The sequence below is a fragment of the Theropithecus gelada genome, chromosome 14 (genome assembly GCF_003255815.1).
Source record: "Theropithecus gelada isolate Dixy chromosome 14, Tgel_1.0, whole genome shotgun sequence".
Classification (NCBI taxonomy): Eukaryota; Metazoa; Chordata; class Mammalia; order Primates; family Cercopithecidae; genus Theropithecus; species Theropithecus gelada.
Genome location: NC_037682.1, coordinates 109,949,019 through 110,091,321, shown reverse-complemented (window position 1 = coordinate 110,091,321; position 142,303 = coordinate 109,949,019). Strand labels below are relative to the sequence as shown.

The 142,303-nt window shown below is 43.8% G+C and overlaps 4 protein-coding genes, 1 long non-coding RNA gene and 2 pseudogenes across 23 annotated transcripts in view; 3 read left to right on the top strand and 4 right to left on the bottom strand.

The window, feature by feature from the left end:
- The window catches only part of LOC112605968, a 5,574-nt pseudogene extending 705 nt beyond the window's left edge, over nt 1-4,869 (bottom strand).
- IFT46 (intraflagellar transport 46) overlaps nt 1-20,387 on the top strand; it is a 21,524-nt gene extending 1,137 nt beyond the window's left edge. The window contains exons 3-12 of the mRNA XM_025355830.1: nt 5,624-5,703; nt 8,166-8,318; nt 9,015-9,154; nt 11,051-11,125; nt 11,193-11,232; nt 13,353-13,474; nt 13,834-13,900; nt 19,076-19,136; nt 19,436-19,521; nt 19,919-20,387. Coding sequence (XP_025211615.1) covers nt 5,659-5,703; nt 8,166-8,318; nt 9,015-9,154; nt 11,051-11,125; nt 11,193-11,232; nt 13,353-13,474; nt 13,834-13,900; nt 19,076-19,136; nt 19,436-19,521; nt 19,919-20,014 — 885 coding nt within the window. The 5' untranslated portion in view covers nt 5,624-5,658 and the 3' untranslated portion in view covers nt 20,015-20,387. The remainder of the gene's footprint in view (nt 1-5,623; nt 5,704-8,165; nt 8,319-9,014; nt 9,155-11,050; nt 11,126-11,192; nt 11,233-13,352; nt 13,475-13,833; nt 13,901-19,075; nt 19,137-19,435; nt 19,522-19,918) is intronic.
- Nucleotides 20,388-32,369: 11,982 nt separating this feature from the next.
- On the top strand, nt 32,370-33,252 carry LOC112606643 (annotated as a pseudogene). The gene has a single exon (XR_003115668.1). The product of XR_003115668.1 is annotated as a 60S ribosomal protein L6 pseudogene (transcript).
- A 2,499-nt stretch (nt 33,253-35,751) lies between these two features.
- On the bottom strand, nt 35,752-40,524 carry TMEM25 (transmembrane protein 25). 11 transcript variants are annotated; one of them, XM_025357353.1, is made up of 9 exons: nt 40,346-40,486; nt 39,718-39,814; nt 39,129-39,440; nt 38,381-38,671; nt 38,037-38,168; nt 37,698-37,728; nt 37,456-37,556; nt 37,228-37,317; nt 35,752-37,075 (listed from the first exon to the last, which is right to left on the bottom strand). In XM_025357353.1, exons 2-9 carry the CDS (start codon nt 39,785-39,787, stop codon nt 37,002-37,004), a joined length of 1,101 nt encoding a protein of 366 aa, XP_025213138.1. In that variant the 5' UTR covers nt 39,788-39,814; nt 40,346-40,486; the 3' UTR covers nt 35,752-37,001. The 11 variants fall into 11 exon arrangements, with proteins under 11 accessions (XP_025213138.1, XP_025213137.1, XP_025213141.1 ...); XM_025357352.1 differs by having other exon boundaries at nt 35,752-36,079; nt 37,228-37,314; XM_025357356.1 differs by lacking the exon at nt 38,037-38,168 and having other exon boundaries at nt 35,754-37,075; nt 39,718-39,811; nt 40,346-40,524.
- On the bottom strand, nt 39,248-44,653 carry TTC36 (tetratricopeptide repeat domain 36). Of its 4 annotated transcripts, none has more exons than XM_025357359.1 (4): nt 44,474-44,647; nt 43,312-43,500; nt 40,346-40,944; nt 39,248-39,811 (listed from the first exon to the last, which is right to left on the bottom strand). In XM_025357359.1, exons 1-3 carry the CDS (start codon nt 44,589-44,591, stop codon nt 40,682-40,684), a joined length of 570 nt encoding a protein of 189 aa, XP_025213144.1. In that variant the 5' UTR covers nt 44,592-44,647; the 3' UTR covers nt 39,248-39,811; nt 40,346-40,681. The 4 variants fall into 4 exon arrangements, with proteins under 4 accessions (XP_025213144.1, XP_025213145.1, XP_025213146.1 ...); XM_025357360.1 differs by lacking the exon at nt 39,248-39,811 and adding an exon at nt 44,035-44,168 and having other exon boundaries at nt 40,383-40,944; nt 44,474-44,653; XM_025357361.1 differs by lacking the exon at nt 39,248-39,811 and adding an exon at nt 44,035-44,168 and having other exon boundaries at nt 40,383-40,944; nt 43,312-43,477; nt 44,474-44,653.
- LOC112606646 lies at nt 40,823-52,922 on the top strand. The gene is made up of 3 exons (XR_003115669.1): nt 40,823-41,094; nt 51,001-51,049; nt 52,611-52,922. It is a non-coding gene; the product is annotated as an uncharacterized LOC112606646 (long non-coding RNA).
- On the bottom strand, nt 45,252-139,843 carry KMT2A (lysine methyltransferase 2A). Of its 5 annotated transcripts, none has more exons than XM_025357342.1 (36): nt 139,395-139,843; nt 104,680-104,749; nt 99,391-102,041; nt 96,706-96,883; nt 95,292-95,526; nt 92,994-93,058; nt 91,132-91,509; nt 90,739-90,812; nt 89,218-89,349; nt 88,557-88,670; nt 85,057-85,203; nt 83,969-84,064; nt 83,607-83,727; nt 82,549-82,671; nt 81,639-81,823; nt 80,638-80,811; nt 79,486-79,596; nt 79,117-79,190; nt 77,998-78,191; nt 77,527-77,633; nt 75,874-76,011; nt 75,448-75,606; nt 74,551-74,668; nt 74,064-74,142; nt 72,200-72,360; nt 71,492-71,677; nt 66,686-70,934; nt 65,709-65,789; nt 63,384-63,448; nt 62,458-62,628; nt 59,717-59,791; nt 52,515-52,689; nt 52,243-52,350; nt 51,430-51,513; nt 50,898-51,027; nt 45,252-50,194 (listed from the first exon to the last, which is right to left on the bottom strand). In XM_025357342.1, the coding sequence occupies exons 1-36, from the start codon at nt 139,824-139,826 to the stop codon at nt 49,919-49,921; spliced, it is 11,916 nt and encodes a 3,971-aa protein (XP_025213127.1). In that variant the 5' UTR covers nt 139,827-139,843; the 3' UTR covers nt 45,252-49,918. The 5 variants fall into 5 exon arrangements, with proteins under 5 accessions (XP_025213127.1, XP_025213128.1, XP_025213129.1 ...); XM_025357343.1 differs by having other exon boundaries at nt 82,558-82,671; XM_025357344.1 differs by having other exon boundaries at nt 52,243-52,346; nt 52,511-52,689; nt 139,395-139,826.
- Between the last annotated feature and the right edge of the window lie 2,460 nt (nt 139,844-142,303).

Here is a 142,303-nt window from a genome sequence, read left to right as displayed (position 1 = left end):
TTGTCTTCAAGAAGTTCCTATTTTATAATAGCAAATGCTGACTTTCAGAGTCAATTTACTTCACTTGCCATTGTTTGTTTTCTAACTAGTTAAGGGGGAGAAATCATAGCCTTCCAAATTACAGGATCTTCCCCCAGTTCAGCCCTGTCACCATTTACTTCATATTACTGCTTTGCTCCCTATCTGCCAGGAATTCACTGTACTGTTTTTTTTTTTTTTAACATGTTTTTCCCGGCTTTGAAGATGCTTCATAACCTCCCCTTAGACTGCAACCCCAACCAAAATCACAGTGGAATGTTTTTAACGGGCTGAACACTATTTATTTATTCAACAAACTATTTTTTGCTTAATTTTATAGAGACGAGGTCTCACTATGTTACCAAGGCTGATCTTGAACTCCTAGCTTCAAGCAGTCCTTCCACTTTGGCCTTCCAAAGTGCTGGGATTACAGGTGTGAGCCATCGTGCCTGGCCAACAAGCATTTAAAAATGCCTACTGTGTGCCAGCCTTATGCCTGGCACTTGGGTAAATAGTGTTAAATGACACAATGTCCTTGCTATCCCGATGCTTGTAATCATGGGAGGCAGATGACAAATGAGTACACACATTCCAAATGTGGTAAGTGCACACCGATGGAGGCAGATTGTTTCTGTTAAGGAGAGTAACAGTGAGGAAGGAGACCTACTTATTTTTATTTTTATTTTTTTGAGACGGAGTCTCACTCTGTCACCCAGGCTGGAGTGCAGTGGTGCAATCTTGGCTCACTGCAACCTCCGCCTCCTGGGTTCAAGCGATTCTCCTTCCTCAGCTTCCCGAGTAGCTGAGATTACCACACCCAGCTAACTTTTGTATTTTTAGTAGAGACAGGATTTCACCATGTTGGCCAGGCTGGTCTTGAACTCCTGACCCCAACCGATCTGCCTGCCTCAGCATCCCAAAGTGCTGGGATTACAGGCGTGAGCCACAACTTCCGGCCAGAGACCCACTTTTGATAGGGTGGTCAGGGAAGATCTAAAGGGGTGACATGTAAGACTGGTAGATGGCAGGGATCCAGACACTGAGGAAAAGTAGACCAGGAAGAGGAAACAGTATGTGAGATGTGAAAAACCTTGAAGCCTGAAAGAACTTGGCTTAGTTTGAGGACCTGAAAGAGACCAGTTTACGGTAGAGGGGACTCTACCGTATGATATGGTCAGATCAGAGAGGTAGGGCAGGAAGCATAATAAGCAGAACTTTGGAGGCTGTGTTGCTGTCGTGTGTGGAATGGACTGTTGCGATGGCTGAGTTGAGATGATAGTGGCTTGACCTCTGGTGAGGAAGTTGACAATAAAGAAAAGAGGCAAATATGGTACAAGACAGATTGTCGTAGAATCACTAAGACTTGCTGATGGATTGGATTTGACTCGAGTTAGGAATCAAGGATGACATCCAGGGTTTCTGTTTGTTTATTGTGGTAAAATATACATAACATAAAATTTGCCATTTTAACAATTTTTAGGCCGGGCGCGGTGGCTCAAGCCTGTAATCCCAGCACTTTGGGAGGCCGAGACGGGCGGATCACGAGGTCAGGAGATCGAGACCATCCTGGCTAATACGGTGAAACCCCGTCTCTACTAAAAAATACAAAAAAAACTAGCCGGGCGAAGTGGCGGGTGCCTGTAGTCCCAGCTACTCGGGAGGCTGAGGCAGGAGAATGGCGTGAACCCGAGAGGAGGAGCTTGCAGTGAGCTGAGATCCGGCCACTGCACTCCAGCCTGGGTGACAGAGCGAGACTCCGTCTCAAAAAAAAAAAAACAAAAAAAAAAAAAAACAATTTTTAAGTGTGCAATTAAATAACATTAAGTACATTCACAATGTTGTATGACCATCACCACTATTTCCAGATCATCCCGAACAGAAACTCCATACCCTTTAAACAATAGCTCCTGATTGCTTGCTTCCACTCTTCCCTGGTAACCATTATTCTACTGTCTCTATGAGTTTGCTTGTTCTGGGAACCACATAAGTGAAGTCATGCTGTATTTATCCTTTTGTGGCTGACTGACTTCACTTACTGTGATGTTTTTAAGGTTCACCTGTATAGAATGTAGACTTTCTTTTTTAAAGCTAATATTCCATTGCATGTATATGCAAGTTTTTTTTTTTTTTTTTTTTTTTCTTTTTTTGAGACTGAGTCTCGCTCTGTCACCCAGGCTGGAGTGCAGTGGCATGATCTCGGCTCACTGCAACCTGCACCTCCCGGGTTCAAGCGATTCTCCTGCCTTGGCCTCCTGAGTAGCTGGCACTACAGGTGCACACCACCACACCCAGCTAATTTTTTTGTATTTTTAGTAGAGATGGGGTTTTACCACATTGGCCAGGATGGTCTTGATCTCCTGACCTTGTGATCCACCTGCCTTGGCCTCCCAAAGTGCTGAGATTACAGGCGTGAGCCACCGCGCCTGGCCTATGCCACATTTTTAAAATTCATTCATCTGTTAATGGACACTCAGGTTGTTTTCATGTTTTGGCTATTGTGAATAGCACTACTATGAACAGAGGTGTACAAGTGTCCATTTGAGTCCCTGTTTTCAATTCTTTGGGACCTAGCCACCTAGGTTTTTGACTTGAGCATGTTTGTGCTCTTGACAGCTGCAGATATTATAATTTGTTTTTAGTTTGGGCTAATTTAGTAAACAAAAAAAATAGTGTTTAATTTGCATTTCTTTGATATAGAAATCATTTATCATGTTTTCATTCCAGTTAATGCCTTACATCTAATTACACTTTTATTTATTTATTTATTTTTTTTTTGAGTCAGAGTCTCGCTCTGTCGCCCAGGCTGGAGTGCAGTGGCACCATCTCGGCTCACTGCAAGCTCCGCCTCCCAGGTTCACACCATTCTCCTGCCTCAACCTCCCGAGTAGCTGGGACTACAGGCACCCACCACCACACTCAGCTAATTTTTTGTATTTTTAGTAGAGACGGGGTTTCACCGTGTTAGCCAGGATGGTCTCGATCTCCTGACCTCGTGATCCACCCGCCTCGGCCTCCCAAAGTGCTGGGATTACAGGTGTGAGCCACCGCGCCCGGCCTATACTTTTATTTTAATTTAATTTTTTATTTATAGAGACAGAGTTTTGCTCTGTCACCCAGGCTGGAGTGCAGTAGCACGATCACGGCTCACTGCAGCCTCGACCTCCTGGGCTCATGCAGCCCTTCTGCCTCAGACCCCCCAGTAGTTGGGACTACCAGCCCATGCCCCCATGTCCAGCTAATTTTTTTTTTTTGAGATGGAGTCTTGCTCTGTCACCTAGGCTGGAGTGCAGTGGCGTGATCTCAGCTCACTGCAACCTCCACCTCCCAGGTTCAAGCAATTCTCCTGCCTCAGCATCCTGAGTAGCTGAGATTATAGGAGTGTGCCACCATGCCCGGCTAATTTTTTTTGTATTTTTAGTAGAGACGGGATTTCACCCTGTTGGCCAGGCTGGTCTCGGAACTCCTGACCTCAGGTGATCCACCCGCCTCAGCCTCCCAAAGTGCTGGGATTACAGGCATGAGCCACTGTGCCTGGCCTAATTTTTGTATTTTTTGTAGAGACAGGGTTTCGCCGTGTTGCCCAGGCTGGTCTTGAACTCCTAGGCTCAAACAATCTGCCTGCCTCCACCTCTTAGAGTGCCAGGATTACAGGTGTGAGTCACCGCGCCTGGCATTAATTATACTTTTAATTGTTCAGAGTATTTAAAAGTTGCTCTTATCTTTGCTTGCTGATTCAGGTTCAAACTTGTGACTATTATTTGCCAGGCCCTGGGTCAGTTCCTTGCACATAAATTTTTTCATTTGATCCTTATAAGAGGCCAGGGTGAGAAATATTAGTGACCCATTTAGAGGTGGGAATACTGAGACTGAAAGAGGTTAAATCTTTTTTTTTTTTTTCTGTCCATAAGTTTATTGTCTTTATCTGAAAAATCTTTATAGAAAATTGTTTGATTTCACTCTCAGCAGCCCGCTCCTGAGCTCTGAGGAAGCTGGCCTTCTTTTGAGCTACCTGATATTTTTTCTGAGCAATGGACATTTTGGGACAGTTCCACCTCTGCTTTTTAACTTCTTCCTTGGGCTTATTTTCATAGACTGGATTCTCTTGTATAGCACCATGAGTTTTCTTATACATCTCCTCCATCATGTCTGGTGTTACGCTGTTCTTTTTGTATGGAGAGAACTGGTTCTTGTAAGCATCATCATCTTCTTCCATTAAGTAGCGCATATAATCTGCAACATTCTGTCCCATGATGTGCTTCTGGTGTACTTCTGCATTAAATTCCTTGCTTTCAGAATCATAACCAGGGAATCATTTGGTACTGTGAGGGATAGACAAGCCTCTATCCTATCCTTCAGGGCGCCAAAAACTTTATTCCCAGTAATAGTTCTGGCAAGGCCTGCATCCAAATAGCAGGTAAAGGCACCTGGCTGACCATCAATGCTTTCCACACTGTATTCATTGGCAGTCTTCTCCACTTGGCCTTCATAGATCTTGTTCACGCCAAACCTATTGAGAAGCCTGTGGGCCAGCAGCAGGCCAGTACAATACGCTGCAGCATAATTTGTCAGGCCAACCTTCACACCATATTTTGGCAGTTTTTGTGCATATGCTGCACAGACTATATCCCCCTCTATATGGGCATAAGCAGTCTGACAAATGATATCTCTGTTTGTTACACAAACTATCATCCTGTATTTGGGTGTGTTGTATTTATTTTTATCCTGTATCACCAAGTGTTTCTGAGGATAGTAATCAGTTTTACTCACTCGTCTTCTAAATTTCACTTGATAGCTCTTAAAGTAGGCCTTATTCTTAACAACTTTAGCAAACCCCATCCTGCGGAACAGAGACCTGCGTCCGCGGCTCGACAGAGACCTGCAGGCACAGCAGCACTAGGGGGTGGAAAGGCAAAATCTTTTTAAGTAATTTGTCTTCAAACCCACTCTTGGTATAAATTCAGCACTCTGTGCTTTACTAGTGTAAACTAAGGGCAGAGTGTATATTTTTTTCTTTGTCTTTCTTTTTTTTTTTTTGAGACAGGCTCTCACTCTGTTGCCCGGGCTGGAGTGCAGTGGCATGAACACTGAACGCTGCTTACCGCAGCCTCAAACTTCTGAAACTCCTGGGTTTAAGCAGACCTCCTGCTTTAGCCTCCCAAGTAACTGGGACCACAGGCGCACACCATCACACCCAGCTAATTTTTTCTTCTTCTTTTTTTGTAGATGGGATCTTGCCATATTTTTCAGGCTAGGCTCAAACTCTTGGGCTCAAGTGATCCTCCTGCCTCCCCTTCCCAAAGTGTTGGGATTATAGGCATGAGCCACTGCCTCTGGCCAGAGTTTATATTATTTATGTAATGGCCGATAATTTGATTAGTATAATGTCTAACCCAATGCCTTAAGCATAGTAATATTTAGTAAATATATCTTGAATTGAATTTGCAGAGCCATGACTAGAATTCAGTCTCCTGTCTTTTTAGCTAGATGTTCCATTAAACCTTGTTTTATAAAATGGTTAGAGCATAAAATGTTACAAACTAAAAAATACTTGTCTTTAAAAATCATTTTAACAATAATCTAAAGGAAAACCTTTTTTTTTCCTAAGGACTTCCTCATTCTGCCCATCTTCCTAACAAGTCTATGGCTGATAACAGCAGTGATGAGTATGAAGAGGAAAATAACAAGGTACAGTAATACTCACAGCTTCTTGTAGAATTTCTGCTTTGGGTTTTTAGTAGTTAGAGATTACACCAGTTTAATGCTAAACATTTCTTGAACACTCACCTTCAGTGGTTAGGGACCTTTGAGCTCATGGAGGAAAATCAGTTACAAAGCACCTTGAGATTTTGACCCTTCTTCAGGAATAAAGCCTACTATTACAATTGACTTTGGTGAGGAATTTCATGTAATGTAGGCCAGTGTTTCACAAACTTTCTTGATTATAAGGCTCAACTGAGATACTTATTTTTAAATATACAGATTCCTGGCTGGGTGCAGTGGCTCACACATGTAATCCCAGCACTTTGGGAGGCGGAGGCGGGTGGATCACCTGAGGTCGGGAGTTCGAGACCAGCCTGACCAAAGTGGAGAAACCCCGTCTCTACTAAAAATACAAAATTAGCCAGACGTGGTGGCGCATGCCTGTAATCCCAGCTGCTTCAGAGGCTGAGGCAGTAGAATCACCTGAACCCAGGAGGTGGAGGTTGTGGTGAGCCGAGATCGTGCTATTGCACTCCAGCCTGCGCAACAAGAGCGAAACTCTGTCTCAAAAAAAAAATAAATAAAAAAAATAAATAAAATATACAGATTCCCGGTCCCACCCCAGAATCTCAAAAGTAAAAGCCTGGGAATTTATATTTTTTAGGAAGCAGTTCAGGTAATTTTATGCTAAAGCGAGTTTGAAATTATTAGTCTAGGCATTTTTTCATTATCAATATTTGTGATACTGTCAGTATTTTGTGAAAGAGATTTTAATTTTGAGGTCTTAAGACCCAGATACTGGCTGCTGTTATTCTGTGAACCTAGAGAACCACCCTACTTCTGTAAGAAAGACGGCAAGATGCCCATCTCTCTAGAAACATGTAGGACCTTAGAGTTGTACATGTGATTTCTTAAAAACCATTTGTGTTGGCCGGGCGTGGTGGCTCACTCCTGTAATCCCAGCACTTTGGGAGGCCGAGGCGGGCGGATCACCTGAGGTCAGGAGTTTGAGACCAGCCTGCCCAACATGGCGAAACCCCGTCTCTGCTAAAAATACAAAAAATTAGCTGGGCGTGGTGATGGGTGCCTGTAATCCTAGCTACTCGGGAGGCTGAGGCGGGAGAATCACTTGAACTCGGGAGGCGGAGGTTTCTGTGAGCCAAGATCGTGCCACTGCGCTCCAGGCTGGGCGATAAGAGCGAAACTCCGTCTCGAAAAAAAAACAAAAAACAACCATTTGTGTTTAGCCTTAGCACATTATCCAAAGGTTATGTTTTTTTGTTTTGTTTTGTTTTGAGACGGAGTTTCACTCTTGTTGCTTGGTTCCCTGCAATCTCTGCTTCCCAGGTTCAAGTGTTTCTCCTGCCTCAACCTCCTGAGTGGCTGGGATTACAGGTTCACCACGCCTGACTCATTTTTGTATTTTTAGTAGAGACAGGATTTCACCATGTTGGTTAGGCTGGTCTTGAACTCCTGACCTCAGGCAATTCACCCACCTGCGCCTCCCAAAGTGCTGTGATTACAGGCATGAGCCACTGTACCCGGCCTGTTTTTTTTTGTTTGTTTGTTTGTTTTTTGTTTTTTGAGATGGAGTCTTGCTCTTTCACCCAGGCTGGAGTGCAATGATCTTGGCTCACTGCAGCCTCCTCGGCCTCCCAAAGTGCTGGGACTACAGGTGTGAGCCACTGCACCTGGCCTGATGGCTGCATTTTAATGGTTTTTTTTGTTTTGTTTTGATACAGAGTCATCTCGCTCTGTTGCCCAAGCTGGAGTGTAGTGGCACGATCTCAGCTCACTGCAACCTCCACCTCCCCAGTTCAAGCGATTCTCATGCCTCAGCCTCCTGAATAGCTGGGACCACAGGCCTGCACCAACTCGCCTGGCTAATTTTTTTATTTTTAGTAGAGACGGGGTTTCACCATGTTGGCCATGTTGGTCTCAAACTCCTGACCACGTGATCCACCCGCTTTGGCCTCCCAAAGTGCTGGGATTATAGGCGTGAGCCACCGCCCCAGGCTGACAATATTCTTAAAAGTTCCCTGTGCCAAAACCGCTTCCTATGTGACTAAGAATAATTTTGGCAAATCTTGAATTGAGAAAGAATGCTCTAGAAAGTTCTTATCAATCATATACTAATAAGGCATAGTAACTGAATAAATTCTGCAACTGTGTTTCATTATCTGCCATGCATATTACAGCTTAGTTAGAATATACTTTTATCTACCTATAATAAATTTGTTATTCTTAGAGCAAAATGTGACCAAAAGCAGTTTTTGGCGTCCTGTAACGTGTCACAATTTTGTGTGCCAATAGCTGCTTTACCATAAAAACAAATTAATTTTGAACAACTGGAATCAAACGTGTTAACCTCAGTATAAGACATGTGGTATATAGAAACCAAGTTTTGAAAACCTACTTCTAAAGGGGGCCAATTGGTCATCCTTCAGGTCCTAAGGGAGGGCATGCCACAGGCTCCAGGCCACAGAGGCAAAGACATGGACCCTGTTCCACCTGCCCCTGAAAGTCTCAAGTGCCACCAGACCCCTTCTCATGGACTTGAGAGGGTGGGATGGTACAGAGAGAGCCAGAAGCACAGAAAGGTAGGTTATAATGCCAAGGACAGAAGAGCTGCTTATCTTGAGAGAGAATGTGTAGTCATTGTATGTAATTTATGGGGTAAGGGAAGGGAAATACGATAGGTCAGATACTCCATGAAGAGAAATATCACTGAACAAAAATGGAAAGTCCATAGTCTCTGGAACTGCTGGTTAGATGGGCACAAGGTTAATTTTGAACTTTCTTCTTTTGATAGTTTCAAGCAGCTTACGCTGGGCAGTCTTGCAAATTAAGTACTAGATTTCCTCTCTATGGTCTTTGTGAGTATTAAGACCCCTAAAGTTTCTATTTCCACTTCATCTTCCCCGATTTTCTTCCAAAATAACTAGAGTTGCCATCTTCTTCTTTGAAAGTCCATAGCTTTTTGGGCCGAAGCTGTCTAAAGTGTATGCAGAGCGCTGAAGATCTAAGTAATATGTACAGTAGATAAAATTAGATGGAATTTATACCCCAGCCTCAAGTAGAGAAATGGAATATGGTTCTAGCAAGTGGAGTCCCCATTTGTAGCTGAGCAGGGGCAGAAGAAGGCTCTCAAGCCCCTTCTGGGAAGTGCTCCCTTCTCTTTCTGGTGATGAGGTGCCAGGTGGTTGGGGTATTGGTTAGAGCAATAGAGAACTGGGCATAGGTACATTTGATTTTTTTTACTTGAAGCTTTCTATGCCTGTCCTGCCCTATCTCAGGAGAAGAAGAAGACCTCACAGTTGACACCTCAACGGGGCTTTAGTGAAAATGATGATGACGATGATGATGATGATGATTCATCTGAAACTGATTCTGATTCTGATGATGATGATGAAGAGCATGGAGCCCCTCTGGAAGGGTGAGGAAAGAACACCCAAGCCAAGGGTGTTCTTCAGAATACCTCCTTCAAAACACTGGAGTGGGAGGACGTCAGTTAGAAGTGAAATTCCAGCATCTCTTTTGATCTCCTGTATTTAGGATTTTCAGGTGTCTCAGAAACCCAACATAATAATGAGTTTTCCTCCCTTTCTGACTCCACTACCTCATCCAGTCCTATAGTATCACTTGTACTATCTGAAACATTTGTGGGCTTGGGGATTACATGAGATTTTGCTGAGTAAATCTAAAAGGTGGTGGCCAGGCATGGTGGCTCAAGCCTGTAATCCCAGCACTTTGGGAGGCTGAGGTGGGAGGATTGGTTAAGGCCAGGAGTTCAAGACCAACCTGGGCAACATAGCAAGACCTCGTCTCTACAATTTTTTTTTTTTTTTTTTTGAGATAGAGTCTTGCTCTGTCGCCCAGGCTGGAGTGCAGTGGTGTGATCTTGGCTCACTGCAAGCTCCACCTCCCAGGTTCCTGCCATTCTCCTGCCTCAGCCTCCCAAGTGCTGGAACTACAGGCAACCACCACCATGTCTAGCTAATTTTTTTGTATTTTTAGTAGAGACGGGGTTTCACCATGATAGCCAGGATGGTCTCGATCTCCTGACCTCGTGATCTGCCCACTTAAGCCTCCCAAAGTGCTGGGATTACAAGCATGAGCCACCGTGCCTGGCTGCCCAAAATTTTTTTTTTTTTTTTTTTGAGATGGAGGCTCGCTCTGTCGCCCAGGCTGGAGTGCAGTGGCCGGATCTCAGCTCACTGCAAGCTCCGCCTTCCGGGTTTACGCCATTCTCCTGCCTCAGCCTCCCCAGTAGCTGGGACTACAGGCACCCGCCACCTCGCCCGGCTAGTTTTTGTATTTTTTTAGTAGAGACGGGGTTTCACTGTGTTAGCCAGGCTAGTCTCGATCTCCTGACCTCGTGATCCACCCGTCTCGGCCTCCCAAAGTGCTGGGATTACAGGCTTGAGCCACCGCGCCCGGCCCCCCAAAAATTTTTTAAAAATTAGCCTAGCGTGCTGGTGTGTGCCTATAGTCCCAGCTGCTCAGGAGGCTGAGGCAGGAGAATCACCTGAGCCCAGGAGTTTGAGACTGCAATAAGCTATGATTGGGCTTCTGCACTACAACCTGGTCAGCAGAGTGAGACCCTATCTCAAAAATAAATTAAATTAAAAAAAAATAACACTGCTAAAAACACTTGTATAAAAATTTCTTTTTTTCTTGGTGCAAACTATTTTCATGTCAGCTATTTAAATCTCTCTTTTTTTTTTTTTTTTTTGAGACAGAGTCTTGCTCTGTTATCCAGGCTGGAGTGCAGTGGTACTATCTTGACTCACTGCAACCTCTGCCTCCCAGGTTCAAGCGATTCTCCTGCCTCAGTCTCCTGAGTAGCTGGGACTGCAGGTGTGTGCAACCACACCTGGCTAATTTTTGTATTTTCAGTAGATAGGATTTCAACCATGTTGGCCAGGCTGGTCTTGAACTCCTGACCTCAGGTGATCCCACCCGCCTTGGCCTCCCAAAGTGCTGGGATTACAGGTGTGAGCCACCATGCCCAGCCCTAAAATCTCTTGTTGTACCTTTTCTTGTCATCCTTTCATTTAAAAAAGGTGAACCATTTATGCTACATTTTAACATAAAAAAATACTATAGTTTGGATTTTCTGCACCTCTGTCCTTCAGAGTCAGAGATAATTGAGAGTTAAGTATGATCAACTTTAAAGTTGCCTTGCAAGCCACCAGGAAAGGCAGATATTGGAGAGGCAGAAGCTAGGTTTAGGATCATGTCCCTATAGTCAGTAACACAGCAGTACCTAGGACCCTGCCACCTCTGCTCTTCTCTGGCCACCTCGAACAAACTATTTTCCTTTTCCCAGGGCCTATGACCCTGCAGATTATGAGCATTTGCCAGTTTCTGCTGAGATTAAGGAACTCTTCCAGTACATCAGTAGGTGAGTACTAGGACCTCCCACCATACCCCACTATCCCTACCTTGCCCCAAACCTTTCCTACCTCTAGTCTGAAACAGGGCCANAATTCTAAGCAGCACAACATCACGGTAAGATACTAGCTTAGTATAGGCTCCAGCTGGAGAGAGCCAAGAGCGGAGGAGGCCTTGCTGGCACTCATACAGTTGACTTACTGCCTATCAAAAGAGATGGCAATCGCTTTTGGCCAGCCCTATTTTTTTAATGACAGCTTTATTTATATATAATTTATATACCAGCAAGTTTAGCCATTTAAATTGTACAACTTATTTTAATATAATCACAGTTGTATAGCCATCACCACTACCTAATTTAGAATATTTCATCACCTCAAAAAGAAACTTCATACTCGTTAATATTCACTCCTCATTCTCCCACTTCCTCCTAGACCCTGGTAATGACTTCATTCCTTTATTACGGCTGAATAATATACACTGTGTGGATTTACCAGATTTTCTTTATTCATTCTCTAGTTCTTTCCACTCTTATTAATAATAGTGCTTTGAATATTTGTATACAAGTTTTTGTGTGGGTATATATTGTTATTCTGTTGGGTATATACATAGGAGTAGAATTGCTGGGCCATATGGAAACTCTATGTTTAGCCATTTGAAGAACTACCAAACTGTTTTCCAAAGTGGTTGTACCATTTTACATTCCCACCAGCAGTGAATGAGAGTTCCAGTTTCTCTACATCCTCACCAATACTTTTTGTTTGTATTTTTTATTCTAACCATCCTAGTAGGTGTGAAATGGTATTTATTTTATTTTATTTTTTTCTGAGACAGTTTCACTCTTGTTGCCCAGGCTGGAGTGCAGTGGCGCAATCTTGGCTCGCCACAACCTCCGCCTCCCGGGTTCAAGCAATTCTCCTGCCTTGAGTAGCTGGGATTACAGACATGCGCCACCATGCCCAGCTAATTTTGTATTTTTAGTAGGGACAGGGTTTCTCCATGTTGGTCAGGCTGGTCTCGAACTCCCGACCTTAGGTGATCCACCCACCTCGGCCTCCCAAAGTGCTGGGATTACAGGCCTGAGCCACCAAGCCCCGCCTAAATAGTATTTCATTATGGTCAGTCCTGCCATTTTGACCTATCCCCTTTCCATGGCTCCAGCAAATGATTATTTTTTTTGAGACAGGGTCTCGCTCTGTCACCCAGGCTGGAGTGCAGTGGTGTGATTGTGGCTCACTGTAGCCTCAATCTCCTGTGCCCAAGCAATCCTGCTACTTCAGCCTCCCAAGTAGCTGGGACAGACCACAGGTGTGTGCCACCATGCCTGGCTAGGTTTTTTTTGTTGTTTTTTTTTCAATTTTTATTTTGTAGAGGCAAAGTTCTCCCTATGTTGCCTAGGCTGATCTCAAGTGATCCTCCTGCCTCAGCCTCCCAAAGTGCTAGGCCTGCAGATGTGAGCCACTGCACTTGACTTTTTTTTTTTTTGAGACGGAGTCTCGCTTTGTTGCCTAGGCTTAAGTGCAGTGGCAGGATCTCGGCTCACTGCAGGCTCCGCCTCCAGGCTTCATGCCATTCTCCTGCCTCAGCCTCCAAGTAGCTGGGACTACAGGCGCGCACCGCCACGCCCAGCTAATTTTTTGTATTTTTAGTAGAGATGGGGTTTCACCGTGTTAGCCATTATGGTCTCAATTTCCTGACCTCGTGATCCGCCCGCCTTGGCCTCCCAAAGTGCTGGGATTACAGGCCTGAGCCACCGTGCCCGGCTTTTTTTTTTTTTTTTGAGACAGGATCTCGCTCTTGCCCAGGCTGGAGTGTAGTGGCACAATCGTAGCTCACTGCAACCTCAAACGCCTGGGCTCAAGCAATCCTCCCATCTCAGCCTCTAAAGTAATGGAGACCACAGGCATACACCACCACGTCTGGCTAATTTTTTAATTTTTAGTACAGACAAGGTCTCACTGTGTTGTCCAGGCTGGTCTTGAACTCCTAGTCTCAAGTGATCCTCCCACCTCAGACAGCCAAAGTGCTAGGATTACAAGTGTGAGCCGCCATGCCTGGCCTGGCTTCAGCAGATTTTATCAGGGTTTCCTGTCCCCTTCATTTGAGTGCTGTTTCATGTGGCAGCGGCTGCCATCTGCAAGCCTGAATATGAAACAACAGTGGATATAATGAGGACACTGTAAAAACAAGAGAGCTACTTCAGTGCCATCAGCTAGGCTTTCTCCTTATTTTCCTAGCAACATATGAAAGTAAAAAGCCTGGAAGATGCAGAAAAGAATCCCAAAGCCATTGACACGTGGATTGAGAGCATCTCTGAATTACACCGTTCTAAGCCCCCTGCGACTGTGCACTACACCAGGTAAGAAATACCACATTCTTTACAACAGTAACATATAGTAACCTTCACCACTTGTGAACTATTGCTCCTGAGAAGAGGCCCAGAGGCTGGGAACATATTTGATCAACCTGAGGTCCTGTGGATCCTGGCAACTGCTAGCTGAGATTGTAGACATAAAGATGGTAATTTCTCTAGTATTACTTAGCTAGCTCCTTCAAACCCCAGGCCTGGGTAACTTTGGTATGCCCAGTCTAGGTTCTCCTGAAGGCTTCCTGATGTGCAGATTGAAGACTTCTCCTTCATCCTAGAATATGCTGATCCAGAGGTTGCTGATGTTATCATTTCATGTTTCTTGTTCATATTTACCTTTATACTTTTAGGCCCATGCCCGACATCGACACACTGATGCAGGAATGGTCCCCAGAGTTTGAAGAGCTTTTGGGCAAGGTGAGTGGAAGGTAGCCGGAGGTAAGATAAGAAAATATGGTATTCGCTCTAGGGCCCAGTGTTTTTTCTCTTCCCTCATTATTATTATTGGCAACTTTTTTTTTTTTGAGATGGAGTCTCGCTCTGTTGCCCAGGCCGGAGTGCAGTGGCCGGATCTCAGCTCACTGCAAGCTCCGCCTCCTGGGTTTACGCCATTCTCCTGCCTCAGTCTCCCGCGTAGCTGGGACTACAGGCTCCTGCCACCTCGCCCGGCTAATTTTTTGTACTTTTTAGTAGAGACGGGGTTTCACCGTGTTAGCCAGGATGGTCTCGATCTCCTGACCTCGTGATCCGCCTGTCTCGGCCTCCCAAAGTGCTGGCTTGAGCCACTGCGCCCGGCCTATTGGCAACTTTATCTTTTTTTTTTCTTTTTTTTTTTTTTTGGAGACAGGGTCTTGCTCTTCCCAGGCTGCAGTGCAGTGGCATGATCATGGCTCACTGCAGCCTCTACCTCCCAGGCTCTAGCGATCCGCCCACCTCAGCCTTCCCAGCAGCTGGGACCACAGGCATGCACCACCACATTCAGCCAGTTTTTAAATTTTTGGTAGAGATGAGGTCTTGCTTTGTTGCCCAGGCTGTTCTCAAACTCCTGTTCTCAAGCAATCCTCCTGCCTCAGCCTCCCAAAGTGCTGGGATTACAGGCACGAGCCACTCCTCCCAGAGATCATTAACTTTCTTTTTTTTGAGATGGAGTCTCACTCTGTCGCCCAGGCTGGAGTGCAGTGGCATGATCTCAGCTCACTGCAACCTCCACCTCCCAATTCAAGTGATTCTCTTGCCTCAACCTTTCTAGTAGCTGGGATTACAGGTGCTCACCACCATGCCACCATGCTAATTTTTGTATTTTTAGTAGAGAAAGGGTTTCACCATGTTGACCAGGCTGGTCTTGGTCTTGAACTCCTGAGCTCAAGTGATCCGCCTGCCTTGGCCTCCCAAAGTGCTGAGATTTCATTAACTTTTTAATGATAACACATGAAACCCATGTATATATTGTAATTCGATATATAAGAAAGAAAGATTTTGTTTTTTTTTAGACACAGTCTCACTCTGCTGCCCAGGCTGGAGTGCAGTGGTGTGATCTCGGCTCACTGCATCCTTCGCCCCCGTGCAGGTTCAAGCACTTCTCCTGCCTCAGCCTCCCAAGTAGCTGGGATTACAGGTGCCTGCCACTGTGCCCGGCTAATTTTTGTATTTTTAGCAGAGGAAGTGTTTCACCATGTAGGCCAGGCTGGTCTTGAACTGCTGACATCATGATCCACCCACTTCTGCCTCCCAAAGTGCTGGGATTATAGGCGTGTGCCACCGCGCCCAGCCAAGAAAGATAGTTTTTTAAATGATTGGTGATAGAATGAGGGTATAGTGAGACAATTGACTATTTGAAAAAAAATTAAATTAGGTTTCTGCCTCAACCATATATGTATGTGAATTTCAGATGAATTAAAGAGTTAAGGTGGGTCGGGCACAGTGGCTCATACCTGTAGTTCTGTCATTTTGGGAGGCTGAGGTGTGAAGATTGCTTGAGCCCAGGACCAGCCTGGGCAACATAAGGAAACCCTGTCTCCAAAAAAAATAAATAAATAAATAAATAAATAAATAAAAGAAGGGAAAAAAAGAGTTAATGTAAAAATAAAGCCATGTAAGTAATATAATAAAATATAGGAGATACAGAAGGAGCATGACTGAAAAAATAAATGAAATAAAATATAGGAGAAATTTAATTCTCTCTTTTTAAAAAATTCAAGTGTCTTATAACTTAGGGAAATTTAATTCTATTAGGATGGTTAGGTGTTTCTCAGTGTAAAAGAAACTTAAAAGTCATATTGAGGCCGGGCGCGGTGGCTTAGGCCAGACGTGATGGCTCACACCTGTAATCCCAGCACTTTGGAAGGCCAAGGCAGGTGGATTACCTGAGGTCACGAGTTTGGACCAGCCTGGTCAACATGGCGAAACCCCATCTCTACTAAAAAAATACAAAAATTAGCCAGGTGTGGTGGCGGGCACCTGTAATCCCAGCTACTCGGGAGGCTGAGGCAGGAGAACCACTTGAACCCGGGGGCGGAGAGGGGCGCGGAAGTTGCAATGAGCCAAGATTGCACCACTGCACTCCAGCCTGGGTAATAGAGCGAGGCTCCATCTCAAAAAAAAGAAAAAGTCGTAATGGAGTGGGAGGCCGAGATAGGAGGATTGCTTGAGCCCAGGAGTTTGAGACCAGCCTGGGCAACATAGATCCATCTCTATTAAAACAACAAAAAAAGGCCAGGCGCAGTGGCTCACTCCAGTAATCCCAGCACTTTGGGAGACCGAGGTGGGCGGATCATGAGGTCAAGAGATCGAGACCATCCTGGCCAACATGGTAAACCCCATCTCTACTAAAAATACAAAAATTAGCCAGGCATGGTGGCGAATGCCTGTAGTCCCAGCTACTCGGGAGGCTGAGCCAGGAGAATTGCTTGAACCCGTGAGGCGGAGGTTGCAGTGAGCCAAAGTTGTGCCACTGCACTCCAGCCTTGTGACAGAGCGAAATTCTGTCAAAAAAAAAAAAAAAAAAAAGTCATGATGGAGAAAATGTGACAGTTTAAACTCATAGAAATGAAAGGTTCTACATACGAATAGATACCATAAACAAAGTTAAAAGAAAGTGGCAGTCTGAGAAAAAATATTTTATGTATGTATATAATAGAAAAAATTACTATCCAAGCAAAGAGCTCTTATATATTAATAAGAAAAGGAAACTGGGCCAGGCATGGTACTCACACCTGTAATCCCAGCCTGTAATCCCAGCACTTTGGGGGACTGAGGTGGGACGATCACTTGAGGCCAAGAGTTCAGGACCAGCCTGGGCAACAATAGGAGACTCTTCTCTACAAAAAAAAAGTAAAAGGAGCTGGACGCGGTGGCTTATGTCTGTAATCCCAGCACTTTGGGAGGCTGAGGCAGGTGGATCACCTGAGGTCTGGAGTTTGAGACCAGCCTGGCCAACATGGTGAGATCCTGTCTCTATTGAAAACACAAAAAACAACTGGGCGTGGTGGTGCACATCTGTAATCCCAGCTACTCAGGGGGCTGCGACAGGAGAATCACTTGAATCCGGGAGGTGGAGGTTGCAGAGGCTGAGATCATGGCTCTGCACCCCAGTCTGGGCAACAAAGCAAGACTCTGTCTCAAAAAAAAATTTTTTTTAAGTATCAAAAAAGAAAAGGAAACTGAACAAAGATGCCCAACAGGTCCTTCCTAGCCATCATGTTTAAATTGCTGCGCCAGCTCCTCAGCATTCCCTGCCCTCTGTCCCTGGTTCTTCTTGATGACACTTATCTTCTAAGGTACCATAGACTTTATTTATTTAGTTTGTTCTTTCTTAGTAAAATATAAGCTCTATGAAGACAGATTTTTTTTTTTTTATATGAGGAATTGATCGTAAACGCAAAGAATTTGGAAACAGTCGCTTGAGCATTTTGAAGCTGTAGTTGATGGGAAGGTGTCTGATTAGGGGATTGAATAGCTAGGTTGCAGTACAGCCATTCAGTGAAATACTATGCAATGGAATATTATTTAACCTTATTTTGCTCTAATACGAAGAAATAACAGTGATATGTTGTTAAATGAAAAAAGCAAATCATAGCAAGTTGCAGAACTGTATGTACTCCATTTTTTGTAAAAAGAGAAAAGTTTTAAGAAACCAGTAGTTTAAAAAGTTCACACTGTGACTTTTTAGTTTCTCTGTTTAGATTCAGAGCCTGTTACCTGAGTTAGACGTCATGCCCATTTTCTCTGTTCATATGGTGTCCTGGGATCATTAGGCATTATAACACCAAGTAATGCATATATCACTGTTAATACTTGCCCATAACTTAGTATCCGTTTCTTTTTCACAGATTCCCACAGGAAAAGAGTATGGCAGTGTATTTTACCTATAAAATGTATGACCAATTCCATACTGATCGGGGGGAAAAAGTAGCATTTTGTATTATTTTGCTAGGCTGCCATAACAAAGTACCACAGACTGAGTGGCTTAGACATCAGAAATGTATTATTTCATAGTTCTGGAGGCTAGTAGTCCAGTAGTATACTGTCTAAGATCAATTTGTTGGCATGGTTGATTTTCCTTCCTTCCTTCCTTTCCTCCCTCCTGCCCTCCCTCCTTCTTTCCTTCCTTTCTTCCTTCATCCCTTCCTTCCTTCCTTTTTTTTTTTTGCGGGGGGGGGTGTTACTCTGTGCCCAGGCTGGAGTGCAGTAGCTCAATCTCAGCTCACTGCAGCCTCAACCTGCTGGACTCAAGCGATCCTCCCACCCAAGCCTCCCAAATAGCTGGAACTACAGATACTCAGCACCACACCTGGCTAATTTTTTTGTAGAGATGGAATTTCACCATGTTGCCCAAGCTGGTCTCGAACTCCTGGGCTCAGGCGATCTGCCCACCTCAGCCTCCTACAGTGCTGGTATTACAGGCGTGAAGCCGCCATGCCCCACCAAAGGTGATTTCTTCTGAGGGGTCTCTCCTTGGCCATCTTCTGTCTGTGTCTTCACATGGTCTTCCCTTTGTTATGTGTCTCTGTCCTGATTTCCTTTTCCTATAAGGACACCAGTCATGTTGGATTAAGGCCCACCCTAATGACCTTGTTTTTGTTTTTGTTTTTTTTTTTTGAGATGGAGTCTCGCTCTGTCGCCCAGGCTGGAGTGCAGTGGCCAGATCTCAGCTCACTGCAAGCTCCGCCTCCCGGGTTCACGCCATTCTCCTGCCTCAGCCTCCGGAGTAGCTGGAACTACAGGCACCCGCCACCTCGCCCGGCTAGTTTTTTGTATTTTTTTAGTAGAGACTGGGTTTCACCATGTTAGCCAGGATGGTCTTGATCTTGTGACCTCGTGATCCGCCTGTCTCGGCCTTCCAAAGTGCTGGGATTACAGGCTTGAGCCACCGCGCCCGGCCATGACCTTGTTTTAACTTAATTATCTCTTTAAAGATGTTATCTCCAAATATAGTCACAAGGAGTTAGGAACTCAATATCTGAATTTTAGGGGAACACATTTCAGCCCATAACATGTGTCTTATGCTAGAAGCTCTTTTCCTTCAGAGAGAGAGTGGTTCTGGGACCACTGACACCAGCCTTTTGACTTTGGTCCTTCCCATGCCTCTTCCAGGTGAGCCTGCCCACAGCAGAGATTGATTGCAGCCTGGCAGAGTACATTGACATGATCTGCGGTGAGTTCCTCCTTCCTTTCCTCGTCCCCATCTCTGGTCAGAGGCGCTCTAGGCTTTTGGACAGGCTTGTTTACTCTGGAAAGATAGCATCTTGAGTTTTAGCTTTCACGTTAAGCCCGTTGTGCTCTTTGGCAGCACTCGAAGGTGGTGGTTGGGCTTATGTGACTACCTGCTGGGTATTTAACCCCCAAAGTCATAGTGACACCCCATCTGCCAGGGGTTTGGCTATCCTAAACAGAAGTGCCCCTGATTCCCAGAGTTTGTTTGGTTCTGTTCCTGGAAGTTCTTCTTCATTTCAGCCATTCTAGACATCCCTGTCTACAAGAGTCGGATTCAGTCCCTCCATCTGCTGTTTTCCCTCTACTCAGAATTCAAGAACTCCCAGGTGAGCCAAGCATCAGGGGTTGACTTAAGCTGTAGAGAGGATCACTAGTTTCTACTGTTCTGAACCTGCTGTGGTTGCATCCTATAGCGATGTAGGATGTCTCTGCCCAGTTACCTTTGCCCTTTCCCATAATTAGGAGAACAAAGGAGGCAGGGATGGGGTTTTCAAGGGGAAAGTGGAGGAAAAAAAGGGTGGGGGGAAGTAAGAGATGTGGGCCTTAGGTGAAATTAGCCGAGGATCTGCAGAGGATACTCATTCTTTCAGGAGAACCAATGGCCTCATGAATGGAAGCAGGAAGGAAATAAAGGGGGGTCATTTTAAAGAAATTAATTCTTGCTAAAATATAGCAACTAGCATATCCCTAATACTCAATGTTCCCTCTCCTCTTTCCTTGCAGCATTTTAAAGCCCTCGCTGAAGGCAAGAAAGCATTCACTCCTTCATCCAACTCCACCTCCCAAGCTGGAGACATGGAGACATTAACCTTCAGCTGAGACAGCTCCCAAGCTGCTGTTTCAAGGCCGAGCTGGCCCCTCTGCCCCAGCTGAGATGGACAGATCGTTGTCAGCTACTTGATGTCCTTGCCTATGCCACAGCTTGGCTCAGGGCCAGTGCATGCCCTGCTGCCCTCTCTGCCAGAGGGCACAGAACATGTTTGTTTAATGAACCTGTCTGCCTCAGATTGCTGTCCCTGGCGAGTTAATGCATCTATACCACTGTGGGGATTTGAGTTAGAAGAATTGGAATTTCTGAGATCCCATGGAGTTTGGATTGGGAGGAAAGCTTAAAAGATTTCCTTTTTGTGGGAGGGATGGAATTGTTTTCTTTCCTTCGTAAAGTTAGTGGGTAAAAATTTTATAAATCAAATGCTCTATTATATTGTCAGATTATTCTGCTATTTAATATGAAAGAGAAAAGGCTGACTGATAAGGCAGAGACACAGGAACTTTGCTTAGTAATGGGCATTAAATGAAGAGTAGTTAAAGCAAACACATTTTGTGAAATAAAATGAAACCCCAATCCTCCAAGATTGGCAGTCGAGGGGAATCATTTTTCTGCTGGAATTTAATTTTTCTAAGGGTCTCTCTTCAGTTAATGCTGCCTTCCTGAGGCTGTCTGCCTCCAGACCTGTCTGGTTGTGGTCTCAGGGAGCGTAGCTATTGCAGTAATCTGGGTGAGAGGTGATTGGGGTGGCAGTAGTAGAGATGGACAGATTCAGGAAATATTTTGGAGTTATGTCAGCCAAGCTCCAGTCAGGAAGTCTGAAACCATGCTAGTTATTTCTAACAAAGGGTGTTTAGCCAGGCACGGTGGCTCATGCCTGTAATCCCAGAACTTTGGGAGGCTGAGGCGGGCAGATCATGTGGTCAGGAGTTCGAGACCAGCCTGGCCAATAATATGGTGAAACCCCATCTCTACTAATAATACAAAAATTAGCCAGGCATGGTGGCACATGCATATAGTCCCAACTAAGGAGACTGAGGCAGAAGAATCACTTGAACCTGGGAGGTGGAGGTTGCAGTGAGCCAAAATCGTGGCACTGCACTCCAGCCTGGGAAACAAAGCAAGACTCCGTCTCAAAAAAAAAAAAAAAAGAAAAAAAAGGGTGTTTAATATGGGGAATTGGCCAGGTGCAGTGGCTCATGCCTGGAATCCCAGCACTTTGGGAGGCTGAGGTGGGTGGATCACTTGAGGACAGGAGTTCAAGACTGGCCTGGCCAACATGGTGAAACCCTGTCTCTACTAAAAATACAAAAAATTAGCTGGGTGTGGTGGTGGGCACCTGTAACCTCAGCTTACCAGGAGGCTGAGACAGGAGAATCACTTGAACCCAGGAGGTGGCAGTTACAGTGAGCCAAGATCGTGCCACTGCACTTCAGCCTGGGCAACAGAGCAAAACTCTTTCTCAAAAAAATATATGTAATAATATGATAAACTGGTTCCAAAAGTGTTGTAGAGGCTGAAGGAGCAAAAGGGAGAATGGAGGGTACTGAGGAACATAAAAGTTAAAGGGGTGGTAGCCATTGCTGGCGCTGGTAGCAGAGGTGCTCAGCTGGGGCCAGGTCTTCAGTAGCCGAGGAGGTGCCACACTCAGGCACTGCTGACCACCACAGGTGTGTACTGCCACCACTACAGTGACTAGAGCAGTGGCTGCTGCTTCCTTCTCCCACTGTCTCGTCCCCTGCTGGTGCCTGCCACTGGCAGAGGTTAATAGTTTGCCAGGGAATCTGGCAGTAGAAAGCAGAGTGTAGAAGGGAAGGATAGGACTGAGAGACGACAAAGAAATATCCAGTAGACATAGAACCAAGAGAACTTGCTGATTGAGCCAGCGTGGGGGATGGAAGGAAAGAAATCAAGGATGACTCCCAGCTTTTTTTTGGCTTGAGCAGCTGAATGGATAATGAAGCCAAATACTGATACGGGACAGAAATTGTTTGAAGGGGAAGATTACATTAAAATGCTATACCAGGCCAGTTGCTTTGGCTCACGCCTGTGATCCCAGCACTTTGGGAGGCCAAGATGGGAGGATCATTTGAGCACAAGAATTTGAGACCAGCCTGGGCAACATAGGGAGACCCTGTCTCTACAAAAAATAATTAATTGGGCATGGGAGGCCGAGGCGGGAGGATCCCTTGAGCCCAGGAGGTTAAGGCTGCAGTGAGCCATGATCATGCAACATGGCAAGACACTGCTGTCTAAACAAAACAAAAAATCGATACCATCAGCCTAACAGATACACAATAAACACACAGGTAGGAGAGGAACTGTTTCTTATAAACCCTTTAACTATGATCATCATGCTTGAAGCCTTAGTTTTGTTTTGTTGTTTTTTAAGAGACAGGGTCTTGCTGTATTGTCTAGGCTGGAGTGCAGTGGCATTTCATAGGCCCCTACTCTTGGGCTCAAGCCATCCTCCTGCCTCAGCCTACCAACTAGCTGGAACTGCAGGTGCACCACCATGGCTGGCCTAAGTTTGACATTATATCAGGCCCACATGCTTTGCTCTCAGATGGGTACCATTAATGCTCACATTCAACTCATAGGGAATGAAGGGAGACAAAATTGGATAGGATTCCATTAGGTTTGCTCCATTAGGTTTTCAGGAAGCAATCAGATGGCCTTCTGAGCTGAAAGATAACACTGATAAATACAGTTGATTCTCATTCATGGTGGTTATTCTGTAAAGTCACTGTGAACACTTACTTAGCAAATATTGAACTATAGAACCATTGTTCCTAGAGGAAATACAGAGTTAGGTTCCTGTGTAGCTCTGGTCATAACATCTCATCAGCTGACCGCTAATTCATTGAACTCGTAGCCAACAGCACTATAACTCATGCCTGAATGAGCTATACTGCTAACACATATTTTCTCCATGGGGCACATCACAGCCTTCTTGCACCTAAGAACACAAGATAGCACTTCAGTACTACTCTTGGAAACCATTTTAAACAGCGAAATTACCATCAAAAATGTTCAAAATGTAGCACTACATAGACTGCAAAAAGGACACTTGTTTCTAATATGAGTTGAAATGAGGCAGAGTGCTGCCTTCAACCTCAGCTGGGAATGTGGGCATCAGGAAACCAGAATTTTTCAGTGTTCTGAGCATGTCCAAAAATGACCATGGAAACAAGTAGTAATTTGGGGTTGCAAATAGATTTTAGCAAGTAGGTGAATTCACAAATACAGAATCTGCAAATACTGAGAATCAGTTGACTCCCTGCCTAAGCTCCTGGTTGGTGCCTGGGCCTTTCAGCTTCTCTGTCTCCTCCAGCACATCCACCACACCTCTTCAGGGATCATCTTCAGATGGCTTTCACCAGGCTTCTCTCTCCAACAGTCTCGAGTTACTCCCTTTTAGCTACTTGCTCTGTAACCCTAGGAAAAGTCAATGAACGTCTATGCTTGCTTAACGCAGCCATGAAACAGTTACAATAAACACTAACTTTGTCCTGTGGATAAAAATAATGTGAAAAGATTAAGTGGGCTGGGCACAGTGGTTCACACCTGTAATTCTAGCACTTTGGGAGGCTGAGTTAGGAGGATCACTTAAGCTCAGGAGTTAAGAGACCAACCCAGGGAACAAAGCAAGACCATGTCTCTACAAAAAATAAAATAGCTGGGTATGGTTGCGCATTCCTACAGTCCCAGCTGCTTGGGACGTTGAAGCAGGAGGATCGTTTGAGCCCAGGAGGTGAAGGTTACAGTGAGCTACGATTGCACCACTGCACTGAAGCCTAGGTGACAGAGTGAGACCCCGTCTGCAAAAAATAAGTGCTAGTGCCATAAAATGTAAAATATAATAATTTTGTTACTAAGTATAAATTTTCAATTCTGGCCTCTTAGACTTTCCATTTGGCTTCTCTCTCCCTACCCCAAGATCCTCACTTTCTACAGTTGTCCAATGTAAACTGCAAAACAATTTGCTTGTCATGCTCTGCATGTGACTCATGAGTTCTCTGTTCCAACTAAACTTTTAGGTAGGCGATTTTCCTTGCTGAAAGTGTCGCTCGCCTTCTCTGCTGATCCTAGGCTCTTGGCACTTCCAAGTAAACAAAAATCAAACTCAAGTATTTACATCTTCACTCCTTCCTTTAATCCTACTAAAATGTCAGTATAGGAAACTAAATAGATGTAAACCAGCGAGGACAGATAATAGGAAAGAAAATGATGAGAGACTAGAGAGCAACAATTGTAAAAGATGAAGGGGTAACTGATTTAGTAGGAGAAAGATAAAAAACCTGAAATCTAACTGCATGTGGAGGATAGGGTCTGAGAGTCAGTGAGAAGGAAGCCACTTCACACTGTGGAACCCTGGAAAGGATTGGGAACAGAAAGTGCCAGATAATTCTGATAGCAAGTGTATAGGGTGGGGCTGAAAACAGGAGGTTGGTTGAAGGTTTATACGGGAAGCAGATCCCCAGAACCTTCCCCCACTGTGCACCCACCTCCTTATCTTAACAGAAAATGGGCACCTTTGAACCAGGTAGGCTCGGACATGAGAATACCAAGCAACTATGAGGACAGAAGTAAGGGGCAATGTTTAAATAAAAGGATTAAATAAAGGAATGAGTTTGCATCCAGCCCTGTGTCAAGCTTATACCTCCAAAGCAGGATACTGAAAGAGTCTACTTCCAGGAAATTGATCAGACAAAGACGAAAGACCTACAGATACTGACAATTAGGATTCTCTAAGCAAATGTCCAGGTCCTACCTATACCTCAACTTCCAGATTTTTTGTCTTAATTGTGTGTGCACACACAAACCACAAACTACCATACAGAAGATAAGAAGGAAATAGAGGACTTCTTTTTTTTATTTTTTTATTTTTTTTTAAGAGAGTCTCATTCTGTTGCCCAGGCTGGAGTACAGTGACGAGATCTCGGCTCACTACAAACTTCCCTTCCTGGGCTCAGGTGATCCTCCCGCCTCAGCCTCCCGAGTAGCTGGGATTATAGGCATGCACCACCATGCCTGGTTTTTCTGTTTTTTTGTTTGTTTATTGTTTATTTTTTTTACTTTTTAATTTTTTTTGTATTTTTAGTAGAGACAGGGTTTCACCGTGTTGGTCAGGCTGGTCTTGAACTCCTGGTTTCAAGTGATCCACCCACCTTGGCTTCCCAAAGTGCTAGGATTACAGGTGTGAGCCACTATGCCCAGCCAGAAATAGGAAACTTAATAAATCAATCAGAGCTAATAGAAATACAAAACACTTGGCCGGGCGCGGTGGCTCACGCCTGTAATCCCAGCACTTTGGGAGGCTGAGGCGAGCGGATCACAAGGTCAGGAGATCAAGACCATCCTGGCTAACATGATGAAACCCCGTCTCTACTAAAAATACAAAAAATTAGCCGGGCGCGGTGGCGGGCGCCTGTGGTCCCAGCTACTCAGGAAGCTGAGGCAGGAGAATGGTGTGGGCCTGGGAGACGGAGCTTACAGTGAGCCGAGATCGCGCCACTGCACTCCAGCCTGGGTGACAGAGCAAGACTCCGTCTCAAAAAAAAAAAAAAAGAAATACAAAACACTCTATCTAACAACAGCATACAGATGCTTCTCAAGTGCACATGGGACATTGTTTAGGATAGACCATATGTTGGGCTACAAGTGCCAATAGATTTAAGAGACAGACATACAAAGTAGTTTCTCTGACTATACCAGGATGAAGTTAGAAATCAGTAACAGAAGGAAAACAGGAAAATTCACAAATTTGTGGAAATTAAGCAATACACTCTTAACCAATAGGTCAAAGAAGAAGTCACAAGAGAAATTAGAAAATAAGAAACAAATAAGCCGGGCGTGGTAGCTCACGTCTGTAATCCCAGCTCTTTGGGAGGCCGAGGTGGGCAGACTACTTGAGATAAGGAGGTGGAGACCAGCCTGGCCAACATGGTGAAACCCTGTCTCTACTAAAAATATAAAAATTAGCCGGGTGTGGTAATGGGCACCTGTAATCCCAGCTACTCAGGAGGCTGAGGCAGGAGAATCACTTGAACCAGGGAGGCAGAGGTTGCAGTGAGCTAAGATCATGCCACTGCACTCTAGCCTGAGTGACAGAATAAGACTCCATCTAAAAAAAAAAAAAATAGAAACAAAAAATGAAAGCACAACATACCAAAACTAACGGGATACAGCTAAAGCAGTGCCAAGAAGGAAATTTATGTGTAAATGTTTATATTAAGAAAGATCTCGCCGGGCGTGGTGGTTCACGCCTGTAATCCCTGCATTTTGGGAGGCCAAGGCGGGTGGATCACAAGGTCAGGAGATCGAGATTATCCTGGCCAACATGGTGAAACCATGTCTCTACTAAAAATACAAAAATTAGCTGGGTGTGGTAGCACATGCCAGTAGTCCCAGCTACTTGGGAGGCTGAGACAGGAGAATTGCTTGAACCCAGGAAGCGGAGGTTGTAGTGAGCTGAGATTAGAGCACTGTACTCTAGCCTGGTAACAGAGTGAGACTCTGTCTCAAAAAAAAAAAAAAAAAAGATTTCAAATAATCTACAACTTAAGGAACTAGGAAAAGAAGAGTAAAACTGAAAAACAAAAACAAAAACAAAAACCCAAAGCTAACAGAAGAAAGGAAATAAAGATTAAAGCAGAGTCTCATGGTTTGAAAGCCGGCTCAGCAGCAGAACAATAGAACAGGTAGAGGTTTTTGACGCCAGTCCCTGGCATTTGGATGGCATTTCTGGACCCACTGGGGCCATGGGGAACTTGCCACCCTACAGGGAAGGTCACAGGCCTGTCTGCCTTCGCCATCTGCTGACTGTATAGCCCCCAGGCCTTTGAGTGAACATAAGCGGTAGTCACATAGTAGATACAAGGGCCTTAGGCGAGACTCAGTGCTGTGCTGGCTTCAGGTCTCACCCAGTGAAGTACCAGTGGCGGTGGCCAGAGGGGTTCTTATGTCACCCCACCCCCGGCTCCAGGTGGCCCACCACACAGAGAGAGAGACTCCATTTGTTTGGGAGAAAGTAAGAGAAGAGAACAAGAGTCTTTGGTAATACAGATAATTCTGGATTTTATCCAACACCACCAAGGCAGTACCTCTATGAGTCTGCAATAACCAGAGTGTTATTGAGCTTGGGGTGATCCCTAATGCAGAGACTGCTTAGATCACAACATCAAAGTCCTTTTGAACACCTGGAAAGTCTTTCCAAGAAGGATGGGTACAAATAAGCCTAGACTGTGAAGACTATGATAAATACCTGCCTCTTGAATGCCCAGACACTGACGAATATCTACAAGCATCAACACCATTCAGGAAGACATGATGTCACCAAACAAACTAAATAAGGCACTAGAGACCAATCTTGGAGAGAGAGAGGTATGTGACCTTTCAGACAGAGAAGTCAAAATAGCTGTTTTGAGGAAACTCAAATCAAGATAACACAAAGAAGGAATCCAGAATTCTATCAGATAAATTGAACCAAGAGATTGAAATAATTTAAAAGAATCAAGCAGAAATTCTAGAGTTGAAAAATGCAATTGACATATTGAAGAACACATCGGAGTTTTTTTTTGAGACAGAGTCTCACTCTGTTGCCCAGGTTGGAGTGCAATGGTGTGATCCCACGACTCACTGCAACCTCTACCTCCTGTGTTCAAGCAATTCTTGTGCCTCAGCGTCCCAGGTAGCTGGGATTACAGGCATGTGCCACCACACTTGGCTAATTTTCTGTGTTTTTAGTAGAGACTGTTTTGCCATGTTTGCCAAGCTGGTCTGGAACTCCTGGCCTCAAGTGATCTACCTGCCTTGGCCTCCTAAAGTGTCGGAATTACAGGCATGAGCTACCATATGTGGCCCATGCATAAGAGTCTTTTAATAGCAGAATTGATCAAGCAGAAGAATTAGTGAACTGAAGACAGGCTATTTGAAAATACACAGTCTGGGCTGGGCATGGTGGCTCACGCCTATAATCCCAGCACTTTAGGAGGCCAAGACAGGTGTATCACTTGAGTTCAGGAGTTTGAGACCAGCCTGGCCAACATGGTGAAACCCCATCTCTACTAAAAATACAAAAATTAGCTGAGCATGGTGGCGGACACCTGTAGTCCCAGCTACTTGGGCAGTTGATGCAGGAGAATTGTTAGATCCCAGGAAGTGGGTTGCAGTGAGCTGAGATCACACCATTGCACGCCAGCCTGGGCGACAGAGTGAGACTCTGTCTCAAAAAACAAAACAAAACAAAACAAAACAGTCAGAGGAGATGAAAGAAAATAGAATAAAAAAGAATGAGGCATGCCTACAAGATCTAGAAAATTGCCTCAAAAGGGCAAATCTAAGAGTTACTGGCCTTAAAGAGGTGGTAGAGAAAAAAATGGGGTAGTAAGTTTATTCAAAGGGATAACAGAGAATTTCCCAAGCCTAGAGAAAGGTATCAGTATCCAAGTACAAGAAGGTTAAAGAATACCAAGCAGATTTAACCCAAAGACTACCTCAAGGCATTTAATAATCAAACACCTAAAGGTCAAGGATAAGGAAAGGATCCTAAAAGCAGCAAGAGAAATGAAACATACAAAGAAGTCCAATACATCTGGCAGCAGACCTCTCAGTGGAAGCCTTACAAGCCAGGAGAGAATGGCTTGACATATTTAAAGTGCTGAAGGAAAAAAACTTTTACCCTAGAGTAGCATATCTGGTGAAAATATCCTTCAGACATGAAGGAGAAATAAAGACTTTTCCAGACAAAAGGTGAAGGATTTCACCAACACCAGACCTGTCCTACAAGAAATGCTAAAGGACATTAATGAGCAATAAGAAATCATCTGAAGGTACAAAATTTACTGGACACAAGAAAAGGACATTAATGAGCAATAAGAAATCATCTGAAGGTACAAAATTTACTGGTAATAGTAAGTACACAGAAAAAACCAGAATATTATAACCTCGTAACTATACTGTATAAACTACTTGTATCTGAAGTAGAAAGACAAAAAGATGAACCAATGAAAAATAGTAACTACAACAACTTTTCAAGACATAGCACAAGATATAAATAGAATCAACAAAAAGTAAAAAGCAGGGATACAAACTTAAGGTGTAGAGTTTTTATTAGTTTTCTTTTTGCTTTTTTGCTTATGCAAACAGTGTTGTTGTTCTCAGATTAAAATAATGAATTATAAGATATTATTTGCGGCCAGGCGCGGTGGCTCACGCTTGTAATCCCAGCACTTTGGGAGGCCAAGGCAGGTGGATCACTTAAGGTCAGGAGTTTGAGACCAGCTTGGCCAACATGGTGAAACCCTGTCTCTACTAAAAATACAAAATTAGCCGGGTATGGTGGTATGCGCCTGTAGTCCCCGCTACTCGGGAGGCTGAGGCAGGAGAATCACTTGAACCTGGGAAGCAGAGGTTGCAGTGAGCGGAGATTGCACCACCACACTCCAGCCTGGGTAACAGAGCGAGACTCCGTCTCAAAAAAACAAACAAAACAAAACAAAACAAGATAGTATTTGAAAGCCTCATGGTAACCTCAAATCAACAAACACACAATGGAAACAAAAAATAAAAAGTGAGAAATTAAATCATATCAGAGAAAGTTACCTTCGCTAAAAGAAAAACAGGAAGGAAGGAAAGAAGGAAGAGAAGGCCAGAAAACAAATAACAAAATGGCAGCAGTAAGTCTTTACTGATCAATATTAACATTGAATATAAATGGACTAAACTCTCCAATCAAAAGACACAGAGTGGTTGAATGCATAAAAAATACAAGACCCAATGATCTGTTGTACAGGAAACACACTTCACCTAAAAAGACACACAGACATAAAATAAAGGGATGGAAAAAGATATTCCATGCCAGTGGAAACCAAAAAAAGTGCAGTAGCTATACCTCTTTAAGAAAAAATAGGCCGGGCGCGGTGGCTCAAGCCTGTAATCCCAGCACTTTGGGAGGCCGAGACGGGCGGATCACGAGGTCAGGAGATTGAGACCATCCTGGCTAACACAGTGAAACCCCGTCTCTACCAAAAAAAAAAATACAGAAAACTAGCCGGGCGAGGTGGTGGGCGCCTGTAGTCCCAGCTACTTGGGGGGGCTGAGGCAGGAGAATGGCTTGAACCCGGGAGGCGGAGCTTGCAGTGAGCTGAGATCCGGCCACTGCACTCCACCCTGGGCGACCGAGCGAGACTCCGTCTCAAAAAAGAAAAAAAAAAAAAAAAAAGAAAAAATAGATTACAGACAAAAACTATAAGAAGAGACAAGAAAGGTTACTGTATCATAATAAAGGGATCAATTTGGCAACAGGGTATAACAATTGTAAATATATATGTACCCAACACTGGAGCACCCAGATATGGAAAGCAAATATTATTAGAGCTAAAGAAAGAGATAGACTCCAATGCAATAATAGCTGAAGACTTCAACACCCCACTTTCAGCAGAGACAAATCTTCCAGACAGAAAATAAACAAAGAAACACCAGACTTAATTTGCCCTATTAACCAAATGGACCTAATATATATTGAGAGAACACTTCACCCAACAACTGCAGAATACACATTCTTCTCTTCAGCATGTGAATATTCTTAAGGGTAGACCATATGTTAGGTCACAAAAGTCCTAAAACTGGAAGTCAAAAATTGAAGTAATATCAAGCATTTTCTGTAACCACGATGGAATAAAACCAGAAATAAATAACAAGAATTTTGGAAACTATACAAATACATGGAAATTTAAAAATATGTTCCTAAATGACCAGTGGGTCAATGAAGAAATTAAGAAGGAAATTGAAAAATTTCTTTAAACAAATGACAATGGAAACACAGCATGCCAAAACCTATAGAGAACAGTGAAAGCAGTAGTAAGAAGGAAGATTATAGCTATATGTGCCTACATCAAAAAAGAAGAAAGACTTCAAATAAACAACCAAACAATGCATCTTAAAGAACTAGAAAAGCAACAGCAAGCCAGACCCAGTTTTAGTAGGAGAAAAGAAATAATAAAGATCACAACAGAAATAAATAAAATTGAAATGAATAAAATAATACAAAAGATCGATGAAACAAAAAGTTGGGGTTTTCTGGTGGTTGTCTTTTTTTGAGACGGAATCTCACTTTTGTCACCCAGGCTGGAGTGCAATGGCACAATCTTGGATCACTCCAACCTCCGCCTCCTGGGCTCAAGTGATTTTCCTGCCTCAGCCTCCCAAGTAGCTGAGATTACAGGTGCCCAACACCATGCCCAGCTAATTTTTTTGTATTTTTAGTAGAGATGGGGTTTCACCATGTTGGCCGGGCTGGTCTCGAACTCCTGACCCCAGGTGATCTGCCCGCCTTGGCCTCCCAAAGTGCTGGGATTACAGGTGTGAGCCACCGTGCCCGGCCTGTTTTTATTTTTTTATTTTTATTTTATTTTTTTAAGTTAAAATTGGCAAAACTTTAGCCAGACTAAGAAAAAAAGGGAGAAGACTCAGATAAAATCAGAGATGAAAAAGGAGACATTATGGCTGGGCGCGGTGGCTCACGCCTGTAATCCCAGCACTTTGGGAGCCTGAGGAGGCCAGATCACCTGAGGTCAGGAATTTGAGACCAGCCTGGCCAACATGGTGAAACCCCATCTCTACTAAAAATACAAAAATTAGCCAGGCGTGGTGGTGGGCACCTATAATCCCAGCTACTCGGAAGGCTGAGGCAGGAGAATCCCGTGAACCCAGGAGGCAGAGGTTGCCACTGCACTCCAGCCTGGGCAACAAGAACAAAACTCCATCTCAAAAAGAAAGAAAAAGGAGACATGACATTACAATACTTCAGAAATTCAAAGGACCTTTAGTGGCTACTATGAGCAATTATATGCCAAGAAATTGGAAAATCTAGAAGAAATGGATACATTCCTAGACACATACACCCTACCAAGATTCAACCATAAAGAAATCCAAAAGCTGAACAGGCCAATAACAAGGAACAACATGGAAGCCAGAATAAAAAGTCTTTCCGGCCGGGCGTGGTGGCTCAGGTCTGTAATCCCAGCACTCCGGGCGGCCAAGGCGGCGCACACCTGTAATCTTGTTTACAATAGTCGAAAGGCGGAAACAACCCAAATGTCCATTGAGAGATAAACAGATAAACAAAATGTGTATATGTAAGGAATGGAACGCTATTCAGCCTTAAAAATGAACAAAATTCTGACACGTGCGACAACATGGATGCTTTATTTTTTTTTTTTGAGACAGAGTTTTGCTCTTGTCACCCAGGTTGGAATGCAGTGGCGCAACCTCAGCTCACTGCAACCTCCACCTCCCAGGTTCTTGTGATCCGCCCGCCTCAGCCTCCCAAAGTGCTGGGATTACAGGCGCGAACCACTACTGCTGGCCAACATTTCTCAACAGAAGACATACAAATGGCTCTTTCCCATCTTGCAAGATGGCGGGTGAAAAAGTTGAGAAGCCAGATACTAAAGAGAAGAAACCCGAAGCCAAGAAGGCTGATGCTGGTGGCAAGGTGAAAAAGGGTAACCTCAAGGCTAAGAAGCCCAAGAAGGGGAAGCCCCATTGCAGCCGCAACCCTGTCTTTGTCAGAGGAATTGGCAGGTATTCCCGATCTGCCATGTATTCCAGAAAGGCCGTGTACAAGAGGAAGTACTCAGCCGCTAAATCCAAGCTTGAAATGAAAGAGGAGGAGAAGGTTCTTGCAACTCTTACAAAACCAGTTGGTGGTGACAAGAACGGCAGTACCCGGGTGGTTAAACTTCGCAAAATGCCTAGATATTATCCTACTGAAGATGTGCCTCGAAAGCTGTTGAGCCACGGCAAAAAAACCCTTCAGTCAGCACGTGAGAAAACTGCGAGCCAGCATTCCCCCCGGGACCGTTCTGATCATCCTCACTGGACGCCACAGGGGCAAGAGGGTGGTTTTCCTGAAGCAGCTGGCTAGTGGTTTGTTACTTGTTACTGGACCTCTGGTCCTCAATCGAGTTCCTCTACGAAGAACACACCAGAAATTTGTCATTGCCACCTCAACCAAAATCGGTATCAGCAATGTCAAAATCCCAAAACATCTTACTGATGCTTACTTCAAGAAGCAGCAGCTGCGGAAGCCCAGACACCAGGAAGGTGAGATCTTCGACACAGAAAAAGAGAAATACGAGATTATAGAGCAGCACAAGATTGATCAGAAAGCTGTGGACTCACAAATTCTACCAAAAATCAAAGCTGTTCCTCAGCTCCAGGGCTACCTGGATCTGTGTTTGCCCTGACGAATGGAATTTATCCTCACAAATTGGTGTTCTAAATGTCTTAAGCACCTCATTAAATAGCTAACTACAAAAAAAAACAAAAGACATACAAATGGCTAACAGGTATATGAGAAAATGCTCAACATCACTAATCATCAGAGAAATGCAAATCAAAACCACAATGAGCTTACCCCAGTCAGAATGGCTATGATTAAGAAGACAAAGCTGGGCATGGTGGCTCAACACCTGTAATCCCAGAACTTTGGGAGGCCGAGGTGGGCAGATCATGAGGTCAGGAGTTCAAGACCAGCCTGGCCAATATGGTGAAACCCCGTCTCTACTAAAAATACAAAAATTAGCCAGGCGTGGTGGTACATGCCTGTAGTTCCAGCTACCGGGGAGGCTGAGGCAGAAGAATCGCTTGAACCTGGGAGGTGGAGGTTGCAGTGAGCTGAGATCGCACCCCTGCACTCCAGCCTGAGTGATAGAGACTCTGTCTCAAAAAAAAAAAAAAAGACAAATAATTACAGATATTGATGAGGATGAGGAGAAAAGGGAACTCTTATACTCTTATACTGGTGGGAATGTAAACTAGTACAACCACTATGGAAAACCATATGGGGATTCTCTCTTTTCTTTGGAGACAGGGTCTCACTCTGTGGCCCAGGCTGGAGTGCAGTGGGGTGATCTCAGTCACTGCAGCTTCCGGCTCCTGGGCTCAAGTGATCCTCTTGCCTCAGCCTCCCAAGTAGCTGGCACTACAGGTACACGCCACCACGCCCGGCTAATTTTTGTGTTTTTGTAGAGATGGGAGTCTCACCATGTTGCCCAGGCTGGTCTTGAACTCCTGGGTTCAAGCGATCCACCTGCCTCGGCCTCCCAAAGTGCTAGGATTACAGGTACGAGTCACCACACCCGGCCTGTGATTTCTCAAAAAACTAAAAATAGAATTACCATTCAATCCAGCAATCCTACTTCCGGGTATCTCCAAAAAGGAAATCAAAATATCAAAGAGACACCTGCACCTGCATGTGTATTGCTGCACAATTCACAATAGCAAATATGCAGAATCAACCTAAGTGACCATCAATTGATGAATGGGTAAAGAAAATGTGGGATAAAGAAAAGAAGTGAGTTAAAGGGTACAAACATATAGTTAGTAGGAATAAATTCAATGCTTGATAGCAGAGTGGGGTGAGTATAGTTAACAAAAGTGTATTGTACTTGGGTAATGGACACCTTGAATATCCTAACCTGATCACTACATATTATACACGTGTCACACCAGCCTGGGCAATAGAGTGAGACTCTGTCTCTACACATTTTTTTCTTTTTTTTAAGGACGGAGTCTTGCTCTGTCACCCAGGTTGTAGTGCATTGGCGTGATCTCGGCTCACTGCTATCTCTGCCTCCTGGGTTCCAGCAATTCTTCTGCCTCAGCCTCCCGAGTAGCTGGGACCACAGGCGCATGCCGCCATGCCCGGCTAATTTTTTTGTATTTTAGTAGAGATGGAGTTTCACTGTGTTGCCCAGGCTGCTCTCAAACTCCTGCGCTCAGGCAATCCACCCACCTCGGCCTCCCAAAGTGCTAGGATTACAGGCGTAAGCCACCGTGTCCAGTCCCCCCAGATATTTTTTAATTAGCTGAGCACAATGGCACACACCTGCAGTTCCAACTACTCATGAGGCTGAGGTGGGAGGATCCCTTAAACACAGGAGTTCAAGGCTGCAGTGAGCTATGACTGCACCACTGCACTCCAGCCTGAGTGACAGAGCAAGACACACACACGCGTGCTCTCTCGAGCTCTCTCTCTGTATATACACATACATACATATATATGTAACAAAATTTCAATGAACCTCATAACTTTGTACCAAACAAAATCACAGCCCAGTCTGAGCCTTCTGTTCGCATGGGCAGGACAAAGGGGCTCAGCATACTTTAGCCCAGTCCTGAGGTGGGAAGAAGCAGCTGAGTGGTATGGACCAAGTGAGAATGAGATGCTGGTTATAGCCAAGAGCCCCCCACTCAGCACTCCTGAAATAGAAGATGCCAATCCTGCCACTGGGAACAGTGTAATTAAAGAAATATTATTCATTTTTCTGAAGCAAATTTGGTAATGTCAGAGGTGAGTGGTGGATATACAGGTGCTTGCCATATTTTTTTCCACTGTGAGACTGGAAAATTTCATTTAAAAAACATATTAGAAGAAGGCTGGGTGCGCTGGCTCACACCTGTACTCCCAGCACTTTGAGAGGCCAAGGTGGGCGGATCACTTGAGGTCGGGAGTTTGAGACCAGTCTGGCCAACATGGTGAAACCCCATCTCTACTAAAAATATAAAAATTAGCTGGGCATGGTGGTAGGCGCCTATAGTCCCAGCTACTTGGGAGGCTGAGGCAGGAGAATCATTTGAATCTGGAAGGCGGAGGTTGTAGTGAGCCAAGATCGCACCCCTGCACTCCAGCCTGGGTGATACAGTGAGGCTCCATCTCAAACAAAACAAAATAAAACAAAACCAAAAATATATTAATAGAAGAAATGAAGCAGAGGTATGTAAATTAATTCAGTCAAGTTTATTAAACTTACTGTGTGCTCAGCACTGTCCTAGGCAGTAACATGAAAAACATTACAAAAGAAGATCTCAACAAGGGAAAAATATATTCTGTACTATATTAATTTCCAATCATTTACAGGTCGCCTTTTAAAACGTTCTTAGGTTGTTTTGGGGTATGTGGTCTCCTCCTTTCTCCATGTCCCCCTAAAGCTTCCACACTGTTGAACTATGTGTCTGTGGCGAACATCCTCCAGGAAGGGCACCTTCCTGCTGATGGGGCAACCAGGGGTTGGTCAGGGCTGGGGTCCCATGGTGGAGGAGACATGCTGAGAGGAAAACCATCAATCCCGAGAGCTCAGGACACTCACAGTGAATCACAGAAGGCCAAACGTGGGGAAGCCACAAAGAGGGCTCTGGGCCCCTCACTCACCCCCTCCCCTAGGGGATGTGCTTAAAGTGCTAACACTGTAATAAAATGATGCACAGCTACAAGCCGTCCTGGGTGCTACTAGACTCATCGCCTGCCTCTTCCTCCCTGACTTGTGCTAATACTGAGCAGTGGCACAGGCCAGTAGAAAAGTCTAGTGCCCAGCGAAGTAGTAGAGAAGGTCCAACATGTAACCTAGAATTCTCTGGAGGAGAGGGGGAAGGAAGGGGCAGACAAGAGCAGAGAGGTGTGCAGCAAAAAAGACTTGTGCTTGGCCAGTGCCCCTGGGCCAGGGGTTGGTTCCTGTACAAAGGGCAATTTGGTTCTACATAGCTAGCAGGGTCCTCAATTTTACCTGAGGGAACAAGGATACATAGCATAGGAAGGAGGAAAATCCATGCAGGGCCCTCCCTGTCCCCCACACAGGCATGCCCCCATGCCTACTGTACAAGGTGCTGTGGAGTACTGGGGTGGGCATACAGCAGGCCATGACACACTTGGATGCTGGATGACATCTGAACACCGCTGGCCAAAGAGCTCCCTCTGGAAGGGCCCAGTCATCACATGCAGGGCCCGCCCTGAGTCAGCATGAGGGGCTTAGGTCCCATTGGTAGCCTTGCCAAAGATACCTGTGCCCCTGTGGGTTACAGCCCAGTGAAATGCATCACATGCATGACATAGAGGGCACCCCAGCCAGGAGGGCAAGCAAAAGTGGCAGTGGCATGACCTCTTCACGTTGGTGACACAGCTAGGCAGAGGATGCCTTGGAGGAATGGGAGGGTGCCCAGAGGCCAAGAGAATACTCCTGTCTCGCCCTCGGCTCAAAGCCAGATCTCATCACTGCTCACGCTGGACACTCGATAGATATAGCCCAGCATTGGGAGGCGGATGAAACCTGCAGGATCAAAGAAGCCCGCAGGGACTCAGTAACGCTTGTTCCTTGGGATTTGGGAGAGCCCTCTCTGCCTCCTGGGCACTTGGAGGCCTTTGGCATAAGCACAGGGCTGGGGGGCAGAGGAGGAGGGTGGCAGGCCCCTTCCCCAGTACCTCGGCTGGTGAGGAGGCCGCCGGGCTCCGGGTCCAGAAGCTCTGGCCGGCTGTTGTTCTGAGCCATCTGCCGGTCTGCTGGTTTCACTGCTGGTTGACAAAGAGGGCAGTGTTCAGGAACAGGAGTGTGCCTGATGGGGCCTCGCCCCTCCCAAGCACCAAGCTCTCTTTTTCTCAGAAGCACTTCTGGAGATTAAGCAGAGGCAAAGAGCAGGGTCCTAGATATACCTCTGGAATCTGGAGTGAGGTCATTGAGCTGAAGGTTGGACGGGAGGGACATGTTCTCCCGTGGCAGGCGCACGTTGTTGAGTTTTAGGTTGTTGGAGTCACTACAGGGAGGATAAAGGTCGGGATGGATATGCATCCCAGCACAGGCACTCATGGCTGCCTCTACCAGAAACCCCAGGCTCCCTCCTGTCCCCGTCCTGCATTTCGGTTAGGCTTGTCCACCCAGCCCCAGGAAGAATTACCTTGATATAAGAGATGGGCGCCGGGAGGGGCCTGCGGAGAATGAAACCATGTCCCTAATTCTCAACATGCCCTCCCACGCTGGGCTCTCCTCCTACCCTTTCAGAGCCAGGACCCTCAGGCAAGGGGTCTCTCAAATGCCCAGGCTTGGCCCTGGGGGCAGAGATTGGGTTCCCAGTGCCTGACCCTGCTACCTGGGATGCATGTCACCCTACCCATGGCCACACCCTGGAAGTGCTCTGCCACCGTCAGAGACGACTGGTTCTGCCCAGCTGCACTTGCTGTCCTGGCTGCTGCTCAGCCTGACCTCATCCCCACTGCCCCCAGTGTCCCTGGCCTACCTTTGGTTTTCTTCTCTTTCCTACAGACCAGGCAGGCCACCAAGGTGCTGAACCCCACGAGGGTGCCCAGGGCAAGCCCAGCAGCCACAACAATGCCCAGCAGTGGTACTTCCACCCGGGTAGCCAGAAGCCCTGGAGGATGTCCTCTGGTTAGGTCCCAAGTGGGCAGTGCCCCAACCCCAACACGCCATAGGTACTGCTCTGCCCTCCTTGCCCAGGGTGGCTGGGAACAGTTCATCCACAAGACCAACTCACAGGGAAAAAAGTACTCCCATTTCTGTATGGGGATGTGGACCCCTGCACCCACCTGAGGCTTTGCTGGGCCAGTTGCTGGCCATGCTCACCTGGGGCTGGAAGTGAGGCACTGGTGACACCCACATCATTGGTGGCCACCACCGAGAGGTTGTGCGCCAGGCTGCGGAGCTGCAGCTGTACTGTATGGTTGGTGAGCCAGGGGTAGTTCTGCGCATCCAGCACCAGGAAGTCAGAGGTGTTGACAGTCACTGGCCCATCCTGGTCGATCCAGGTGACATTGGCAGGCGGGTTGGCACGCACAAGGGCAAACAGGACAACCAGGAGGCCTGGGCCCTGAGCTTCCTGGTACTTGGCGCCGACTTGGGCAATCTCTGGCTTGACTGGTGCAAAGCAGAGGCCAATATGCTCTCACCACAGCCCCTTATACTTCTGGCCCTTTCTTCCCAAACCCAGATGGGAGCCAGGGGCCTGGGCCTCTCCTCAGAGGGCATGCTGAGGAACAGGATGGCTGGGTCTGCCAGACAGGCAGCATTTCATAGTGATTATGAGTGTAAATACTAGAGCCAAATGCCCAGATATGAATCCTGGCTCTGCTTCTTACCAGCGGGATCATCACCCTGTGCGGATTGCTTAACCTCTTTCTGCCTCAGTTTTCTTATTTGTAAAATGGTGACAAAAATAGTAATGACCTCATGGGATTATTCAGAGGATAAAATGAGTTCATATTTGCAAAGTGCTTAAGTGTCTGCTAAATGCCCTGCGGACCACCTGCCTGGTGGGTGCTGGGGGGTCCCTGGGCAGAGAACCTCTCTCCCTGCCCACCTCAGGGTCACTCACATTGCACATTGAGGATGACAGAGGCGTTGGCTGATCGGCCACTGCTGGGGTCCTGCAGGGAGCAGTTGAGCTCATGCTGGGCCCGGTGGGCAGTGACAGTGAAGGTGCTGGTGCCTCCAGAGAAGGCCTCCCCTCCCACGCTCAGCAGTCTTGAGGTGCTGGCCTCCTGCAGCTGTCCATCCAGATACCAGGCCAATCTGGGGGTGCCAGGCCCCCCTGCCACCCGGCAGGTGAAGGCGTGGCGTTCATTCTCCCGAAGTGCCCGCTCAGCCCAGGTCTGACCATCTATTTGTGGCGCCAACTCCCCCCAACCTGGAACACAGCAGGGGGCCTCTGGGAAGGGGTCAGGCAGGGTTGGTACTGTGCTGTGACCAGGAATTGCCCCAGTGAGAGGAGCAGCAGGCCAAGGGAAAGGGCGCCTGAGTCCTCTCACCAGGGACTGGCTGGTTGGACCTAGGTAGGTGGGTGAAGGGAACAGGGGCTCCAGGGGTTCGGGCCTGGAGTAGGTACCCAAACAGAAGAGCAGACAGAGGAGAGAGGGGGCTTTGGACCCCAGAAGGACTTGGTCAACGACTGAACAGGGGTGTACCTGAGCTCAGAAGGGCTGGCAGGAGCAGCAGTGTGTGTCGGAGGGTGGCTGGGCCTGGAGGCAGCGCCATGGTGGCCCGGGCCTGGGCCCCAGGCTGCTGAGAGAAGGGGGCGGGCCTCCGTGTCAGCCAGGTGACAGCAGGTAGGTCTAGCAATTGCTCCAGGAATTTACTCTCCAGAAACAAAAAGAACCATGTACGGAGACACAAATATAGACCAGCCCCCAGTGGCGAAGGCACGGACACGAAGGGCAAAGCCCAAAGGTACAGACCCACCCAGCAGACACCTGGACATCCTGCAGGTGCAGAACCGAGCACTGACTCCAGGCTACAATACAAACAGACACACGCCCGCAGATACGCAGAAGCAACCAGCATCCGTGCAACCACACCTTGCACACACGCACACTCACACACACTCATACTCCGTCTCCACGCGCCCCTCCCCCAAAGGAATCGCCTTTCTCCCGATCCCATCCTCTCTCCTGCCCTGTTCCCTCTCCCATCCCTCGCCCTACGCCCCCTTTCCTGGTGTTGGTGGCTCCGGCGGATGTGGGCGGAAGAGGAGGGGGTTGGAGGGTGGGGTCGCCGAGCATCCTGCCCCCGCCCCCAGCCACCGCGGCGGCTCACCTGGCTCCTTCCCCGACCGCTGCCGGAGCAACTGCTCAGGTCTGATGAGCACCGCAGTCCGCTGCAAGGGCGGGGGCTGAGCCAGGCAGGGCCAATCGATGCCCGACCACTGGCCCCACAGGCCCTCCCCCGGCAGGTGGGCGGTCGCGGCTCACCACCCGCCTGGCTGGTCCCTAGCCCGCGCCAAGAGGCCCCACGCACAGAGTGCCCCCGCGTGCCCTTCCCTCCGGGCGCGGGCAGGACGCAGGAGCAGGCGGAGTCGGTTAGGCCCGACGGCTTTATTGGTTCAGGGCCCCCTCCCGTCCCCTCGCCCACGGACGCGCGGGCCAGCAGCGCTCAGCGGCTGTCGCGGGGGCGGCGCAGCTGCCCCATCATGTCGGCCAGCATGCGGTTGCACAGCGCGGCGTAGGGGTTGAGCAGCACCAGCTGGCGCCGCGCGAAGGGGCTGCCCAGCCGTGCCGCCCTCTCGAAATCCCTGCGGGCGTCGTCGTCTCGGCCCTGCAGCCGCGCCAGGAGTCCGCGCTGCACAAAGCTCTGGCGGGCGGCGCGGCCCCGGCCGCCGCTCAGCTCCACCGCGCGTTCCAGGTCCTCCAGGGCGCCTGCGGGACCGACGAGACGGGCGGGGCGGGGGTCAGCGGCCGCCGGGGCGGCCTTGCCGGAGCCCCAGCCCGCCTGCTGCCGCGCGGATCACCGTGGTCCTCGCGGCTCCCGGGCGTGGCCATTTACAACCAGCCTCGCACCTGGTAGAGGTAGGGATCGTTATCCCCATTACACAGACGAAGCCTGTGAAAGAGTTGAGAGGACTGGCCCAGGGCTGTACAGCCAAGCCACTTAGTGGCAGAGCTGGGACTGAAGTCCAGGTCTCGCCTTGTTCCTATTATTTTCCACCGCTAATATACGAAAACATGAACGTTGCGGGATTCTGAATGGTCACTATGTTTTTGAGTCTGGCCCACTGCCCGGGCAAGTAGCAGCCAATTTATTCCACACCTGTTATTAAGCATCCACTATGGGCCAGGTGACTGACTCTGAATGTCAGGGTTCAAAAAAATAGTATTAACTGCACAGTCATTTCTTACAAGTACAATCAAGACAGTTTCTCATTGTTTTCCTTTTGAGTGCCCTTTTCTCTTTTCCATTGCTTGCTTTAGAACACATTCTCTCTCCCCTATATCCTGGACTGGTTGCCTTTCGTTATTCTTTGGTTATCTCCATGTATCTAATTTCCTTGGTCCTGGAGCCAGAGCTGGCCTGCATCGTTTTTATTTTTATTATTCTTGTAAAATACTTGGGTTGGGCCTCAGAACTCTGAACTCAGAACCTCAGGCAGCCAGCCACCTTCTTAAGTCCATCAGGCTGGCTTCTTTCGGACTCTGCTTCAATTCACTCATGTTCTCTAGTCTCCTAAAGAGCCCGAGCCTCCGGAGAAGCGCTCAGATTGCAGTACTCCTTGGTTTCCCTCAGAGGAGCTGGTCTGGAGGAATCTCTAGTTGGAAGCACCTCTGCATCTCCCTGGGGTTTTCGTCTGCAGGCTGTCTCCAGCGATCTGGGGCAGATAACCCTGGAAAGGGGCTCTTGGGAGGTTCCCATTGTTCTTGGAGTGGGCTCAAAACTCCCTAGCCTGGCATTGCTGGTTCTGGGAGCACCTGCGTCACCACTGCTCCTAACAGTCAAGTAGTACTAGGTTTCCGTGGTTTATACCTTCACATTAGCCTCATCTTTGGTCCCCAGTGTGGTCCCATTGTCTCCACTTAATTAGAATAACCTGAATGCAGCAGGAGTTTGATCAAGTCACTCTCCTGTTAAAATCCTTGAGTGATCCCCCATGTTTTCAAGACAGTGCAGTCTCAGCCTAATACTCCCAAGCTGTTCATCAGGCCCTTGCCCACAGCTCCAGGCTCAGCTCTCCATCCCTCCTCCACTCCCTGCTCCACCCAGCCTGAAGACCTGAAGCTCTCTGTACTTGTGCCTGCTTTTTGGACCTCTACAGACTACCTTCTCCACTCACCAACTAACTCCTACTCATCCTTTAAAACTCGCCCTTCAGGCCGGGCGCGGTGGCTCACGCCTGTAATCCCAGCACTTTGGAAGGCCGAGGCGGGCGGATCACAAGGTCAGGAGATCGAGACCATGGTGAAACCCAGTCTCTACTAAAAATAGAAAAAATTAGCCGGGAGCAGTGGCGGGCGTCTGTAGTCCCAGCTACTCGGGAGGCTGAGGCCGGAGAATGGCATGAACCCGGGAGGCGGAGCTTGCAGTGAGCCGAGATTGCGCCACTGCACTCCAGCCTGGGCGACAGAGCGAGACTCCGTCTCAAAAAAAAAAAAAAACAAAAAAACTCGCCCTTCAGGAACAGGTCCCACGCTGACCCTTCTCAAACTTGTTTTGCTGGTCTCAGAATTATGTGTCTGTTCTGCCCCCTGGAGTGGGAGCGTTCTGAGGAGCAGTATCATGTGGCGATTAAGAGCACACACTCTGGAGCCCTACCACCTGGTTCACATCTCAGCTCTGCTGCTACCTGACTGTATGATAGTGGGCAAGTTACTTAGCCTCTCCATGCTTCAGTTTCTTCATCTATAAACTGGGGATGACAATGGTACCTACTTTTTAGGGTTGTTGTGAGGATTGATTTACTAGTTTATATGTAAAGTGATTAATGCCTGGTACATAGTGACTGCTATATGAATGTTGGCGATTCATATACCCTTTATCTCAGTGTCCTCAGCACCAGCCTACTGCCACATTGTAGGCTCTCATTAACTGTTCCTTAATGGAATGCAGTCTCTTCTGAATTTCACATTAGCCCCATGATATTAGCAGGGCCCCAATACATCTCCTACCTTATAGGTAAGAAGACAGGCTCCAGAGGGGTTTAGCAAGGCCACCCCAGCCCCACAGCCACTTCATTTCTGGTCTGTGCCCTCCCGTGGGCCCTTTTGCAGAGGATACAGGGCATCTCCCCTTACCTGCCACATCTCCCTGGAGTCGCCGGGCCTGGGCACGGTTGTTGTAGGCTGAAGCCCTCTCAGGCAGCAGGCAGATGGCTTGGCCAAACCTCTCCAGGGCTGTGCTGAGGTCCCCAGCCTCTGCTGCCATCACCCCCTGCAGCTCCAGGGCCTTGGACTGTTCCAACTGTGCTTGAGGGAAAACTTCATCTGGGCCAGGGAAGGAGCCAGGAGGGGCCAGGTGTGCAGTTGGTAGCAAGAAGAAAAAGCCACCTCAGGCTTTGGAATTCTGAGATCTGAGACAGAGCTGACTGGGAATGGGTCACAGCAGGGGTCAGCTGCAGTGTTTGGGGTAGGGGGAGATGAGGTCACTAAGGCTGGGAGTTAGCATTGCCTGAGTTCCAAGGGGACCTGGAAAGGGGCTTTGGTTGGTTCCCCATTGCCAAGAGAATGAAGCCCAAACTCCTCAATCTGTTAAAGCACTTGCTCCAGGTCACACAGGCCATACATTGCAGAGCTTGGATTTGAACCCAGGTCATTCTGGCTCCTGTCTGCATTTTACTCTACTACACTGCCTTTTATGCAAAGGCCACCATGACATTCCCAGATCATGAACATCACTTCTTATGTATCCCTTAGCATTTCGGCCTGAGTTAGTAAGGTGTAGGCTTTAATCCTCAGAAACAAAGGATATCAAAAACTTCTTCATTAGGGACTAATGGAAAAGCCAGTGAACACACTCACTGCAGAAGAGTTAGCTTGGAGCTTGGCTTGTGACAGTGTTTAACGGATACTAGTTGTGCTTGCTATATTGGAACCACTCAACTGAGCAACCATGCCCTGCCTTACTTCAGTCTTCGTTCTGGTGGTGGTATTCTCTGTTATGACAAAAATATGAGAGTTTAACATCACCTGGCAGTTAAGTTTGGATCATACAATCAATTAAGTGTAAGTTCAGAGGCCTGAGAGCTGATGGATTGAGAGACAAACCCCGGCTTACTCCTCTTGGCAGGACGTCTCTTACCAAACCCCCATCAGTGCACTAAGGAGCAGCCAACCTCTCTGATTCCAATCTCAATCATAATCATGGAACAAGGGGCCTTATAAGACCACTACCTCTGCCACCTCGGGAGGCCAGCAGGCCAGCCTATGTGCAAAGCTACACTTCAGATCAAATGCCCACCTTCTTTTCGTTCTTCCTTTTCTGCTTCCTCTCCGAGGTCCAGTCCAACAATGTCTCCAAATGGGGTGTCAGGGTTGAAGATGGCCTGCAGCACTGCCCGGTCATTTGGAGTCCCCATGGTGCCCAACTCCAAAATCCCAAAAGGTGACTCCGGATGAGAGAAGAGGGAGGGACGTGGTGAGGGTGGAGCCTCCAGCAGGAAGTTGATCTGAAAGGATGAGGACCACCCCTTCATGAGGAGTGTCTCCCTGTCCTTGGCCCTTAGCATTTGCTCAACCTGTGGCCTGGAGGGTTGGTCCTGGCTTGGCAGACTATTTGGTTACTTCTCTACTGCCTCTGCCCCCAGGAGAAACAGTAAACAAATCCAGCTTCAGCCTTAAGGTGGAGTGCAGCTAAGAGAAGGTGCTCTCCAGCTTCTCCCTGAAATGCTTTGTTTATTATATTCACAGTTGAGGAGAAAATAGATAAAAATCACTACTTGACCTCCTTGGATAAAACAGGGGAGCTACGTAGAAGGTAAAGACCCTGTTCCTTTGTCCTCTTGACCCTGCCTCATATCCACAATTAATTAGGTCCTGAACGTACATCACTGATGAATAAAGGAAGAAAATACAGTCAAGAGAGCCAGTGTGGAGCGGACCTGAAGGTGGGCGACAAGGAATGATTTAGTGATGCCACCTTAAGACTGTGGAAGGTACTTTGTGACCAGGTCACAGGCCATGCCCCTCCCCCTTTTCTCCACCCTCTCCAACCAAAGCCAAAAGGAAGCTTAACCATGTGCAGCAATAAACTTGACATGTTTATTAATTAAACTATCACTTAAATAAAAAAAAGTGCATAGAAAATAAACATGTTTAAAAACTCCTTTTTTTTACAACTATGTACACTTTTTACTTTTACATTCAGTCTTTCGTAGAGAGCTTTCAGCATTATTATTTTTTGAACTATTAAAGTATTTTCCTTCATCCCTGTCACAGGGAGTTAACACTGATGGACTTTAGACACATTTTCCTTTTTTTTTTTTTTTTCTCTTTTTCTCTAACCAGAAGCTTGGAAGAACACAAGGAAAAAAAAAAACAGATCTGTTATACATGATAAAGTTGTCAAAAAATGTCTTATTTCTAGAAAAGAAGCTTGTCATCTGTTGAGCTCTTGAAACAATTATTCAACTACCTGTATTTACTAAAGAGACTGTTAAAAGTTCAATAAAAGAAACACCACAATTCTATTTTCTTGGTTGAAAGACAGAACTAGAGTACCTCGGAACAAGATACCAGGAAAGCACAGAACACAATTTTCCCCTAAATGCAGGTGGTAACCCCAACATTCATAACCAAAAATAGAGAAACAAGGAGGACAGGTACTGACTGGCAACATTCATGGGCAGAAAAAAATCCAGGTGACACCATGTCTGCATTTTTCTCTGATCCGAGGAATGGACTATTCTACCATTCCTTTATGGTTAGAGGTTCCCCCCGTTGCGGGAATCAGAGGAAAGTGAGCCTGACATCTTCCTGCCGCTACTAGCAACTGTAACACAATCCTTATCTATAGTGTTAAGAGAATTAAAAGCCATGGACTGAACTAGGCTTTGTTACATGGTGCATTACTATATTAGTTCCTATATATATCATATTTATATTTATTTGAAAACCAAAACAAACAAAAAGTTGCAAGTTTCCAGAGTGTGTGACTTGACCAGCATTCATGATTCGGCACAGAACCATCTGCTCAATAACCTTGTATTGCTTTAAAATGAAGGAAATGAAACATAAAATTACACCCAGCCCTTTGCAATGACCCGCTTTTCCTTAAAAACAAAAACAACTTGATTTCTATTAAAAAAAAAAAAAAATCCCAAACCAAACTTAAAAAGTTAACATCTGACAAGGTTTTGACCTTTAGTATTTTCAGATATTTGATTGAACGTCAGTCCTTTAGAAAGATACATTCATTAGAAGATTTTTTTTTATTTTTGTGTGTGTGTTGTATTTTTTTTTTCCTTTTTTTTTTTTTTTTTTTTAAATCAAGGGAGCTACATGGTGCTCACTGCATTGGCCGGGGTTTGACAGAGGCGAGCAGGGTGGCGGGCTGGGTCCCGGGAAAGGAGTCTGGTTGAAAACGTATAGCTGCCAGGGCTTCCCCCTTAATTCTTATTATTGGTCTAAAAACAGAGGGGCTGTGCGAGAGGTGGTGGGTGGCCAAGGAGGGAGCCAAGAGACCAAGTTCCGGCCAAAGGGTCAGCGCCATGCAGCTATTCTGGTTACACAGTTGTCACTGGCCACCAGGAAATGCAGCCACAACAGGTTCTAGCAGCAAAGCTAAAAGTGAGCTGGCTCTCACTGAGAACTGACCAGGTTTGCAGCTGTTACTCCTTAGGGATTTGGGATGCCCCTTGGGGGATTCTTGGGAATGACCCACCACAGTTCCTCAATCTGCACTTTTGTGCGGAGACTCCCTTGGTCACTTTTGAAATGAACTCAGATGTGTTTTGGAGATAGCTATGCCATTTTTGCCGCCTTTCCCTCTTGCAGGGAAACCTTCGCTTATCCCCCAAGTTGCTGGCAGGTGTGCTGAAAATTTGGCAATGGACTCAAGGCTGAGCTAGAAGAGGAATTTCTCATTTTTGTGGTTGACAATTAGGGGGTGGAAAGGCAAGGCAAACCATCTGCAGCTGGCAGGAGAAGGAAGCTGTGGGTTCCTCCCCTGTCCTCAGGGTTTAGGGTTGGTAGAAAGAGAGTGAGGAGGGGGCTCACAGTACAGCATGGCCTAGCAGGGCAGTAACTAGGTCTATTTAGCTGAGTTCCCCCCACCCCCTGACTGGCCTTTGGGTCTTTCTCAAGGTGAATTCAGGACCCATCAGTGCATTAATCATTTCAGTAACAAATGCAGCTTAACTTTTTTTTTTCTTTAAAAAAAATAGGAATACAAGGATTTACAAAAAAAACCTCACACAGTGCAATAATAAAGGAAAGCAGACACTAGTGGAACCCCTAGGGCCACTGCATCTTGTTCATGGGCGAAAGGAGGAAGGGAGGTGAGGTCTGGGTAGAGTGCTTTCCCCAGTCCCCTGCTGGCACTTCTCCATGATGACAAGGAAGTCTCTGCCATCCTGGCCACAGTGCTGGGCTCCCTGCATGACAGTGAAAACAGTGACAATGTTCCAGCAAAGCCACCAGACAAAGTTCTTAAGGTCACGGGAGAGAAGGGAGCCCAGGATGGAAGGCACAGCAGAGCCATGAGTCCTGGGGCAGAGAGTGCTGGGCTGAGTCGTATTGCTTTGCTAGACTTCCATAGGAATGGGCTTCTTGCGGCGAGAAAAGGGTGCCCCACCCTCTACTTGGACTACACTACTCTGAAACCTTGTGGCAGAGGCAGAGAAAAATCTGCTTTATCGTGAGTGGTCAGACTGTGCTTCAGTTTCAACGGGCTGCCCCAAAAGAGGGCACAAGGTGATCAATGGGTTCTCTGCAGATACGAGGCCTTGGTGGGCAGAGGGAAAGGAAAGAGTGGCCTGTGAGGCAGATGGCGATGGAAAATGTCAAGTTGCCATTCAACTTGTTGTTTGCTAACTCTGAAGTAAGAAAGATGAGGGAAATGTAAAAGATTGCCATCTCTCACCACTCTGGAAGTTGCGCCGGAAAGGAGAGAGGCGGGAAAGAAGAAGAGAAACTGTTGTATCAAGATATTACTGTAGCCTTTTGAGGAGCTTCAATAGGGGAAGGAGGGGAGTGGCCCAATGGAGTTGGGTGACCTTCCTTCTCCATTTATTGTCGAAGAGCAAACCCAGGAAACATTTATGTCAACAGGGCACAAACAAGCTACACATTAAACAACAAAAAGTACACCTTCCAGGGGGAAGTTGGGCAGGAAAAACCAGACTTTGTGTGTACAGCTGAATATTTTCTCTAACTTCATCCTATGAAAATAAAAAATTATTAAAAACCGATCTTCTTTTAAATTAGGATAATACCGCGGTTTAAAAAATAGCCTTGTCATAAGTGCTTCTCCCTATGAAGTGCTTCTCATAGAAAAATATACAAAATATATTTACATTTATAAAACCTTAAATAGTCAACTGTAAACAGAACAGAGTAAAATCCAATGACTTAATTTAACAGGTTCAGGACACTGTCTTGGGGAAAGGAAGAGAAGAAACATTTGATGCTGTTTTGACCACATCCTAAGGAGTAATCAGGGCAGTAGTGTCATTGAATTTACTTTAGCCATGGGTTGCACGCAGGTGGCAGAGTTCCCTCAATGTAAGGTGGTCTAGTCCCCAAGTTGTGGGCCTTGAAATCTGATTAGTGTTCTGCCTTCAACTGGACACTGACCATTTAAAAATTAAGTCTTCCTATGTCTTAACAAGGGGAAAATAAAGTAACCATGTCTTAGGAATGGGACCCAGGGGTCATCCTGGCTGTGATACTCTGGTTGTCGCATGATTTAAATCCTATTTAAATAATCTTTTTCATCTCCTAAAAAATCATGCTACTTATGTTTCTTTAAAACTCTCCATGGAGCTTTATGAAAACTTTTCCAAATTCTGTCTGGTTATGACCAATGGCTCCTGTCCACTTCCCCACCTGGAGTGCTTACAGGCTCAGGGATCTTGTTGCAGGCACATCCTATGCCCAGCAGGGAGTGTCCTTGAGCAGGCAGTCAGTCTCCCCTACAACCCAGAAAGAAGCATGGGAAAGCAGTGGGATGAAGACAGGGGAAAGGAAGAAAAGGAAGTGAAGAGAGGGAATGGGAGAGGGAAGCCGCTCCTACTGTCAAGAAAGGTAATTGGCTGAGATAAGGCTCCTGGGGACAACACTCCCACTCAAAGCCTACAGGCTCAATGTTTGGTAATTAATTGGCACAACCCCATGACAGCCTTTTGACACCAGAGGTGCTAAGAATCCTGTCTCCCAACCAGAAATGAACTCTCGAGTGGGAGGATAGTAGGGAAAACCACCAGACCTCTGTTTGTTCCACAGACGCCGTAGGTGGGGCCTGGCTGGCAAACTGTCAGGAATCCAACCAACCCTCCATTTGGGGCCTTGCCTGACCCACTCACTTACAGTGCTTGGGAAAGGGCCAACTTGAGGATGGCAACTTATTTCTGTGAGATATTCAGGCCCAATCTCCCAACATGACCAACCCTCTATAACAGGCTCCTTCCAGACAAGTCTGCTAGGGACCCCATTCCCACTCTCTAACGGTAAACAATCGGAGGGGCCCCAGGAGAAAGCCGATCATAGATCTTTCTTCGAGACCTCAACTCTCTCTCCGGGACTATGATCACATGTGAGTATAGGACATAAGAGAGCTCAGCCATCACAGAGGCCCCTCAGCTGTGCCCACTCAATCCAGGAGCTCCCAGCTGCTGGAAAAGGCCTTCAGCGTTGCTTTGGATGGCCCCACGTCCTTGCACTCCAACACTGGGGGAGAAGAGCAGCTTCAGTTTAGGAACTTCCGGCATTTCTTGGCGCCACAGTTGCAGGGCAGCTTGTTGCTGGCATCCTCAATGGGGAACTTATAGTCATAAGTGAGTTCCTCTCCTCGGTAGATCTTACGCATGGCAAAGATGACGATGTGCTTCTGCCCATCAATATTGATGACCCGAGAATAGCAGTTGGGCTCACATGAGTGATTGATGAAGCGTGCAGCATTTCCATGCATGGTGGCATCCACTACCTCTGAGTCATCAATTCGGAACATATAGCAACCAATGCCCTGTACATGCAGAAGAAAGGAGAATAACTTGTCATTTCTTATAAACTCAGGTTTAAGAACATTTCCCAATCTTCTCTTGATATTACCTACAGCTGCTGATAAAGTTTCTTCTAGTAAAATTCCCAGATTTCTCCCAGTACCTATCTTTCAAGATGCTTCCATGAGGAGTTCCTAGATTACAGGCCACTAGTCTAGAGGCTTCTAATGTCTCTGCGGGAAACAGAAACCTAAAACTTGAATAGCTATTTGCTTCTGATACCAGGAGCCACTCAGACCTCTAAGAGTAACTTTCTATGCTAATCCTCAGAGTGGATTTTGTATTTTTTTTTTTTTTGAGACGGAGTCTCGCTCTGTCACCCAGGCTGGAGTGCAGTGGCCGGATCTCAGCTCACTGCAAGCTCCGCCTCCCGGGTTCACGCCATTCTCCTGCCTCAGCCTCCCGAGTAGCTGGGACTACAGGCGCCGCCACCTCGCCCGGCTAGTTTTTTGTATTTTTTAGTAGAGACGGGGTTTCACCGTGTTAGCCAGGATGGGGATTTTGTATTTTTACTGGGCCCCTCACGAATTTCAGTTTTTTTTTTTTTTTTTTAATTAACATCTTTGAATTGATAACATACACTATTTCTTTTGGGATCCAGGGATCATACTGGTCCCTTTCTACAGCAAAACAAAAGAACTGGGTGAGTGCAAGTGGGAGACTTACCTTGCTGTCGTAATACTTTTCCCGCTTGTCAGTCTGGATGGAGCGGATGACGTTGCCGGCATACTCAATTACCATCTCACCTGCATCAATGTTTCTCTTACAGAAAAGACCCCGGCCATGGATGGGAGACCTAGGACAAAGATGGAAAAGAGGTCAGACACAAATTTTGCAAGTAAGGTTAAGTGCATGAATACATGAATAAGTTCTCCTGGTCTGTTACTTCCTCAGGAGGGACATATACTTGAGAAAATAAAAATTTGGACCCTTGATTTGTGTATATTGTTCTAACAAATGGCCAAAGATAAAAGGTATTTCCATTCTGCAACCCACTGGAAGCGGCAATGTTTTAATGCTTATTATGTTAAAGTCCTTGTTCAACACAAGCAGGTGCAGGTTCCCAGGATACGAGGGTCAATAAACAGTATCCGTAAAATCCTCACTTACTGAGGAAGGTCACTTCAGCATTTGGTCTACTTTGACTTTGAAAAACTGCATTCATTTTCTATAGTTCTTTCTAGAATTTTAGCCATACCTGTAGACACCAACTGCCTCCTTAGAAGTCTTTTTTAAGTGCCGGAAACGCATGGGCATTGGCAGATCCATGCTAGTTGCCCTCCTAAGAGATAAGACATACTATTAACGAATTTTCTTCAGGAAATAATGTTTTGAGTCTTGAAGGTTCCTAGAGAAAATTAGTACACTCTCTGTTCAATGCCAAACTGAATAAGTGCCTTATAAAATGAACCTCATTTTTTTTTGAGATGGGAGTTTCGCTTTGTCACCGAGACTGGAGTCCAGTGGCGCGACCTCAGCTCACTGTAACCTCCGCCTCCTGGGTTCAAGCGATTCTCTTGCCTCAGCCTGCTGAGTAGCTGGGACTACAGGCGCACGCCACCATGCCGGGCTAATTTTTGTATTTTCAGTAGAGACGGGGTTTCACTATGTTGGTCAGGCTAGTCTTGAACTCCTAACCTTGTGATCTGTCCGCCTCAGCCTTCCGAAGTGCTGGAATTACAGGCATGAGCCACCACGCCTGGCCAATGGGCCCCATTTTTAGTATATATAGTACTTTCTGACCATGACGACTATGGTGGTACAACCAAAGCTGACAGAGTATACCGTCATTAAAGAAAATATGCATCTTACAGTTCTTTGAATTTCTCCTCTGTACCTTATATTCCTCACTCCTTACCAGGCACCTACTGCTACTTCAACACAAATGGATTTCAGTCTTCTTAAATCTTATCCAGGAAATTCTGATGCAAACACATTCCTAAATAGTGCCCTGACCAGCTGGAGGAGAGGGAAAGCAGTTTCTAATGACTGCACCCCACTCAAGACTTACCGAGCTGACTTCAGCTGTACCTCCTCCTCTTCTTCATCATTGGGGTTGTATTCAGGAGGCTGACGATGTTTAGAAGCCAGGAAGTTAAACATGTCAAATGCTGACTTCCTGGGGCCAAAAGATGAAAAAGTATTTACAGAAATGCTTTAATAAAGCAGTAAAGGACGATGGCATTAACACTGGAAATCTCAAAGGGTATGTGGGAAGACGACTGTGTCATGAGATAAGAAAATCGAGATCCAAAACTGCTGACAGAAAAGAAGGGAACTTGCCTGAGGTGGACTTCAGCCCTGGCTGAGCCATGAGGGTTCAAGGGGGGTTCATTGGCCTCCTCTGGCTTGTGGAAACGGAATTTGTAATTTCGACAGTGCTTGGCACCAGACAGCTGCTCAATGAGGAACACAACTGCATCATGGAGAATCCCCAGCATCCTCAAACCATTAACACCTAGAAGAATCAGAAGCACTAGGGCAGTGAGGAGTGCAGTTAACAGGAAACAGCACAGTCCTACAGAAATGCCTATGCTACAGTCGCTCTGCCAGAGGTTACTCCAGGGTGAATTATAGTACATATTACCTCGAAATTAGCATCAGATAGCCATTAAAATGATGCTGATACAGATCTATTAATATGGAAAATGTTCGTGACAGACGGTTAAGTGAAAAAAGCATGTCACCAAACTACGGACTATTTTGTATGTGCTGTATTACACAGAAATGCTATATGCTAATGCTATATAAATGTGTTATTTCATTTAATGCTCATAATGACCACACAAGGCAGGAATTACTAGCTTCATTTTCAGGTGAGCAAACAGGCTTAAAGAATTGATGTAACGCTGGGTGCGGTGGCTCATGCCTGTAATCCCAGCACTTGGGGAGTCCGAGGCGGGCAGATCACGAGGTCAGCAGATCGAGACCATCCCCATCCTGGCTAACACGGTGAAACCCCGTCTCTACTAAAAATACAAAAAATTAGCTGGGCGTACTGGTGGACGCCTGTAGTCCCAGCTACTCGGGAGGCTGAGGCAGGAGAATGGCGTGAATCCGGGAGGCGGAGCTTGCAGTGAGCTGAGATCACACCACTGCGCTCCAGCCTGGGCGACAGAGCAAGACTCCATCTCAAAAAAAAAAAAAAGAAAAAAAAAAAAAGAATTGATGTAACACTCCCAAAGCCACATGATTTGACAAGATATGAACTCTGGACTGCATAACTATAAATATAATCCATCTAGGAATGGATTACCTAGGTTCTATAAGCTCATATTCCCCCAGATACCTCACTAAAGTTTAATTTTCTTTCTTTTTTTTTTTTGAGACGGACTCTAACTCTGTCACCCAGGCTGGAGTGCAGTGGTCCGATCTTGGCTCAGTACAACCTCCAACTCCTGAGTTCAAGCAATTCTCCTGCCTCAGCCTCCCAAGTAGCTTTGACTACAGGGGCATGCCACCTTGCCCAGCTAATTTTTTTGTATTTTTAGTAGAGACAGGGTTTCACCATATTGGTTGGCCAGGCTGGTCTTAAACTCCTGACCTCAGGTGATCCACCTGCCTCGGCTTCCCAAAGTGCTGGGATTACAGGTGTAAGCCACAGCACCCAGCCAGCCTCACTAAAGTTTAAAAGCAATGTTAATACACCCCTAACACAGAACTCTCTTGTGTTGTTATGATGAATGTGTGGAGTAATACACTCAGTAGCTGCTTTGTTCTACTCACTGTCTCATGCTGTTAATGAGCATTTTAAATTTATTTTTATTTTATGAAAACAACATTTATATAAGTTTGCTGGCATCGATGGTGAAAGGCTTTCATTTTAAAATTATTTGGCTTTTCCCATTAAAGGGAGAGGGCACAGTTACAACTGCCACCCTTCTTTTTGACACTAGCAAATAGCTAATGTTCTTTATATTTTTATTAAGTAAACAATATTATTTCATTTATAAATATTGCTTTTGGTATTATTAATAGATATAGAAACAGTAATGGTGTCTGTTGTGGATCAGGTATCCATTTCATAAGTGTAACTGTATTAGGACTGCAACTGCACATATGCAATTCCAGCAGACATACGGTTTGTGTTATGAAGCATATTTAGAGATGTAACCTTGGTATAATGTCCTGGCGCAGAGGAAACAGCAGATGAAAAAGCAGATGATCATACCACTGCACTCCAGCTTGGGCAACAGAGTGAGACCTCATCTCAAAAACAAACAAAAAGAATGTTGTCTCTAGATAAGCAATATTCTTTTTCTAAGAGACAGGTTTCGCTTTGTTGCCCAGGTTGGAGTGCAGTGGCATGATTGTAGGTCACTGTAACTTTGAATTTCTGAGCTCAAGCCGCTCCCACCTCAGCCTCCTGGGTAGCTGAGACTACAGGCATATGCCACTGTGTTTGGCTAATTTTTAAATTTCTTGTGGAGACAGGGTCCTACTGTGTTGCCCAGACTGATCTTGAACTCCTGGCCTCAAGTGATCCTCCTGCCTTGGCCTCCCAACTTGCTAGATTACAGGTGTGAGCCACTGCACTAGCCCCAGATAAGTGACATTCTTATGATCACAACTGTTGGTCCCCTAAGACTTTGGCTTAAGTATATAACACAACTCTACAAGATAAGAACTTAAGCCATATAAGGCAATGGCAAACTCTTTTTTCTTTTTTTTCTTGAGATGGAGTCTCGCTCTGTGGCCCAGGCTGGAGTGCAGTGGCACGATCTTGGCTCACTGCAAGCTCCACCTCCTGGGTTCACGCCATTCTCCTGCCTCAGCCTCCTGGGTAGCTGGGGCTATAGGTGCCCGCCACCACACTCGGCTAATTTTTTGTATTTGTTAGTAGAGATGGGGTTTCACCATGTTAGCCAGGATGGTCTCGACCTCCTGACCTCGTGATCTGCCCGCCTCAGCCTCCCAAAGTGCTGGGATTACAGGCATGATCCACCGCACCTGGCGGGCAAACTCTTTTTTCTACAGACCACTAATTTTCCTTAATAATTTTTTCCTGGAAGTTCTAGATTGCTGTGAATTCTTAGGTTAAACAAAAAGACATTGAAAAACATACTACCTACTCAAGTATATTTTCACATAAAGTTCCTTTTAATATGTACGGTGAATGTTCAACTCTCATTCACCAGAGGGATTACAATGAGATTAATATTGTGTTGATAATGAGAAAACAAAGATGCATTATGTGTGGGCCCCTGTCTATTCTTAAGGAGCTCACAGCAGAGGAAGGCAGAGATGTATACAAACCATACAATGTGCAGTGACCAAATTAAGGTATAATATACAGTACTATGGGAACTCTTAAGAAGGAACAATCTGTTTTGCTTGTGGGAGACTCATTTATTCATTCAATAAATATTTACTGTATGTCTAAAATATCCCAGGCACTCTTTCCATCTTTCCACTGTGCCAGACAGGACCTTGGGAACATAGAGGTGAGCAAGACAGGCAAGGTACCTATATTCGTAGAGCTTTTACTTCATGGAAGAGACAGACAATAAACACATCAAAGATATTCCCACTTCAGGACTTTTTCATCTGCTGTTTCCTCTGTGTCAGGACTTTAGAAAACACAGTTAATTTAATTCAATTTTTTTTAAGAGATGGGTTGCACTAGGTTGCCCAGCTAGTGCGTGGCTATTCACAGGTATGATCTTGGCACATTATAAGCTCAAACTCTCCTTCCTCAGCCTCCTAGCTTGCCTTTAGGACTTCCGCTTTATGTATTTGCAATGATTGGCTTCTTCTCATCATCACACAGGTCTAAGCTCAAATGTCACCTCATCAAGAGATTCCAGATTTCCTGCCACCAACTACCCACCTCTGTGTCACTCTCTATTTCATTTCCCCATGGTATCTTCTTCGTGGTACTTACATATACATATACACCACTAGAATATAAGGTCATGAGGGTAAGGACAAGGTGGCAGCACTGGAAATGGAGAATAATGGACAGGTTTTGGATTGGGGAACACAAGGGTCATTGTGGTTAACCTCCAAGTTAAACCTTCTACCCCAGATGATTAGTCTAAGACAATCCTGGGAATCCCAGTCCCTTTGCCAGAGACTGGCTTAGAAATGGACATGGGGCTGGGTGCAGCGGCTTACGCCTGTAATCTCGGCACTATGGAAGGCCGAGGTGGGTGGATTACCTGAGGTCAGGAGTTCGAGACCATCCTGGCCAACATGGTGAAACCCCGTCTCTACTAAAATGCAAAAATTAGCCGGGTGTGCTGGCGTGCACCTGTAGTCCCAGCTACTCAGGAGGCTGAGGCAGGAGAATCGCTTGAACCTGGGAGGCGGAGGTTGTAGTGAGCCAAGATTGTGCCACGATACTCCAGCCTGGGCAACAGAGCAAGACTCTGCCTCAAAAAAAAAAAAAAGAAAAAGAAATGGACATGGCACCAAATTCTGGTCTGTGAGATGTCCATTTGTTCCTAAGAAAGAGCCTCTCCTGTTCCTCTGAACACTGCAATGACTGAATGTTATTGTGGGAACTGCTGCAGCCATTTGCTATCAGCTTGAAGATGAAGTTTTACTATAGATCGTAAAGTGGAAAGAAGAAAGAATCTAGGTATTTGATGACATTGCAAGCTCCTGTACTAATCGATCTGACGTCTGTCCTACCTCTGGACTTTCTGTTATATAAGATGATAAATTATTTCACTCTTTAAATCAGTTAAGAGTTGGGATTTCCATAGGCACAGGAAGAATGATCAAAAAAGGTCAAAGAAAAGAGCTGACCTTGAGCAAAGTCTTAAAGGATTAATAGGAGTTTGTTGTGTAAACCAGGGAATTTGGAGAGAAGAGAGTAGATGGAGGAAGTAGGTCCTGGTGGAGGGAACTGCATGAACCATGTTATGCTGATGTGAAAGCACATGTAGGGTATAAAGAATTGCTTGGGGACGCATGTTACAAATTCAGCTTTCTCAGCTCCAAGCCCAGAGATTCTGATTCACACCTACAAACTACACTTTAAGACACATGGATGGGCCGGGTGCAGTGGCTCACGCCTGTGATCCCAGCACTTTGGGAGGCCAAGGTGGGCAGATCACGTGAGGTCAGGAGTTCGAGACCAGCCTGACCAACACGGAGAAACCCTGTCTCTACTAAAAATACAAAATTAGCCAGGCGTGGTGGCACATGCCTGTAATCCCAGCTACTCAGGAGGCTAAGGCAGGAGAATCACTTGAACTCGGGAGGTGGAGGTTGCAATGAACTGAGATCATGCCATTGCATTCCAGGCTGGGCAACAAAAGGGAAACTCCGTCTCAAAAAAAATAATAATACAAAAATTAGCTGGGTGTGGTGGCATGTGCCTGTAGTCCCAGCTACTCAGGAGGCTGAAGCAGGAGAATCACATGAACCTGGAAGATGGAGGTTGCAGTGAGCTGAGATCGCGCCACTGCACTCCAGCCTGGGTAACAGAGTAAGACTCCATCTTCGGGGGGAAAAAGACAAATGGATGGATCTGGAACAGTAAATAGTGTAGTGTGGCTGCAGAAAAGAATGCGGAGCAGTGAGGGAAGCGGGGAAAGCTGAGACTGAACAGATGAATCTGGTTGAAGAGGGCCTTGCCATGTAAGGATCCATAGACTGGAAACCTCAAAGAGCAGGGCTGGGTCGCTACTCAGCGACTGTATCCTGTGTTTAACATGGTACCAGGCATTTTACGAGTGGTCAGTAAATATTTACTAATAACAAATACGTAAGGGTTGAAGATTGTACTCTGTAACTAGTAGGCAATAGTAAGATTTTGAGGCACCTCTGGAGACTCGGAAGGTACAAGGAGGCGAGATAGGAGACTCAGTTATAGGGCTTTTTAACATTGCAGGTGAGAGAATAACAAGGGCTATGTCAGAGAAAAAGAAAGGGATGTGACTCGTATTTTTGGGGTAGAATTGTAAAAATTATGAGCAGGATTATCTTTTTTTTTTTTTTTTTTTGAGACAAGGTCTTGTTCTGTCACCCAGGCTGGAGTACAGTGACATAATCTTGGCTCACTGTAGGCTTGACCTCCCAGGCTCAATGAGATCCTCCCACATCAGCCTCCCAAGTAGCTGGAACCACAGGCATGTGCCATCATGCCTGCCTAATTTAAAAACTGATTTTTTTTTTTTTTTTTTTTGAGACGGAGTCTTGCTCTGTCGCCCAGGCTGGAGTGCAGTGGCACAATCTCGGCTCACTGCAAGCTCCGCCTCCTGGGTTCACACCATTCTCCTGCCCCAGCCTCCCCAGTAGCTGGGACTACAGGTGCCCGCCACCACACCCGGCTAATTTTTTTGTATTTTAGTAGAGATGGGGTTTCACCATGTTAGCCAGGATGGTCTCGATATCCTGACCTCGTGATTCGCCCGCCTCGGCCTCCCAGAGTGCTGGGATTACAGGCGTGAGCCACCGTGCCCAGCTATATTTTTATTTTTTGTAGAGATGTAGTCTCTCTATGTTGCCCAGGCTGGTATTGAACTCCTGGCCTCAAACAATCCTCCTGCCTGGGCCACCCAAAGTGTTGGGATTACAGGTGTGAGCCACAGCATCCAGCTGATTAAAATCTTCAGTGTTTGCTCAAAACAAGTGTATTAATAAGTTTGTATGCTACCTAATTTAATATGAAGTCTAATACCAATGGTAAATGATTTCAACTTTAAGAAAAGATAACATTTCACACTACCATGTCTTAAAAAGAAAAACAAAAACAGGTAAGTGTTGGCAAAGGTGGAGAAATGGGAACACCTGTACATTGCAGATGGGAATGTAAAATGGTATAGCCACTTTGGAAGAAAAACAACAACCTGGCAGTACTTCAAAAAGTTAAAGAGTTACCCTATGACCCAGCAATTCCACTCTGAGGTATGTACCGAAGAAAAATAAAAACATGTCTACACAATAACTTGAACATGAATATTTGTGGCAACATTATTTGCAGCAGAAAGTAGAAAAAACCCAAATGTCCATTGACTAATAAATGGATAAGCAACATATGGTATATCTACACAATGGAATCTTCGGCAATAAAAAGGAATGAAGTACTGATGTGGAAGGCAAGATGTAACAGAAGGGAAGAACCTGGAAAGTATTGTGTTGAGTGAAAGAAGACAGTCACAAAAAGCTACATATTATCTGATTTCATTTATATGAAATGTCCAGAATAATCAAATCCATAGAGACAGAAAGTAGATTTGTGGTTGCCAGGGGCTGAGGAATGACTCCTAATGAATAGGGGGTTTCTTTTAGGGATGATGAGAATGTTCTGGAATTATAGAGTAGTGGTGGTCGTACAACTCTGAATATATTAAAAACCACTGAATTGTATGCTTTAGATGGGTGAACTGTATGGCATATGAATTAAATCTCAATAAAGCTGTGAAAAAAAGTTCTTTTAACGATTTTTTTTCCCACAAAATCAACTCTGCCTTAGGCAAACAATTTAGCAGAATATTCTGAGACAGGAGTGGAGTAACACCTCCAGCCATTACCTGCAAATGAGAGCTGCTTTAGGCGGGCATTTGATCGAGCTTCCTGGACTTTATCTGTCAATGACTTCCAGGCATCTGAAAGAAAATAAAGAAAACTGTAAGCCAGAAAATATGCACATAAACCCTTCTGAATACCAATGATGTGCACAAGCACTGTGCTTAGAATCCCTAGAGTGTGAACACTTGACCTCCTAGAACAGTGTTTTGTTATTTTGCTTAGAGTTTAAATCAGTTCATTACATGTGAAAGGAGCTGGAAAGGTGCACTCCCCAGCAGGGCTTCTTTCTGTTGGAGGACACAGAAGCACTAAGGAAAGTCAGACCTTCCGAAATCACATCTGAATCCCCAACGCATTCACAACCCTTGATGGAAGTATGGGTCTCACATCTGAATGTTTGGTACTATTATGTTCCCTGTACCCCTAATCAAAACAGCACTAGTAATGATTTAGGTCAGGTGCGGTGGCTCACACCTGTAATCCCAGCACTTTGGGAGGCCGAGGTGGGCGGATCACGAGGTCAGGAGATGGAGACCATCTTGGCTAACACGGGGAAACCCATCTCTACTAAAAATACAAAGAGAGGCCGGGCGCGGTGGCTCAAGCCTGTAATCCCAGCACTTCGGGAGGCTGAGACGGGTGGATCACGAGGTCAGGAGATCGAGACCATCCTGGCTAACACGGTGAAACCCCATCTCTACTAAAAAATACAAAAAACTAGCCGGGCGAGGTGGCGGGCGCCTGTAGTCCCAGCTGCTCCGGAGGCTGAGGCAGGAGAATGGCGTGAACCCGGGAGGCGGAGCTTGCAGTGAGCGAGATCGACCCACTGCACTCCAGCCTGGTGACAGAGCGAGACTCCATCTCAAAAAAGAAAAGATTTAACCAGGACTGTGGGAAGATCATAACCTCTCTGTTCCTTAAAGTTAAGAGCAGAACTTGAAAATCCTTACAGTTCCTTCCAGCTCTAACCCAAGATTCTGTGATCTCTTCGTTTTCTTGGCATTTCCACATGGATTTCTTACATCACTCCACATCAATGTCTCCTGTGGAACTTCCATACTCCTTATCTCCTTTGTTCTCCAAGCATTATCTTTTGTTTTAGTCACCCAGGCCTGAATCTTTAGGGTCATCTTTGACTCTCCCCTCTCCATATTCAACCAAGTGTGTTCATTCTCCTTTCCTTTCTTTTCCCACCAAATGTGGGTTTTATTACCAGACATCTCTACTCTAGCAATACTCTCATTAGTGAACTCTCATCTTTGAGCATCTCCAGTTCAATCGGTCTTATATAGAGAGCTTATCACATTATGTTTCCTGAAATTCTGCTTCTATTCACTCCCTCCAGTTTTCAAAGGCCTCATGGTTTGGCACTGAAGGCCCTCTAAAACTTGTCCCAATCCACCTTCCCAATTTTCTTTCTGATTTGTTTTATACGACCACCAGAGCAGGCGCCAGAGAAAAGGCAAGTAGGCAAAGTAAAAAAGAACTTTATTAGCTAGCCAATGTGAAAGAAGATAGGGCGAAGTTCACCGGTCTCCGGCGTTCTCGGGCGAAGTTCCTGGGTCCGCGTATGAGAAGGGGCCGAGGAAGTTCGCGCCGCGTGTCTGCCCGGAGCGGCTTTTACATCTCGGGCCTGGGAGTGGGAGGGCAGTAGGCCGGCCATGGGCGGGTTGGGGGCCGTGCGGTAGGCGCGGCCAGGTAGGTTTCGGTTTCCCCAGTCAGACGTCAGGTTGCGCCTGCGCAGTGGACCTGTGGGTTTCCCGGGCGCGGGAAAGTTGGTGATGAAGAACCCGGAAATACGCCATCTTAGTCCCTTTTGTTCGTTTTCCTCCTCCCTCCGTCCAGACACTTTCACTACTACCTGACATGGATTTCAACGCCATCTCACCTGACACTACTCTAAACCCACCAAATGCAATCATGCCTTTCTAACTTTGCTTACCTTCCTTCTTCTTCCTAGAGAGCCCTGCATTCTTCTTTGCCTAACCAAAATTCCATTTTCTCCTTTAACAGAATCTTCTATTAATCTTCATGGGTTTTTGATAACCCTAACTCACCCATGGTGACCTTTCTCTCCTTGAACTCTTCTAGTACTTACAGCCTAGAGAACATTTACTGGTCCTTCAAAGGCGGATGAATACCTACATGCTTGCGATACAAAGATGGATAAGAAAATAAAATTCCAGCCCTTATGGAGAGTTTGCTGTTGAGTGATAAAAGTAAACAAACATGTACAAAACAAATTTTAAGCTATGAGAGAAGAACATGTAAGACTCAAAAGGAGGGAGAGGGAGGGCTTAGCTACCTCAGAAGGTCAGGAAAGACCGTCTGAGCTGGATCTTGAAGGGTGAGCTGGAGCTCACCAGGTGACTGAGGGCAGGGAGAGAACTCCAGGCAGAGGAGAAAGCATGTGTGAAGGCACACAAGGGAGAGAGAAGGGCACAGAAGGCGCATGAGGGAATGGCAAAAGACAAGGCTGGTGGGGGGAAGCAGGGTTCTCATGGGCTCCGCTAAGGTGTGTGCATTGAAAACATAATCTGTATCATTAATTTTTCATGTAAAATATGGCTATTTCTCCAACAAGACAAACTTCTCAAGGACAAGGAAAACGTATGATGCCTCCAGGTATCCCCCATACTTCCTAGCATAAAACATCCACCTAAATGGTGCTAATACTCAGAAAATGAAGCTCTAGCTGAAACAGGGCTTCTGCTGATGAGTCAATCTGATTTAATCCACTCACCTTCAATACTTTCTGCACAGATCTGAAAGCCATCATCACTGGAAATTTCAAAAACAAGTCCTTTCTTGGGTTTTTTCTCAGTAATGCTTTCCTTCCGCTTTTGTTCTTGCTGAAGCCAAAGCATCAGTGGAGAGCTGAAATTACTTTCTTCTTCTTCCACTGTTTTAGGTTCTAATAGGGAGAAAATAGATAGGGGCCAAAGTGGTTGCAGCAACAAATGCTCACTGAGCACTGACCACCTGTAGAGTATTTTACATAAATGATCTCTAAGCCTAACCACATTCCACAGTTGGTTTATTATTCCCATTTACACGTAACAAATCCAAGACTCAAAGAGCTTGCCTAGGTCATTGCTAGAAAGTAGTGACTAAAACCAGAATTTTTTTCACATGAAGTTGTCTCTGTGGTAGAATTTCTGGTACGACAATCTGATAGTTTTTCAATAAGCAACTGTCCTCAAAGAGTTATAGCCAGACCTCTCTAATCTTAAAGTGACCATTTGTTTCCTCATCAAATTCATTAGAACTGATGGAAAATGCTATGGCGATGTATCTGGTATTGTAACCAAAATCTGACTATCTAATAAAAATGGTTCTTAGTTTTCTTTAGTGACAACTAAAAAGTGAAGTCAGGTTATTACTAGCTATTTAAACCTCAGTGCTGGTAAAACCAGTATAGCAGAAGAGTATGGGTACTGTCTTGAGTCCTTAGCTGACAGATGATCATAGAATATGTACTGGAAGAACACTGCACCAAGAGACAGGTGTGCCAAGTTTCAGTCTCCAATGTGGGCCAAATCACTTAACTTCTTTGGAGCTTAGATTTTTTTTTTTTTAACATAGAAAATAAGTAGGTAAAGTGGGTCATTTTCATGGTCCTTTTAACGTTGATATTCTCGGATTCTAACCTGTTACCCACCCACATACCTGTACTTTCTTGCTCATTTGCTGGATTTTGGGTCACCTGAACTTCCGGAAGAACAGCCACTTGTCTAAATAAAAACCAAATGTAAGATATAGTATCAGTTAGTTCTTCAATTCAAAGAAAAACATCCATAATTTTCTATACAGCTCTGGTATACAAAATAACTGTTAGAAAATGAACCACAGGGGGCTTTCTGTAGAACTTGTGGAATGAATAGAACCACCACACCACTGTATGGTACATAATATAAAACTCTTTTGTGAGATTCTTTACCAAATACTGACTTTGTTTCTGTTTTTAAAGTTGTAGGCCGGGCGCGGTGGCTCAAGCCTGTAATCCCAGCACTTTGGGAGGCCGAGACGGGCGGATCACGAGGTCAGGAGATCGAGACCATCCTGGCTAACACGGTGAAACCCCGTCTCAACTAAAAATACAAGAAAATTAGCCGGGCGAGGTGGTGGGCGCCTGTAGTCCCAGCTACTTGGGAGGCTGAGGCAGGAGAATGGCGTGAACCCGGGGGGGGGCGGAGCTTGCAGTGAGCCGAGATCGCGCCACTGCACTCCAGCCTGGGGCACAGAGCAAGACTCCGTCTCAAAAAAAAAAAAAAAAAAAAGTTGTAAATTGTGCCCTTGAAATTCTTCTCATACTCTTAGTATTAGAAAAAATGAAAGGACACTTGTCAGAAGCAATTCTAAAGTTACTTAAATAAGTTAGCTGGTTTAACTAAAAATAAAAAATAAGCTGCATGAGCTTATAAACCACCACCAATTTTCACTTTTTTTTTTTTGAGATACGGTCTCACTTTGTTGTCTAGGTTGGAGTGCAGTGGCAATCACGGCTTGCTGCATCCTCCGATTCCCAGGCTCAAGCAATCCTCCTACCTTAGCTTGGACTGTGGATGTGCACCACCATGCCTGGCTAATTTTTAATTTTTGTAGAGACAGGGTCTCCCTATGTTGCCAAGGTTGGTTTCAAACTCCTGGGCTCAAGCAGTCCTCCTGCCTTGGTCTCCCAAAGTGTTGGGATTAGAGGCATGAGCCACTGTGTCCAGGCCCAATTTTCACTTTTTTAAACTAAATAAATTCTGGAGGCCGGGCGCGGTGGCTCAAGCCTGTAATCCCAGCACTTTGGGAGGTCGAGACGGGTGGATCACGAGGTCAGGAGATCGAGACCATCCTGGCTAACACGGTGAAACCCCGTCTCTACTAAAAAAATACAAAAAACTAGCCGGGCGAGGTGGCGGGCGCCTGTAGTCCCAGCTACTCGGGAGGCTGAGGCAGGAGAATGGCGTGAACCCGGGAGGCGGAGCTTGCAGTGAGCTGAGATCTGGCCACTGCACTCCAGCCTGGGCGACAGAGCGAGACTCTGTCTCAAAAAAAAAAAAAAATAAAAAAATAAATAAATAAATAAATTCTGGAAACAATCCAAATATATATCACTAGAGGACTCATTAAATTACCGTAGATCCACACAATAGAATTGGGGGCAACGATTTAAAAAGTGAAGCACACCTATATATACTGGCATAGAAAGATGCACATAAGTGAAAAGCCAAATATAGAACAGTATGTGCAGTATTATTCCTTTTATGTAAAAAAGCATATACATATTCATATATATACCATGTTTATCTGTATATGCATAGAAATGTCTGCATAGATAAAAACAAATTATTAGCAATGACCACCTCTAGGGAATAGATTGGGCGGGGGTGAGGGGGACAAACAGGAAACTATTATCCATTACTTAAATAATTCCTCTGTTCTATTTTTTTGTTTACTTTTTTACAAGCCTGTATTATTCCCATTTAAAAAACTTTGGCAAGAAAACAAAAATGTGAATCAGGAAGAACTATTTTTTTACCTTTTTTTGTTTTTTGAGATGGAGTCTCGCTCTGTCGCCCAGGCTGGAGTGCAGTGGCCAGATCTCAGCTCACTGCAAGCTCTGCCTCCTGGGTTCACGCCATCCCCCTGCCTCAGCCTCCCGACTAGCTGGGACTACAGGCGCCCACTACCATGCCCGGCTAATTATTTTTGTATTTTTAGTAAAGATGGGGTTTCACCATGTTAGCCAGGATGGTCTTGATCTGACCTCGTGAACTGCCCGCCTTGGCCTCCCAAAGTGCTACGATTACAGACGTGAGCCTGGCCTGGAAGAACTATTTTTTAAATGAGGTGGACAAAATTGAGAACTTAGTCTTTTTTTTTTTTTTTTTTTTTGAGACAGAGTCTCTGCCCATCTCGGCCTCCCAAAGTGCTGGGATTACAGGCGTGAGCCACCACGCCCGGCCGAGAGCTTAGTCTTAAAGGACAAATTCTTCAGCTTACCCTGCAGGTTGCCCACATTCCTTCTGGGAGGACTGCTCCACATTAGCTGTATCCTGCTGCTCAGCCTCTGCTCCTGGAGTCCTGGAACACAGGCGTTTGTATCTTTTCAAGACAAACCACCAGTAAATATGTACAGAATGTGGAGGTGAGTCGAAAGAAATGGCTCTATCAGGATCTGATAAAGTCTATAAGCCAGCAAAACTGACCTAAGGTCATAAAGGTTAGAATAATGGTTACTTTGAGGGGGCACTGACCTTATAAGAGAAGGCACCCTTGTGGGTTGCTAGAAATGTTCTGTATCTTGATCCAAGTGGTCGCTACATAGGTGCACTCCACCTAGGCTGGAGTGCAATGGCATGACCATGGCTCATTTAGCCTCTAACTCTTGGGCTCAAACAATCCTCCCACCTCAGCCTCCTGAATAGCTGGGGCTACAGGTGTGCAACACCACACCACACACACTCTACAAAAAAATTTTTTTTTGTAGAGACAGGGTCTTACTATTTTGCACAGGCTGATCTTGAACTCCTGAGCTCAAGCAATCCTTCTGCCTCAGCCTTCTAAAGTGCTGGGATTATAGACATGAGTCACTGTGCTTGGCTTTCAATGATAAAGTTTTAAAAAAAGGACTCTATGTGGATTTACCAGAGGGAGCTTTGCCCTCAAGATAAGAATAATCATTCTGTAGTATAAGCCTCAGTAAAAAAGAAACAGGAACAAACAGCAACACTGTTTGAAATCAGAGCAAAAAGTAATTAGATGTGGTTCTATCCAAGAGACAAACCGCCCATGGATGGAACTACATTTTGCTATATAAATCACCACTCAGAGAGAAAAAAATTCAAAACCCAGAAAACTCCCAAGTAACGCAACTTGAACAGAAGAGTGTCTCTCCCAGAAGAGTACCACATCAACAGCCCCTAATTTACAGCATGAAATCCCACAGACCTAGCCTAGCTAGTATTTGGATCTCTCACCCTGTGCCTGAGGTCAGGGACGTTGCTTCTTGGTCTGGAATGTGTGCTTCAGAAGAACTGGTCCGCAAATGGGAAACTTTGTGCTTCTTGCCATTCCCTTTGTCTAGAGGCAGCTGAAACCGTTTGGTTTTTGGTTTGGGTTTAGTGGGACCCGGCACTGAAGGGCTTGCTGACCGCTGTCCAGAGGATGGAGAGGATGGAGAACCCCCAGGAGAGGTGGAGCTGGCTTGTACAGCTGAGGATAAAGCCTTGTTCTGCTCCAGCCCCACGCTTTTAGGAGTGTCTACCGTCTGGGTAAAGTTGGATACCTGGGGCCCTGAAGCAGAATCAAGATCACGCTGGGAAGAATGAATCCCAGTTTTGCTGGCAAGGAGCTGGTTCACATGCTGAAGCTGATAGTGTTCGTCTGCTTCCCCAGAAGGTGAAGCGGCTGTTACGCCTGTAGTCTGAGTGGAGGGGAGCACACAGATGCTAGATGCTGCTGTCATTGCAGCAGTAGAGGGGGTCTGTGATGTCCCCAGTTGTGGAAACATTCCTGAACTTGGTGGTAAAGCCACAGGTTGGTCCTGAATCCCCAGGCTCTGCTGGCTAGCTTTGATTAAAAGATTGCTTATTGAGCCAATATCTGGGGTACCAAGCAACCTCGGGTTGGTTAAGGTGACGTGTCCTGGAACTGATGCACTACTTGTAGGGGTTGTGGTAGTTTGCATGGATACAACATTCAAGACAGAGGAACTGGATGCCAAGCCAGACACAGACCCTGATGTGAGGTGGCTAGTATCCTGGCTTATTGTTGATGTGCCCGACGCTGTGGCAGCAGTTCCTCCCACACTCTGTGGTAACAGGGGTGCCGGTTCAAAATACATGATGCTAGATTTAGATCTTTTTATGATGTTGGGGACAGTTCGATGAGATGAAGTATTAAGTGACCCCAAATCTAACAGATTGGGATGATTAGGAAGCTGGGAGGGTGTGAAGTTAATCAACGTCATATTAGAAACCACATCGGAAGGGGCAATGTTTGAAGGGGTACTAGAGGGAGCAAGTTTTTTATTCTTTCGGGTCTGTAGACGAGATATGGGTCTTTTCTTGAGTCCAGAGGATGGAGTGGCTACTGTGGTACTGAGGTCTGTCCTCTGGCTGGATTCTGAAACCAAAAGTTGGGGATCTGGAGGAGGCTGAACCCCAATAAGCAGGCCTGAAGGAGGACTGCTGATGTTGGGTGGGAAACTACTTTGAGTAGCTGCAGGGAAGGAATGTAAGTGCTGGTGATGAGACATGGGTAGCAATCCTTTGCTAGCAGAAGGGAACAAAGATTGAGAAGTTGGCAAGCTTGGATTTAGTCCTGTGGTGAGGGTGAGACCACTTCCCATGGGCCCCAGTACTGAAGTATTTGTCTCCATCACACTGGGTGTAGAACTAACGGAAGAGGTCAATTGGATTTTTTGTGTCACTCCATTTGGAAGAGTTTGGAGAACATAAAGTGGCTGCATGTTCTGATTAACAACTATGAGTTTCTCAGTGGCTGGCTTCAGGTGGGGTGGAGTGGTCTGGACAGCTGCATTGGAAATCTGAGACGGGCCAGGACTATCAGTAGAATTGGGCACATACTTCTGGTTCTGGATAGGAACAGTTGGGGAAACAGGTACCTGAAGGCCAGGGGTGCTACTGTTTCTAGTTAAATCCTGATTGTTGCCATGACCTTGCTCTACTGAACCACAAGGAGGGCTAGAGATGTGGTCTGCATCCATGTGTCCTTGGATAAAATGATCAGGAGTCATGTGGCCTTCAGGAGTTGGATCTACTCCTGGGCTCAGCAGTGCTGGGTCACCTTCAGAGGAGGCTACAGACTTTTCTGTGATGGTTACTCTCTTCTCCCCTGAGTCTGAGATTACAGCTAGTCTACTGGGATTCTGGCTGGGGACAGTGGGACTCCGGGTGGTCAAGACAGACAGATCAGATGGTAGCTCTAGAGGCAACTCAAACTGTTCCTCTGCTGAGATAGAGGAAGAGACACTACTATCCACAGGTTCTGTTGTAGGCAGCTGCTGAGAAAATACTTCAAAAAGACCCATGTCTTTTTCACGATTACTGTCAAGACCCAAACCTTCACCAAGATTCAGGAGTTCTGATGAAGATGACTCTGGGCTCTCACCCAAAGCCTGCATGGATGGAGTATTCTTTAGTACAAAGTCCATAATGTCTGAAGGCAGGATATTCCCACAGTCATCACTGTTGTTATTGTCTGAATCTGATTTCAGGAGCTCAGTATTATAGGTGTCCAGTAAATTTTTGTCTGAGGGGGTACTTGTGTGGACTCTGCGGCTTGACTCCAATGAGCTGAGCTGAGCTTCCAAGGAGTCCTGTCCCTGTGTTTTAACTCTGCCTACAGAATGGCAGTTATCCATCTTTGGCTCATTTTTGTGGCCAACAGAACTCTTGATGACATGTTCTTTCTCCCCAGCATCTTCAGGTCGATCAATCTTTAAGTTCTCTGTTCCATTTTCTTTACCGTTTCTTTTTGGAATCTGGCTGCTTTTCCTTGTTGTGGCTGTGACACTAGTATCACTCTCTGTCCCATCATCAACACCATCCAACTGTGAGATTTTCGGAAGATCACACTGTTCCTCCTCCCGAAATAAATTATGGGATGCTAGTCGTTCCTCTCCACCTGAAGAAATCACTGTTCTAGTGAAGTTGTAATAGTATAAGTCGTCTTCATCCGAAGTGCTTAAGTCATCGGCCCCATCCACCTGTCCTTCAGCCGATCTCTTGCCTCGCTTCTTCCCAGTTGAGCTGCTATAGAATGGAATGTCTTCTTCACCATAGGATCTTACTCCATAGAGTGGGGTAAGCCCAAAGAACATGTTAGAACGTGCACGGGCACTGCGACGGGGATACCTCCTTTTAAAAGAGCCATCCTCCTGAGGTTTGGGGCCATCTGGAAGCATTAGGTTTCTGTCTTGTACTGGAAGATTCTGATAGTTGTTACTTTGAGAATCCTGGCATGAGGTATTATTGGGGCTTGGTTGGGCCACTGGACCATCTGCTGGATTTTCAGAGGCTGAAATTGGTTCTGGGGGAGATGTTGATTCTATTTGCAATGGGGAAGCAGGACTACTTTCTTTCAGGGTGTTTTTGGATTGACTCTCATTTTCCATTTTTAGAGGTGTCAGTGTCACTTTGACTGTGCGTTTCCGTGGTGCCTGTAATTCCTTGGCAGATCCTTCTACTTGCATGGGTGGAGCTTTGGGGACTCCTGGCATAGAAAGGCCTTTATCACCAATCTTATCAGAAGAAACATTGTTACATGGTCTTTGGCCCATATACTCAGGCGTCAAAACCTCATCCATAAACTCTGGCTTCAAGTTTCCTTCCTCACCAGTTGTCACCTGACCAGGTTCCAAAAAAGATTTACTGGAATGCTTTTCTTTGAAAGTTTCTTTACAAGACTTTTTTCCTTTCTGTCTCCTATCTCTGGAACTAGATCCCATATGCTCATTGATAATGGATGATCTGTTGCTCATTCCAGATAGCTTCAAGGTTTTGACTTCAGTATCTTCATCTGGAGAGGGGTTTGCTGATTGGGTAGAATCTGTGTGTTGGTCTCGATCATTCCTTTGCCCTCTCAAATGGAGGTGTGGAAAGGAGAGGGCCTCTTTAGAAGAAAACGACACCGAAGAGGGTTCAGCAAAGGAGCCAATTTTACTAACATTCAGTTCCCTAGATGTTGTGTTATGAACCTGTGGGGTCAGTTTAGGAATTCCAGGGTAAGCCACATTATGTGCAGATCCCTCTGAGCTCTTGGAACTCAGCACTTTGGTCTTCTCTCCCTTTAAAGAGGAGCTCTTGGAGGCCAAGTCTGAAGCACTGGACTGCTTCATTTCTGAAGATGAAGATCCATCCAAGTGACTGTTTTTATTGCCTACAGTAACCACTGTCCTTTGCAAATTTGAAGAGGTGGAAGTGTTTTGCCCTAAACTAGTACTTGAATTCAGTGGCCCTAAGACATGATCAACTGCTTTGGCACTTGATTCAAGATCAGTAGCGGTCCCAATGGTGGAGACTGAGGAAACATTATTCCTAGAGTAAGTATTCCCAGTTCTCATTGGAGACATTATCCGGAGTTTGGACCGCTGAGGTGATAAGGAAGAGGTACTGTGACGCCTGGAGCCAATACTTCGAAGTCCAGAGGAGAGTAAAGGATCACCTACTGTGACTATTTCATGAGTGGTTGGGGTAGGACTTCCTAAACAAGAGAGAAAAAGTAATAAATGCTATTGTAGATAGAACAAATGTGTAGAAGTCACTGGTTTCAATGATTTGACTATATATATACACATATATATATATATTTATAGATAACTGGAAATCTACATTTTCTATTTATTTATTTATTATTTATTTTTTTGAGACAATGTCTCACTCTGTCACCCAGGCTGGAGTTCAGTGGTATGATCTTGACTTACTGCAACCTCCACCTCCTGGGTTCTAGCGATTCTCCTGCCTCAGCCTCCCGGGTAGCTGGGATTACAAGCATGTGCCGCCACACGCGGCTAATTTTTGTATTTTTAGTAGAGACAGGGTTTCACCATGTTGGCCATGCTGGTCTTGAACTCCTGACCTCAGGTGATCCACCTGCCCTGGCCTCCCAGAATGCTAGGATTACAGGGGTGAGCCACCGCACCCAACCGGAATCTACATTTTCAATCAGTAAAAGTCACCGAGATAAAGCTGCCTGAAAGAATTACAAATTAATCTTTGGGCTGATCTTCTTAGGTCAAGTAGGTCAATAAAGTCTTTTACCTGCAGAAGGCAATGGCCGACAGCCAGGGGATCTCTGTGTCGGAGAATAACTGGGTGTTCGAATCCTGGGGACCTTTGAGATGACATGATAGTAACAGGAGCCAGAGGTTTGCGAATGAGGAGGTCGGTCTGGTGATGGAGGACTTATAATTTCAGCTGTGTTTTGATTCTCTTTTGATGAACTTTCTGTGGCAGGAAATAAAAACTCTTAACTGAAAAAGCCCAATTAAAATATCAAACTAATTAACCAATAGAAAGTCAGCTATCAGGTAAATGTAAAACTAGAAGCAAATGAGACCTCCCAAGTAAATGACTTTTCCCCCAGCTTTCAATCATAGTACTCCCTGAATCGAATTCAAGTTCCAACCCATCTTTCTTTTTTTTTTTGAGACACAGTCTCACTCTGTCACCCAGGTCGGAGTGCAGTGGCGTGATCTTGGCTGACTGCAACCTCTGCCTCCCGGGTTCAAGTCATTCTTGTGCCTCTGCCTCCCGAGTGGCTGGAATTACTGGGATTCCAGGTGCCTGCCACCATGCCTGGCTATTTTTTTTGCCTTTTTAGTAGAGACAGGGTTTCACCATGTTGGCCAGGCTGTTCTTGAACTCCTGGCCTCAAGTGCTTCACCTGCCTCAGCCTCCCAAAGTGCTGGGATTACAGGCATGAACCACTGTGCCCAGCCTCAAGTCCCGTCTTGATTCAAGACTAACCTGTAAAAGATGTTGGACTATGGGCAATGGTCCTGTTTTCATCATGTTCAACAGTGCTGTTGATATCCGGCTCTACGACTGGAGGACGGCACTCCACTATCTTACACGTATATACACAGCGCTTGCGAGCATCTGTGGTGCTCCAGTATACCCTGGAACACCTGGGTAAACAGATTTGGGAAAATCATCATAAGGGAGAGGACAGAAACAGAAACTAGTATTTTTCAAAACCTCTCTTCATCCTAGGTTCCCTGGTCCTTTTAATTACAGAATTTAGCTTTATTTCATGGGTTCTTAGTACAGATTCCCCTAGTTAGGTTGTTCCAAGCTTTTTGAAGTCCTTGGTTTTTCTTAGCCTCTCAGAAAATAGCCTAAGATCTTTTTTTCTTATACCATAAGCAGGCACTAAATATAGTAAAATATCCTAAAAGCAAGAGAAAGAAAAATATTAACTACTACAAAAATTAGTTTTGGCCTTCAGGACAGAACTACCGCCTTACAATGTATACAAAGTATGGTCCGAAAATAAAACAAAGGGCAAACCTGTGGTGTTTCCTTTGGGAGAAAAGCCCCATGAGACAAGAGAAATGTAACTGCTTCAAATTTGCTGAATGCTAGTGGAGTGTGGTTTGTGTGAAAAGCTGCCAGCTAAATGTGGAGCACAGACTGTGTCATCGGAATAGGAATACAGTAAGTTGGAGCATATATTGCAGAATGAGACTCCAACGCGAGAGCGGTAGAAGGGGAATTTTGAACTTGTATTGTTAGCTTGTTAGACATTTTAACAACTTGCTTCATATAGGTAAGATTATAAATTCTTTTTTTTTTTTTTTCTTTTTTTTGAGACAGAGTCTTGCTCTGTCGCCCAGGCTGGAGTGCAGTGGCCGGATCTTGGCTCACTGCAAGCTCCGCCTCCCAGGTTCTCACCACTCTCCTGCCTCAGCCTCCCGAGTAGCTGGGACTACAGGCGCCAGCCACCATGCCCGGCTAATTTTTTGTATTTTTAATAGAGACAGGGTTTCACCGTGTTTGCCAGGATGGTCTCGATCTCCTGACCTCGTGATCTGCCTGCCTCGGCCTCCCAAAGTGCTGGGATTACAGGCTTGAGCCACCGTGCCCGGCCTAAGATTATAAATTCTTATTGAAAATTTTGATCATTATTGTGGGGATTTATAGTTTTAGAAGGACTTATAAAATGTAAAGTTGGGAACAGGACATGAGCTGTTTTATCCATGAAAACAATCTCCACTCCTGAATGGAGATAAATGTAATTTGGAGGAATCTTTTTTTTTTTTTTTTTTTTTGAGATGGAGTCTCGCTCTGTCGCCCAGGCTGGAGTGCAGTGGCCGGATCTCAGCTCACTGCAAGCTCCGCCTCCCGGGTTTACGCCATTCTCCTGCCTCAGCCTCCCATGTAGCTGGGACTACAGGCGCCCGCCACCTCGCCCAGCTAGTTTTTTGTATTTTTTAGTAAAGATGGGGTTTCACCGTGTTAGCCAGGATGGTCTCGATCTCCTGACCACATGATCCGCCCGTCTCAGTCTCCCAAAGTGCTGGGATTACAGGTGAGAGCCACCACACCTGACAATTTGGAGGAATCTTAAGAGACTGACCTTGTGTTTTCTACTTAGGTTTTAAGTAATTCTGAAATGATGTCAATAATACTTTCCTTCTATAACTGGATTCAGCTAACATAAATGCTGCTTTAGTCCCAATCTACAAGCGGATGAATCAGAGAACTAGCAAACTAAGTAATTAACTCTTAGTAGCAGTTTAAAGTAGCTAACAAGTATGCCTCTACATTTAATGACTTTCAGTGTATTCAGGTTGTGGGGCTGCTGTCTTCTCTTTATAGTGCTACTTACTGATATCCAATAGGAAAGAGCTTATCTTCACAGTCAGAGAGATCATTTAGAATTCCTAAGCAGTCGATTGTCATAGAGCCTGACCAAGGAAAGAAGAACTGATTAGAGGAGATAATGAGTGTCATTTTATTTTTTTGAGAGAGTCTCACTCTATCGCCCAGGCTGGAGTGCAGTGGTGCAATCTCAGCTCACTGCAGCCTCTGCCTCCGGGGTTCAAGTGATTCCTATGCCTCAGCCTCCCAAGTAGCTGGGATTACAGGCATGCACCACCACTCCCAGCTCATTTTTTTTAGTACAGATGGGGTTTCGCCACATTGGCCAGGCTGGTCTCCAACTCCTGACCTCCAGTGACCTGCCCGCCTCAGCTTCCCAAAGTGCTGGGATTACAGGCGTGAGATACCACACTGAGGGTCATTTTATAACTGAGGACCAGAAATTTCCCCAATGATATATACAGCCTTCCCCAATAACCAAGGCTAGGTCATACCAATCATCATGTGGATATTTTCTGGTTCCAAGCCATTGAGAAACTTCCTTCTCAAGCTGATTCCTTCAAAGTCCACAAACACTCTTCTGAAAACTTCAAATCCATTCTCAGGAACCACCTTAAATAAAACCCATGGTAGCTGTTAATAGGCTGTCCCTTTGCACATTATACTCGTGATCCTGACTGTCTCAGAGTGGAAGGCACACAGCATATCTCAAAAGCATCCTTCTGTTTCACTTAGCAGGACACTTCTGTATTTCCCAAAAGAGATAGTGCCTCTAGGAACACCTAATAGAAAAGCAAAACAGTTTATCATCTTGCTATATTTTTGTATTTTTCTTTTGAATTTCTAAATAATTAAAAAAGCAACTAAATAAGCCATGAAAAGACTTGAAAGAAACTTAAATGCTAAGCAGAAGAAGCCAGCCTGAAAAGGCTATGTACTATATGATTCCAACTATGTGAAACTCTGCAAATGGCAAGACTATGGAGATAATAAAAACATCAGTGTTTGCCCAGGGTTGGGGAGAGGCAGGGGTGAATAGGCAGAGCACAGAGGATGTTTAAGGCAGTGAAAATACTCCATATGATGTTATAATGGGGGCTATATGTCATTATATATTCATCCAAACCCACAGAATGTACAACACCAAGAGTGAAAGCTAATGTAAACTACGGACTCAAGGTAATAACCATGTGTCCAGTGTAGGTTTATCCATTGTAACAAATGCACCACTCCAGTGGGGGATGCTGATAATGGGGGAGGCTGTGCATATGTGGGTGCAGGGGGTATATGGGAAATCTCTGTACCTTCCAGTCAATTTTGCTGTGAACCTAAAACTACTCTAAAAATAGTCTTTATTTTTTTTTTTAAAAAAGCAACTAAAGCTCTCTCACTTCGCCTTTGATCAAATCCCGATGTCGTTGGCAATACACTTTTTTATCATCCAGAAAGACACAGTTCTTGGCTCGGGAACACATAAAGTGATAGTTGCTGGTGCAGGATGTGAGACAGCAACCCACGGTGGCTCCTGGCTTTTGGCAGAATTCACATCTCTAAAAATCCAAAAAGAAAAGAGCCCTATTCAGATTTTCAGATGTTTTAAGACGTTTACCATCTCCTCTATAGACTCATCCCATTCTACAGTTCCTACAATTCATTTTATCTATTGGTAGTCTGTTGAATTATGTATATCAATACTTGTTGGCTAACTACCCTGATGGCACTGTGAAAAATATCAGTGAGGCCATATTCACCCACAGGAAGAATATCTGGAAACTGAGAGGGAATCCCTTGCATAAAATTTACCCATAAGGTCTTACCAGCTGCTTGCCCCTGATCACAGCCATATGCACATTCTTTAGTGATCCGTCATCATCTTCAAACACTTCCGCAGACCACAAAGCACAGTTTACATGTGTCCACTCATTTTGGCCAATATATAGCAAACGACCAGCATCCTATAAAATAGAGATTTCTTTTTTCCTAAAGAATATAATGCCAAAGGAGGTTTTCCTCGGTGTTAGCTTTTCTTCAGTGAGGATAACCTCAAGAAAGCAACTGTAATTCTTTAATGCGGGGAGGCACACAGAAATCAGAATTCATTTTGCAACGTTGCTCTGTTTCCACTTCCTTCTTTTCTAGATTACTTTTTCCATAGACTGAAACTATTTTACAAATCTAGAGAATAAAAAAATGAGCTGGGTATGGTGGTTCACGTCTATAATCCCAGCACTTTGGGAGGCTGAAGCAGTAGTATCTCTTGAGCCCAGGAGTTTGAGACCAGCCTGGGCAACATAGGGAGACTCCGTCTCAACAAAAACAAACAAAAAATTAGCCAGCATGGTGGTGCGCATCTGTGGTCTCAGCTACTCAGGAGGCTGAGGTAGGAGGATCGCTTGGAAGCCGAGATTGCAGTGAGTCAAGATCATGCCACTGTACTCTAGCCTAGGTGACAGGGCGAGGCCTGGTCTCAAAAGAAAACAAACAAACAAAAAGAGCAATAGGTGGTAAGTTTATAAAAATGTGCACTGACGTCTATAAACTGTATTTCAAAGTCAGTTCTCTCAGACTGTATTTAAGAGTTTTTGGCCGGGCACAGTGGCTCACACCTGTAATCCCACCACTTTGGTATATGAGGTGGGTGGATCGCCAGCCTGACCAACATGGAGAAACCCCGTCTCTACTAAAAATACAAAATTAGCCGGGCATGGTGGCACATGCCTGTAATCCAGCTCCTCGGGAGGCTGAGGCAGGAGAATTGCTTAAACCTGGGAGGCAGAGGTTGTAGTGAGCTGAGATCGCGCCATTGCACTCCAGCCTGGGCAACAAGAGCGAAATTCCGTTTCAAAAAAGAAAAAAACAAAAAACCAACTTTTTAAAAAAATTGTACGCTTACTATGTGTGCCAGGCACTAAATAGAGGTTTTACATACATTATTTCATTTAATCCTCACAACCACTCTGAGGAAGCATTATTATCTTCATTTTAAAGATGAAACTGAGGGTCAGAGAGGTTAAACTACTTGCCAAAGTCAGTAAGTAGGCAGTTAAGCACAGAAATGTGTTCAGGCAGGCGGCAGAACTGGGGCTCTTAACCATTCTGCTATCCTATATGAAACATAAGTTTTTTAATATGCAACTTAGATTTTATTAACTTGCACAAAATATTCTTGAGGAACTTCCATTACAAATTACTAGACATCAAGGGTTTAATTTAAGGCAAATCAGTCACCTTTTAATCAAGAAAATCAGTCATTAAAAAGCTCCAAGTGCCAAATAAATAAAAGTTTGAACTAAGTGACAAATAAATAAAAGTTACAAGTTAATAAGTTATAGGTAAATAAAAGTTATAAATTAGTAAGTTGTAAGTAAGTTCATTAAATAAATGGCACCCAGTCATCAAGTATGGACACAAGGACAAACAGTTCTTTTGGGGTATGTATTAACTAGGGCCCTGTGTCGCAAAGTACTTACATTAGCACTGTCATCACCATATGTCAAACATAAAGCACACTGTCTATTGTCTTCTATGCCTGGGGGTGGGTTCAGCTCTGGACTGTCTTCTCGACTCCTATCAGTACCTTGAAATCCAAAAGACTCCCATCAATACCTTGAGATCCAGTTAAAATTGGCAATACTATGTCTGATTTCCAGGAAAAAGAAAACAATTAGCTTACATAGCCTACAGCCTATAAAATAACCACTTTTCAAAGTGTTCAGAGTAACGCTATCTCATTATCTATGTTACAATACTCAAGAGTATTTATATCAAGTCCTCATTAACACCTCAAGTGAAGCAAAATTAATGATGGTATTACATTTAAGGATGACCTTAAAATTCCTTTCTGATAGCCAAGTATATCTAATTTTAGTGAACTGGATTCACAAAGTCAATCGTCTGCATTTAGAGGGAAATGGGTGACGACGCTCCTTTTGGTGGCTTACTCAAAATTGGTGGTGTAGGAGGATGCAGAGGAGTTGGTGAGTCTGGTTCTCCAGGCCCTTTGGGTTTGGGAGCTGGAATAATTTTCTTCATTAAAGGAGGCTGCTCAGTGTGGCTGTTTTCCTCTCGCTCCTGCCACTGAGCATAATTATGGTCAAGTGAAGGTGGAAGCACTGCGTTTGGTAACATCCCACTGCTGAAAATAATTGATTCAACAAGCATTTATTGAACTCCTACAGTATACCTAGAACTGTATAAAATAATCAAATTCTTGATATCACCTGTTGCCCCATGTACGAGCCATTCACAGAATATAAGAACAAGTCACAGTAAGAACAAGTCACAGCATTTGGAAAACTGCAGAAGTACACAGAACTTAATATTTTAAAAAATATCTCAACATATGACTCTTGGTTAAACTTGCTGAAACAAATGATAACCCTATCAAAAAATCAAAAGAGGCCAGACGTGGGGGCTCACGCCTGTAATCCCAGCACTTTGGAAGGGTAAGGCAGGCAGATCACGAGGTCAAGAGATCAAGACCATCCTGGCCCAAATGGTGAAACCCAGTCTCTATTAAAATACAAAAATTAGCTGGACGTGGTGGTGCCCGCCTGTTGTCCCAACTACTTGGGAAGCTGAGGGAGGAGAATCACTTGAACCAGGGATGCAGAGGTTGTAGTGAGCCGAGATCACGCCACTGCACTCCAGCTGGGCAACAGAACAAGACCCCGTCTCAAAAAAAAAAATTAATCAAATCAAATCAAATCAAAAGAATTTACATATGGAAAATCAAGAGCAGTACAAAGCACCATTTGAACTATCAGTCAAACAGAACCCATTTATAACAAGGCCAGCTACATGGCTACATCACACATGTATTGTACATTTGTCACAATTAAACCAAGCTCCTTACAATAAAACAAATACAAAAGTAAAGAACAAAAAGGCAACTGCCTATAACAAACATTAAGTGTAGTCCTCAAAACAGCACCGAAAAGGCATTTCAACCAATTCATTTCTAGTATTAAAACCTTTAGGAAAACTGCAATCTAGAAATACGAGAACTCTCAGACTTCTAGCCGATGAGGAGAAAAAAAAGTGATGCTAAATTCACTTACTTGCTTGATACTTTATTTGGCTCCCAAAACCTGGACTTTTTGACACTGAACCATGGAAAAACACGTTCCATTTGCTAAAATAAAACACAAACAAAATGTAAATATGTAAACATTCATTTAGATACCACATGAAAAAACTTCAAACCAGCTTCTCTGTCAATACGAGGATAATTTCAGGTCACCAAGGGAAAGATCCATCCACTCTGGCAACCTCACCAAATTCCTCTCAAAGAATCAGAGGATCAAATTAAACCAAAGATGTTTCATAGACATGACAAAGCAAAAAGTAGAAGAGAATAAGTTCATTGTATTCACAGGGTAGTTACTTATAGGTAAGCATTAAAACCATGAATTAGTAATATCATTCACCCGAATGAAGAAGGACTTGACCATGCTGTTGGCTTTTTTAATTTCTGGCTGTCCTCCATCTGAATTAATGGCTGCTTGAATGATCTTCACAATATCATCACTGAACTCCAACTGTATACAAAAACAAAATGTTAATTATTCTTAAAACAGTGTGTTCTAAAAACCATTTCCTTTTTCCTCCCTAATCATCCAGCACAGAGATCCAACAGAAAACTCGTACCCTATTTTAATGTGGTATAATACTCTTTGGCTGAGACCTTTGAGATTCAATTCACAATTAACCTGTGGCAATTAAGAGATGCCAGGCTAATGAGGTAAGAATGCAAACAAATTGGCTGTATCATGATAAATTATCCAAGCAGGTCCACAGTTTTTAATTTGGATTAAAATAAGCAAACAGTGTCTCAGGCCTGTAATCCCAGCACTTTGGGAGGCTGATGTGGGTGGATCACTTGAGGTCAGGAGTTCAAGACCAGCCTAGCCAACATGGTGAAACCCCATCTCTACTAAAAATACAAAATTAGCCAGGCATGATGGCGCATGCCTGTAATCCTAGCTACTCAGGAGGCTGAAGCAGGAGAATCACTTGAACATGGGAGGCGGAGGTTGCAGTGAGCTGAGATCCTGTCACTGCCTTCCAGCCTGGGTAACAGAGCGAGACTCCATCTCAAAAATAATAATAAAGAACAGAATAGCAAATATAGACCATGAGATAATAAATGATCATTTCCTATACATTCTTAAAATCATAAAATTAACAGGCATCTATCTACAAATGAAGACCTTATAAAGAAAGGCACATTATTCAGATCTGATCTCAAAAGGGGAGGGAGAACCAATTAATTTCACATTAGCATTTTCCACATCAACAGTTTGTTAGTGCTTCCTCTTAATATAAAAATAATTTTCAGAAAACTGAGATGAAAGTGAAATAAAAGAACTATTTTAAGACATTACCTTCCCTATCATAACCCTTCTTCTGAAACACAAAGCTAAAATAACTCATACATTTTTCAGTTTCTAAAGCCATGTGACATTTCTAAATATAATACAAATCATTTTTTAATTTACTTATACTCAGCCTCATGCCCCACAGATCCAAGGAAGCTACACTGGCACTAGAAATTTTGATGGCTCGCTGTAGAAACATACCACAGATGTGTAATTCCCTTGGTCCATCTTCCTCTTGACTCCTTCCAGATCTAAAGGCTGCTGATCATCCTGTTTGCTGACCTCAGTAAGAACTGGTGGATCAGGTCCTTCGGGGGAGCTGCGGGAAGGTATACTCTCCTCTGTCTCGGGATTTAAGTCTGGAGGCTTGGCAGCCTATTGCCAGGAAAGATATGTTGCTTTTATCTAACACTAAAACCAAGGTGTCCATGCAAATTCTATTAAAATTAATAAAGATGGTACTGAATGATTCATATTCATTTCATATTCCAAAGAACATGAAAATAATCAGATTTCTCAAATAGAAAAGGAAAGTTAAAAATGAGACTGTTATGTAATAGCTTAGCTAGGCTAACTTAGGAACTTTTCTTGGTAATTTCCAAACCTAGTATGAAGAAACTGAAACTGTGTTCAGTTCCTTTTGAGTATAACATAGAAAGCAGCTAACTTTCCTATTAAAAAAAAGGGAGCTCTATTAAAAGATAAAACAGCAGCTTAGCTCTGAGTTAAAAGTGATCCATATAGTTCTTCTAATGACTACTTTATAAATGTGTAAAGTTCACAACTTACATAGACAGAAAGTGTTTTTCCAATTGATTACTATAACTGTCTCCTAACTACGAATCCTGCCTCTAGGCTCAGGTATCTCCAGTCCTTCTCCACTCCAGTCAGAATAATATTTTCTAAGAAGCAACTCTGATCAGGTTACTGTCTTGGGTGAAGTGCTTCACTGGCTCCCCATCACGTTCAGAGTATAAAGTCCAAATTTCTCATTATAACAGCAAGACCTTTGAAGATACAGCTCCTTCCCATTTCTTACTCTAAAGAAGGTCCTACTCTTGGCTCTAAATATTTTCCTAATGGTTATAGCCACAACAAGTAACTAAAAATTAAGTGAGGAGAATGAAGCAAAACAAAAGAGAAACAGTACGTAAAAACTACCTAAGAACAAGCTCTCAGAAAAAAAATGAGACTTGGCCTACCTGCCGGTAGCGTAGCAAATGGCTGGTAGTCCGAGAATTCAACAAAGCTGTCAGAACTTGCTTCAGAGAAATCTGCAGCTCTTTTTCAAGGGCCAGTCGCCACTCTGCAGGGTGCCGCTCAGTACAGTTCACACAAGTGTAGGCCACACTTTCTGGCAGATTAGATAGAATCTCATACATCTCATCTAAGAAAACAAAAACCTACCATGATGAGGTCCTCTGAAGAATGGGAGAGAGGAAGAAGAGGAAACTATTCCACTGAACTTACTATAAAGCCATATGTTGGGCACCACATTAAGATTCTAATATCCTCCTGGATATCACACATATTGATCTCAAAAAGTGGCATTATTAATTAACACCAATCCTGAATTTGGTTATTGAGAATCAGGTTATGGAACCCACAAAGGACAGCAAATAAATACTTTAAAGGCATATATTCAAGATAAGTGAGCACAAATGTAATACAATGCTGCTTATTCTAGAAACTAAAAAATAAATTTAGGCCGGGCGCGGTGGCTCACGCCTGTAATCCCAGCACTTTGGGAGGCCGAGACGGGTGGATCACAAGGTCAGGAGATCGAGACTATCCTGGCTAACACTGTGAAGCCCCGTCTCTACTAAAAATACAAAAAATTAGCCGGGCGCAGTGGCGGGCGCCTGTAGTCCCAGCTACTCTGGAGGCTGAGGCAGGAGAATGGCGTAAACCCGGGAGGCGGAGCTTGCAGTGAGTGGAGATCGCACCACTGCACTCCAGCCTGGGCAACAGAGCAAGACTCTGTCTCAAAAAAAAAAAACTTTAGAGATTTCAAATAACAACACAACCATAATTTTAGGTTTAAAGTGCTCTAGAGGCTTATAAATGCAGTAGTACCTATAAAGAAGAAAACTGAAATAAAAAGACTCCAACCTTCTGTACCTGAAAGATTCTCACATTTGGAATGGACCCAGCGATCACACTTCCCACATTGCATCATCTTACTCTCATAGTCATCATCATCGTAACATTTGTCACAGAGAGGGCAGAAGTTTCCTGAAAGCAAAGCAAAGTTTACAGCAGTGCTTTGGCTCACGTATATGTGTTTTTACGGCCCTTGACTTGCATATACCAACCCAATCTAAATCTTCTTCTGGGATCATGAACACCAGCATGGATCTACTGTGGAATGTTCACATATCTGAAGTCTCAAGATTATTCTGAACCCCTCAAATACTCACAGAAAAGCTTCATACGCCACTAGTTTTCTTTAGTTTACTAGTTTTCATTTATAAAGGTCATAAGGTAGATTTTCAAGGTAAAACAATAGAAAAGAATGGAAGAGAGAAATTTCTCACACATTTGAAAGAAATATTTAAAAGGAAGTGGCAATATGGAAGTCAGAAACAGTACATGTAAGCTTTTTCCTTATTTCTAGGGCATTTATATTAGAGCTTAGAGGAGCACTTCCTAAGATTCAGTACTCTGCATAACCTTCATAAATTTTCTTTATATACAGAGATCTCCTCTATCATTTTTTACTTAATGAACTTCTTCAAACTGATCTGCTTATCTTAGTTAAAATACTGAACTTTATATGATTATCCTAAGTCAGTAATATAATAGGTTTAATGTATTAGCTATATTAATATTTTTTCTAATATAACTATTAAAAGAAAATGTTTGGGTACCAACTAAAATCACTTCTGAAATAAACAAATGTATAATATATATACCACACTTTGGGAAATACTAGCTTAGAGGATTTCTTTGTGGTTAGTTATAATGAAAAGTCCTCTTAACACTTCCCATATGAACTAACAAGACATTTCTAGTTGCTAAGTTCTAAACAGGAACTTAGGAAATGTGTCTAAATGGTATCCTTGACATAATGTGTGAGACTTTTTATTTCATTTCACTAGAGAGTCTAGTTCACCTCCAAAACACCAAGTACAACCTCCGAAAGCTGGCAAAACTGGCTTTTTGGGTACCTTTAGCAAAGAGCTTGGCGCAGTCATGGCACAGTGAGAAATCGTGAGACCACTGTGCATCCCACCCTTTGCCTGGAGTTGTGGATCCACAGCTCTTACAGCGAACACACTTGGTACAGATCTAGAAAAGAGGAAAAGAAATTCAACAGGAATTTCTTGTTTTTAATATCTTTCCTTAACTAAAAGGTTCTCAAATGCATCCATTTATAGATTTCATTTCTCTACTGAGATGATTTCCTAGTAATGAGGCAAAAAGATTGTCATACTGACATCCTCAAGCATAGATATTTGTAATACAAGTTACATAAGCCCAACAGTCACAGGACGGTTCTCTATAAAAGAGCATCATGTGTATAACTCACCCAAACTTTCTTTTTCTTTGTGGGTTTGGTGGGGTAGTTTGGTCCCAGGCACTCAGGGTGATAGCTGTTTCGGCACTTATTACACTCCAGCAGCTGCTGTAAGAAAATATAATGGCAAAATGATGAGCATCATATTACCTTCACCCAACACCTATTACTTAGCACCCCATTTCACATTTACTGGCAAGTAAGTAGAGCACACAACTGTAAGTTTTAATTTCCTCACGCATTATTTACTCCTGCCAAAGGCACTTGGTGATCAGCATTCTTACTAGGGAGATTTGACTTATTTTTGGAATTTTATTCAGTATCATGTTTTCTGCCATTGTTCCAAAATTAAAACACAAAATGGGCAACTGATGACACCCAATTAAATACTAAAGACAGACTAAGCAAAAAGAGAAATAATATAGATACAAAATCTTAACTGGAAGACAGAAATAGAGATCGAAAAAGAAAGCAATACTCTAAGCACAGTCACCCTTGATTTCCGTGAGGGATTGGTTCCAGGACCCCCAGAGGATACCAAAGTCCATGGATGCTCAAGTCCCTTAGACAAAATGGTGCAGCATTTGCATGTAAGAAAATGCACATCCTCCCATATACTTATTTTTTTTTGAGATGGAGTCTCACTCTGTCACCCAGGCTGGCGTGACAGACTGCACCACAGGCTGGAGTGGCTCACTGCAACCTCTGCGTCCAAAGTTCAAGCGATTTTCCTGCCTCAGCCTCCCAAGTAGCTGGGACTACAGGTGACCACCACCACGCCTGGCTAATTTTTTGTATTTTTAGTAGAGATGGGGTTTCACCATGTTAGCTCAGATGGTCTCGAACTCCTGGCCTCAAGTGATCTTCCCGCCATATACTTTAAATTATCTCTAGATTACTTATCATACCTAATACAATGTAAATAGTTGCTCTACTGTATTGTTTAGGAAATAATGACAAGAAAAAGTCTGTTCACATAGAGTACAGAGGCAACTACTAATTTTTTCCCAGATATAATCAATCCAAGATTGGTTGAGTCCAGGGATACAGAACCCACTGACACAGAGGTCCAGCTGTAGTTCTATTACCAAGTTTTGTACCTTTGTAGCCTGATGTTGCCTTCCACAAACGTGACAGAATTTGCAGCGACGACAACACCAATTTTCCAGCTGGTCCTCCAGAGGGCGCTCGTTCTCCTCTAAACAAAACTTGTGGAAGGGCTCACAACAGACTTGGCAATATACAAACTATAGTAAGAACATGGGAAGATAGAAGTATGTCAAATAATATGTAGAAAAACATAATCAACCATACCCTCCTTATATACTTTGGGTTTTAGTAGTCCACTGGCATATATTTAAGTCAATACATATTCATTATAATGACTATGTAAAAAAGTACAGTATTGGGCACTGTGGGAGATTCAGAGTACTAAAGTGGTAATAACAGTGGAATTAGAAAGTAACAAAGTAAATATAATCCAAGATCTAACAGAACATGCTAAGTGCCCTAAGAGTGGTATAAACGAAGAGCTATGGGAATGTAAAGGAGTGGGGTGAGGGAAATAGGGAGGGTTTAAACGTTTTCTGTAATATACGAAACAATTCTAAGCTCTGGTTTGTCCTTTCCATTTCTATTTTTTTTAAATTCATTTTTATTTTTATTTACTTATTTTTTTGACATAGAGTCTCACTCTGTCGCCCAGGCTGGGGTGCAGTGGTGCGATCTCGACTCATTGCAATCTCCGCCTCCCGTGTTCAAGCGATTCTCCAGCCTCAGTCTCCTGAGTAGCTGGATTACAGGTGCGTGCCACCACACCTGGCTAATTTTTTGAGACGGGGTTTCACCGTGTTAGCGAGGATGGTCTCCATCTCCTGACCTCGTGATCCACCCGCCTAGGCCTCCCAAAGTGCTGGGATTGCAGGCATGAGTCACCACGCCCAGCCTCCATTTCTAATTTTAGAAATAAGTTATTTTCATATTGATATAGGATTTTCAAAAATACTAATTAGGATAATCCAGAATTTTCATTTGCCACAAAGGAATTATTGGGACAATTGGTCAAACCTAAATAAGGCCTATAGATCAGATAATAGTAATGTACCAATGTTAATTTCCTGATTTGGTAATTATACCATGGTTAAATACAAGAATGTCCTTGATTTTAAAAAATACACACTAAAATATTTATAGGTAAAATGGTATATGTCTGCAACTTGTTCTCAAATTTTTAGACAAATGTATATCTATAGGTAAAATGTGTATATGTATTTTATTTGTTATTTTGTAGAAGAGATACACACAGAGAAACATATTAACACTTAGGGAATCTGGGTGAGGGGTACCTAGAATTCTTTGTACGACTCATAGTTTTTTTGTAAATCTGAAATCATGTCAACATAAAAAGTTTAAAAAGTTCGCCTGGAAGAGAGTTCATCAAGCACTGGTTATGCTTTAGGAGTGCAGTGCAGGCAGCAGGCTATTCTCTAATTCATGTTTTAGGAATCCTGTGAGATTGCTATGTACAACTATAAAGAATTTAAATCAGAACAATTATACCCTGAAAAAGAAATCTGTTTAATCCCAGAAGTTGAAGGACTGGTGCTATAAAAATAAACTTATTTTTATAATAATATGCCACCTGTGGGTGGCATAAATGTGGGTGCAAAGCACTATATTAGGAGGGAAAAGAGATATAGTAGACCCCTGGCACTTGTAGACTGAATATTCTCAGTCTCAATGATATCTGAAGCAACTCCTGCACTTAGAACAATAAGTTGTTCATAATAGGGACTAAGAGAATATTTGCTTAGTAAATGAATACCAGGCAATAATTTGTAATTTTGCTAGTAATAACTTCAAATGGCAAGTGGGCAGGGTTGAGTTTCTTACCTAGTTTGTGTCTCACTGACTGCTCAACATTCAGATTTCAACCTAGCTTGGATTTTCTTATTTTTTCTTTTTTTTTTTTTCTTTTTTATTTTTTTGAGACAGGGTCTTGCTTAGTTGCCCAGGCTGGAGTGCAGTGGTGTGATAATGGCTCACTACAGCTTTGATCTCCTGGGCTCAAGTGATCCTCTCACCTCAGCCTCCCAAGTAGCTGGGACTAGAGTAGCTGGGACTATAGGCACATGCTACCATGCCCGGTATTTTTTCTTTTTTTTTTTTTTGAGTAGAGATGAGGTCTCACTGTTGCTCAGGCTGATCTTGAACTCCTGAGCTCAAGCAGTCCTCCTGCCTCAGCCTCCCAAAGTGCTGGGATTACAGGCATGAGCCATTGCACCCGACCTGGATTTTCTTTACTACCTTTGCATACATATCTTATGTGGTAAGTAATAAGCCAAAGAGGTATCTGCCAGGAATTTAAGAACTGTAAAGGATGTAGTATATGTCCCTTATAAATGACAAACTACTGCTTCCTATTCAAAATTGTGCACTTTTTCCTTTCTCATTGTAAAGGTGGTACATACTGCAAAAAAACTCAGAAAGATTAAAAAAAAAAACAAAAAAAAACCAGAGAAACAAATAGAGGTCACCCATAATCCAACCACACTCTTAATATTTTGGTATGAATCCTTCCAGATTGTTTTCTAGATATATATTCTAAAAACACTTTTCCAAACTAAGATGGGATTGTGCTTTATATACTATCTTGTAATCTGTTCTTTTCACTCAGTGATATGTCATGGACATCTTTCCATGTTATTACTGCAATTACTTTTGACCAACCTAATAACATCAATCTACATTATCATCTTTAGGACTTCATATTTGCCATTATATATGCCCTATACTTATTTTAACCTATGCTCCTATATGGACTTTTGGGTTGTTTCCAGTTTTTTATTATCATGAACAATATTGAAATGAACACTACTTTATATCTACAGGTTTGCCAATTTATCTATTTATATCCATAAGTATTTGAAGTGCAATTGCTATGTTAGAGGATATACCTATTTTAAAGATAAATATATATTTCCAAATAATTCCCTCAGAAAGAAAGATTGTAACTAATCTATATTTCTTTCTACCAACAGAAAGCCCCCATTTATTCAGGATTCTTTTTTATCATGCTTTAATTTCCAGTTTTTGGTCACTAGAGGGCTAAAAAACAGACACCCTCCTTTCACCTCCCCCGCCACCTACCATGTATTTATTTCTAATTTTGTGAATTATCTATTTCTGTCTTTTGCCTATTTTTTTTCTGGATATCATTCCTTTTTCTTATTAATTGGTAAGAGCTCTTTGTAGACAAAGAGGCTCTGATATACAATATAAAACCACCACCAACAGCATCCCTTTTAACAGACCACTGTATAATTTTTTCTCTTATTTAGACATCTAACAGAAAGATCAGAACTCTAATAAAGACTGAATTTAAGAGAGATGGGATTATTGATCTTTTCACTCTCAATAACTTTGCTACTCTAATAGCAGATTCCTTCCTAAAATCTCTAAAATACTTCAAAACATTTCTTTAGCTGGTTTAAACAGGGGATAGTACCTGCTAAACACCAACAAAACAGACTATAGTAATTTCATCCACAGAAAAATAATCTGTGTACTTCCTGGGGTACAAAGAAGCAGGATGCCTTACCTCTACATGCCCACTACTGGCACAGAGAAAGCAAACCACCCTGGGTGTTATAGGAACAGAAGTCAAGATTCCTAAGCCTCCCATCTCCCATACATTTTCTGCTTCACAATCCTCCTGTGGAGAGAAAAAGGTCACTTAGGAAAGTTTTACAATTACACAACTTTGGATGGAAAATAAGGATGAAAAGCATAAAATTAGTATGACATCAGAATGTCAGAGTATTTCATTTCAATGAGTCCAAAAATAACTGCTGCTTTAGAAAGTTTAAATCTCAGACACAGATTATTAAAAGGCTCGCTTATTTGTTCAATTCATATCGAATATATTGCAAAGATACACTGGGACTGAATTTCCCTTACAGTTTTGCTAACTCAAGGAATCATCATGGTTTGATACTTTCCATGTGAAGGAATTACTTCCTCTGATACTGCTCAGGATGGATAGGAATGTTTCATTATCTATGTTCTGCAGTCAGTTCACAAACAGTGACCTAAGAACACTGACCAAAGCTCTCCTAGCGCTAAACCTGTCTGTGAATGGGAGTTCTTATTCATTTCCCCAGTTGGTGCTGATTTCCTCTTTCAACACCTTTGGTAGTAGCATTTTCTTTATTTAAAGTCTTTGACACTCAATATACTTTACGGTCACTGAAAACCTTTACCTTAAAGTCCACTCTGATCCTGTGGACTCCATCTGCTGGAATTTTTTGCTTAGAACTATTGCCATTGGAGAGAGTACTGAGGATGTTCAAAGTGCCTGCATTCTCCTGCTTATTGACCGGAGGTGGTTTTTCCTAAGGAGACAAAAGATGAATATAGAACAAAATCACACCCTATTTGCCTTCATATTTGCAACAGATAATAACACAAATGACAAATCTTATTAATAGATCTAAAAAACATGTTTCCAACATAAACAGAGAAATAATCTTCAAAAAAATTTTTTTTAAGAGATTGGGTCTTGCTTTGTTGCCTAGGCTGCAATACAGTGGCACAATCATAGCTCACCGCAGCCTAGACCTTGTGGGCTCAAGTGATCCTCCTGCCTCAGCTTCTCAAGAGTAGCTGGGACTACAGGTGCATGCCACCATGCCTAGTTGATTTTTAAATTTTTTATAGCAACTGTGTGTCACTGTGTTGCCCAGGTTGGTCTCCAGCTCCTGCCCTCAAGTGATCCTCCTGCCTTGGTCCCCCAGAGTGCTGGGATTATAGATGTAAGTCACCACACTATCTCTTTATCCATAATAAATAAAAATAGTGAAAACAAGGAAGGGTGATTTTTACAGACAAATAATTGCTAAAGGATGTTGGGGTCAAAAAATAATTATGCCAAATGGCTTTTAGAATAAGCAGATTCCTAGGCTAGAACATACAGGGCCACAAAGAAGGGAAAAGCAACAAGGAAGAGACCAAAAAAGAAACAGGCTAAAGCCTAAACTTTTTTTTTTTTGAGATGGAGTCTCGCTCTGTCATCCAGGCTAGAGTGCAGTGATGCAGTCTAAGCTCACTGCAGCCTCTGACTCACAGGTTCAGGCAATTCCCCTGCCTCAGCCTCCCAAGTAGCTAGGATTACAAGCGCCCACTACCACACCCGGCTAATTTTTGTATTTTTAGTAGAGATAGGGTTTCACCATGTTGGCCAGGCTGGTCTCAAACTCTTGACCTCAAGTGATCTGCCCGCTTCGGCTTCCCAAAGTGCTGGGATCACAGGCGTGAGCCACCGTGCCTTGCCAAGCCCAAACTTTTTTTTTTGGAGACAGTGTTTTGCTTTGTCACCCAGGCTGGACTGCAATGGTACAATCATAGCTCACTGTAGCCTCGAATTCCTGGGCTCAAGACGATCCTTCTGTCTCAGCCTCCTGAGTACCTGGGACTACAGGCAAGCGCCACCATGCCTGGCTAACTACTTCTTCTTTTGTTTTTTTGTTTAAATAAAGACAGGGTCTTGCTATGTTGCCCAGGTTGGTCTTGAACTGCTGGCCTCAAGCAATCTTCCCACCTCAGCCTCATTAAGTGTTGGGATTACCGGCATGAGCCACCGTGCCCAGCTAAAAGCCTAAACTTGAAATTTCTTAATTTTAAGAAATTCCACTGCCATATACATAGAAGTCAAGGATAAGGCTTTTTCCCTACAAAATAGAATACATCCCTGAGAAATGGCAGAGAAACAAATCTCTCCTCACCTTTTCTTTTGGTTTTTGTTTTACAGGGATACTTGGGCGGGGAGCCACTTTTTTCTGTTTGCTCTGCTCTGGACCTAAAAAATTCAGAATAAATTGCAGTCAGATGCTGGCAACAACTACTTTAGTACTGACTGACCTGTGAAGAAAGGGGCATTAGAAAAAAAAAAAAACTATTTAAACTCTAGGCTTCGAACAGGAAATTAAAACAATATCTCCAATTTAACTGGTTTTTTGTTTGTTTATTATTATACATAATAGTTAGAAAGAGAGCTGATTTTCTTGAACTGAAGACTTAAAATCATACATTTCCTGCTTTCAAATGCTGTTTGAAACATCAGTGCTTTTTTGTTAGTACTTGTGGTTCAGCAATTCCTTCTTGCCCTCCGCACTCACCTGATTCTGGTGGTGGAGGCTGCTTTTTCTTGGGTTCACTAGGAGTGGTTTTGGGAACTTCTTTTCTTGGCGGTCCTGTAGTAGGTGGCTGAGGGGGGATGACCGGTGCTGGCTGGGAGACCTGCTTGCTTGACTTCCTAGAAGCTGGAATGGTGGCCTGTTTGGATTCAGGCCCAGGGGACGAGACATTCCCTTCTTCACTCTTTTCCTCGACGGGCTTTCGTGGAGGAGGCTCACTACTGCTTTTCTTTGGGGCAGGATCCTCTCTTGCTGATGGGGTAGGTTTCTGACTAGAGTCCACCACGTTCTTCACAACACTGCTCTCTTTGCTCTCTTTCTTTTCACTGGTCTTAGACTTTTTTTCTTTCTTTTTCACAGCTGGGGGAAAAACAACAACATCATCTGTCTATAAGTGAGAATAATTTTATTTAAAATAGAATTACAGAGCCACCATATGATCCAGCAATCCCACAGCTAGGTATATACCAAAAGAAAGGAAATCAGTATATCAAAGAGATATCTGCACTCTCATGTTTACTGCAGCAATATTCATGACAGCCAAGATTTGAAAGCAATCTAAGCGTCCATTAACAAATGAATGGATAAAGAAAATGTGGTACATATCCACAATGGAGTACTATTCAGCCATAAAAACGAACGAGATCCTATCGTCTGAAACCACATGGATGGAACTAGAGGACATTATGTTAAGTGAAATAAGCCAGGCACAGAGAGATAAACATCACATGTTCGCACTCATTTGTGGGAGCTAAAAATTAAAACAATTGAAATGATGGAGATAGAGACAGAGAGAATGATGGTTACAAGAGGCTGAGAAGGGTAGTGAGGTTGAGGGGGAAAGTGGGGATGGTTAATGGGTACAAAAATATAGCTAGATAGAAGTGAATAAGATCTAGTTTTTGATAGTACAACAGGGTAATTACAGTCAGCAATAATTTACTGTACCCTTAAAAATAATTACAAGAGTATAATTAGATTGTTTGTAACACAAAGGATAAATGCTTGAGGTAATGGACATCCCATGTACCCTGATGTGATTATTACCCATTGTATGCCTGTATCAACATATCTCATGTACCCCCATAAATTAATACACCTGCTGGCCAGGTGCAGTGGTGGCTCATGCCTGTAATTCCAGCACTTTGGGAGGCCAAGGTGAGAGGATTGCTTGAGCCCAGGAGTTCAAGACCAGCCTGGGCAACATGGCAAAATCCCGTCTCTGCAAACAAAAATTACAAAAATTAGCCAGGCGTGGTGGTGCGCACCTGTAGTCCCAGCTACTAGGGAGGCTGAGGTGGGAGGATGGCTTCAGTCTGGGAGGTCGAAGCTACAGTGAGTCATAATCATGCTACTGCACCCCAGCCTGAAAGACAGAGTGAGACTCTGTCTCAAAAAAATAAATAAGTAAATAAATACACCTGCTATGTATCTACAAAAATTAAAAATAAGTTAAAAAAATACATTTAAAAAATAGAAGCGTAGAAACGTGACACAACATTCTCAGTTTCCTGCAGCTAAAAGTTAGCATTGAAAGGCTAAAGAAAGTTAATGCTAAGTTGATCAGGTGAAATAGGTATACTTTAATTGCTCTAGAAAATAGAATGAACTATAATTTTTATATAAATCTTAAAGACTTATTATGTAAAATTTAAAAAATATCCCCCAATACAGGAAATAGTCCAATCAACCCCCATGTACCTATTACGTAGCTTCAACAATCTACTCCCTGCGAAAGAGTTGCACTTAAAAAAAAAAAAAAGTATTCTCTTCTACTGGATGTATACAACTACACAGCATTTAAGCAAGGAACATTTGGGGGAAGACCTTTTTAACAACACTACCTTTAGCTTGCTTCTGCAGGTAGGCTTTGGAAGGCATCCATTGTAGATTCTGACATTTTCTCATCCTAGGAGAACAAGGATTAAACCATGAAACAAATTAAATTTAGAAGAGAAGCACTGAAACAAGTGTTCATTTTGCCTGAAACAATCAGTGAATCTTTATTCAGGTTCACATTTTTATAGCTGAAAAAAGGACTGCTCATTACTCAGATTAAATCTGAGCCTTTGAATCCCCGGATCAGCAATTTCACCTACCTTTAGGATCTAAAAGGAGCAAATATCAAATTATTTTTGAAATGGGACTCAGATTTCTTGTAATCCAACACTGACTAGCACTACACACAAAGTGATCAGTCAGTATTTCTCGTAGTCACATCAGTCCTACTCTCTTATGAGGTTAATATTCATCAAGTAATCTTAACACAAAACAGACTAAAATTATCAAACAACTCCTTTGTCTACCACTACAATGTTATAATTAAATCTGGTGGCTTTGATATATACTTCACCCCTAAATTTAGATTTAATAAAATTCTAATGTAATCTGAAGTCTACAATTGCACTGAATCCACTTTAACTCTTAAATTTAGCACAACTTTATCTTGCTATCATGTACTTTTTTGTGATCTGTGAATTACTTTACTTCTTTCCACTAATGAGACTGAGACAAGATTCTTGCTTAAGGTCAGACCAAACCAAAGCACAGAACTACTTCTTGTCTCCTAGAAATTATCTCCCCTGAAGTAAATAATGTAGCATTTCTCCCAACTATTCTTTATATTAATCACTTTCATGTCACTCACTCATTCAGCAAATATCTATTGATACCTATTATTTGTGCCAGGTAATTTACAAGATGCTCAATCACCAAAATTTCTGTTTATGCTACTATCTTGATCTACTTTAAATAAAGTATCCCAGATGGCAAAAAGTACATCCACAAACTGACTAAAAAAAGGAGAAAAAGTAGAGTAATAAAAATTTCAACATAAAAAATTCCATATTAGGGGATGGCTAATGGGTACAAAAAATAATTAGAAAGAATGAATAAGACTTAGTATTTGATAGCACAACAGGGTGATTATAGTCAATAATAATTTAATTGTACATTTAAAAATGACTGAAAGAGTGGATTGTTTATAATACAAAGGATAAATGCTTAAGGGAATGGATACCCCATTTTGCATGATATGATTATGATGCATTGCATGCCTGTATCAAAACATCTTATATATACCATAAATGTATACACCTACTATGTACCCATACAAATTAAAACAAAACTTCTTAAAAATAGAAATTTCGGCCGGGTGCGGTGGCTCACACCTGTAATCCCAGCACTTTAGGAGGCCGAGGCAGGTAGATCACCTGAGGTCAGGAGTTCAAGACCAGCCTGACCAACATGGAGAAACCCCGTCTCTACTAAAAATACAAAAATTAGCCAGGCATGGTGGCGCATGCTTGTAACCCCAGCTACTCGAGAGGCTGAGGCAGGAGAATCGCTTGAACCCGGGAGGCGGAGATTGCGCCACTGCACTCCAGCCTGGGCAAAAAGAGCGAAACTCCGTCTCAAAAAAAAAAAAAAACCAACAGAAATTTCATATGAGGCCAAGCACTGTGGCTCATGCCTGTAATCCCAGTACTGTGAGAGGCCAAGGGAGGAGGATCACTGGAGCCTAGGAGTTCAACGTTGGCAGTGAGCTATGATCATGCCACTGCACTCCAGCCTGGGTATCAGAGCAAGACCCTGTCTCTTAAAAAAAAAAATTCCATGTGCACGAAAATATTCTAAGAGACAGTCGGAAAGCACAGATATTTATGCAGTGTATCTCCAATGTTTCCCGAATTGTCATAATTTTGTTGGGTCAACATAATTTCATAAAGTTGTCAGGTTTTAAGTAGGAATCCTCCAGAGCTTCAGTCTGATGTGGTAGTCATTAGTTACACATGGCTAAAGTTAAAACGAAATAAACAATGTAGTTTCTCAGTCACACTAATCACATGTCAAGCACTCAATAGCCACATGTGGCTAATGGCTGCCACACTGAACTAAACATTTCCATTATTGTTGTCTACTATTCCAATAGAACATTTCCATTGTTGCAGAACATTCTACAACATGGCCCCAGAGTATTTCTTATTTAAGAACAGCCCACACCACAAAATCTAACTGTAACAAGTCTTACAACTCAATTACAACCACATTCAGTGTCCTGATGCATCTGTGCAACAAACTAGGGATAAATAAGCAACTTTATGGTTGAGAGGTCAACATGTCAGAGTGAAACACCTACTTACTTGCAGCACTGCTTCTTTATATTGCGACCACCAAACTTGGGCTTATCTAAGCAATTAGTACAAACACCACAGTCCTCAGGCACCTGGCAGCCGGGACACTGCCCACACCGCCTCGATCGCCGTCCTTTCTTTACTGGAGGTTCCTGGGGTGCCTTGTTTCTAGTGACAGGTTTAATTGGTTTGATGGGTGGAGCAAGAGGTTCAGCATCTTCTGAGCCAGCAATTGATGACTTGTCTGTTAAAGAAATGAGGCATTAGTTCCAAGGGAGTACTGAATCCCTTCTTGGGAGTAGAAGGAGAGGTTCTCAAAAATCCCCTTCTATCATTAGATACCTTCAAACCTTGTTTTAATTGGTACTCCAAAAATAAAATATATTAAAATATTTATATACAGAACTCAGAATCTATTTTAAATAATTATTTAAATGTGTAAAAATGCCAATAACTTGGCCGGGCACAGTGGCTCATGTCTCTAATCCTAGCACTTTGGGAGGCTGAGCCGGGCAGATCGCCTGAGGTCAGGGGTTTGAGACCAGCCGGCCAACATAGCAAAACCCCTCTCCACTAAAAATACAAAAATTAGCTGGGCATGGTGGCACATGCCTGTAATCCTAGATACTCAGGAGGCTGATGCAGGAGAATCGCTTGAACCCAGGAAGTGGAGGCTGTAGTAAGCTGAGATCATGCGCCTGTACTCCAGCTTGGGCGACACAACGAGACTCCGTCTCAAAAAAAAAAAAAAAAAAAGCCAACAACTTGCATCTCGATGAAAGCAAAATTCCAAATATTGAAAACAAAACAGTCTAATCTAAAATCAAGAATAGAAACCAAATGCTTCTAAGGATTCTTCAAACCTCTAAATTCATTCTGAGTGGCCACTCTGCACTTAAGAACTATATGGCAGCCATGAGAACGTGCCTCCTAGACCTCCAACTACAGAAAGCACAACTGACCTGGGCCCCCGCTTCTGTGCTCTGAAATCGAGTGGTGCAGAGGCCACACTTACCATAGGCTTTCAGGCAGTGACTCAGTGGAGGAGTCACTCCTCCACCTGCTCCCGAGAGACACAAGACTCCCCTGACAGTCCACTTTTACTCAAAGACACCTTGACAGCTTTCTAAACCTTTCTTACCTGCACAGCAGTCTAGGAAGATTCTAGCCTTCCTTCCCCTTCTCCTTCATGAGGGTGAGACGGGCATCACAGTCTGACAGCTCTCCCAGCCTTCCCTGGCTACCTCCCCGTTTCCCTTCTCAGGCATTTCCTTTAATAAAATCCTCATGTTTTTAATCCCCTCTTGCCATCTGTTTTTCAGAGGACCTAGACTAACTATGAAGAGCCTACTGGGCATCCCCAGAATAATCAACAAACAAATCAAAAGCCTGTTCTGACTCCAAGTTGACCTTCCTGACCTACCATCATTCCCCATGGAAGACAAAATCTTTTCTCGTTCTTCCCATGGTAAGGCACTCAGGGTGGGCATGTCATCAGGAAACACAGCTCGTTTTCGGCCAAGGGCAACAGCTGCTCTTCTGCAGACATGTTTAATCCGGGGTCCTCGCACAGAGGTCTCTGATGAGTCACTTTCTTGACCCTGAATATGAGGCAATCCAAAAACAGTAACAACCATACATGTTGAAATTATAACTGAATGAAGCCGAGGTATACTTGATCAATTTCATGATGATTTAGAATCAAAACATACAACTCTAATTATTCCCAGCTGATAAATCACATCAAAACAGAAATCAACTATTAACGTATCCTAATTGGCAGCACAAAAAAAAGATCTCTAATCAAAAAATAAAAAACAGCTTGAGGTGGGAAGATCATTTGAGGCCAGGAGTTCAAGACCGGTATGGGCAACATAGCGAGAACCCATCTCTACCCAAAATTTAAAAATTGGCTGGGCGTGGTAATACACACTTGTAATTCTAGCTACTTAGGAGGCTGGGACAAGAGGATCACTTGAGCCACCTTGGGTGACAGAGTGAGACCCTATCTTAAAAACAAACAAGCAACTAAGCTTCTATTCCCAATTACACTACTATTTTAAATTCCCCTCAAAATTCAAGCTGCCAGTCTATATTACCAAAAAGTTCAGTGTGATATAAATATGGCTTATCTAACCAAAAACTATTTCTTATATTTCCTTGATCAACAGAGAAGTAGGAGTGAAATAACTTATAAATGAAAGTATAGGCTGGGCGCAGTGGCTCACACCTGCAATCCCAGCACTTTGGGAGGCCGAGGCGGGCGGATCATCTGAGGTCGGGAGTTTGAGATCAGCCTGACCAACATGGAGAAACCCTGTCTCTACTAAAAATACAAAATTAGCCGGGTGTGGTGGCGCATGCCCGTAATCTCAGCTACTCAGGAGGCTGCGGCAGAACTGCTTGAACCTGGAAGGCGGAGGTTGCAGTGAGCTGAGATCACGCCATTGTACTCCAGCCTGGGGAACAAGAACGAAACTCCGTCTCAAAAAAAAAAGGAAGTATAAAAGGCTACAACAGAAATGTCTCAGATTTTAAAGAGCCACTGCTCCTATCACAAAAAACATCCAACATGGTGTTAAAAATAAGTCCCATTATATTCCTGCTACAATTCTCAACTGGCAGAATTACTAAATGTAACTATGGCCCTAGGTTGAATAACATTAATTTTATTTATTTATTTTTTTGAGACGGGGTCTCATTCTGTTACCCAGGCTGGAGTACAGTGCCGCGATCTCGGCTCACTGCAACCTCTGCCTCCCAGGTTCAAGCGATTCTCCTGCCTCAACCTCCCGAGTAGCTGGTACTACAGGCACATGCCACCATGTCCGGCTAATTTTTTGTATCTTTAGTAGAGACGGGGGTTCACCGTGTTAGCCAGGATGGTCTCGATCTCCCGACCTCGTGATCCGCCCGCCTCAGCCTCCCAAAGTGCTGGGATTACAGGCGTAAGCCACCGCCCCCGGCCCTGAATAACATTACAAATCTAAGTTTATGGCCATCTTACTCTAACTTGATATGCTGGCATAAATAGGCATCTACTACATGACAATCTTTTCAAAAGACCCTAAAGATCAGCAACACTTCTCAGAAAAGGCCAGTGACTAGCTTACTTTGTTAAACAAATAAACAAACAAAACAATAAAAAAACAAACAAAAATGCCGGTCTTCGTAAAAATCTGTTTGGCATCATGTTAACTAACTGAATTCTATAGCTTTCCTGTTCCATGGCCTAAGGCTAAGTGTTTCTAATCTGTTTGTTTATTTATTTTGAGACAGAGTCTTACTCTATTGGCCCAGGCTTGAGTGCAGTGGCGGGATCCCAGCTGACTGCTATCTCTGCCTCCCAGGTTCAAGTGATTCTCTTGCCTCAATCTCCCGAGTAGCTGGGAATAGAGGCGTGTATCACATGCCCAACTAATTTTTTTTTTTTTTTTTTTTTTTAAGTAGAGATGAGGTTTCACCATATTGGCCAGGCCAGGCTGGTCTCAAACTCCTGACCTCAAGTGATCTGCCCACCTTGGCCTTCCAAAGTGGTGGGATTACAGGCATGAGCCATGGCACCCGGCCAGTACTTCTCATTTGTATTCTGCAAAAACATATTATCTACTGCTCTAATCCCTCACTACTCAGAGGAAGAGAATGCTCCCCTCCGGTTTTCTATTCTATCAGGGATAGTAAAACAATTTGACTATTAAAATGTACCTTTAAAATTAAGTCCCAGGTTTAATTACATCAAGCCTATAAGGTACAAACAACTCAGCATCCTCTGAGTTGTTTAAGTTATCTAAGTCCCAACCTTAGTTCATTCAGCCTTAGTTCACCAATTTTCCACAGGTGCCAATCCAGCTATCCAATATTCCTCAAATATGTTTCTTACTTTTCCATTTCTACCCACACTGTTCCCTCTACTTAGAATGTTATGTCCTGCCATTTTCTACCTATCAAAATCCTACTGGTCCTTCAAGGACTACTGCAAATACCACTGCCTCCACCATATTTTCTTGGTTCTCATAACTGGATATAACTGAACTACTTAGCCTAAAACTTGCCCATAGAAAGGGCTCAATAAACTGTTAGTTTTAACAGGCAAGGTGGAAAAGAGTACCTGTGCTTTGGGCTGGTCAGTTTGTTTAAGACTCTTACTCTTCTCAATCTTGCAGAGCTGAGCTTTGGCCTTTTTTAGGAGGCTGGCAACCCTCTTGTCAGTCATTGGAAGCTTGTCTGCCTGAGCCAACATGGAGCCTATGGAGGAAGTGGAATGTTTAACAGTGCTAGATGAAGGAGTGGAAAGGCAGAGGGTTTTCTCCTTCTCCAGGGATGGGGCAGTTGGGCCGAGGTCCAAGTTGGTTTTTTCCAGATTTCCTCTCCCTTTCTTTATAAGTATTTTGGTTTTGACAGCTGTTGTATCCCCAAGAGTCACAGAAGTAATATCAGTCCCAGAATCATGTGATGAAGACTTCTTCCGCCCTGTTGCTTTTTTGGCAGAAGATGAAGTGGCAACATCTTCACCAACAACCTTCTCTTTGGAAACCCTACCCACAGGATACAAAGCAGAACTACTCTGAATTTCTGATCCCTTTTTCCTTTTCTCTTTCCTTGACTCCCGCTTATTCTCCTTTTCTCTCTCCCGGTCTCTCTCTCTACTCTTGTCCTTCTCCACGCTCTTGTCAGCATCTCGATCTTTGGACAGCTCCTCAGGGGCCTTGTCTTTATTTCTCCCTCTTTCAGTCTGAGAGCCTGGGGTAAACCAAGGGAAGAGAGGAGTAGGACTACTTGATGAAAATGGCTCTGGCGGAGCACTAGTCTGCTTCCTTGGTCTCTGATTTTTCTCTGCAGATTCCCCAGACTGAGTCAGGGAATGAGAAGGAAAAGTAAAAGTTGGGTTTAAGGCACTAGTGGCAAGAGGACTAACAGAAATGCTTAACGAGGAAGAGACAGAAGACGGGGGGGTGAGAGGTGACAGCTCAGAAGTACTAAGCCTTCCACTTCTCGTCCTCATGGAGTGAGAAGGAGATCTTGGTTCAGATCGAATAGGACTAAACACTTTCCTTTTCCTTTTTCTATTGGATACTCCTGAAGATGATGTTCCAGCAGAAGTTCGATTACTAGGCAAGGTTACAGACTCAAATATTCTAGAGTGAGCCTCACTTGGAGTAAATCTTGGAGCTCTCAGAAGAGGGCTCCTTTTGTGCATATCAAACCTTGTTCCAGAATGGAGTGGCGAAAACAATCGGGCTGAAGTAGCAGTACCAGATGCAGAAAAACCAGACGCAAAGCCAACGTCCTCGGGAGTTAGCGGAGGGGGTCGGAAATTATCAAATATTGGTTTGCGAATAAGACCTTCTTTGGCATACTTTGCTGAGGAAAAGTATTGTGGCTCTGACCTAGAATGCTTTAAAGAAGTCCACCTAAATGTCGGTTCTCGCAAAATAGATTTTCGCTTCCCTTGCATAGGAGCAGTGGAAGCAGGCAAAAATGGTGATGCTAAGGGGATTGTTGGAGGCATAAGCCAAGGTGTGTGGTCAGAGATACTGGAGGCTGGCTGCAGTGGTGGGGGTGGAGTCAGCAGAGGTGGAGGTGGAGACGAGGAGGTCTGCTGCTGGGGGGCACTTTGTAGAGTTAATTTTTTCGTCGTTCTGGATCCAAAACTTCTCTCCGACACTGAATACCTTCTGCTTCTCCTATCATTACTCTCATTTTCTGGGGACTGGGAAATGGGCAGTGGAGTATGAACTTCAGGGGTATCGCTCCGCTCCTCAGGAAGTACCTGAATCTCCTCAGAAGCCTGAGAGTCTGTGGAGGTATCAACACTGGGGCTACTAGATCGGGAGGAGTCTGAAGACATTTGAGAGGAGTGCTGAGAAGCTGCACTTGATTTTTCAGAAGATCCACAGGACGGGGCACTGAATCTACTATTCGGTGTAGACTCTAATCGGGCAATTTTAATTGGAGGGTCATAATCCTCATCCTCTATAAACCGCCGAGGGGTCTTAATGATCCGCGAGGAGATAGCACTGACAACAGGCATGATGAACTGTCGAATATTTTTGACCTGTGTCTTCACCTTTCTTCCCTGCAGCTGAGCTGCTTCTTTTTCAATTTTCTTTTGAGCCCCCTTTTTTGCCCTCTGCAAGAGTTGCTTAGCAATGGTTGCATCTGTCCTTTTCGAAGAAGGAATAATCCTAACTGGCTTAATCCTTCGAGGGCTTTGTCTGACAACTGTCTTATCTTCTTTTGTAAGTGGAGGTGTTCCTTCCTTGTCTTTTCGGACTTTCTGGGGCTTTTCCAGTTCAGAATTAATGAGGAGACCCGAAGGGGTCTTTATCCTTTCTGTTGATGGTGGCCTTCCTCTCCGTCGTACAATCTGTACCCCCTTCCTTCCTATTTGAAGCTTCCCTGTCTTAAACTTAGACTTGAGAGGAGACAGTTTACCTGCTCTTAATTTTTTAATCTTTGTGGCTTGCTGAAACGTAGCAGAAGGTGTCCTTTTAATTTTTTTCAGGTTATCTTCTTTGTTTCCCTTTGGTAACTCTGAAATGTCCTTTCCATGTGTTATTTTGATTTTTACTCCAGGGAAGGTGGGAGGTCTTCCTCTCTTCTTTTCTATACTTTTAGAATCTTTCTTCTTGATCTTATCTCCAGATTTGGTCTCTGATTTATTTAGAGGGGAAAACACAGATGGATCTGAGAGGATAGCTGAATTTCGGTCAGAGCCACTTCTAGGTCTCCCACGAGGTTTTCGAGGACTAGTTTTAACTGTGTATAGAAATTAAACAATGAAGAGCATATATTTAGCTGTGTAGTTTAGGTTTTAACTAAGCTGAATATAACTTAGCACTGGCCATTTTGTACTGAGTTCAACTTGAGTCTAATGAGTCAATCAAACATCTTAATTGTGCTTAGTTTCTTTTCACCCAGAATTTGCCTCAAAGAAGTCAGCAAATAACATGCCACCTGAAAGAACATTTAATTACTTTTTTGATACAAAAAGATAATTAAGAGTTTTCCACTGAACAATTAATCCACAAAACTGATTTTCCTACAATTTTAGATGAGCAAGAAGGTTTTTTCTGAATTCAAAGGAATTGTAAAGAAAAAAAAAAATCTGAACTTCCTTGCCATATCGTAGCCACCAAGATTAACATTTAAGAACATGCTTCTAGTCAGTCATCCCATCTTTTCAATTCAGAATTCTGGCTTTGAACAAATTTGAACACGCTGCTCTTCAATCATCAACATACCAACTCCCTGGGCAGTTCAGAGTACCATATTTCAATCTGTTTTCCCAAAGTAGACTAAGAAAAGTTTTACTGAACAGAAAAATGTTCATTCATGACACATCAGAATAAGATCACTGCATTCAGTGGCATGTGAACTAATCAGTGAAGTAACATAACGATGTGTCTACTAAATCTACTCCCCTGCCTAGAGGTTCTTGAGCTAGTTAGTCTCAAGTTGCAAAAAGATTTAACCTTAACTGATGTAAACAGCAAAGTGACAACTTAATAAATCAAAGTTCTGTTCTAAATAAAAGGAATTTTCCAATGTATAAATAAGCTCAGTTTGCTACTTTTCAAGCCATTCAAGAAAACAAGACTGTTTTTAAAACACCTTGTATAAGCCTACATTTTAAAAAGTAGTAACTTGGCTATTTTATCAAATCTTCTCTTCCCTCTTGATAACATTCTTCTGAGATTAAAACTTCCCTTAATAGGCACCAAAGGAGATTTACGCCATTATGATGAACATTTTTTACAATGGAACTACTTTCTAACAGAACAGAAGTCAACAAAGGTTTTATTGTTGAGATTTCTAAATATAAATGCATTCCTCATCAATTAATTTATGAGAGTTCCTTTAATAGACTAAGGATTCACAGCTCCTTTCTCAACATATTCTAATTACAACAAAGGTAATAAACTAGGAGACAGCAGAGAAACCATGTTTCATTTCTCAAATAATGAAACATATCAAGATGGTTTCTTAGAAAAGAAGACAACATTCAAGGTAGACTGGTAGTCAAGAAAAAAAAACTTAAGAGAAAACTATCATGAAAACGTTGTGAATTAACAAAATAAAACTCCTGCCCGGAGTCTGGGTGACAGAGTGAGACTCTGTTTCAAAAACAAGAACAACAAACAAACAAAACAACTCCTGCCTGGAAATACATTAAACGATTCCTTACCACTGTGGTAGACTTGAACCTGGCCAATCAGAGGGCTTTATCAATTCTGAAAACCTCTTCTATCCTACTTTTTAAAAAATGCTTTTGGTAGACAAGTAGAAGCAGCAGAACAGAGAAGAGTCCCAGCACTGCTAACTTCCCTGATCCAAAGAACTCTCAAACTGGTTATAAATCATTACTCATATATTTTATGGACCTCATTTTGTCATCTATAAACACAAAAAAAACCCAGATGATCTCTCAAATTCCTTTCCTATATGAAGTTTTAAGACTTCATCACATGTTAAAGAGAACACTGCTACTGTCTGAATAGCACAGATACTGGGACACTACCGCCCAACTCCCCCCAACTAGAATGGCAATACCACCCCTATATAAGAAAATAAAAACTGTCAACTTGGATGTTTGAATTAGATGATAATATATGATGACTCTTAAGTGAGACCCTAATGCTAGCACACATCACAAGCTAAGTCAATGTCAAAAAGCAGAAACAGCTAACAATATCATATTTAGCTGGAGTGTCTATCCACATAAAATCAAAGAAAACCATATATAAAGTCAGAATGGCAGCACAGATAGGGAATGCATTTTCATCAAAAGATGCATAGCTTTCTCCTATATAGAACTGAATTCTGCAAGCCATTAAATGTTATTTCCATTGAGGGTCTTCTCTTAGGAAACTGCTTGTAAGTCTAGAATTTCAAGATATTCTAGATATTTTGTTGGTGAGAATGATGACAAATATTGCTAATTTTCCATTTTTTTTTTATTTTAATACAGCCTTTCAAGAATCAGGTAAAAATGTTTCACATAATGCCAATATTTTGTTTTTGGTTCTTTGACAACAGTAGACCAAATTTAATCTGAAAAAAATAATGGCCAAATTATTCCCAAAGACATATACACTACCACATAACACAAAATGTGTAAATCTGAGGATGCTTTTAGTAGGTTACCTTCAGTTTGCCTACCAGATTTCCCAGTAATTCTGTAGAAACCTACTTCCCATGCCCCAAGTTGTTCCCAGAGAGAAAGAATAAGCCCAATGTGGCCTGATAGAGAAGAGTCTCATAAAGAAGTCTAGCTCATAAGCCATTTCCTAACCCCAGTACGGTAGAGCATCCTTTACATGCAAAGAAGGCAAGGGGAAGCCACAATCTCCTAACAAATAAAACTTAAAGGCACCATGCACTTAATTGGCCGTACCTGAAGGAGACCTTGTGGGACTTCGCACTCTGACTTCTTCATCTGAGCCAAAACCTAAGAATTGCTCATCCTACAACAAAGGAAAATTATTTTAAAATCAGAAGCAAAAACGTGCATACAAACACATCCCAAAGAAATGCCCAGAGGAGACACAAATGAATTTGGAAAATTTGCCTTTTTATATTAATTATCATCATTCAAATGGATACTATAAAATAACTAATATAGAAATAAATGGACCCAGTCATACAGCTTTATTATAGACAAATAGGAGCTGTGTAGTAACTGAACAATGCATTGAAATGTCATCTTTGGTGCATAGTACACAGAGGATAGTGCTAAATTTCAAACTGTAGATACAGCCCAAAACAATTAAAGGACAACTTTAAATCAGGTAAGCAAATAAGTATAATGGCAGAAACATACAGCCCCAATACAACAAATGCTTTTCAACAAGTATTTAAGTCTATAGACACATAAGGAGTAACATAAACAATATAATAATCTCTTGCCTTCTAAATATTAATAGAGACTGAAAGTGCCATAATTGTCAGTTCCTTAACTCAGGAATTGACATTTAGATATGATTTCTGTACATTTGAGATCCAGAGAGTCTCAACATGCATTTTATGGCATAATTTTGAAAATGCCTGTGATAAGAGACTTAATGGTGGGCAGCAGTGTTTGTGAAAGGGATCATGAATTGACCACATATAGAATGAAATCCTTTACTAAAACTTAGGGAAACATCCTATTTTCAGTTATAGTTGGAAAAGACAAAAAGCAAAAGCTTCTGCTTACCTCTAATTTTTAACCTGCTCTATTAAAAAAAAAAAGGGGGATTTGTTTAACCTATTTTGCACAAGTTATCAAGAAAGATGGTCTATTTAAACAAACTGATTAACAGAAATTCAATGATTCAGAGATTGAGTTCTTTCCAGAGGGAGACACAGAATGATAGAATTTCAGATTCCGGAAACAAAATCCATATAAAACAAGAACAAAACAAGGAATGAAGAACAGACATTCTGGAACCTCCAATTAATAGTGGTAAGTCCGAAACTGAGTTCCAATGATAAAAGCACTGACATTTTCCTCTCAAGAGGTAAGATCACAGGTATGTGGACAACATCAATGAATTTTCTGAAGGATTATTTTCTCAGTTCATTTAAAACTAGAGTCAGGTGCTGACCGTCTTAGCCATTTTTCAGCCATGACTATATTAAAAGACATATGTAACTTTTAGGACAAATTAGCAGGTTCATCTCTTAAATTTAAATGCTTTAGAGGAGCAAAACATTTAAGGCCCAGTCTTTGCATACTAGGCAACTGAGAGACAAGTCTTATTGGCATCTAAAGAGGCTTTTGCTCTGAGATTGCTAAGATTAAAGTATTGGACTATCTAATACAAGGCTGAAATTCTCCTCTTCAAAGACATCTGAAAAAGCATTACAATTTTTTTTTTTTTTTTTTTTTGAGTCTTGCTCTGTCACCCAGGCTGGAGTGCAGTGGCGCGATTTCAGTTCACTGCAACCTCCGCCTCCTGGGTTCAAGCGATTCTCTTGCCTCAGCCTCCCGAGTAGCTAAGACTACAGGCCCTTGCCACCATGTCCAGCTAATTTTTGTATTTTTATTACAGACAGGGTGTTACCATGTTGGCCAGATTGGTCTCAAACTCCTGACCTCAAGTAATCTGCCTGCCTCAGCCTCCCAAACAGCTGGGATTACAGGCATGCACCACTATGCCCAGCCACGAAAAAGTATTATAATTCTAAGAATGTATGAAACCTAAATTTAAGGAACACAGACTAGAGTACTTTTTTAAAAAAATTACCTATTTTGCTCAGGCTGGTCTTTAATTCCTAGTCTCAAGTGATACTCCTGCCTCAGCCTCCTGAGTAGCTGGGACTACATACATGCACCACCATGCCTGGCTTACTGGAGTACTTTTTACAGTTTCTTCTTTCATCACTAATTTAAATTCTTACATGTAAGTTCTTTTTCTGTTGTTTTTTTGTTTGTTTGTTTTTTGTTTTTTTGAGACAGAGTCTTGCTCTGTCACCCAAGCTGGAGTGCAATGGCGCCACCTCAGAGCTTGCTGCAGCCTCTGCCTCCCGGGTTCAAGAGATTCTCATGCCTCAGCCTCCCAAGTAGCTGGAGTTACAGGCATGTGCTACCACACCTGGCTAATTTTGTATTTTTAGTAGAGATGGGGTTTTGGCAATGTTGGCCAGGCTGGTCTTGAACTCCTGGCCTCAAGGGATTCACCCACCTCAGCCTCCCAAAGTGCTGGGATTACAGGTGTGAGCCACTGTGCCCAGCCGGTTCTTTTTACTTTAAGAAAGTTTAAAGTAAATTATTACTGTGAACATTATTTGTGAATAAAAAAATTTTCTCCTGACCAGCACAGTAGCTCACACCTTAATCCCAGCACCTTGAGAGGCTGAGATTGGAAGGACTGCTTGAGGCCAGGAGTTCAAGACTAGCCTGGGCAACATAGTGAGTCTTTACAGAAAATTTTAAAATTAGCCAGTGCTCACTCTGTCACTCAGGCTGGACTGCAGTGGTGTGATCACGGCTCACTGCAGCCTCAAACTCCTGGGCTCTAGCAATGCTCCTGCCTTAGCCTCCTGGGCAGCTGGGACTACAGGCATGTACCAGCACCTAGCTAATTTTAAAATTTTTTACAGAGATGGGGTCTTGCTATGTTGCCCAGGCTGGTCTCAAACTTCTGGGCTCAAGTGATCCTCCCACACTGGCCTTCCAATCTAAAAAAAACTAAAAATAATTTTAAAATAAAAAAATTAGCTCTCTCTCTTCATCTTAAAATAAGTTAGTATATAACTAACCTAAGACATGTGAATCTTAACCCCAAATAAATTTCTGGAATCATTTTCAGGGTTTACACTGTAGGCTACAATGTTACCAAAAAAACAAAACAAAACAAAACAAGCCAAAACTCCTAACAGCACAATTAATATAAAATCTTATCACAATAATGAAATTCCATACCGTTAACTTTTAAAATGTACTTTCAGGCAGAAAAAAAAAAGACACTAAATATAGCAACCCTAAAGTACATTTTGAGGAAAAAGCAAATAAAATAGGCAATGGCAAATCACTTCAGATGCTATAAAAAACAAAACAGAAACAAAAAAATCATAGAATATAATTGTAGATATTATATACATGTAGATGTAGACAGCCAATCCAATCTTCTCATACATGATGCCAGTGAGGACAGTGCTCGATGTGGGGAGAGAAGGGTTGGTTTAGGGTCTCAGTCTGGTTCTCTCAGACTATGTAATCTTAGACAACTCACTTACTGTATCTATCCCTCAATTTCATTTTTTATTGGAGCATTGTAAGGAATAAATAATTTATGTGAAATCACTTGGAAAGCTATAGGCAACATACATATGAGGGGACTTCAAAAAGTTCATGGAAAAATGGAATTAAAAGATAAAAATTAAAAATATAAATTTTATTTCTCAACATAATCTCCAAGGTCAAGACCCTTTTGTAAGCCATGATACCAGCCATTTAGCCCATCCCTAAAGAACTGGGGGTCAAGAGAATTGAAACATTTTAATGCAGTCTTTTTTTTTTTTTGAGACGGAGTCTTGCTCTGTCGCCGGGGCTGGAGTGCAGTGGCCGGATCTCAGCTCACTGCAAGCTCCGCCTCCCGGTTTTACGCCATTCTCCTGCCTCAGCCTCCCGTGTAGCTGGGACCACAGGCGCCCGCCACCTCGCCCGGCTAGTTTTTTGTATTTTGAGTAGAGACGGGGTTTCACCATGTTAGCCAGGATGGTCCCGATCTCCTGACCTCGTGATTTGCCCGTCTTGGCCTCCCAAAGTGCTGGGATTATAGGCTTGAGCCACCGCGCCTGGCCTAATGTAGTCTCTTTTACATTATTAACTGAAAAAAAATGGGTGCCCTTCATAGTTTTTTTCTGTTTAAGATGGAGTCTCACTCTGTCACTCAGTTGTAGTGCAGTGGCACAGTCTTGGCTCACTGCAACCTCCGACTCCTGGGTTCAAGCGATTCTCCTGCCTCAGCCTAGATGCTCTGCCTCCTTCATAGATTTTTAAGATTGGGAAACAAGAAAGGCCAAGAAGCCAAATCAGCATATTTAATGATACTGAATGACTTCTTCTCAAAACTCTCACAAAATTGCCCTTGTTTGATGAGAGGAATGAGCAGGAACATTATCATGATGGAGCAGGACTCTCTGGTGAAGTTTTCCTGGGTATTTTTTTTACTAAAGCTTTGGTTAACTTTCTCAAAAACACGTTCAAATAAGCTGATGCTGTCATTCTTTGGTCCTCCAGCAAGTCAACAAGCAGAATGCCCTGAGCATCCCCCAAAAACTGCTGCCTTGACCTTTGCTCTTAAACAGTCTGCTTTTGCTTTGACTGGACCACTTCTACCTCCTGGTAGCCACTGCTTTGATTGTGCTTTGTCTTCAGGATCATATTGGTAAAGCCATGTTTCATCTCCTGTTAAAATTCTTCAAAGACATGCTTCAGGATCTTGCTCCCACTTGTTTAAAATTTCCACTGAATGCTCTACACTTGTCTGCAGCTGATTTGGGTGCAATGGTTTTGGTACCCATTTGATAGAAAGCTGCTCAACTTTAGTTTTTTTGTTTTTTTTTTTTTTTGAGACAGAGTTTCGCTCTTGTCACCCAGGCTAGAGTGCAATGGCACAATCTTGGCTTACTGCAACCTCCACCTCCTGGGTTCAAGTGATTCCCCTGCCTCAACCTCCCAAGTAGCTGGGACTACAGGCATGCACCACCACACCTGGCTATTTTTATTTTTGTATTTTTAGTGGAGACGGGGTTTCGTCATGTTGGCCAGGCTGTTCTCGAACTCCTCACCTCAGGTGATCCACCCACTTTGGCCTCTGAAAGTGCTGGGATAACAGGCGTGAGCCACCACGCCCAGCCAACTTCAGTTTTTCCGTCAGAACCGTGTAAGCTGAACCAATTGAGATGTCTATGGTGCTGGCTATTATTTGTGCTGTTAACCATCATTCCTCTTCAATTACTGCATGGAACAAGATTAATTTTTTCCTTGCAAACTGGACAGTCTGCTACAGGCTTCATCTTCAACATCATCTTGTCCCTTCTTAAAATGCTATCCAATTATTTATTTGGGGCACTGTCCCCATAAACTTTACGTAAAGCATCAGCGATTTCACCATTCTTTCACTCAGCTTCACCATAAATTTTATGTTTGTGTTTGCTTCAATTTTAGCAGAACTTATGCTGCTCTGATAGGGGCTCTTTTCAAACTGATGTCTTATCCTTCTTAGTGCCTCAAACTGCATCCTGTTCAGACATGTTATGACAAGTTAGTGCAAGTTTATTTTGGTACATAAAAAAATTTTGAAATTCTGCAGTTTTTTCATAATATGTATTTTCCATGAGTTTTTTTTTGAAGTCCCCTCACATAGTAGTTCTTGCTGTGTTTGAAGAAAATGAAGTTCTAAGAGGCCAAATGACTTGCCCAAGATCACACAGTTGGCTACAAAGAACCTAAGTGTCTAAATTGGCTGTACAATAGTCTTCCTGCCATTATAGGTACAATATAAAACAATAAATATTTAAAGGAATTGAATAAGTTGTCTATAGTACAAAATATACTATTCTTTTAGCTACTGCAAAAGTCATATGATGGCCATTTTCAGATCCTTCAAATTTCTGATTAATTCATTCTTTTCCTGAATTATACTCATGGAACAACCTGCTAATCTATGCATTTCACAAAGGCATCTGGGGATTTCCCAACACTTACCAGGGGACTACATTGCTAAATACATGTATTTTATGCTCCAAATGCTACAATGACTGACAGCTCAAGCAACTATACATATAATAATCAACAGGTAAAGTATTCAACAGGTAATAAAAAGTTATTAATCTTTAAAAGAAATGGGCTGGGTTCAGTGGCTCATGCCTGTAATCCCAGCACTTTGGGAGGACAAGGTAGGAGGAGTGCTTGACCCCCGGAGTTCAAGACCAGCCTGGGCAACATAGCAAGACTCCATCTTTATTAAAAAAAAAAAAAAAGAAATAAAGATAAATGTAAGAGATACACACTGCTAGGTTCATTATTAACAACCTAATGAGTCATTTTTATATATTTCAAACTTTAACAAAATGTAACTACATAATCCTAACTGCAATGTGTTCAAAACAAGAGTTCCACTGAGCTGTCAGGCAGTTTAACTGTCAATATTTAAAGTTTCTAAGTACTTTCCAAAATGACAGGAAGCATTAATTCGTTTTCCTTCTGGTCTTGTAGCTGGAATAAGGAAATAAAAAAATAAGAGGTCAGGCCGGGCGCGGTGGCTCACGCCTGTAATCCCAGCACTTTGGGAGGCCGAGGCAGGAGGATCACGGGGTCAGGAGATCAAGACCATCCTGGCTAACACCGTGAAACCCTGTCTCTACTAAAAAATACCAAAAAAATTAGCCGGGCGTGATGGCGGGCGCCCGTAGTCCCAGCTACTCAGGAGGCTGAGGCAGGAAAATGGCGTGAACCCGGGAGGCGGAGCCTGCAGTGAGCCGAGATCGCGCCACTGCACTCCAGCCTGAGCGACAGAGCAAGACGCCGTCTCAAAAAACAAATAAATAAAAATAAGTAGTCAAAATGAACTATACTTTTACCCAAGAACTTTCTTTGCACTTGAAATATTGATTGATTTCGTGAAGCATTCTTTAAAAAATAAGTAACCATTGTTTAAATAATCCAGACAGTTTAGCCAAAACCAAAAGCCGTCATTGTTATGTTAAAGAGCTCCAGTCTTCTAACTTTGAACTTCCAAGCCTATGTAAGAGCCCTAAAAAACCAAACCAAACCAAACCAAACCAAACAAAAAAACTAAGTAAAGCCAAGTTGAGAAAGCACTGGGAAAGAAGGCTACAAGAAGGTGCTGCAGCTGGGCACGGTGGTTCACACCTGTAATCCCAGCACTTTGGAAGGTAGAGGTGGGCGGGTCACCTGAGGCCAGGAGTTCAAGATCAGCCTGGCCAGCACCGCGAAACTCCGTCTCTACAAAAAATAAAAAATTATCCAGGTGTTGTGGCACGTGCTTGTAGTCCCAGCTACTTGGGAGGCTGAGGCACGAGAATTACTTGAACCTGGGAGGCATAGGTTGCAGCCAGCCAAGAGCTCATGCCACTGCACTCCAGCCTGAGTGACAAAGCGAAACTCCATCTCAAAAATAAATAAATAAATAAATAAAGAGGGTGCTGCAAAAATGTCCTCCTTGTTGCACACACTGCACTATCATCAGCAACAGGTTTCTCATCTTGCTCCATCACCCACCTTAAGCACATGGGGTCCCTGGAGGTTGGAAACAAGGCAAGAGTGTTGGCTTCCCAAGGATTTAAACTTACCTAGAAATCAAAAGACTAAGGTAATATGTGTATAAAAAAGACAAAAGAAGCTGCAGTTAAATCCACATTTGGCATCGTGGCATCATAAGCCTGGAAAGCCCTGAAGAGAGAGGGTACAGGAGACATCATGCTATACATGACTAAGGATTCCTGGGAACTGGGCTCAGGTAACCATTCATCACACATACTTTTCCTTTCAACATGGCCTACTCTGATGAGCACAGCATTCCAAGACAGTATAGCCACAAAACCTAAACCTTGCTGACACTGATGTCCTTGGAGACTAGATCACCAAATTTCATTTTCTTACCAGCAAAGACAGAAAAATACCATTGCCAAGTAGAGCACTGTAAAATACTGTTAAATCATATTTAGTTTCCAGTGATTAAGACGGCAAATTACACTGTGTAATGTCACTTCCTAAGTCAAATCAATTGTAGAAATAATAAACATGTAGAATTTCTTTCTGACCCCTGCATCTCTACTCTAGGGTAACCAGTTTTTGAGAGCTTCCAAGCATACCTTTACCACTAGATTCAGCTTACTCATAAATATCTTAATATTCAGAAATTTATTTTAGTGACAAAATTTTAATTCTTTAGTGGCCATTTTTGTGAATGACGAAGCAACAGGAATATTTCTCTCATAAGAGAACCTAAGTGAACCCCAAATAAGTATTACACATAATGTTTGTGTATAAAATATAAGGTATATTTAAAAAATACATGAAATTCTGTGTTTCAAGAAATTATGTACTACTAAGACAACTTTTCAAACAAAGCAATATTTAATTCATTTGTTCATTCAAAAAACATTTATACACTTGCCCTAGGGCTATATGTTCCAGATACAACACTGAGTAAGACATGATTCCTGCTCCCAAGAAGTATCTAAGGCAGACAGGCAGTGTGCAATTTCAGTCTTCCTTTTAAAATTCAGTCGCATTAAAATGTCACTAAAGAACAGCTGGGTATGGTGGTGTGCGCCTGTAGTCCCAACTATTTGGGAGGCTGAAACAGAAGGATCACTGGAGACCAGGAGTTCAAGGCTGTGGTGCCCTATTGTTGCACCGGTGAATCCACTGCACTCCAGCCTGAGCAACATAGCCAGATCCTGCCTCTAAAAAAACAATGTTACTGAAGGATAAAATAGTATGTAATTCATACTCTGGAATAAAGCATTTTGCTTAAATCTTGAAGGCTGGGTGTGGTGTCTCATGACTATAAACCCAGAATTTTGTGAGGCCAAGGCAGGTGGATTGCTTGAGCTCAGGGAGTTGGAGACCAGGCTGGGCAACATGGTGAGACCCCCCATCTCCACTAAAACTACAAAAAATAGCTGGGTGTGGTGGTGCACGCCTGTGGTCCAGCTACTAGGGAGGCTGAGGTAGGAGGATCCTTGAGCCTCGGGGGTGGAGGTTGAAGTGGGCTGAGATCGTGCCACTGCACTCCAGCCTGGGTGACAGAGCAGGTCCCTATCTCAAAAAAAAAAAAAAAATTAGCTCATTCGTCCTCCTATATTAGTATATGGTTCATGGAGAAATATTCAAATTTCAAAATTCTTTCAAAGGATGGCAATGTATATCTCCATTCCTCAGTATCATAACTAGGCACTCTAGAGCTAGAAATTAGAGTTTAGGCAATCAAGACCTAAATTATTTGTAGTAATTAGATGTGACACAGTTTCTAGTAATACCACTGATCTGATAAAATTTCAACTGATAAACTGCAATGTTTTCTTCCCTACCCCCAACTAAAACGCATAGCTTTTAGTTCCTCCCTTAAATTCTTCCCAATTGGGCCAGGTGCGGTGGCTCACACCTGTAATCCCAGCACTTTGGGAGGCCAAGGCAGGCAGATCACTTAAGGTCAGGAGTTTGAGACCATCCTGGCATGACCAGAGACATGGTGAAACCCTGTCTCTACTAAAAATACAAAAATTAGCCGGGCGCGGTGGCTCAAGCCTGTAATCCCAGCACTTTGGGAGGCGGAGATGGGCGGATCACGAGGTCAGGAGTTCGAGACCATCCTGGCTAACACGGTGAAACCCCGTCTCTACTAAAAAAATACGAAAAGCTAGCCGGGCGAGGTGGCTGGCGCCTGTAGTCCCAGCTACTCGGGAGGCTGAGGCAGGAGAATGGCGTAAACTCGGGAGGCAGAGCTTGCAGTGAGCTGAGATCCGGCCACCGCACTCCAGCCCGGGCAACAGGCGAGACTCCGTCTCAAAACAAAACAAAACAAAACAAAACAAAAAAACAAAAATTAGCCGGGCATGGTAGTGCCTGCCTGTAATCCCAGCTACTCAGGAGGCTGAGGTAGAATGCTTGAACCCAGGGCGGGGTGTTGTGGGGGGTCGGGTAGAGGTTGCAGTAAGCCAATAACTCACGCCACTGTACTCCAGCCTGGGCAACGGAGCGACTCCATCTCAAAAAAAAAAAAATTATTTTCAATATACTATAGTCAGAGCAAAAATCACCCGCCTAGAGTTCTTTACCTACCAGGCTAAGATGGAGGCTCCAGAGCTACTTTGAGAATTCTTCTATTAAATAAGCTCCAATACTCCTGGCCTCAGATGAATATAGCCTAGGATGACTGCTCATATCCTCACCTTCCTTTTCTAGCAAGAGACTCCTAGGTACTTCACAGCACTTAATTAAGTGGTAGGCATCTCAAACATGCCCTTTAGCAGCTGTATCTTAGCATTCTTCTGCCTCCAAAATTTTTAGTCTTATGAAAAATCAGGGCCTAGCATGGTGGCTCACACCTGTAATCGCAGCACTTTGGGAGGCTGAGGTGGATGGATCACTTGAGGCCAGAGTTCAGGATCAGCCTGGCCAACATGGTGAAACCCTGTCTCTACTGAAATAAAAAATTTGGTGGGCGTAGTGGTGCATGCCTTTAATCCCAGCTTCTTGGGTGGCTGATGCACAAGAATCACTTGAACCCAGGGGGCAGAGGCTGCAGTGAGCTGAGATCGTGCACTGCACTCCAGCCTGGGTAACAGAGCAAGACTGTCTCAAAGAAAAAAAAAGAAAAAAAGTTTGAAAAATCAAATTCCTTCAATTACAAAATTAATTTCAATGAATCAATTGAAAATAACATCAATACCATAGACAGTATCAAAATCACTCCTGATGCACTTGTTTTTTGAAATACTTTGTTTTGAAGGCTTCTAGTTTTTGGTATCATTATATATCATTCAATCAAATGAGGAGCCCACAGGAGAACTAAGAAAATTACAACTAAACAACTAAAGTTGAAGAAATATCCAGGAGGCAAATTGTGCATCTTGGCAGCGACAAGTTTAAAAAGAGTATCACTTCCCCTTTGGGAATTTATTCCAGGTAGCTATAACTTCAGCTCGCACATTTCCCCTTGTGGCTACTGCTACAAGCTTTAAAATACCAAGGTCTTAATGTCGCACTTTAAAGACATGCTCACGTAATTACTAGTATTAGCAGAAGGAATTTTTAAAAATGTGTTCACACGGCCGGGCGCGGTGGCTCAAGCCTGTAATCCCAGCACTTTGGGAGGCCGAGACGGGTGGATCACGAGGTCAGGAGATCGAGACCATCCTGGCTAACACGGTGAAACCCCGTCTCTACTAAAAAATACAAAAAACTAGCCGGGCGAGGTGGCGGGCGCCTGTAGTCCCAGCTACTCGGGAGGCTGAGGCAGGAGAATGGCGTGAACCCGGGAGGCGGAGCTTGCAGTGAGCTGAGATCCGGCCACAGCACTCCAGCCTGGGCGACAGAGCGAGACTCCGTCTCAAAAAAAAAAAAAAAATGTGTTCACACATTTGTCTTCTTTAGAGTGTGTACTCTGAGGATAGAAACAGTTTCCCTATTCATTTTTCTATTGCTAGTATCTAGCACAAATTTGGCACCCAATAAATGTTTGTAAAATGAAAATAAAAGAAATTCAATAAACTCATTTTAAAAACATTAAATACCTACTGTGGTAATAGTACTATAGTAGAAATTACTGAAGGACTTCAAAGAATTACATAACATGATTCTTACTTTTAAGAATGCATAGGGAGGCTGGGCGCGGTGGCTCAAGCCTGTAATCCCAGCACTTTGGGAGGCCGAGACGGGCGGATCACGAGGTCAGGAGATCGAGACCATCCTGGCTAACACGGTGAAACCCCGTCTCTACTAAAAAATACAAAAAAACTAGCCGGGCGAGGTGGCGGGCGCCTGTAGTCCCAGCTACTCGGGAGGCTGAGGCAGGAGAATGGCGTGAACCCAGGAGGCGGAGCTTGCAGTGAGCCAAGATCAGGCCACTGCACTCCAGCCTGGGCGGCAGAGTGAGACTCTGTCTCAAAAAAAAAAAAAAAAAAAAAGAATGCATAGGGAAAGGACGAAGTGGCTCACACCTGAAATCATAACAATGGGAGGTGGAGGAGGGAGGATGGCTTGAGCCCGGGAGTTCTAGACCAGCCTAGTTCTAGACCAACATAGTGAAACCCTCTCTCTACAAAAAATTGAAAAAATTAACTGGGTGTGGTGGTGGATGCCTGTAGTCCCAGCTACTTGGGAGGTTGAGGTGGGAGAATTACTTAAGTCCAGAAGATACAGGTTACAGTGAACTGTGATCGAGACACTGCACTCCAGGCTAGGTGACAGAGTGAGACCCTATCTCAAAAATAAAACAAAATAAAATAAATTTTAAAGCATCTAAAAAAAATGCATAAGGAGAATGCCCTCAGGTTGGGAGGACAGACTGTACCAATTCATTCATTCACTCACTCATTCATTAAAATATATATCGGCCATTACTAGGTTACGGTATAAAAACAGAGATAAAGGACAGCTTCTATCTTTAAGGACCCGCTAGTCTTAAAAACAGATGAGTAAATTAATGAAATATAGTATGTTGCCTGCTATGCTAGAGGAAGACACTGTTAGAGGAGCACAGCAGAAAGACAATTAACCCAGTCAGGGAGAAAGGATCGGGAAAGCCATTGCAGAGAGGATGAAAACTTAATCTTTCGAAGGATGATAAAGCTGGTAGGGGGTGGGGGAGGAGTGTACTGCAAGCAGGGAGAATAACACATACAAAGGCACAGAGGCACAAAAGAATGCGGTATGGAGTGAAATTAAAAACAGTTCCATATGACTGAGGCCTTAGCTGATATGGGAAAGGGGCAGAAGATATTGAGGGGAAAAAAAGGCGGCCAGGCGTGGTGCTCACGCCTGTAACCCCACCACTTTGGGAGGCCAAGGTGGGCGGATCATGAGGTTAGGAGTTTGAGACCAGCCTGGCCAACATGGTGAAACCCTGTCTCTACTAAAAAAATACAAAAAAAAATTAGTTGGGCATGGTGGTGGGCACCTATAGTCCCAGCCACTCAGGAGGCTGAGGCAGAGAATCGCTTGAACCCAGGAGGCAGAGGCTGCAGTGAGCCAAGATCGTGCCACTGCACTCCATCCAGCCTGGGTGACACAGAGAGACTGTCTCAAAAAAAATAAATAAATAAAATAAAAATAAAAGGCAGGAGGTGTATCATGAAAGGTCTTATATGCCTTCATGAGTTTGAAGTTTATCTTTGAGGAAGTGTAGACCTCATCCTGAAGGCTATAGCCTATTAGTGACTCAGGTAGGAGAGAAGCATGATTAAATTTGGATTTTTGCTGCCAAAAATAGCAGCAGTGGAGAAGTAGAGGCAGGAAGAACAGTTATAAAATGACGGTAGTGGCCACAGGGATTGAGGGGAAAAGGACAGATCCTATAGACAATAGGAAGCAAAATGGACAAGACTGATATAAAGGTTTAAGGGAGTGCAAAGAATCAATAAAACACTTGTGGATGTCTGGCTTAGGTTGATTAGGTTTATGGTGGTATTTACCAAGACTGGGAACACAGAAAGGAGACAGGTTTAAAGGAGTGGGAAGAGAGATCATTTTAGACATCTGAATTTGAAATGTTTATCCACGTTGTCTAAAGGGTATAATGATCTGAAGAAAACACATCTGACTCAATGAATATATGAATGCTGAAACTGTGTATGAATTCAATCACCCAGGGAAAGAATATAGTACTGAGAAAAAAGGAGGGTAGATGGCAGAGCTCTGAGGAATACCTATATACTTAGAAACATACAGGCATGCCGGGCATGGCGGCTCACATCTGTAATCCCAGCACTCTGGGAGGCCAAGGCGGGCGGATCGTGAGGTCAGGAGATTGAGACCAGCCTGGCCAACATAGTGAAACCCCGTCTCTACTAAAAACACAAAAAATTAGCTGGGCATGGTGGCGGGTGCTTGTAATTCCAGCTACTTGGGAGGCTGAGGCAAGAGAATCGCTTAAGCCCGGGAGGCAGAGGTTGCAGTGAACCGAGGTCACGCCATTGCACTCTAGCCCAGGGGACAGTGCAAGACTCTGTCTCAAAAAAAAAGGTTCTTTTTTTTTTTAATTTTTAGTAGAGACGAGGTCTCACTGTGTTGCGCAGGCTGGTCTGAAACTCCTGAGCTCAAGCAATCCTCCCAAAGTGCTAGGATTACAAGCATTAGCCACCATGCATGGCCCTAAAAGTTTTAAAGAATGCAGCTCTAAAGGAAATAGATCATGAAGGTAATGAGCAATGGCTGATTAACAGTAATAGGGAGAGGCCAGGTGCAGTGGCTCACATCTATAATCCTAGCACTTTGGGAGCCTGAGGCAGTGGGATATTCCAGGAGTTTGAGATCAGCCTGGCAACACAGGGAGATGACATGTCTACAAAATAATTAAAAATGTATTAAAAATGTAGCCAGGGCTGGGCACACTGGCTCATGCCTATAATCCCAGCACTTTGGGAAGCTGAGGCAGGCAGCTTGCTTAAGCCAGCAGTTCAAGACCAGCCTGGGCAACAATGTAAAACCCCATCTCTACAAAAAATACAAAAATTAGCTGGGTGTGGTGGCTTGTGCCTATAGTCTCAGCTACTCGGAAGGCTGAGATGGGAGGATCACCAGAGCCCAGGAGGTCAAGGTTGCAGTGAGCCATGACTGCGCCACTAAACTCCAGCCTGGATAACAGAGCGAGACCCTGTCTCAAAAAAAAAAAGAAATAATAATAATAATAATAAGGGATGGGGAGGTGGGAAGAAAATCAGATGCAAGGATTGGAGGATTGGTAAAAACTGATTAGGCTGAAAAGGGGTAGCCACAGTAGGGCCAAGATAGAAGACAAATGAAATATCAGAACCTTGTTAATTCTAATATGGTAGGGTCAAAGCGAATGCAATGAACACAAACTGCTACCATTGGTTCTCAAATGTAGAGAAGGCATTAACTGTAAAGTTTATTCTGGAAATGGTATATATAATGAACTAGAGTAAGAAAGACTTAAAAAAGGGGGACCAGATAGCAGGCTACAGGCATAATTCAAATATGACTGTCATTCAATCATTCAATAAGTATTTACTGAGTATTGCCAGGTACTGTTTGACTCTCAAGATACATGTAAAGAACAAAATTCCTGCCCCATGAAGCTACAATCTAATGGAGAGACAGAAAATAAACATATAACAAATAAATAAAAGATACTAGGGGCTGGGCATGGTGGCTCTCGCTTGTAATCCTAGCTACCAGGTAGGCTGAGGCAGGAGGTTCATGTGAGCCCAAGAGTTTGTGGCTGCAGTGAACTGACTGAGCCACTGCACTCCAACCTGGGTGACAGGGTGAAATCCCATCTCTAAGAAGAAAAAAGAGCCGGGCGCGGTGGCTCAAGCCTGTAATCCCAGCACTTTGGGAGGCCGAGGCGGGTGGATCACGAGGTCAGGAGATCGAGACCATCCTGGCTGACATGGTGAAACCCCGTCTCTACTAAAAATACAAAAAACTAGCCGGGCGTGGTGGCGGGCGCCTGTAGTCCCAGCTACTCGGAGGCTGAGGCGGGAGAATGGCGTGAACCCGGGAGGTGGAGCTTGCAGTGAGCCGAGATCGCGCCACTGCACTGCAGCCTGGGCGACAGAGCGAGACTCCGTCTCAAAAAAAAAAAAAAAAAAAAGAAAAAAGACATTAGGACAATAAGAATTGACAGGAGTAGGGGGTGGGGAGGGGTTAGCTGTGGGGTTATGTTCACTAGGGTGGTCAGGAAAGGCTTCTCTAAGGTAATAGTTTACCAAAGACTGGAAATCCATGAGCCACAGGCCAAATTTGGCCCACCACCTGTTGTTTGTTCTGCAAATTAAAATTTTAAAAAACTTTTAGCCATTTTTTTTAAAGTCAAAAGAATATTTTGTGTATATGAAAACTATATGAGATTCAAATTTCAGTGTTCATAAATAAAATTGTATTGGAACATGGCCAGGTTCAATTGTTGATGGACAGACGGTCCCTGACTTACAATGGTTTGACTTACAATTTTTGACTTTACGATGAGCTTATAAGTGTATTAAATGTGTCTTTGGCTTATGACAATTTTGATTTATGGGTTTTTCAGGATGTAGCCCCATCGTAAGTTGGGGAGCATCTGTATTGCCTATGGTTGCTTTTGCACTACAACAACAAGAGTCGAGTAGTTTCAACAGAGGCCATCTGGCCCTTTGCAGAAAAAAACTTGCCAAACCTGGTTAGACCTAAATGAGAAAAAGTCAGACATATAAAGACCTTGGTGGAGTAGTGTTCTAGCCTGAGAGCAAGTGCAAAGGCCCCAAGACAGCAACAGGCACAGCATGCCTGACAGACAGAAAAAGGCTAGTGTGGCTGCACAGCAGAATGGATGAGAATGAGAAAAGACAGTGCTCGAGAAGTAGGCTTGACCAGAGGCCAGATTACGTGTGGCTTTGTTGGCCATAGTAAGGAATCTGGATTTACCCTAGCAGTGTGGGGAGACACAGAGGGGTTTAAAGTGAAGGAACAGGATTTGATACTGGAGTTTACTATTGCTATGTGAGGAACAAACTTTAGTGAGGCAATAACACAAGCAAGTCCAACCAAGAGACTATAATGGGAGACTCTCAGGTTTTGGTAGTGAAGTTGTTGAGAGGTAGTTGAATTTAGGGCTGATTTTGGATGTAATGCAGACAGAATTCGCTGATAGGATAGATGTGGGATGTGAATAAAACAGAGAAACTGACGATAACTCTTACATCTTAGGCCTGAGCAACTGGATTTTTGGTGGAATAATTAAGAAACGAAGAGACTGGGAATGGAAAAGGTTTGAGGGAGAAAGTCAAGACTTTTTAGATATGGTAAGTATGAGATACCTATTAGGCATCCAAGTGCTTCAATGTATACGTGTTTCCTTGCCTATGAAATGGGAATAGTAGTGATACTTCAGACAACGGTCATGAAAGTTAGGTGAGATAATTCATGTGAAGTGCTCAGAATATAGCCTGGCCCACAATAAACACACAGTAAATATTAGCCAAATGGAAGTATCAAATAGGCAGCAGGCTATACAAGCCTGGAACTCTGAGAAGTCATTAGTGTTAGAGAAAAAGGTTTCTTAGTTCTCAGCGTATAGATGAGGCCTGGATGAGATGACCTAGGAAGAGTGTGTAGACAAAGAAGGTGGTGAAAAGTAGACTCCTGGGAACCTCAGACATTCAGGAGAGTTAAGCAGAGGAGGGAAGCCATACAGAATGCTGAAAATTAACAGCCAATGAGTTAAGAAGAAAAACAGGTGAGTACAATGTTAAAAAAAAAATCCAAGAAGGGAGTGGTCAGCTGGTTCAAATGCTGCCAAAGGGTTTAACAAGATGAAGACTGAGAATTATCTATTCAATCTGGTAAAATAGAGCTCCTTGAGGACCTTGATAAGAGCTACTTCAGAGGCATCATGGGGATAAAAGCCCAACTGGAGTAGTTGGGGAGAGAATGAAAGGTGAGAAAGTAGAAACAGCAATTATACACAGCACATTCAAGGAGTTTTGTCGTGAAAAGGGAGAAAAGAATCAGGTAGTAGCTGGAGGTGGACGCGGGGTCAAGCGTTTTTTTAAAGAAGGATTATATTAAAGCAGATAGTTTTATATGGTGATGGGACCAATCTAGTTGTGAGAGAGAAATTGCCTACACAGCAGGAGAGATGAGATAACTGCAGGTATAACCCTGACTAGATGAGAGAGGATGGAATGTAGAGCTCAAATGGAGAGGTTGGCCTTAGATAGAAGGGGGCACTTCGCCAGGCACAGTGGCTCACACCTGTAATCCCAGCACTTTGGGAGGCCGAGGTGGGCAGATTACGAGGTCAGGAGTTCGAGACCAGCCTGGCCAATATGGGGAAACCCCATCTCTACTAAAAATACAAAAATTAGCAGGGTGTGGTGGCGGGCGCCTGTAATCCCAGCTATTCAGGAGGCTGGGGCAGAAGAATCACTTGAACCCAGGAGGCGGAGGTTGCAGGGAGCCGAGATGGGGCCACTGGACTCCAGCCTGGGCGACACAGTGAGACTCCATCTCAAAAAAAAAAAAAAAAAAGAAGGGGGCACTTCTTTGATTGTAGAAGGCAGCAGAGTATGTAGTCACATCTAAATTCCATTTTAACAGGAGGGAAAAAAGTTGTTTTGTTTTTTGAGACAGCATCTTATTCTGTCGCCCAGGCTGGAGTGCAGTGGTATGATCATACCTCACTGCAGCCTCCAATTCCTGGGCTTAAGTGATCCTTCCATTTCAGCCTCCAGAGGAGCTGGGACTGCAGTGCTCACCACAGTGCCTGGTTATTCTTATTCTCTTATAGAGAAGGGGTCTCACTATGTTGTTCAGACTGTCTTGAACTCCTGAGCTCATGCAGTCCTTCCTCTTCGGCCTCCCAAAGTGTTGGCATTACAGGCATGAGCCACCATGCCTGGCTGAAAAAGCTATTACATACTTTGAGAAAATTTAGGCCGGGCGTGGTGGCTCAAGCCTGTAATCCCTGCACTTTGGGAGGCCAAGACGGGAGGATCACGAGGTCAGGAGATCGAGACCATCCTGGCTAACATGGTGAAACCCCATCTCTACTAAAAAATACAAAAAACTAGCCGGGCGCGGTGGTGGGCGCCTGTAGTCCTGGCTACTCGGGAGGCTGAGGCAGGAGAATCGCTTGAACCCGGGAGGCGGAGCTTGCAGTGAGCTGAGATCTGGCCACTGCACTCCGGCCTGGGCGACAGAGCGAGACTCCGTCTCAAAAAAAAAAAAAAAAAAAAAAGAAAGAGAAAGAGAAAATTTAAAATCTCCTGATTCAGAGCCAGACATAGTTGTGTGCACCGGTAGTCTCAGCTACTTGGGAGGCTGAAGGAGTAGAATCGCTTAAGCCCAGGAGTTCAAGGCTTTAATACATGATGATTATGCCTGGGAACAGCCACTGCCCTCCAGCGCAGGTAACACAGTGAGACTTCATCTCTTTAAAAAACAAAAAGCAAACAAACAAAAAAACCCCTCCTGATTCATGTATTACATTCTTGGTATAAGACAACTGACTCAAGAATCACTAAATCCATAAATGAATAGCTGAATTGCTTCCAATGACAATTCTGTTAACATTAGTTCTGAGAGCTTCAACCTTCATATTATCAATTTCCAAAGTATTTTGCAAAGTATTAAAAATGTGAATACTTATATTCCTGCTATATTTTAAGCCGAGCTCATTAAAAGAATGAGAGGCTAGGCATGGTGGGTCACACCGATAATCCCAGCACTTTGAGAGGTCAAGGCAGGACGACTACTTGAGCCTGGGAGTTTGAGACCAGCTACACAAGATGGTGAGACCCCCATTTCTACAAAAAAAAAAAAAAGAAAAAAGAAAAAATTCACTTTGGGAGGCCAAGGTGGGTGGATCACCTGAGGTCAGGAGTTTGAGAACAAGCCTGGCTAACATGGTGAGACCCTATCTCTACTAAAAACATAAAAAATTAGCCAGGTGTGGTGGCACATGCCTGTAGTCCCAGCTACTCAGGCGGCTTAGGCACGAGAATCACTTGAGCCCAGGAGGTGGAGGTTGCAGTGAGCCGAAATTGAGCCACTGCACTCCAGCCTGGGTGACAGGGCAAGACTTTGTCTCAAAAAAGAAAAGAAAATTAAAAATTAGTCAGGCATGGTGTTGTGAGCCTATGGTCCCAGCTACTCAGGAGGCTGAGGAAGGAGGATCCCTTGAGCCCAGGAGTTTGAGGCTGCAGTGAGCTGTGTTTGTGCCACTGCATTCCAGCCTAAGTGGAAGAGCAAAAACCTGTCTCTTAAAAAAAAAAAAAAAAAAAGAATTAGATAGCAAGTACCATGAGGGAAGGGACATCTCCAGTGGTAGAGCCCCAATAGCTGGTCATCTGCCTAGAATACAAAAGATGTTCTTTGAAAGATGAATTAGATTTTTCAATTTTTATTTCTTACTTGTAATGCAATATTTATGATGGCCATTTTTAGGAAGATGAGCCTCTTTGCAGGTACTTTTTCATTATTTGCAGTAGAAAAAAAATGCAGTGACACCTGTAAATAATTTCCAAAAGCGGAATATAAAAATAATGCTGCTCAATCAGTAAGAAAAGTATAATATACCCAAGCATAGTCAAATACACAGACATCAAGGGGCAAACTTCTTAAGCCAAAATGGTTAATGAAATTCCACCAGTCAAGAAATGTATGCTGCTATTGAACTGACATCATATTCTCTTGTGAACAGATTGTCAGGGGTAGGAACAAGGGCAGATTCTCTCTGGTTATTGGTGCATCAAGAGAACAATGATTATTTGAATGCGTAATAGATAGGAAGATATTTAAACTGTTTAAATATGATCTCTGCCTGTATTGAGAAATGTTAACACAAAAAGGTCACTTAGGATTAAAGAGCGCCAAGACAATAATTCTCTGTCCTTCAATAACAACAGAAGGTAAAAATTTCACCGACACAAGAATGAAGTCCAGTTTTCAAATATTTAATTCAATTCTACCTAGCAACTGTCACCTACGAAACACAAATGCTACTCACTTTGTAACTAGAGAAATAGGTACTACCCGTCATCCCCACTCCATGTCAACAAGAACAAGCAGCAAAGATGCTGAAAACAGCAAAGCAAATGAAACAGGTAAACTCCACCCATCCTGCTTCAGAAAAAGAGGTAGTTATAAAGTAGCTTATTTGTCTTTAAAAAAAAAAAAAAAAACAGCAAAATGAATGCGCTACTTCAGATAGTAAACTATTCTGATTCCTGGCAATGGCCCAAATTATTCTGCAGAATCTTTATTAAAAAAACTCAAGAAAGGTGTATTCCCAGACTCCTCAGGTTCCAAGTCTGAACTGATGTATCTACTTGCTAAAGCAGAAAAAATAAGCTCACTTAACTGATTCACTGTAGAAAATTAAGTTAAGCATCACAATCACAGGGTTTATTTTTCTCTAATAGGAAAGTACCATAAATGACCAGATTGATTTGAATAGGCTAGAAAAATTAAACAAACACCAACTTTATTTTCAGATATGGTTCTTTTTATTATAAGAAATTTTGGTCCCCCATATGACAAGTTTAAGTGGTTAACTTCATTTCGAGCTACATTCTCATTCAACTACAAACTTCTACTATAAAACTCAGTTTTTTTCTTCCGTTTGTTGTTCTTATCCTGGTGCAAAAGTCATGTTACATCTTTCCTTCTGGGAAGATGGGCTGTTGAATGACCAACAGTAACGAGAGTAACACTGAGGAATCCACAACTTCCTTCCTTCTAAAGGTAAACAGGGTTATCTCTCCGTAAAGTCAGTTTGCTGAAGAAGCAGTGTAAAATTAGATGACAAAAGTGAACATTCTTCTTGGCAAAATAACACCGAAGCCTCCGAGTCGGCCAATACAATTTTTTTCTTGTTTTTTTTTTTTTTTTTTGGAGATAGAGTCTCACTCTGTTGCCCAGGCTGGAGTGCAGTGTCATGATCATGGCTCACTGCAGCCTCAACCCGTTGGGCTCAAGCAATCCTCCCATCACAGCTTCCCGAGTAGCTGGGACTATAAGGCACAGGCCACCATGCGTGGCTGTTTTTTTTTTTTTAAATTTTTTAAATTTTAAATTTTTATTTTGTAGAGATCAGGTCTCACCAAGTTGCCCAGGCTAGTCTTGAACTCTTGGCCTTAAGCAATCCTCCCACCTCAGCCTCCCACAGTGCTGGTATTACACTTGTGAGCCACTGTGCACAGCCCACCAACACAATTTTGACTTATTATTTTTTAGGAATATTCAAATATATGAGTTGGGAAATTTTGTGTTCTTAATATTTTGTAAAACCAGTTGGTCTCTTCTGGCTACCACATCATATTTGGAAGTTTGCCATCACATTCTGAGAAGCCCACATTAGGTGGCATTAACCTATTAAAAAAAAGAAAGTCCCTGGTATTTTTTAGTACTCCAACACTTGAATCTCTCAAGTAGAACAAAGAATCATAAGAGAAATCGTCTTTGCTTTTATAATCCCATTTTCTGAATTTATACAAGCAGTTTTTTGAATTTTATATCTCTTGTTTACTGAATGTACAACAAGCAATTAAAAGTTATAGGGAAAGTATGAATTTGTTCTACTTCCAATTCCCAGAGTTTCTCAAATGACATCCAACTTTATAATTAAGGAGTCAAACTGCCCTTCACTTTGCCAACAATTGCAGAATTCCTGCAACAATCCAGCTTCACCTATGAACTACAGGCATTTTATGAGACTGGTTAAAAGTAGAGACTATTTATTATATGCAACTTAAAAAATACTTAAGATATATAACTAATCTTAAATCTAGTATCAGTTCACTTGAAAGAAGGAATTCATACACAATTCCTGTAGGAAATTCAAAAGTCCTAAAGCTTCAATAACCCAATGAAGGTTTTGGAGTTAAGAGTTAGTAGGAAAACTGGCTGGTGGTAATATCAGCTCTGCCCAGACTTTTGGTAATCTACATGAATAATCCCAATTCAGGTTTTCATTCTGACTGTACAGGAAATGCTTTCTGCAACCCAACATATCTAAAAAGGTTTCATTCTGAGTGATACAAGCCCTCTACATAGCCTCAAAAGCCAAGGGTCAGAGGCTTTTATAATACTAACATGAAGCAAACTTATATTAGTTTGGAAATGACTTATAAGCATTTGTTATAATGTATCCACAAGCAGTGACAGCCTTAACAAGAGCTATTCTGAACCGTACCTCTTTAAATGACAACTGAAAATGGACATAAAAGCTACAAATACTTATTTGTTTCCTATATTGATACCACACCTACTGTTTTCCTTGGTTTCTCTTGATGTTTAAGATTTCTCTCTTAGCTCCACTTACAAAATTTTTATTCTCCTATAAAGCCACTACAAAAACCATTACTTCATAAAGAAATTTCTCTGGAAGCTTCCTACTGAAAAGTAATTATTGCTTCGAGGAACTGAATAAGAATTTATTTACTGCCGGGCGCGGTGGCTCAAGCCTGTAATCCCAGCACTTTGGGAGGCCGAGACGGGCGGATCACGAGGTCAGGAGATCAAGACCATCCTGGCTAACACGGTGAAACCCCGTCTCTACTAAAAATACAAAAAACTAGCCGGGCGAGGTGGCGGGCGCCTGTAGTCCCAGCTACTCGGGAGGCTGAGGCAGGAGAATGGCGTAAACCCAGGAGGCGGAGCTTGCAGTGAGCTGAGATCTGGCCACTGCACTCCAGCCTGGGCGACAGAGCGAGACTCCGCCTCAAAAAAAAAAAAAAAAAAAAAAAAAGAATTTATTTACTGATTCACAGAAGGAAAAGGTAGCTTGAGAGGTCATTTTATACATATATAGGCAGGACTGTACTTTTAAAATATACTTCCAGAGAAGATAATAAAATTATTTTGGCAACCTTTTTACCATGACTATAACGACAACCATCATTACCAATAAGTTCTTTACACAACTACCCCTTATTTCAGTTTAAACCTATTTTCTCTTATTCTGCTGTCAGTGGAGCTGGGAAACCGCTGGTTACCATTCCTAATAATGGATCCATTCATGTTTTTTGAAGAGTTATTAAGTTGCCTCTTAACCTTTCATTCTCTCAACCTTTCCTCATAGGACTGACTTCCAATCATATAATCATCTTTTGAGTCTCCTCAGAACCGTCTCCAAGGTCTCCTCATCCCTTTTAAGTTGAGGAACCTAGAAATGGAAACAACACTCAAGTAAGGGGATGATCAGTGCTAAGTATTATCTACATAAAAGATAATGCCATTCCATCAGATACCTTAACATCGCTTTCAAAACCCAATCAGTACCTTTACAAAAATGTCCCATCATGGCTACTATGCTTTCCTTTGCCATACTTAAATTAGTATTTCTTAATGATTAGTCCAAATATTCTGTTCGTAGTCATAAGTTCTCCTAGTTTATGTAATGTGTCCTAGCAAAGTATTCCTAAAAGCTGTATGTAGATCAGATTTTCAATTCAACAAATACTATATAAAAAGTCACCACTAGGCCGGGCGCGGTGGCTCAAGCCTGTAATCCCAGCACTTTGGGAGGCCGAGACGGGCGGATCACGAGGTCAGGAGATCGAGACCATCCTGGCTAACACGGTGAAACCCCGTCTCTACTAAAAATACAAAAAAACTAGCCGGGCGAGGTGGCGGGCGCCTGTAGTCCCAGCTACTCGGGAGGCTGAGGCAGGAGAATGGCATAAACCTGGGAGACAGAGCTTGCAGTGAGCTGAGATCCGGCCACTGTACTCCAGCCTGGGCGACAGAGCGAGACTCCGTCTCAAAAAAAAAAAAAAAAAAAGTCACCACTATAAAAAACATAAAACATGGCCGGGCGCGGTGGCTCAAGCCTGTAATCCCAGCACTTTGGGAGGCCGAGACGGGTGGATCACGAGGTCAGGAGATCGAGACTATCCTGGCTAACACGGTGAAACCCCGTCTCTACTAAAAAATACAAAAAAAACTAGCCGGGCGATGTGGCGGACGCCTGTAGTCCCAGCTACTCGGGAGGCTGAGGCAGGAGAATGGCGTGAACCCGGGAGGTGGAGCTTGCAGTGAGCTGAGATCCGGCCACTGCACTCCAGCGTGGGCGACAGAGCGAGACTCCGTCTCAAAAAAAAAAAAAAAAACATAAAACATAAATGATGACTTAAAAATGGCCCATGTCTTAAGGGAGTCACTATCTAATGGGACAAAGACACATTTCAAAAGTATCACAACATAAGGTATACTGGGTTAAATTCTTTAAGGGTAATGTACAAAACACAAAAAGAAAACAGGAAAGAAGTTGAGTTTCAACTAGCAGTACAATCTGTGAAAACATGGAAGAGTTAGGATCTGGGGATCTGAGTTGAACCATGGAAGATGAATAATAAGCCCAAGACAGGTCAAAATGGGAAAGACTTTAAGGCAAAGGAGAGGCTTTAGCAAAGGTACAAAGGCAGATAAACAGACTGTGGAGAATACCTAATAGTTCAGTAGTCCAATGTGGTTGAAGCGGTAACAACGTACATTCAGGAGACACGGTTCAAAATTTAGAAATACAGGCTAGCAAGATCATACAGGGCTGAGAATCTTAAATTTTATATTCAGTGAGAAGCCAAAGGATTTTAGGAATAAAGTGACATAATCAGATCTGTATTTAAGAAAACCATTATATTGTGTAGCACTGTGCCGGGTGAAAAGATAGGTGGGAAGACCAATGAGAAGATTACCACAACAAACTATCCAAAAGTAATGGAAATTTAAACTAGAACAGCAGGAACAGAACAGCAAGGACAGATGAAAGAAACACTACAATAATATAATGGACAAGACTCAGAAATTGATTGGATGGGAGTGGGAAGAGAAAGGATTTAAAGATAGCACAGTGTAGAGAGCAAGAATCAACTTTCAAGCAGATGTAGGTTCAGATTTAAATTCTAGCTCTGCCACTTACTAGCCATATAACTTAAAGAAAATTACTTGTCTGTGCCTCAGTTTCTGAGGTGTATTGATGGTTTCTGATGGTGTATTGAGTACATTAGCAAATCTTTTCTTTCTTTTGAGACAGAGTCTCACTCTGTCCTCCAGGCTGGAATGCAGTGGTGTGATCTTGGCTCACTGCAACCTCTGCCTCCTGGGTTCAAGTGATTCTCGTGCCTCAGCCTCCAAGTAGCTGGGATTGCAGGTGCGCACACCACCATACCTAGCTAATTTTTGTATTTAAAGTAGAGACAGGGTTTCACCATGTTGGCCAGGCTGGTCTCAAACTCCTGACCTCAAGTGATCTGCCTGCCTCGGCCTTCCAAAGTGTTGGGATTACAGGACTGAGCCACCCCACCCAGCCTGCAAATCTTTTTTTAAAGAGAGTACGGCAAAACTGTACTTTTCTTTTTTTCTTTTGGGAGACAGAATCTTGCTCTGTTGCCCAGGCTGGAGTGCAGTGGCACAATCTTGGCTTACTGCAACCTCCACCTCCCAGGTTCAAGCGATTCTCCTGCCTCAGCCTCCCAAGTAGCTGGGAGTAGAGGTGCCGGCCACAACGCCCAGCTAATTTTTGTATTTTTAGTAGAGACAGGGTTTCACCATGTTAGCCAGGCTGGTCTTCAACTCCTGACCTCAGGCAATCTTCCCACCTTGGCCTCCCAAACTGCTAGGATTACAGGCGTGAGCCACTGCGCCCGGCCCAAAACTGTACTTTTCCTCCTTAAACACACTACTCTTAACTAGTTACTCTTAAACTCTAATCTGCTTTTGACCATTCGGCTCAAGTTCCAACCCTCAGAAATTGCAACCTACAATTCAGCATTTCTTCTATAATTAAATGGTTACTTGCATTGATCTCTGTAGACCAGCACTCATTCTCCTCAAGCTGACACTTAAGAACAAATGTCACCAAGTATAGACTAATGGATCTGAACCTGGAGCCTAAGTACCCTGAAGAGCCTCAGAGCTGTTGTAAGGAACCACCAAGTGCTCTCCTCATAAAAAGATCAGGAACACTAGTTATAGAGACAACAGGTAGCAACCCCATTATAGCTGCCTTGGCCTGATAATGAGCAACTCATGGAGGCACTGTGTTCCTTGGTATCTTAGCTGCCTATTTATACCACCTTGTTCTCTTTCTTCTTTTTTGCCTTATCTCTTAATGTTTTAGTTGGACACTAATGTTGTTACCAAGATAGGTGGCTGGCCTTCAATTTGGTTCTACCTAGCTCATAGAAGAACTTGACACTCAAACTAATATCAAGAACATTCTAAGATTATAGCACTCAAACAGGTGTATGTATGCATATATATACAGGTATAACTCAATGTAATAAAAACCAGTTATTTTGATGAAAAAAAAAGATTATAACCCTGCTTTCCTTTCAATCTCTTGGTTCTAATAATTAGGGCTTCCTATGTGCCAGGCAAAGTGCTAAGTGCTTACATTACATGCATGATCTCGCTTAAGCCTCACAATAAGGCTATGAAGCATGAGTACCCCTGACTTACAAATGAAGAAACGGAGGCATGGAGAGGTCCAAAAACTTTTTTGGTTGGGTGCAGTGCCTCCCATTTGTAATCCCAACACTTTGGGAGGCTGAGGTGGGGGGACCACTTGAGGCCAGGAGTTCAAGACCAACCTGGGCAACATGGTGAGACCCCCATCTCTACAACAAATAAAACAATTAGCTGAGTGTGGTGGCGCATGCCTGTAGTCCCAGCTACTTAGGAGGCTGAGACAAGAGGATTGCTTGAGCCCTGGAGGTTGAGGCTGAAATGAAATGTTTGGGCCATTACACTACAGCCTAGGCAACAGAGCATACCCTGTCGCAAACAAACTGAACAAAACACAAAAAAAACTTTTTCAAGATGGCTGAGCTTAGATTTGAACTCAGGCAGTTTAAATCCAGAGCCCATGGTCTTAACAACTCTTAATTACTGTGCTATACTATCTCACACCAGTACAGATTAGATTATGAGATTCTCCCTTTCTTCTGTAAAGGCATTTAAATATGCACAAATAAAAAATCCTAGCCAAAGAGATTACAAAAGGATTTCCTCATTAGCTAAGCTTAAAGATATGTTATCCACAAGGTTTTACTGCTTATAATTAAAGGCAATAATCTAGGGACAATGTTTGTGTTTGATCTAAAAAGTGGTCAATCCTCATGGATAGGCAGAGGTTGAATATGGGCAGGTGTAAATATTTCTCCAGGTGTAGGATATTTATTAGAGATAACAATTAACTTCTCCCTAGTTTTTAGAACTGAGATAGTATAAAGGAGAGCCTAAAGAAAAAACTTTTCTCTAGAAACACTTCTCACAAGTAATATCACTCTCCTAATTCAAGACAGAAAGCTACCATTACATTGATGCTGTAAAATGAGAATGAAACAATGATGCTTCAGCAAAGCATAGATAATACAAGTGGATCTCTCTAAAACAGTGTGAATGTTAGAAAGATTCATAGCTTTTGTTGCTGAAAGACATCAAAACATCTATACCCAAACATTCCAACAAAACACAAAACCAGAAATGCAAGAAAGTGGACAAAATACTATATATGGAAAAACTCCATCTCCTGAAATAGATGCCACTGGACAGATGCTACCCAATGGTACCTCACAGGGTACTGCTGTAGCAATAATTAAAGGTAAGATATCTGGGGAAATCCCTTCAGTCTATTTGTCAAATAGAAAAACAACTACTCATTTCAAGGGAAGGGGAATTTTCATACACTGCACAGAAAACTGCCAACTAACTCATATCTTTGTTGTTTCCTTAAAACTAAAACTCATTAGGGCAACACATTCAATTCAACATCTGAAAGTTAAACCAAGCTTGGCCTCTTAGAAGTTTTAGACTAATCCTTCAAGGGGATTTATATCATCCACAACAATTACAAATCACATAACAAAATTCTTCTTTCAAATGTCTTAAGTCTTTAGAAGCAAATGTCTGGCAGCAGCTACAGTCTCATGGTTGGCTTCCCCTGGTGTGTAACCTGACAAGGTAAAAAACTCATTGAAATATTTAACAGTGGTGGTATGGATTTCTTTGGATAGGTCAAGAAAAGCAGTTCATCATTTTAAAAACATAAAGAACCATTTTATGGGAAATCATTCCCTCAGTCCAAGTGTCTCTGTATTTCCTCGGGGCTTTCTCAGAGACTTTATTGAGGGGGAAAATGAAAAGGCTAACAAAAGGACCCCTTTTTTCTCCCTATTCCCAGCATAATCTACCTCAGCCACAGGGCCAGTAGCATCCACACTGTCATAAATGCCAGCAATTAGAGAATTAGGCCATAAAACCACCCACTCAGGTATAAGAGTGCAGGCCTCCAGCTTTATATAATGCATGCCATAAAAGATCCTGTACTTCCTTCTTCCAGGCCTTCTTCAACAACCAATGAAATGACAATAACAACAAAAATAGCCCTTTGTCTGCGTAACCTCATACTGATGTGATCAATGAAGCCATCTGGGTCCAGGTAAAGGATTTAAGATTCCTTTTTCTTAATAAAAGGTAGCATTTTCTCTAGCATGCCACATGTAGATCTAGTAAAGAACATACTGTATTTTGAATACGAAGGTCCTGGAAACTAAAGTCAAACTACTTTTTCCAGAAAAGCTATTTTATCTTATTCTGAAAATACTCTAGAAGCCTAGACAATTCCTGAACTTCTCAAGAAATACTGGAGCCTACAAGGGTATTCTTAATTAACTCAACAATTTCCAGAACCTCCTAAAGTCTTTCTAATCAAAAGTTAATTCAGATCTCAAAGCTAACTTTAATTCAGTCTGTGTCTCAAAGCTGATACAATCTAGGAGCAATCAATAATTTCATCTGATTGTCTTGTCTTCAACAACCTCAGAGTCCACAAAAATCACAAGTCTGCGATTTACTCCATGACAATATTTTACTCATCAAGCTTCATAAACCAGTCTAGGTAAGATCCAAGGAAATACTTTGTAACAGTGAACTCTGTGGCATCCTCTTTCCTACTAGTGCCTACAGGGTTAAGAATCTGATTAAAATGTAGGTATGTCATGCCAGACTCATTAGTAATTTAACCTTTCTTAATCCCTGAAAATAACATATGCAAACAAAGGAAGGTCCCATCCCAGCAATCCTTGAATAAATTCCTCCCAAAGTAGTGATAGTCACAAAGCTTCCCCCTTCTCAAAGGTCTATGCCATTGGGCTCTCCACCTTGGCAGAGGAAGAATGGAAAGAGACAAGATATTCACAAAAGGCCCGATTGAAGGCCTTCAGTTAAGTGCTAGAAGGAAGCTGAAGTTCTGTGCCAACACTAGTGGAATGTGGGCAGGCACAAAGAGATCTTAATTAGGAGACCTACAATTAAAACACAGCGAGTTTCCAAAAGAGAGAGGCACTGCAGTCTGTTATGCCTCTGAGCAAGCAAAGCACTGTTGCCACCCCCTCTAGCCACAGGGTAAGGGAGGCAATTGGTATAGAGTCTGCACAGCTGCCCTATGGAAGGACAGCTCCAAGGTGAACAAAGAAATGAGAAGTCAAGATGGGAATAGTTTCTCTCAACTTCTAATAAGATGATAGATCACTGTTGTGTGAATGATTATTTCCTCCAGGAGTATGTGCCTTAAGATAATTAAATGGAAGTGAAAGATGGGGACATGTCATCTGGTTTTCAGTCACAGAGGAAGAAAAGTTCTAAAGACTGAATTTCTAATGCTCAGTATAAACCATTTCAGAACATATTAATAACTACTTCCTATGAAGTAGGTACTATCACTTCAGTTTATAAATACATTGATGTATTGGATTTTTCTTTTCATTCAAAATTCACACACCTAAAGGAATATACCACCTAGACTGAAAATAACTTCTCTTTTGGATAGTCTGGCATTCACAACAATGAAAACACATTTAGCCAAACAAAAGGGCCTCTAAACACCAGATAATGCCTGGGATTCTGTAGGTTCTCAGAACTATGTGTAAAAACTTTATCCTCATTTTTCTTATAAATGAAACTGGTCAACTTCACCAAAGTCCTTATGTTTTTTTCACACAATGAAAAATTTCCAAGTTGAAAATTTCTCCTCCTAATAATAATGCCAGTTACACGGGCAAAGGTATGATCTGATATTAAAAATTACCAAACAGAATCCCAGCTACTCAGGAGGCTGAGGCAGGAGGATCACGAGTTCAGGACACACCTGGGCAACATAGTGAGACCCTGACTCAAAAAAAACCAAAAATTACCAAATTGTCTCACTTGACTCTGACTCTTGAAATGAACTCAGAATAAGAAATTCTGATCTGACCCAAAATTTAATACAATAGAAAGGAATCATAATACTGACACAGAACAGATTCATGAGCTATTTAGTCCAAACTTTTCATTTTACAGATCAGAAATTTAAGGTTAAAAGTGAATTTGCCCAGGGTCTCGTAACTGTTCAGTAACGGAGATGAGAGCCCATATCCACTAACTTCTACTCAGAGGCTTAGTGCACTCCACTGTACTTGTGTTCCCTCCTTCATTTACCTTCTGCCAATCTTAGGATTAGCTGTGAAGGCAATGAAGGAGCAGCTCCCACTCTTGGTACATACGTGATCAGTAAACATCAAAAAAAAAAAAATCACAAACACTCTCCTACTACCTTTCAGCTGCAGGAGTACTATCTTTTCAGGTCCAATCCAAAAGCCTGTCTCAGTCCACATGAACTAAACTGCAATTTCAAGTGAAAACAAATACACACCAATGCTGTAACTCAGTTTCAATTTGTATCTAATTAAAGTTTGTTATGTTATGAACAGGATGGAAATTTTGCTTTTAATATTTTGTGAAGTAGTAGGGAAGGCAACCGGATTATGACATTAATAAACAAAGACTAGTTACTGATAAATATACTGTTTCAGGAGTTTATTATTACAACAGCCTAACTTCCAGTCAACAGAAAGGGTGCTGCCGTACTATGTTTATTTAGATGGCAAAGTACAGTAATATGAACATTACCTGAGACAATCCTTAGAAAAATGGGATACTGACACTACAGAGGGAAGGGGAAAGACAAAAAATGGACCTCTGATTTCTTACAGTGCTCAATAAAACAAAACCTCAATTCTACTTCCTAATTGTCATACAAAGGAAGTCAGGAATCAGCAGCAGTGAAGGACAAGTCTCCTATGGCTAAGGGAGTTCAAACAACAAAGTCATCTGGAAGTTCTGTTACCTAGTTTTAGAAGTATTAACATAGGTGTTGTTAGAGGCAAGTTATAGTCATTATTCACTGAAGGCGAACCAGTTTAAAGAGGTTAGAATCATTTTGGATCATATAACCATTTCTTCATGAATTCAGATAAGACTTGATATAGAGCCATGAGTGAGTTCTGAGAAGCAATCTTTATAATTCCATGTCAGCCCAGGGTGAACCTAAACTTCCTTTTTGGAACTTTATCATTGATTAGTAAGGCTATGTTAAAAAAAAATATATATATATATATGCGCTTGGCTTCTACAATGAAAACTTCAGGTCAGAGGTTTACCGCTACTCAATGCATAGCATCAACTCACACTGGATTGCCTCAAACACCACATAAAAAGCTTACCCATGGAACAGAGCTCATTCAAGTCCAAGTCAGAAAAAATACTCAAGTTTAATGTAAGGAGTCAACTACTCTTCTCATAACGAAGCAGCAACTACTGTTCAGGAAAAAGTTTTAAAGACAAAAACCCCTTATAAGTATGATCTTATTTGAAATAACTGCAATTCCTTGACAGGCTTTACACTATATACTAGTGTTAAGCAAAATAAAACACTAGTTTACAATTATCTCATAATGCCAGTAGGTAAGAAAACGTTTAGCCCTGATTAAAACTTTAAAAGTGATTTGTCAAAGACCAACAGATAAAATATTCTGGTGCCCAGACATTAGGTCCCTGAATCCAGGTGGCTCTCTTTCTAACCAGTCTCTTGAAAAACTATGATTGGAAGCTGTCAGCATAAAACTTTGCTTTTGAATATGTGATAACATTTGGAATGTGAATGTTTGGTCCTTCAATACAAAATAAATAAGCATACTGAACAAGAAGAAAATGCTTCTCAGGATCCCCTTAAAATGGACTAACTTCTCCTAATAGAGACTTTATTAAACTCAAATACACACGGCGCTAAAATGCTACATATAACCAGGCAAGTCTCAATTTTGAAAATAAGCAGGTAAATGAAATGTCAGTTTTGATTTTTTTTTTTTTTTTTTTTTGCTGCTGTATCTTTTAAAAAAGCAAAATCAACTCACATTTAAGCACCAACTCCATGCAAGTAACCTGAACGGTTCAGTCTTTTTGTCATGTATGTGGCCTTTGGTTCTCCAACTACATGGGATCTGTGTTGTTAGCTTAAAAAATACAGAATTGGCCTTTCAAAAAAAAATAATAATCTACAGCAACCAATAAATAGTCTCAAACAACCCTGCTGACTGCAGCTGCCTTCTGAAGGCTGGGAAAAGGAGGTGGAGATAGCGCAGAGAGAGGCAGGGAAAGGGGACGCTGCAGCTAGCTACATAGCAAGGAACACGCCCCCATCATGTCCTCCTTGCTCTGTCAGAAGGCGGGTTGTTGTCAGTCTCCTGATCAGGCTGCCTTAGAAACGATTAAAAAAAAAGGAGGCAGGAAGACTAACAACCAAAAAACGCCAGCTCCTCGAAAGGAGGGGCCGGGGTCCTTGGGATCTCCTCCCTCCCCTTCTTCCCAGGATCTTTCCGTAAATCTAAAGGGGTGCGGGGCACAATAGGGGACAAGGGGTTTGCCCAGGATATTTTGTGTGCACCAACGGCAGAGCACGCAGGAAACGGCTGGTTGTTATCTTTCCCTTTCTGTTTCAATCAAGAGCACTCCAGAGCAGCAACCCCCTACCCCCCTTCGCTTCAGCCCCTAGCAGCTGCTCTTCCTCCTCCTAGCATCCCCCATGCCATTCTCCCCCCTCTACAATTCAAACTCCCCCCTCCTGCATCCAATGGAAAACAAATGCGCAATGCCACTGGCTGAACCTGAACTCAACTTCCCTTCCCTGGGCAACTTTCCTTTTTGCTGAAGGGGGCTGAAAAGTGTTTATAGAAGCAACTCCGTTATTGCCCCAGTACTAATGGGGAAGGGGCAACGCTCTGACCCTTCATCCACCTTGGGTCTCCTTATAAGAATCAGAGAGAACCCCAAGTCATTTCTAAGGAATAACTTTGCTTCACAGTCCTCCTCTTTCTCCCATCCCAAAGCAACCACCGCCACCACACTAAAGTGTAACTGTCCCTTATCTACTCTCCTCACCCCAACCTGGCTTCCCCCACCCCTTCCAAGCCCCAGGATTGGCCTAGGAAAAGGTGGATCAATAATGAAATGACGAGAAGAGAAGGGCGGGAGGGAGCTCGGGTTGGAGACTGCGTGCTCTCAGGCGCAGTGGGTGGGGTAGGAGAGCAGCTGCTTCCCCTGGGAGGATGCTGCCCCAGTCCCCCCACAAACATCTCCCCTCACAGGGGCCCCCTTCCCCAGAGCTGGAGGGAAAGCCTGCCTCCTCTCCAGGGGGAGTGGTGGAAAGCTGCTCTTCTCTAAGCCTAGGGGACAGTGGACTATTTTCCCCTCCAAGATGCCACTAATCCTTCATTCTAAAGGAGGGAAAGGGTGGAGTGAAGGTAGAGTAATTCCCGGCTACCAATAGGCTAGAAACTGTAGCCCTGTAAGACGAGGTGGGGGGGGGCGGGGGGAAGAGACTGCTATATGAGGAATCACCGTTATCTTCTGAGGGAAAGGAGGTGAGACCAGGAAAGGTGCAGAGGAGAGATTTTCCCCGGTGGGGTAGGGAGGAATGGGGGAGGATCTGTCTGCTTGGGGTGGGGGTAGAGGGTGGAGGTGAAGGAAGGGGGAGTGGCTGGCAGTATAGGGACCTGGCCCGGGGACGGGGCGAGGGTTCATCGGGTTTTCGAAAGCAAGGTGCTGGAAGGGACATCGATCCCCAAGGGCTAGGAGAACGTGGTCCTGGATGAGGCCATCACCCGAGAGATGCCCGAGAGGAAAACTGCCCTAGGAGTAACACATCTGCCCAGAGAGGGAGGCGGGGATGTGGCGGGATCAGGTCTCTAGGAGGGAGGGAGGGAGGAATCTTGCTCGGATGAGGTAATCTGTGAAAGGGAGGAGGGGTTCAGTCCCGGGATGGGAAACCCCGGCGAGGGGGTCTGTGCCAAGGGATTTGGGGAAGGGTCAGGGGGAGGAGAGCGGGGGGCAAACGCCCTCAGCCAGATGGGCCCAAACCCCGGGGTGGGGGCGCCTGGGGGTCTGTAGCCCTGCATGGGGGTCCCAAGATGGGAGAGCCATTCGCCCCGGGTGAGGGACCCTGAGATGGTCCCAGAATTGGGATGCTCCTCAATCCCGGATGGGGGAGGGGAGGGGGCTCCGCAGAGGGTCGAGACCCCGGACCTGGGGGTTCCTCGCCCCCTTACCTCTCCGCTGCCGCCTCCCCCGCCGCTCTCCCCAAACACGGCCCGGAACCGGCGCAGGTTGGTGCCGATGGCGGCCGAGACCTGCAGCGCCGCGTCGAAGCCCGGGCCCACCCGGAGCAGGGCCGGCCCTGAAGAGGCTGAGGACGATGACGAAGACGAAGACGAGGCGGACGACGAGGAGGCTGCTGAGGCGGCGGCCGCTCCCCCTGGAACCCCAGCCCCGCTGCTTCCCGCCGCCGCCGCCGCGGCCGCCACAGCCGGGGGGGAGGGGGGCGCCCCGGGGCCGCCACCGCCGACCGGGGGCCCGGGGGGAAGCAGCAGGGCCGGGACGCGTTGCCGCGGGGCGCCCCCTAGGCCCCGGCGCCCCCCGCCGCCGCCGCCCCCGGTGGTCCCGGGTCGGGCGGGGAAGCGCCACCGACAGCTGTGCGCCATGTTCGCCCCGTGAAGTGAAGCAGCGAGAGGGAGAGGCGACAACACAGGGGGGCGGGGAGGCGGAGGGGGGGGCACGGGGCCCCGGAACCTGCCTAACCCGCTCGGCGCTGCCTGGCCGCCTGCACTCTACAGGCCGCTATGCAGAGCGCCGGGCCGCGCCCGCCAGCCCCGCAATCTGTATAGCGGCCACGGGCCTCTGCCTCTGACGCCTGGGCGCTGCAACTCCATCCCGAGGCCCGGGCCGCCCCCTCCTGCCCGCCCGCCCGCCCCGCAACCTGGATAAGTGCATGCCCCGCCCTCCGGGAGAGGCATTGCTCGGGAAAAGGAGGGGGGAAGGAAGCCCGGGAGCCCGGAGCAGAGCGCGGGTTCCGGAGAGAGGGGGAGGGGGCGAGGGCTACGCGGAGATGGAGGCGGAGGGAGCCGGGCCGCCTGCAGCCTTGAGCACTGAGAGGCCGATTACACACGTTCCCGGGACGCGCTGGGAATCGAACCGCCCGGGAGAGCAGCTTCCAGTATAACGCGGCGGCTGGGTCGGGGAGCAGTGAGCCTTCTCCTCCGCCCCAGGGCACGGATACAAGATGGGTTAGCCCGAATTGAACGCTTCTAGAATAAAAGAGCCCTTATTGTACTACATGCAAAACAGAAGCACTGCCCAGTTTACTATATGCAAAACAGAAAGGCCCTCAATGAACGCACTTTAAAAAATAAAAAAGGAGCCCCTCCCATTTTCATGCTGGAGCTCTCTCCAAAATGCACACACGAATGGCAGGCCTCCTGCCACCTCCTCGCTCTACTGTGCACTCGTCTGGCTTTTGTGCCCTTCTGCAGGGAGTTGGGTTGTGTTTCTCCAGCCCGGGCACTGAGGCCACGGCGTGCTCCGCTAACGACGCGGTGTTACAACGAAGCTGAAGCTGGGTGGCTAACGGGGCCTGGAGGGAAGAGGCGGGCAAAAGCGCCCCCGCCCCTTCTTCCTCCGGTCTCTGCCTGCCGCTGCATGCAAAGCAGACCCTAATGTATGCACGCAGAGGGAGGGGGGCTCGCGAGCACGTTTCTGATTAAGAGAGGGGGAGGAGGAGAGCGTTGGGCATTATGATACACTGGGTGGAAGGGGCCCGCCGGCGGCGAGCTCTGTGCGCGGGGTTAGTAAACTGAGGGGGGAGGGGGAAAGAAGGAGGCGAGTTAGGGAGGGGAATGAATATCCACTGGGTTTACTTTATTGCGGGAAAGAGGGGAGGGCGCCTCGAGTATAGCGTTAGAAGCCTGCAAGGCTGGGAAAGCCGAGAGGGTAGGGAGGGGTTTGTGTCGGGGGAACTTGCGTTGGTTGAAGCTGGGGGATCGATACACAGCCTGCAGGCCCCGGGGCAGCCTCCATCCCCCCAGCCGAGGTGGAGTTCGCTGGAAGGTCACGCAGCCTTCCTGGACTCCCGCACCGGTACAGCGCGCTGCATGTAATATTACAGCCTGGGGCGGCGAATTTGGGAAGGAGGGAGAGGGTCGTGGCTAGCAGGTTGCACTCAGCTCTGGCCCTCCGGAGGGTGCACTGCACGCCTCCAGAGAAGGTCCACAGCCTCCTGGTGCTGAAAACCTACGTCCCTCCACTGGCGAAACATTTGTGCAGAGCGGACGATGGGATGGGGGCTGGGGGGGGAGCAGTGAAAGGGAGGAGACACAGGCAAGCCCCAACTCCCCCAACTCGTCCCGAATCGATCTTCGTTCCAACCGCGCAGGATGGGGCCCAGATGGTTTGCAAAGCGCACACTCACACAACGCATACACAGAACAAGATTCCGTTGTTACAGCGCGTGGTTTACTAGATGCTAAAAGGGTGGGAGTAGCAGGAGGGTCTTAAACGGCAGCCCCAAGGCTCTGCTAAGGACAGAGACACCCCATTGTGGACGGTTTCTCCATTGCAATATATTTAGCGTTGGGCGCTGGGTTTTTTGCTTCAGTGTAACTGCTCTGATCAGTTACAGATTGGCGACCACGTGTATTCCCTCAAGCATCCTGATTTGTTCTCTCTCTCTCTCTTATTTTTCTTTTGTATTTACCGCCCCCCCTTCTTTAATATGCATAACGGTCTGCAGAGGTAATAGGCAGGGGACTGAATGACAGGCTTTATATAACTGTGTCAACAGATTTCTTCCCGCCTTCTACCCTTGAGAAAACATGAACCGGGTGGGTTCTGAGTAACCTCACTTCAAGCAGTCTTCATTTAACACAGGTGGGAGGTCTGCAGGTTGGAAGGCAGCAGAAAGAAGGAAGAATGTCTTCGAATATTGTTTGGAGTCTCCAGATTCAAGCCTCTGAGCAGAAAAATTCCTTGAGAAATCATATAGTTTGACTCTTTGCCTCTAGACTAGTCCAAAAGGAGCCAGAGCAAGTCAGAATTTGGTTTATTGTTGGAGATTTTAGGGCAAAAATATTAATAATAACATTTTGAGTGCTTTCTGTGAGCCTAAGTGCTTTATGTGCATTCA

Bases quoted from the DNA above. Each gene is read 5' to 3' on its own strand.
- TMEM25 (XM_025357348.1), bottom strand. From the start codon at position 40,192: ATGGGATCGGGAGAAAGGCGATTCCTTTGGGGGAGGGGCGCGTGGAGA. The intron at 38,169-38,380 runs GTGAGCATGGCC...GACATCCTCCAG, and splicing joins TGCCTCACTTCCAGCCCCAG to GGCTTCTGGCTACCCGGGTG. The intron at 37,315-37,455 runs GTATATCTAGGA...GTCAACCAGCAG, and splicing joins CCTCACTCCAGATTCCAGAG to TGAAACCAGCAGACCGGCAG.
- TTC36 (XM_025357359.1), bottom strand. From the start codon at position 44,591: ATGGGGACTCCAAATGACCGGGCAGTGCTGCAGGCCATCTTCAACCCT. The intron at 43,501-44,473 runs GTGGGCATTTGA...TCCCTGGCCCAG, and splicing joins AAAGGAAGAACGAAAAGAAG to ATGAAGTTTTCCCTCAAGCA. The intron at 40,945-43,311 runs GTAAGGGGAGAT...TCGGTCCCGCAG, and splicing joins ACTCCAGGGAGATGTGGCAG to GCGCCCTGGAGGACCTGGAA.
- KMT2A (XM_025357341.1), bottom strand. From the start codon at position 139,826: ATGGCGCACAGCTGTCGGTGGCGCTTCCCCGCCCGACCCGGGACCACC. The intron at 102,042-104,679 runs GTACGGCCAATT...TTCTATACACAG, and splicing joins TCCCACAAGGTCTCCTTCAG to TTAAAACTAGTCCTCGAAAA. The intron at 80,812-81,638 runs GTAGGCCAAGTC...TCCTGGCAATAG, and splicing joins ATTTGCTACGCTACCGGCAG to GCTGCCAAGCCTCCAGACTT.